Here is a 144,179-nt window from a genome sequence, read left to right as displayed (position 1 = left end):
TTGTTATTGATGATATATGGGACAAGAAGACCTGGAAATTAGTCAGATGTGCTCTGCAAGAAAGTAATTGTGGAAGTAGACTTGTGATCACAACACGCATTTCTGAAGTTGCCGCATATGCTGATAAAGCTTACAAAATAAAGCCACTTTCTCATGATAATTCTGAAAAATTATTGTACGCAAGAATAGATGACGGTGAAGGAAAGTATTTCGATAGTCTTCCGGCTGAGACATGTGAAAGAATTTTGAAGAAATGTGGCGGCGTGCCACTTGCTATCATTACAATAGCCAGTTTGTTGGCCACTAAACCAGGAGAGCACTGGTCTGAGGTCTACAACTCAATTGGTTTTAGGCACAAAGGCAATGATGACGTAGATAATACCAGAAAGATATTGTCCTTTAGCTACTATGATTTGCCTTCATATCTAAAGCCTTGCTTGTTGTATCTAAGCATATTTCCAGAAGATTATATGATACAGAAAAATAGTTTGATATGGAAGTGGATAGCTGAAGGTTTCATCTCTAAGGAACAAGCAGCAGCAGCAGGGGTAGGATTATTTGAGCTTGGGGAGAGGTACTCTAATGAATTGATAAATAGAAACATGATCCAGGCACAGGACACACTATATGAAGGGTACGTTGATGCATGCTCAGTTCATGATATGGTTCTTGATTTGATACATCAACTATCGAGTGAAGAAAATTTTGTCACTGTATTGAATGGTGGTGAGCGACAGAAACTTCAGGGGAGCATTTCTCGCAGGTTAGCCCTACAGTGTGTTGAAGAGCACAACGTTGGCCAGCTGGCTAACATCGCTGTGGAGAAAGTGAGATCCATTTTTGCCAGTGAGTGTGATTTTTGTGCATTATGCCCACGCCTCCCATCTTTACGTGTAGTAGAAATGGTAGGATGTTCTGTTTGCAACAAAGACTGCATCAAAGATGTGTCGGAGAATCTTGGGAGTTTACTTCACTTGAGGTACCTCAGACTAGTGAGTACCAATATCGCTGAGCTGCCTAGGGAGGTAAAATATCTGAGGTTTCTGCAAACACTGGATTTACAGAACTACCGGATAGAGGAGCTGCCGGAGGAGGTGGGACTTCTGACGCAACTTGTTTGCCTACGAGCTGATAATTGGGCAACAAGAGTGACGGCAGGTTTGATCGGTAAGCTCACGTCACTGCAAGAGCTACGTATATCGTGTGGAGGTGAAGATGCTATAATAATGCAGTTTGTGGAGGAGCTGAGCCTGCTGAAGGAACTGAGGGTGCTCGATACTACGCTTTCTGTTATCAGTGAGAGCATCAGGAGTGCTTTGCTGGAGTCCCTGGGCCATCTGCACAATATCCAGGAACTTCAAATTGTATACTATTCTCTAAGTAAGTGCAGAGTGAGCGAGGCAGGATCTCTCTCCTACTGTCGGCATCTCCGTTTGCTGCGTTTGGACTGCTTCGTGTTCTCTGGACTGCCGGCGTGGATTAACTCGTCGCTTGCTCCAAACCTCTCCTATCTGGATGTGCAAGTGGTAGTTGTGAAAGACCAGGACATGGAGACCCTTGCCAAGTTGCCAGAGCTCAGTTGCCTCGTACTGCATTCCGGTGACACCAATTCAGTAGTTAGCATAAGGATTCGTACTGCATACTCGGTCCATCTATCTGGTTTGATCTGCGCGGCTGCGAGTGCAACAGCAGCAGGGTACCATCTAATAATACTATCACGCCAAGTCTTGAATCGCTTGAGTTTGATGTCCATGTGCGGTCCCTAAAAGACGAGAACCTGCATCTTGGTTTTGACAAGTTGATTGGCTTCCAGAACCTCGGAACATGTTCGCTCCAGAGAATCAAAGCCGAGGTGTTCTGTGGTGGTGCCCGTGCTTGGGATGTGGAGGAAGCGGTGGCTAAGTTGGAGCACGCGGCCGCAGTCCATCCAAAACATCCCACCCTTCTAACCAACAGGGTAGACCCACAATGTATGATCTCACGCTACCAAGAGGTATGATAGACTGATCATGCATGCACATTTGAACTTGCTTTCAAATGCTACTGGCTCTGATTAATTATTACTTCCTATCTATCCTGTCTTTCTATCTTTATAATGGTCACAATAAAATGTTTATCTCATACATACAGTACCTACGGGGTTCAAGTGGTACAGGACTAAATCTAGCTAGCTCCTCTCCTTTGAATCAATCGGGTTCTCCTAAATAAATAGTTACTCCGTATTAAGTAAGGGTGGGTGGGCCGTGATAGTTAACGTAAAAATATCCTGATTGCCTTGTTCTCGCTTGCATGCATGTTGGGCCTGTTTGCTTTTGGCTCAGATTCTGAACACCAGCGGCTGGATCTGCTGCCTAGCTCAGATTCCGATCCAAACACGCAGGATTGCAGTGGCCATGCATGCATGTCACCAAGTTGGCCATGTTGTCTCACAAATGCCATAGTCTGCCAACCGGTTGGCCGTGTTTGTGTGGCTCAAGGCAGATTCATTCATAACATTATGAATTGTGGTGTCTAACTACTGAAGGAACGTAATTAGAAATGCAAGGAAAAACACTCAAATTTTTTTCGAATGCGCAAAAGATTTGCGTATCATTGTAATTAATAAGAAGAGTTTAACCGTACAAACGACACGCTTCTAATGAGTGCGCTAGGTGGTCTTACGCTATGACTGGACCATCCTAGCCTACTGTTACAAACCTCGATATTACATAAATGGTAAACAACCGAACTAAGAGCACCGCAGCGACCTATGGAGTTGGATGTCTCCGCTGCTGGTTGCGCGACCCAACTCCGCCATCCGAGAAGAACATTCTTCTACCAGCCTTGTTGTTGGTCACTGGGAACAGCTCATCCAGAGCCTTCGCTTGGCTCGGCATCAAGTTCCCTGCGAATATGCCGTCGTATGTTCTCTTGGTCGCAGATGAACTGTAGCTGCCGACGGCACGATGCTCATCCTCTGCATGAGGAGTACCTCGCCACGCTTGGAGGTCGGTATGTGCGCCCGCGGGTGAGTGGCAATCCGTCAGCTCCTGATTGGCAGGGGCCTTTTGGTTGCTGCCTTCTGCCTTGGTGGAGTGGCGATTAAGGGCGACCTTCGCTTGAGCTGCACCTCCTAGGTCAACCGTGCAAGACACCGAGCGGCCTCGCGCGGCGTGGGCGTCGCATCGCTAGGGTCGGGCATGGCTTGGCTATCCGGCTGGCCGTCCTTCGTCGATGTAGAAGGGTCGGGTGTGGCTTGGCCATACAAATGGCCCTCCAGCGTCGACGTAGAAGTACCTGCCATGTGCTTGGCCGGCTCGAACCCGGGTGGCCAGACCTCACTGTCGTCCCCTAGCGCCACAGCATCCACGACAACGAGCTGCTCCATCTGTGGAGGCATGCCCTGCACAGGCGACGATGGAGGCAGGTCCGTCGTGCGCTGGGGACCCATCACCGGAGAACTGGTGTCCATCACCGAAGCTTGAACCTCCTGAGAGACGGTTGCCGCAACATGCAGGCACCCAGGCGCTGGTGTGACCGCTGGTCGGCTCGTGACGAGCGAGGCGGCAAGCTCGTCCAGCATCGGGTCGACCGAGATGAGCCAAACGGGAGGCCCTGCGCCCTTGCACAGTGCCTCCGCCAGCGGATCTGGCTTGAGGAAGCCGCGTGCGGTAGTCGAAGCAGTGGCGTAGTCAGCAGGCGTGCCCATGCTGATGTCTGTTGTCGGGACACCCCTGCGCCATCGGCGTCGTTTCCGGCATCGACGGTTGCCATCGGCTCACCCCACGACTCCCTGCGTGGTCCCATCCGAGGTCGGTGGACTACCGAGGGGTGCGTGCTGGGAGGCCGGTGTGTTGTCGACATGAGCTGAGCGGCAATGAAGGCCACCACCCTTCGGCGTCGACTTGGATCGCTTGCAGTCCCTCGCGAGGTGGCGGAATCCTTGGCAGCGCAGGCAACGGCATGGCAATCGACAGGCGCTACTCGGTACGAGTAGGAGAGGTAGTTGAAACATCTGTCGCAGAGCTATGCTGGGATCTTTCGAGCCGGTCCGCGCAGACCTAGGCCACGGCGAGGCTCAGCTAAGGCAGCCACAGGTCCCGCTTCCTGTCCGGGTAGGATCTCCCGCCAACCGTCGGCGTTGGGGGCAAATACCCGTCTGCGGGCGTCGAGGCATTGGCGGGCAGGGACCCGACCATCCACTAGCTGAGCAAGCAAGCCGTGCACTAGCTGGGGGCGTGGTCGGCTGCGCTTCGTCTGCCATCGCATAGGTCCCTATCTAGCGTCCGCTCCGCCGTGCCCCAGAACCACGACTGAACGAGTCTGGGCGCGCGCGGAGGACGCTGCGGCCGGCTTTGTAGGGCGACTAGCAGCCTCTAGGTAGGTTGTGGGGCGATCGTCGTCGGACTCGTCGCCAACGTTGTCAGCCCATCGACGGCGCTTCGTGCGCCCTCCTGAAGAGGGGTGGAATGGAGCCACGGCCGGTGAGAGCGTGGAGCCCGACGTCAGTGGCAGCGGGGACGCAGAGAGAATCTACGGAGGTGCTCCAGAGCCGGATCCCGTGGGTCGGGCTCAATGGAGCTGCAGATGGAGGTGGTGGTCGTGGCATAGAGGCCCGGCGTCGTCGGCGGCGTGGACGGGGAGGGAGTCCATAGAGGCACTCCAGTGCCGGAAGTGGCTGCGGTGGGAGGGCGTGGCGTCGTTGGCGTTGGAGGCGGCATCCCAACGCCGGCCGCGGTGGCCATGGTGGTGGGTCCCGGTGTCGGCGGCGGCTGGGGCGGACAGGGCGCTCCAGCGCTGGCTCCCACGTTGGTGGGGTCTGTCAGTCTAGGGAGGCTCCTATCGGAGGCGCCCGCCATCATCGGGGAGGCGGCCCGCGGTGACGATGACGGGGCACAGGCGCGGTGAGGTTGGGGTTAGCCGTGCAGTGGGACGCCGGCGGAGGGGCCCGACGCGGGCGGCGGCGGCGGCCGTGTCGTGTGCTCATGCGCGCCCGCGCACAGGAGAGGAGAGGAGGGGTGCGCGGATGCAGGGAGGTGGGGGGGGGGGAAGCCGTCCCCTGCGGCGGCAGCGTGGGCCCCGTGGGCGGAGGTGGCCGCGCAGCCTCGGCGCCCGCGACTAGCAACAAATCTGGCTGGTGGGGGCCGGGTTCGCCAGAAGGGGAGGGGGAGGGGACCACTGGCGGCGGCGGCGGCAGGTTGGGGCGGCATGGGCCTGCGTCGCTGGCTGGACTTGTGGGGCTCGAGGAGGGAGTAGGGGAGGGGGGAGAGGCGGGGGAGGCGGCCGCCGGCGCCGAGATGGCGGCCAACAGCGGGGGGTGGGTGGCGGCCGCCAGGGGTCGCCATCCCTAGGGGAGCCGACTCATCCTCGAAAAGGGAATAATGTCTTTGTTTTTTTGAAAGAAAGCTTGTATCTTTGTTTTGGTTGGAATGTGTATGTTGTGTTTCTACGATGATGACAGGGAATTCATGAGTGGCCAGTCGAGTGTGCACATGCTTTTTTTTCTTTTTCCTTGCAGTTCAATATATTTGTATTTATTTGCTAACTGTATCGAACAAATGGTAGGCATGTATGGAAATGAGCAAAGCCCCTGAGTTAGTAACCAAGGCCTGGAAGTTGGCAGACGACATCGTTGGCTCAGGACATATTCAAATACTGCGTATGCCAGATCCGACCGCATCTTCAAGCAAAGTATGTTCAGCAACATTTGCATGTACATCTTCCATTTAAATTAATGAAAGGAATATCACACATCGGTATCTGTTCGTGTGCTTATGATTTTCATGACATAGCACACACCGAACAAATCGGTAGAATTTAAGACTGTTATGTTCATATTCAGAACAATATATAATTCTGATAAGCATTGTGTTTTATTTGTTTTCTTCGTAGGTTATGCGCTTGCTATACACAGATGATGGGGTGTCACTTTTGGCTCTCAGCTCCAATGCTGTTCATAAGCTGTGGAAATGGGAGCACAGGGACAAGAATCCACGTGGCAAGGTTAGATAGGACCACTAGCTTAAGATTTCAACACTGCAGTTCTGTTTGGTTGTTTTCTAAAAACCATCCATCATTACTTTTCGTTAGTCGTCCAAATCTGTTCCACCTGTACTATGGCAACCGGAAAATGGCATTCCAATGACAAACGACACCATTGATGGCAATGACCCTAAAGAAGAAACAGCCTGCACTGCACTATCCAAAAAGGACAGGTATCTAATTTCTGCTTCTGGTGGCAAAGTCTCATTGTTCAACATGATGACATTCGAGGTATGTCTTCTTCGGTTGTCTATAACAATAAGTAGTTAATTCCATGATAAATCTCTTACAAATCATGCATGACAACTTCCGTAAAATAATTTTTATTTCGTAGTTGCACCATGGCCTTTCTTTGGCTTTACTGATCTTGTGCAATCTCTCATATATAGGTCTTGATTACTTTCATGGCACCTCCACCTGCTGCAACTTTCCTTGCAGTCTACCCGTTAAACAATGACATCATAGCTATTGGAAGGGAGGACTCTTCAATTCAAATCTACTATGTCGGTATAGACAAAGTGAGTATTAAACGTGAATCTATCATCCCCTGTTTCCATGAATCTCAGAGTATTGGCAAAACTCATTATATATGGTTCTCACTGGAAATGCAGTAATGTACCCATTGTAAAATAATGTGCTCTCGTTTCAGACTATATATCCCCTCATATTTTACTTATGTATTAGGATCATGAGATTGTAAATGTTGTTTTACATATGATCTTTTTGACATAACAAATTACGTACTTTTTGCGGGCTTTGAGCAGATACCACAAGGTACACATATTACATAGCAACTTTGTGGTAGCTCCCGTCAACAATATGAAGAGTAGTAAGTACCTCGTGGTATATGACCCAAAAAACCTTCATAAACCATACATATGTTGTTAGCTCGACATTTAAAAATTTGAGAATTTTTAACGATAATGGATTCTTCCTATGTGAAATATTATGCTTACTGTACTAATTACCGTTTAGTTTATATTTAACATCAACATGCCAAAATATCAACTTATCTTAATCGAATTGCACAGGTTATAACTGTGCTCACGGGTCATCACAAAAAGATAACTGGACTAGCATTTTCGCAATCAATGGAGGTGCTTGTATCTTCAGGTGCTGATGCTCAGGTGTGAATTCTAATATATATCAAAATTAGGACTAGCGATTTTGTTTTTGCTTATAAATTTAAGGGATGCTGAATTAAATACAGTCAAATGTTATGTGTCGGTGTTTTGTGAACCGACCAGTAAATTTAGTGCCGCGTAGCTCTAGGAATCGATGGAAGCACTCAAGACATGGGGAGATTATACTGGTTCAGGCCAGAGCCCTACGTCCAGTCTCAGAGGGGTTCGAGTTCATGTTTCTCGGTTCAAGTGCTCAGTTGGCTTAATATGGGGGTGCTCATAAGTGTGGGTTTAGAAGGGAGAGGACGAGAGAGAGAGAGAGAGAGAGAGAGAGAGAGAGAGAGAGAGAGAGAGAGAGAGAGAGAGAGAGAGAGAGAGACCTCTAAAGCTAGAGAGACTATTTCCTTTTTTTCGTCGGCTAGAATGAAGGTCCGGTTCCCCTTATATGCTTCCGGGGGCCGAGTGACAATTGAAAGAAAAGGGTTCCCCCGACCCGAGTGGTCGAGAGCCCAAGGGGAGGGCGGCGGTTGGCGAGCCCGGTCCATGGGCCCTCTGCGTCTTGTCCCAGCTTATGTTGCATGCTCGGATGTCGTCACGGGTTCCTGTTTTCCACGTCGAGGTATGGTGCGCCATAGCGGCACGGTGCGGGTCGTGGCTGTCCTCTTGTAGTCCTGTGGGATGTGGGCGCATAGTGCGAGTCGTGGCCTTCATCCTTGGGCCTAATTCCCCCGGGGGGCGTCGTGCGCTAGTTTGAGTCTATGGCTGCCGTCCTCTGCTGACCGGCCGCCCTCCTGATCATGACCGTCCGCCCTGCTGATCATGGATGTCGTGCGCTAGTTGGAGTCTATGGCTGTCGTGCCTCGTATCCCGACCCGACTGCATGGTCGGGGGGAGCGAGTGGTCGAGGCGCTACGCGGATGATGGGCCGTGGCCTACTGGGCCACCTGAAGTGCGCTTTCCTCCGGCGTAAGCCGCATTGTGGGGTAACCGGGGTATGCTCCCCCGACATTATGTTAGTCGCATTTCATACCACCCATTAGTCCATTTTCTAAAATATATAATGATCTATAAATACACACCACTTTCTAAAAGGTATAAATATCTAAAAATACAATATTGTTTCTTTCTGAATCATTCTTTTCTTGTTTTTTTGCAATGAAATGAAATTTGCAGCTATGTGTTTGGAGCTTTGATGATTGGGAGAAGAAGAAATCAAGATACATCAAACATCCATCTAATGGTTCCGGTGCTTTAGTTGGTGATACAATGGTGCAGTTTCACTATGATGGAACGCATCTTTTAGTAGTTCATGAGAGTCAGTTGGCGATCTATGATTGGCAATTGGAATGCTTGTGCTCGGTAAGTCATTCACAACATTTTCATAACAATATATTTGCATATCTTAGTAATCATATGTTGTCTTCTCTATTGAGTTGGAGTACTAACATATTACATGATTTACATCATGCTTGCCGAATGCTCCAAATCGTATCGATGCATTGTAATAAGCACATTACACATTGATATTTGACCTTCCATAACTTGATAATGCAGTGGCACCCAAGAGATGCACTCCCTGCTCCAATTTCAAGTGCGGTATACTCACTTGGTTGTTTGTTGGTCTATGCTGGATTTCGTGATGGTGCACTTGGAATATTCGAGGCAGAATCTCTTACGCTACAGTGCTGGATAGCACCCTCTGCCTACGTACCATCTTCAATATCCAGGTATGTGGAGTTTCAAGCAGTTTCTGTTTTTTTTGTTTGAGTGGTACTTTCAATTCTGGTAACAAATGTCTTGTTTTCGTTGCCTCTCTTGTTTCTAGCGTCGGTGAAACTGTCTATCCCACGGTCATCGCAACGCATCCTTGGAAGCCTAACCAGATTGCAGTGGGCATGAGCGATGGTGCAGTTTATGTGCTGGAGCCGTTGGATACAGACGACGGACAAGTGGGGAGCGACACCTCCTCAGAACAACGTCCACCTAGTAATGTCAGCAGCAGCGGTGGTGACAGCCAACCGAGTGTCTGATCAGCCGATGAGTTGACATGGCAATGCTTGCTTGGCCTACGATGATAGATTGAGTTAAATATTTTGCTTGGCCTCTAGACACATATTCAGTCAAATGGAACTGATTTTTTATGCACCCATCCAGTTATGTGTACACCATCCATCGTCAGATCTCCCTGAGATCTATATATCTGAGACTAGTGTTTTCAAGTCATTGGGGACTTCCTTATTTGTAATAAATATGCACGTTGCTAGTGGGTGAGACATTTCCCTCCCCATCTCTCTTCTTCTTTATTCAAAAAACATAATTGGATAGTGAGCAATGTATTTTCTTATCTTATTGTATTATATACAAAGACCTTGGGGACAATGCTGAGTATCAGCCTACCCAGTTCTCCAGTCAAGTTGGCTTAGGTTGAATTGCAATTGCAATACTCTCGTTTGGTGAATAATGTGAGATTTCGACATGCATTGTAAAAACTCGTTTCAAGTGGAGAAAATTATCCTTGGATAATATAGTATATAGAACATATATATGTGAGTTAGTTTGCATATCGTGACTTACTAAAATAATTATGAGAAAAGCATTCAGGTAAAGAAAAAATACAGAGGGAAATGAGAATGGCAAAATATTTTTTGTTATTTAGTCCTCTAAACGCACTATCATCATTCCTGAGTAGTTATCAATTTTCATAATTTGTAACGATGATATTGTTTATCTTTAAATAACTAGATGGTATATCTTCAAGCTAACATCAAATTCATTAGATTCAACCTAAACCTATTAATGGTTAGGACCTCGATGACCACTGCTAACCAAAAGACCCTAAACCTATTGAAGCTTAGGACCACGAAAAAACCCCATGAGTTTCGACCTGATTTATACCTCATGTTGGAGACAAATGAGTGCCCTTCTAAACATTTGGAGTTTGTCCAGAAAAAAAAATCATAAGAAAAGGTTAGTCTCAGAGAATGCTGGCTGTCACTGTTACAAATGGGGAAGTTACTTATATACGACAGTTGGTGTTCCTTGTTCTCGCTCAAAAGAAATGGGGAAAAGGCCATTTCAAGGGCTTCACCATTCACACATCCTTTCCTTCCTCAATGCAAATAATATCAGTAATGAATATACAACAATGTATCAGTTTCCACAAAGACCCCATGGCGAAAATCAGACCCACTGATATCGGCAAACAACAGTTCCAATTCCTCGTACAAAATGGGGAAAAGAAAGAAAGGCAAAGTGGGCAAGCCATACATCCGCCAAAAAAGGAAGTCAAAAGCACACCCAAGCAGCACCACTGCAAAAAGGACTATTACCAAACTAGTTATGAACCCTGACAAGACAAACCCAAAGTGTGCAGGTGATATCAACCAGGACCACGGCCTCAACATTAAGACCGCCCTAAGCCACTCCCATGTGTCTTCTATCACTGCCTTGCTTGGGACTAGCATTTACTGGAGCGCACAGGTAAAAAACAACTGAGACCACAACTGAGCTCCAAGCAATCAGATTACCAGGCAAAAGGCCAGAGCCAATGAGCCATTGCTGATCATACTATCTGGAAGGTTTCTTGTAGCTAAGGATCTCTTGCTCTTTGAGGCGGTGCTGGAACCGTGCCAAGCGTGCTTGGAGGCTGACCAAACCAGCAGCCTTGCGTGACAGCAAAATGCTCAGTTGGGTCACATAGTTGTCAATCAGGCTACCTGGTTGATCAACTTCTGCCAAAAGGTTCATCTCCTGAGAAAAATAAAGCATGTGTTTAAGCAGCATGGCAAAATGAACAGCGCTGTGAAATAGCGGTATTATCAACCAGTGACCTTAAAACAAAAGAACAAACAAGGAAGTCAAAAGCAAATAGACAGCTTAACGTTAATTCACAAAATATATGGTCCCCTCTTTATGATAACTGGACTGGACATGTATGTGCATATATGTGTACTAGCCAATCACATTTCTTCCTATGAACACACAAATATCATTATAATAAGGCGTATTATATAATTAAAAGAATCTATCAAGGTACGATTTGTCCATTGATTCTCTTACAATATAATATCAATTACAACAAAACTATGTTACTAAAAGACATGTGAAATACTACCTCCGTCCCAAAAAGGATGCAATTCTAGGTCTGGTCAAAGTCAAACTATCTTAAGTTTGACGGAGTTCATAGAAAATATTAAAAATATTATTTTTATGACGCTTCTAATGATACTTAATTAGTATGATAATATTAGCATCTTTTTATATAAATTTGGTCAAACTTCAAATCATTTGTCTACGCACTATTCGCATCGGTTTTGGCATGGAGTACAAATCTATTGATATATCTTTTTGTCCACTAAACAAGTAAACATAGATAGATTTTAACTAATTGATGATCAAAGCTTACAGTCTGGCTTTTTCAAATTCTAATTCGCCATACATTCTGAAATGGAGGTGGTAGTATACAGTAAGATGACTTATTGTATGTATACAGCTGTCAATCTAAGAACATTATCATGGACATTATTCAGTAGATTAAAACTTACTTCCCGCACGATCTCCATAGTATTCTCGATTTCCTTCCTGTGAACTGCCATGAGGGCCTCCTCTTCCTAACATACAAAAGAAAGCTTAACAACACATCTCGATGCAGGGTAAAATCACACAACATTTTCATGAATTGTCTTTACCTCAAGAATTGCATCAATTTCTACATCATCACAAGAACTTTCCTTTTCAGATTGCCTTGATGAAGCTGAAGCAGATGCTGGCCTTTGCTGCTATTGCAACTGCTTTGCCTGCTGCATCTTATACCCAGCCCGACCCATCTCAGGACCATTATCATTTTTCATGTAATTGCTCTGCCTATCAAATTTGTCTTCTCTATAAGTGTTTCTCCGAGGAGGTGAGACTTTTGTGACTTTCTCCTCCTCCTGTGTGTTTGCTGAATTATGAACCAACTATGCCTTACTAATGTAAGCAGTTTGGCTGGACTTCAAATCATACCTCTCCCTGTCATTACCAGATGCTGCGCCGTTTTCTTCTCTCCCTCTATTAGAATAACTTGGAATCATACTAAAGGAATTTCTGTCAGGCTCCACTAGATGCAATCACTCAAGCAAATGCACTTTGGATTACTCCCAACTCACTTGGATGCACAATTAAGCAAGAGATTGAGTGGGAGAGGCTTGGCTCAGCTCACAAGGATGTATCACTGATGAAAATATACAAGAGAGTGAGCTAGAGCCGGCCAACATCTATTTATGGAGGCCCCAAGCCTCCCCTAGCCGTTACCCCTTGGCAGAGGCAACCGGACCGAGCAACAGTGCTCCGGACCGAGGTGTTCGGACCAATCATCCTGGGTCCGGTTCCTCACAGTCGCCAGCCACAGCGTGCCACGCGTCCAGTAGCCGTTACGCGCCTCTAGACTCACCGTCCGGATTGAGGAACAGTGGCCACTCCGGACCAAGGGCCCAGGGTCTGGTTCGCTTCAACGTATAACATCGCGTCGCCATGTGTCCTTGCGTTTGAAACTAGCCGTTGCCACGCTCGGTCAGCTCTTCCCGCGCATCTAGACTCAGGCTCCGGACGATGAACAGTCAGTGTCCAGACCTTCGCTGACCCCAGTCCAGACACTTCCAGTAAGGTTCCCGAGGGGCAAAACACGTCCGGACTCCGTCCAGCTCCACCGTCCGAACCAAAGCACCGAGTCCGGAGCTCCCTCGCCTCTTCGCTGCTCACCATGTGGCCGGGGGCCTCCAACCAGACCAAGGGCCGTTGGTCCGGACCCCCCGCGCCAGCAGAGTCCGGATCAAGTGCCACAGCACTAATCACCTAGGGTTAGGTTCCGAACCCATCACCGATGGTCCGGACCACCCACGCACTAGGGTCCGGAGCTCTGTTTCTTCACCATTTCAAGTCCTTTCTTCCACCCTTGCTTCCATGTGCTAACACCAAAGTGTTCCACCACTTGTGCACATGTGTTAGCATTTTTCAAAGCATTTTTCAAGGGTTAAGAGTTAGCACACTATGTCCTAATGCATATGCATGAATCACTTCACCTGGTGGCACTTGCTAACCGCTTTAACCATGATTTCCCCTCTTCATAGTACGTCTATCTATCCTAAATGTGATCATACTCTCTATAGTTTCTTGATCACCAAAACAAAATGATCCTTAGGTCTTATACCTTTGCCTGATCAATTTTGTTTTTCTCTTTCTTCTTTTCCCAATTTGGAGCACCTAATCAACATCAACTAGGCCACCTCCATCACTTTGAGTGCCTTGTAGCTCCATCGTTTGGGATGTACCAACCTATCTCATAATCACACTTAGAGCAATAGGTTAGTACACTAGGTTTCATCAATTAGCCAAAACCAAACTAGGGCTTTCAGGTATGCAGACATGCCCGACATTATCCCATAGAAGGGCTCGTTGACCGGGATGAGAGATTTCCTGGGCAAGCCCAGTCCATCATAGGTGCTCACGAAGAGCAGGTTGAGTGCACTGTCACTGTCGATCAAGGTCCTCCCAACCTTGTAATTCTTGATGTATGGCTTGATCACCAACTTGAGCAGTGCTCCGTCATACAGATTCATGGGGTAATCTATAAGGTCGAACTTAATAGGCACCTCTGACCATTTGAGCCGTTTGTCCGAGGGCTGAGTGCTGTTGACCTGCTGCTCGACTTGCTTTAACTTGGTCTTGGAGGTGGGGGTGGCACTGCCACCGTAGATCATCAAGATTTCCATCTCTGGTAGGATGATCGCATCATCATCTTGAGCCAGTTCAGCACGATGATTGTGCTGTTCTTGCCTCTCGGGAGCATCGCCTCTTCTCTGTTGTTCGTCCTCTTGCTTCTGCTTCTTGTATACTGTCCGCAAGGCTGTGCTTGGTAGAGCGATGAACAGGACAGTACATGGGGAGGTCTTTGGGTTTACCTTGTTGTCGAGGTGGTGCTTTTCCCTTCTCGGTGGCAAGGACGTCGGCGCCTTCAGTCTTGCACTTCTTTACCTTGTTCTTCTTTTTGTCATCGGCTGCTTGGGCGGACTCGGGTTGATCTCACACTAGTGCTCGGGCGTCAGCAGCCTTTGCTTTTGCTTCGAGGATCTTGTACAGCTCAACCACTGACTTCAGGTTCTTGGTGGCCAACTTCTCCGCTGTTCTTTCATCCTTGCAGCCCTGTTTAAAGGCCACAATCACCCGATCTTCAATCATGTCGAGGATCGTGTTGCGGATATCGCTGAACCTACGGATAAAGTCCTGAGGAGACTCATCGGGCTTTTGGATGCATGCAAATAGATCACCCTCGTGTTCGGGGCGACTGTATGTAGAATGCAAAATGGCCTTGAACATCTGGCGCAAGTGCTCCCAAGATCGGACAGTGCCCTCGTGCAGATTCATCAGCCATGTTCGGGCCAATCCTTGTAGGATAGTCGGCAGGTAATTGGCTTTCATGTAGTCATCACCTGATGCTGCTTCGATCACCATGGAATAGATCTGGATCCACTCCCTGGGATTGGTGGTGCCATCGTACTTGTCGATGGGACCGGGTCTAAACTTCTCGGGCCAGACTACCCTACGTAGATCTGGCGTGAACGCTGAGTAGCCAGTTACCAACACATTCTGCTGGTGAGGTGGGGATTGATCGCGTCGGTGTTGGGCTCGGTTAATGTTGATGGTTTCTCGAGCATCACAGTTCCTGTGATGGGTTTCTAGTTGAGGCCTCATATCACAGCCTGGTCGGGGTTGATACCGGCTTCGACCGGCTACCGATCGATTAGATCTCTGGGGCGCGTTCTGGCCCCTTGACTGAGATCTAGATGGTGCAGCGGCCTTGGCATCAAGACGCTGCTTGGCCTAGTCTACGAGATCCATGGCCTATTTTATGACGGTCGCGAGGGGTGATCCGTCGTCACCTAGGGCTCCCATTGAGTTCAGGAGCATTCTGATCTGAATGTTGTCTTCCTGGACCGCTCGGAAGTCGGAATCTAGATTCCTTGCGGCCAGGGCTGATGGAGCTGTCATGGTGCACTGTGGGATCGTGTTCAGCGTCGGTGCTTGTCGATGTTTCACCACCGATAGCCTACCATGGGGGTACCCGGGGCAGTTTGTTCGGGCTTTAGCGTATGCAGAACTTGACGGTAAACGCAAGAGACAGTCGATTTATCCTGGTTCAGACTCTCGATCATGATCGAGTAATAGCCCTACGTCCAGTCGGTGTTAGCCTTTGCGTTGGATTGATTGTCCCGTCCTGTCTCTCTAGGAACCCCGTCCTCCTTTACATAGTCAGGAGGCCAGAGTTCTAGTCGGTTTACAATGAGAGTTCCTAGTAGGATTACAGAATAATACTACTACTAAGATTACAAGGGAAAGAATCCTAGTTAGACTAGATCTTCTCTCTTCCTTGCGGGGTATCCCATGGGTCCCGCATCGATAAGCCCTCGAGCACTTCATGGTTGAGCTCTAGAAGCCTCGTCTTGTTCCATCGGGTCTTGCCAAGTAGGAACACGCGTCGTCCGAGTGCTTTCTTGAGTGAAACCATGTAGCGCTTCCTGGGATCTTCGAGTGGTGTGTGCTTTTTTGAAGAAAAAGTACACCTATCTGGGTGTAGCCCTCGAGCCTCTTGCTATTTGGAACAAGGAGCTAGAGGGTCTTGTCTTGAAATTGCTCCGATTCTTCATCGAAAGGCTCCCAAGCATATGCCCGGGTTCTTTGTCAAAAAGAACTCGGATATAGCTCGGTCCAGGTTCTTTTTGTCGTGAGGCCTTGACTTGGTCTGTCTTGAAGAAGTCTTCTTGGTGACATGCGCTTTTTTGAAGAAAAAAGTGCACTCACTGAGTGTAGCCCCCGAGCCTCTTGTTATTTGGAACAAAAAGTTGGAGGGTCTTGAATCTTATGTTGTTTGAAAACTCTTGTCTTGAAGAAGTCTTCTGAGTGATGTGTGCTTTTTTGAAGAAAAAAGTGCACTCACTGAGTGTAGCCCCCGAGCCTCTTGCTATTTGGAACAAAGAGTTGGAGGGTCTTGAATCTGAGTTGTTCAAAGAACTGAAAACCTTTCCTGTTGCAGCCCCGAGCATATATCTGGGTTCTTTTATTCAAAAAGAACTCAGATGCAGGATGTTGGCATATTCTCTGGTAGTCTGCTATTGTCAGATGTAGTTGTATGGTGGTGGTTGAGTGTAAATGATGTTTGTTCATGGGTTGTACAGTGTTGGTATATTCTTCCGAATATGCTCGTTCTTGAGTACTGTTCCTTCACGCCTGAGTCCTCTTTCAATGAATACTGTCTTTTCACTGTGTCCTTTGTTAGGTTTGTTCCGTTGGTGCTCCCGGTCCATGTGCATCGCTTCTTTGGTCTATAAATACCCCCTTATGTGTTGTTTTGATTCATCGAGCATTTTGTTGCGTGGTCTGAAATCTCCGTAGTCATGAATATGATAGTTTGTGAAGTAGAGCAGCCCCCGGGCGTATTTTGTAGTTCTTGTACATCTTGTCGTAGCTGGAGGAAGTCTTGTGATAGGGATTAGAGGTAGACTAATCTCACAGTGGCATTGTACCAAGGAGTACGTGGCGGTAGTTGGAGGAAGTCTTGTGATGTGGGATACGTTCCTTCATCTAGCAGTTCTGGGTTGACCTTCCTCGCCTATTCTGCGACTGTCCGGTGCAGATCAACACCTTATCCGATATCACATCGGACTTGGGTAGACAGATGCCTGCAGGCTTCTCCTGGTCCATGTTGTCCCGCCGTGCTGCTGATTTCCACCTTGGATGTACTGCGTTCTTCCTTTGAAGAAAACAGTGTAGCCAAGTGCGGTTTGTTCTACCGAGTAGCAATTTGGAACACGTAGTCATTCCAGAGCCTAGTTGTGTCCGGGTTCCTTTTTGCTACCTTGTTTGTCGTAGTACCGAGTTCGTTGGGTCTTGTAAGATGTGTAATCTTGTATTTTTTGAAGCCATTTGTAATGGAAAAAAAATCTTGTCTTCTGAGTTGTCATTTTTTGTTCTGCTGATGTCCTAGTTGTTTATGAGATTTCTGAGTTCTTTCTATGAGAACCGGGTTCTTGTGTTCCTTGTTAGGTGACCCTTCGTTGCTTCATGGTTGATGAGTTGTTTTTGTAGCAATATGTAACTCTATCGTGGTGCTGGATGGATAAGTCTGAAATCTACCCGTTGAACTATACCGTTGTGTAGAAGTGTGCTGTCCGTCATTTCTGCTGTGTCTATTGTGGTGAGAAATGGATCGTTGTGTTCTCATGCTGTGTCTAAACGGGCCTGGTGGGCTGCATTTTTATTGCTGTAAAATCTATTTAAAGGCATGTCTTCTTCTTTTTCTTTGCTGCCCTACCTTTTGCCTTGAAACCCTAGTCTTCAAAACTCCGCCATCGCCATTGTCACCGTCGTCTGAGCACCGCTGTCTAAGCATCATCATTTCTTAGTGCTTTATTGCTTTCTCTAGTATATGAGTAGGAAGAAATCAGCGAGCAAGTCCCAAGCAACCTTTGTAGACGAGGAGGCATCGCTTTCTGTGATTGAAAATCAAGAGTTCATGGCCATGAGGTCTACTCAGAAGATCTAGCCGGCTCTGACTACGACTGAGGATCAGTTGCGCGAGCTTGTCAGTGATGGTCTAATCCAGGACAAGGATTTTGTCGATTGGAAAGCTCCGAGCGAGCATCGGGTCCCAACTCCAGGTCCTGGTGATATTGTTCTTTTTGTCTCCTTTATCCGTGCTGGACTCTGCCTTCCTGCTTCTGCTTTTCTTCATCGATTTCTCAGTTATTTTGGGATTAGCTTGAACCATCTTGCTCCCAATGCTGTCCTTCATCTTTCTGTTTTTGTTCATCTTTGTGAAACTTTTCTTGGAATTCCCCCTTCTCTTTCTCTCTTTCATTACTTCTTCCGTCTGAAGCCCCAACCCCGCAGCGATGACACCCATGTTCTTGGTGGCTGCGGGATTCAGTTTCGTCAGGGTCGTAAGAGTAAATTCTTTGATTATGACTTGGTTGATTCTGTGAGGGATTGGTGTGCCGACTGGTTTTATGCCGCCAATATGATTCCTCCTCTTGCTGTTCATTCTGGTTCTGGTCCCGTGGTTAATGACCGATGGGAAAAGAATCCCCTAACGATGGATGAGCTCCAGGCGATCAAGCCGTTTCTTGAGAGGATATGTACTCTGAAATAGCAAGGCTTGAATGGCTTCGGGATCATTTCCAGTTTTCTTCGCCACCGTGTTCAACCTCTGAAGGAGCGAGAGAATTATGGTTTTGAGTACTCTGGGGCAGAGGACCCTTCTCGTATGGTCCCTGCCCTTGAGTTGACTGATGAAGAGGTGCTCAAGCGCCTTCAGAAGATGTTGAAAGGAGTAAGCGTCGTTCCGCATGCTGTCCCTGAGTATTGTGCTGACAACCCGCCTCCTACTGTGAGTTGTTTTTTCTTATGCGGGTATTTTTTGTATTTCCTTTGCTGTCTCCACTTTTTGCTTAATCTTTCTCATCTGGTTGTTTTACTCTTTTATAGGAATTGGGGCGTAACTTCATTGATCCGATCCCCCTTGATGACCTCCCTGCCATGGTGGAGACTAGGGATAGTCTTGCTGTGGCATCTTTAACCAGTAAGTTTCAAACCACCATGATGTTTCCTGGTGTTTCTTCTGCAATCCTTGACATATATGTAGAGTATGTTCCTCGTCCAGTTCCTCGAGCTCCTCGTAGTGTCGGAAAAAGGGGGCGAGCGGATTGTTCTTCTTCTAGTTTGTCTGCTACCAAGAAGCCTCACCAGTCGAGTACTCGTCCAGGTACTCAAGTTATAGGTAGCATGCTCCTAGGTGAGCATATTAATACGCTTTGTCTTTTTGTTGTTTGTTTGTGTCTTTAACCGAGTACTTTTCTCCTTTTTCAGATGGCGCTATGGTTGCCTTGCTTGAGAGTGAGGAAGATGAGGATGATGATGCAGCCCTTGTCATGCATCGGTGAGTTGTTTTCTTGTTTTTCTGTTGTTGAACACCTCCTTTTGTTCTGACTTTGGTCTTGTTCTCTTGTAGTAAGCGGTCGTTGAGCTTGAGTTCTTCTGGGGCTCCGGTACCGACCACGCCACTCCTGTCGCAGAGTGGTGGTGACATTTTTGCTGCTATAGTTCCCCCTCTAAGATCTTCTGTTCGTCTTGGGGATTTTATGAAGAAGAAGATAGCTAAGTGAGTGAATCCTGGTTTTGTTTCTTTGCTTCTTTTTTCCTTTTTTCTGATTCATATTCTTATCATCGAGTTTCCTTATCATCTTGCAGACCCTCGCCTTCCCTTAACCCTCAGCTGACTTCTTGTCAGTCCTCTGGTGCGCCCCTGTGTACTGAGTCTAAGGACTCAGAATGTACAGTTGGCGAGGTGGCTGTGAGGGAGACAGGGTTCCCTAGTGATCACGCTGCTGTGGATTTGCTAACTCCGGGGGTGACCGTGGCCGTGGAGGTGGGTCCATCTGAGGAGGTCGCCGGGGCTTCCCAGGATACGACCCTAGTCTTTCCTTCTTTGCATCAGCCGACTTCTCCCTCTGCTCCTCTTGGTACTAGTGGTCAACGTTTGGATGATGATGTGCTGCAACAATTCGATGCTAGTTATCGGTTGTCAGAGCTGACCGCTGCCTGGGGAACCTTTGTGACTTCTTTTGGGGAAAAACTCCAGGTAAGTTTTTCTGAAGTTCTTTCTTTGGATGTTCGTCTTTCTTCTGTTCTTATGTCTTGTTTTTCTCTCTCTCTTTGTTCAGTCTTTTTCTCAGGATCATACCGGCTTCTTTTTCTCGTCTGAAACTGAGAAAAAGTTGTCTTCTGAGGTTAGTGCCCTAAAAACAGAGCTTGATCTCTGTCGGGCCGAGATGGAGACCGAGCGTCAAACGCACCAAAAGGAGGAACAGGCTCTCCGTGCCTAGGTGGTTGAGGCAGAAAAGCGGAGGGATGCTGCTGTCTAGGAGGCCTTGAAGAATGTGGAGGCCATGAAGAATGAGTGCAATGGTATTGCGGGTTCTTTTTGTTTCCTTTTGTATTCAAATTTCCTTTTCTGCTGACTTGTTTTTTGGAGCCTGGTCTAGCTCTCTGAGTTGAAAAGCAGAAGCTCTCGGAGGGTATTGAGGAAATGAAGATACTTGTTCACAATAGTCACAATAGGGCTGAGGAGGTAATTACTCGTGCTGAAGAAGAACTCGCGCTTTCCAAGTTGATTAGGCGTGGAGCTGACAGGGATCTTGTGTAGGTCCAAAAAACTATTGAAGTCTTGACTGGCAAGTTGGCGACGGCTACTGAGAACTGGAATGCTTTGTGGAAATCATTTCGGTCAGTAGCCGACCTTCTCTGGACTCCAACAGATGATGATCAATCTTGGGCTCAGTTTATTCCCAAAGTTCCAACCCATTTCTAGGAGTTCGTGAAGAGGTGCGCCCAACTATGTACCAGAAACGTTCTTGCCCAGGTCTGGGTCCTTGCTCTGGAGGTCCCTTTGTCCAAGATTGCAGAGGAAGCCGAGAGTCAAGAATATCTGGATGCCGTTGAAAAGGTAGAGCCCGAGGTCGAAGATTTAGCCAGGAGGATTGTGGATAATCTTGATATTGATATTTCTTCTCCTGATGATGATGCTTGATGTAATTGACCTTTGTACTCCAGCCTCTGTAATAGGATATTATACTTCTTTTTTGAATGAAGATCCTTTATTTCTTGTCTTTGTCTTCTTTGCCTGGATGTCTTCGCCTTGTTTATTCCTTAAATGAGTTGTCCAAGTGATCAGAATTTTTTCCGAGTAGTCGTTTGTTGGTCGTGGTGCGTATCCACAGTTTATGGTGGTCGTGTTGTTTCATCCGTTGTAGGATCGCTCCTTGATAGGTCGAGCGTTTGTATGGCTTTTATCTGTGCCGTGAAATCAACTTGGTATATGTAGATCATTGTCTTGACAGATATTCTTGATTTGTCAAGTGCTTGTCTGGCTTTCGTCCGCGCCGTGTAAACAACTCGGTATATGTAGATCATTGTCTTGACAAACTTTATTGATTTGTCGAGTGCTTGTTTGGCTTTCGTCTGCGCCGTGTAAACAACTCGGGGTAAGTAGATCTTTGTCTTGACAACCTTTTTGTTCTTGTTAGTATTGAAAAGACCTAGGACCAGCAATCTCAAGTATCTTCAGCTTCTTCTTTTTAGCTTTTTTGCTTAACTCGAGATGTGGCCAGCATCTGGTTCTTTCCCTGGTTGTAAAAACATCTTAGGATCGATTCGGTTGTTGGCTTATCAGCTACCCTCATCGGCAGGCTCAAGCATCTTTTCAGCTCTTTGTTCACGGTTGGTATTCTCCGGCGTAGTTTTAGCCATTTTGGTTTTTGGTTCGGGTGTTAGCTTATTAGCTACCCTCATCGATGGGCTCAAGCATCTTTTCAGCTCTTTTGCTCTCGGTCGGTATGCTCAGGCATAATTTCATCCATTTTGCTTTTTGGTTCGGGTGTTAGCTTATTAGCTACCCTCATCGGCGGGCTCAAGCATCTTTTCAGCTCTTTTGCTCTCGGCCGGTATGCTCAGGCATAATTTCAGCCATTTTGCTTTTTGGTTCGGGTGTTAGCTTATTAGCTACCCTCATCGGCGGGCTCAAGCATCTTTTCAGCTCTTTTGCTCTCGGCCGGTATGCTCAGGCATAATTTCAGCCATTTTGCTTTTTGGTTCGGGTCTTAGCTTATTAGCTACCCTCATCAGCGGGCTCAAGCATCTTTTCAGCTCTTTTGCTCTCGACCGGTATGCTTAGGCATAATTTCAGCCATTTTGCTTTTTGGTTCGGGTGTTAGCTTATTAGCTACCCTCATCGGCGGTCTCAAGCATCTTTTTAGCTCTTTTGCTTTCGGCCAGTATGCTCAGGCATAATTTTAGCCATTTTGCTTTTTGGTTCGGGTGTTAGCTTATTAGCTACCCTCATCGGCGGGCTCAAGCATCTTTTTAGCTCTTTTGCTCTTGGCCGGTATGCTCAGTGAAAACAACTCGGGGAAAATCATAATAAGACATATGTTGTCGAGAAAAAACCATCTTTATTGATCATGAACATTGATAAGCCATAATAAGACATGTTGTCGAGGAAAACCATCTTTATTGATCATGAACGTTGATCTCTTGTGGCTTGTATATATATTCTTCCTTGAGTTGTTTTCATGCGTAGAATCTTCTTAGTTGGCTGATGTGCCATGTATTGTTGACTTCTTTTCCATCTTCAGTTATCAACTTGTACGTGCCTGGTCCGGTGACTTTTGTGACAATAAAAGGACCTTCCCATGGACTGAGTAGCTTATGGCGTCCGTCAGTTTTTTGTATTCTTCTTAGTACTAGGTCTCCGATTTGGAGTGATTGAGGCTGGGTATTCTTGTTGTAGTGGCGTCTTAAACCTTGGAGGTATTTGGCTGATTGAAGGGTAGCGTTTACTCTAACTTCTTTTGTACTGTCGAGTTCTAATCTTCGGGTGTGTTCTGCTTCTCCTTCGTCATATTGTTCTATCCTTGGTGACGTCCAGATCAAGTCGGCAGGTAGTACGGCTTTTGATCCATAAACTAGGAAGAAAGGTGAGTATCCGGTGGCTCTGCTTATTTGAGTTCATAGCCCCCATACTACTTTGGGTAATTCTTCAATCCATTTGGATCCATAGTCCACTAGTTCTTCATACAATCTTGGTTTTAATCCGGCTAGTATGAGTCCATTAGCCCTTTCTACCTGTCCGTTGGCTTCTGGATGTGCGACTGATGCGTAATCTATGCCGAAGCCGCAATCCTGTGCCCAACTTTGGAATTCTGTAGCTGTGAAGGGGGAACTCAAATCTGTGATGATTCGATTGGGCATGCCGAAGCGGTGCATAATGTCTTGGATGAACTCGACTGCTTTGGCTACGCTATATTTTGTGAGTGGTTTGTATTCAATCCACTTGGTGAACTTGTCAATTGCTACAAAGATGTACTCGAAACCGCCTTTTGCTTTCTTGAGAGGTCCTACTTGATCCTGCCCCCAGCAGGAGAAAGGCCAAGCGGGAGGGATGCAGATGAGATTGTGAGCTGGTACATGAGCTTGTCTTGCGAACATTTGACAACCTTTGCATTTTCTGACGAGTTCTTCTACATCTTTCAAAGCAGTTGGCCAGTAGAATCTGGTGCGGAATGCTTTGCCGACAAGTGTTCTTGAAGCGGCATGATTTCCACAGCAACTTGAGTGTATTTCGTCTAAGATCTCTTTGCCTTTTTCAAACGAGACACATTTTAGGAGTACTCCTGATGATGTGGCTCTTCTATACAGCTTGTCCCCTACTAGGACATAGTTCTTGCTTCTACGAACAACTCAGGTAGCCTCCGCTTTATCTGCTGGCAACTTATTCTCTTTGATATAATCGATAAAAACCTGGGTCCATGAGGTGGTGATTACCAGAATCTGGGTGCCTTTAGCTAGGAGTTCAGGGGTTATCTCACCGGGTTGTTTGATAGAGGGAGCTGATAACTCCTCTATGAATACTTCGGGTGGGACCTTTGCCCTGTCCGATCCGAGCTTGGCGAGGACATCTGCCGCAATATTAGAATCGCGTAGGACATGTAGAATTTCTAATCCTTGAAAATGTTTTTTGAGTTTTCATATTTCAGCACAGTAAGCGCCCATGTTTTCTTTGGTGCAGTCCCAATCTTTGTTGACTTGGTTGATGACTACTGCTGAATCGCCATATACGAGTAATCGCTTGATTCCAAGGGTAATTGCCACTCGGAGCCCGTGGATGAGGGCTTTGTATTCTGCTTCATTGTTTGTAGCTTGCCATAGTATCTAAAGGACATACTTGAGTTGTTTTCCGTCTGGAGAAATGAAGATAACACCTGCACCGGCTCCGCCTAGCTTGAGTGATCCATCGAAGTATATCTTCCAATGGTCAAGGATAGTATTTGACATAGGCTGTTGAATTTCTGTCCACTCGGCAACAAAATCGGCAAGGGCTTGAGATTTAATTGCCTTCCATGGGGTGAAATCGATATTGAGAGCACCAAGTTCAACTGCCCACTTAGATATGCGCCCTGTTGCATCTCTATTGTATAGGATGTCTCTGAGTGGGAAATCTGTCACCACGGTAATCTTGTGGCTTTCAAAATAGTGGCGAAGCCTGCGTGAAGTGATCAGGAGGGCGTAGAGTAGTTTTTGCACATGCAGGTACCGGATTTTTGATTCTGACAGTACTTCGCTGATGTAGTATACGGGGCATTGTACTTTATATATGCGCCCTTCTTCTTCTCTTTCTACGACTATCGCTGTGCTGATCACAGTAGAAGTTGCTGCAATGTACAGCATCATGTCTTCGTATTTCTTTGGAGGTGTGAGAACGGGCGAGGAGGTGAGGTATGCCTTAAGTTTTTTGAAAGCTTCGTTGGCTTCTTCTGTCCACTCAAACTTGTCTGTCTTCTTTAGTAGTTTAAAGAAAGGTAACCCTTTTTCGCCGAGTCTTGATATGAAACGATTGAGGGCCGCCATGCAGCCTGTTAGTTTCTGCACATCTTTGACACTTCGAGGAGGGCCCATCTCTGTTATGGCTCGAATTTGCTTAGCGCTGGCTTCGATTCCACGATGACTGGCCAAGAGTCCGAGTAGTTGTCCTGAAGGAACTCCGAATACACACTTGTTTGGGTTCAATTTCCACCTCCACCTTTTTAGGTTTTCGAAGGTTTGCTTTAAGTCTTCAATTAGTGTGTCCGGGTTCTTTGTTTTTACTACTACATCATCCACATATGCCTCTACGTTTTCGCCGATCTAATCACCAAGGCACGTTTGGATAGCTCTTTGGTAAGTGGCACCGGCATTCTTGAGTCCAAACGACATGGTCTTGTAGCAGTAGGCACCGAACGGAGTGATGAAAGATGTCTTGCTCTGGTCTTGTTCCTTTAATGCGATATGGTGATATCCTGAATAGCAATCAAGAAAGGATAATAGGGTAGATCCTGCTGTTGAATCAACTATCTGATCAATGCATGGTAGCCCGAATGGATCTTTCGGGCAGTGTTTGTTGAGATCTGTGTAGTCGACGCACATGCGCCACTCGTCCGTATTCTTTTTTTTTTGTACTAGAACTGGGTTTGCTAGCCAATTTGGATGAAGGATTTCTCTGATGAATCCGGCTGCCATTAGCTTCGTGATTTCTTTTTTAATTGCTGCCTTCTTGTCGGGTGAGAATCGTCGTAGCCGTTGCTTCACAGGCTTGGAGCCTTTGTTGATATCGATTCTGTGCTCAGCCAACTCTCTTGGGACACCTGGCATGTCGGCCGGCTTCCAAGCAAAGATACCTTTGTTGTCCTGAAGAAAGTTGGTGAGTGTGAGTTCCTATTTTGCCGAGAGGTGGGCGCTGATGGTTGTCGTTTTGGAGGGATCACCGGTGCCCAGGTCGATTTGCTTGACGTCGGCTTGTTTTGGCGGTGCGAGGATGCTGGGCTTTTTAGCCGGTATCTCTAGTTCTTCTGGGCTCATTTCTGCGGCAATAGTGGCTATTTCTTTTCTACCATTGGTGGCTTGTGCTTTGGCTGCAATTTGGATTGCCTGAACGTCGCAGTCAAAAGTGCGCTTCAAATCACTTCGAAGGGAAAGGACACCGTTAGGCCCTGGCATCTTAAGCAATAGGTACGGGTAATGCGGTATCGCCATGAATTTTGCTAATGCTGGGCGCCCGAGGATTGCGTGATATGATGAATCGAAGTCTGCAACTTCAAACTTGATGAACTCTGTACGGTAGTTTGAGGGAGTTCCAAAAGTAACCGGTAGAGTGATTTGTCCAAGTGGCATGGCTGCCTTGCCGGGTACTATCCCATAAAAAGGGATGCTCGTTGGTGTAATCATCCCAGTGAGTTGTAGTCCCATCTTCCTTAGGGTTTCTGAAAAAATGATGTTGAGTCCGGCTCCCCCATCGATTAGTACTTTTGTGACAGTCATACCGGTGATAGTTGGATCTAGAACCAGTGGGTAATGGCCTGCGTTTCCTACGCTAGTCCATTGGTCTTCTCTTGAAAACTGGATTGGATACTGTGACCAATTGAGATATCTTGGAGTAGCCGGTTCTGCTGCCATGATGGTTCGTAGAGCTAGCTTTTCTTGATGTTTGCTTCTAGAATCTGGGGCCCCGGTGAAGATCACTGCTACTGTCCCCCTGGATTTTTGGAATCCCTTGTCTTCGTGGTTGTCTTCATCTTTTTTTTGATTGTCTTCTTTAGTGTTCCCCTTACTATCTTTTCTTGTGTATCGATCATGAAGGTGTAGCAATTTTCGATGGTGTGATTTCCTTTAGGGTGCAAGATGCAATGCATGTTTTCAATGTCGTCATACCTTTTGGGTTTGGAAAACTTCCTTGATTTGTCAGCCACCGCTACGGTGTTGTCTGGTCCACGTTTTCTTTCCTGATGTCTGATGTTTTGATGATTTTGCTTGTCCGGGTTGTCTCGGTTGTTTCTATCCGGGAACCTTTCTGGTGTCTTCTCCTCTGTAGTAATCATCTTTTCTACTGTATGTCTGAATTCTTCATTGTTTCTCGGGTTTTCTTTGTAGAAGTCCTGAAATTGCCACCTAGCCATGATTCCGTGAGAGAAAGCTTCGATTACTTCTCGTTCGGTAATGTCATGTACTTGAGCACGTAGTTCGCCAAATCGTCGATAGTAATTTCTGAGACTTTCGCCCCCTTTCTGCTTGAGTCCTTTTAATTCTGCGTGGGTGATGGGGTGCGTAATGATACCCATGAAATTTTCACAGAAAACTCTTTGCAAGTCCTCCCAATTTCTGATTGACCATGGATTCAATTTGTCGAACCATTGGAGGGGCATGGTTTCTAGGGCCATGGGAAAGAACAAGGTCTTGATATCGTCATCTCCTCCGGCTAGCTCAATCGATTGCGAGTAAATTCTGAGCCACTGCCTTGGTTCGGTCTTGCCATCATATTTAGAGTGGTTGGACGGCTTGAACTTGTGAGGTAGTCGTATTGAAGCAAGCCTGTTTGCAAAACAGGGGAATCTATCGTGCGTTCCGGCTTCTCTGTATTCTGATTCAGCACCTCCTTCTAGCCAACTGTTGTTTTGGTGAGAGTAGTTCTGGGGGGGCTGTCTGAATAGGTGCTTTGCTTCTGCTCTTTCTTGGTTGTTCGACCCGGTAGTTTTGACTATGTTCCCTTCTACTTTCTCCGTTGTGACTTCCACTTGGTCCAAGTCTCTCGAAAGCGGACCTCCTTTGATTTTGATCTTCCTACTTATGAGATGTTGATCTGGTAGGTAGTCTTGAGCGGATCCTTCCATCGTGTGTCCATAGGGCGCTGATCGGAGAAGGTCCTGGAGCTGTTCCTGTCTTTCACTGGGATGTGAGGTCGCTCCGAGTTCTTCCAGTGCTTCTCGGATCCTATCGTAGGGTGTATTCGCCGCGCGTCTTTCTTCGACTTCTTGTTTTGATTTTCTTCTATTGTACTCGGCCAGATCTGACTCATATCTGATCCAAGCTTCCTTGCGCCGCCTAGCACGGCGTTGGCGTCCTTGTTTCAATTTGTTTCTTCTTTCTTTGGCTTGCTTCTGATTCTCGGTCTCACCATCGTGCCCCTAGATAAAGGGTGATATGTTGGACTCAGATTCATCCGATGACCTGATATCGGGTGCTTCTGGGGGGACCAATGGTGACTGAGGACGACGAACCATGAATACTTCTCGTGCGTGAATTGTTCTATTATCGGCGTTGGTTTCCACACTGTCGGAGTTGTTGATAACTTTAGTAGAGGCTTCAAGGTCGCAGATTGAGTCTCCTTCTTGGTAGGGTAGAATTGTTGTTGTCGTCGTGCCGACTAGTTGGGTACCACTATCCTCAGGAACAGAACCTGGCCAGTGGACGATGCAGTCTTGAGATGTTATAGTTAGTACGAGACCTTCCTGAGCTCCTTTCAGTGGCATTCTAAGCACCGGATCGAGGGATCCTTCGAGCCATGCCTAATAAGATTTTGCCATGTTGTGGAGTCCGAACGGAAAAGGACCTGACTTCTTGAAAGGACTCTGAGTGTACTCCGAGTTGTATTCTTGATAGGCCGAGGCCGCGCTCTGGAGCCCCGCCGGAAAAGAACTCGGACTATTCTCAAGAGAACCCTGAATGTTTTCCGAGTTGAATCCTTGATAGGCCGAGGCCGTGTTCTGGAACCCTGCCGGAAAAGAACTCGGACTATTCTCAAGAGAACCCTGAATGTTTTCCGAGTTGAATCCTTGATAGGCCGAGGCCGTGTTCTGGAACCCTGCCGGAAAAGAACTTGGTTTCTCAAAAGAACTCGGGTAAGACTCCATCTCGGATGTGGAGCCTGAGTTTGAGTCGGATGCGCAAAGCCGCGAAATCTGAGTTGGATCGGACATCACGAGCTGCGCGAATCTTCCGGCGAGTTGATCTGTCATAGTCGCCGAAATAGAAAGGTCTTCATTGTGATCTGAATCTTTGAGGAGACAGCTTTGGAGCTTGCCATTGTCGCCTGCCTCGCAGATCCATGAACCGAAGATGAAGGTTGATCCTATCGAGAAGATCATGCTGTCGAGGTCCGTCGAGCTCTCGGATGCAAATTCACCGAAAGCCCCTACCTGGCGCGCCAGCTGTCGATGTTTCACCACCGATAGCCTGCCATGGGGGTACCCAGGGTAGTTTGTTCGGGCTTCAGCATACGCAGAACTCGACGGTAAACGCAAGAGATAGTCGATTTATCCTGGTTCGAACCCTCGATTGTGATTGAGTAATAGCCCTATGTCTAGTCGGCGTTAGCCTTTGCGTTGGATTGATTGTCCTGTCCTGTCTCTCTAGGAACCCCGTCCTCCTTTACATAGTCAGGAGGCCAGAGTTCTAGTCGGTTTACAATGAGAGTCCCTAGTAGGATTACAGAATAATACTACTACTAGGATTACAAGGAAAAGAATCCTAGTTAGACTAGATCTTCTCTCTTCCTTGCGGGGTATCCCGTGGGTCCTGCATCGACAGTGCTCCGCTAAGGTGTGGCGGTTCATGAGTTGCCGATGACCCGGCGTCCTCCGCCTGCTATTGATCGTGAGTCACCATATAGACACGGTGACTCTCGTAAGGGTTGATCTCGTTGTCCGAGCCCTCGTAGTCTAGGTTGTGTTGGGAGGCTTGGTTGGCAAGATCCCCTTCCGGAAGCTGCGCCCAGGAAGTGAACACTTCCCGGCCTAAGCGAGTTAGATCGGGATCTTCGATCCTGGATAACTTGAGAGTGAAATCTCCCTGGTGCTCGAAGACCAAACTACCAAAGTGGATAGATGGTGGCACGTAGAGGGGTGACGGCTGACGGATCGGGGAATACGAGTGGAAATCCCCGATGATCTCAGATCTGACTGAGCTTGGTGGGATGGCGACATTGGAAGTCGTCGGATCCGGGTACCAAACTCCCTTGACGATCGGCATGATTGATCTTCGCGCGATATCCCCCTACCTGGCGTGCCTCTGTCGGTGTTTTTGACCGACAGATACTTGGATCTTCAGGAACCCCGCTTGGTGCAAAGAGCAATCACAATGGACACAGAGTTTATATTGGTTCGGGCCCTCGTAGGCGAGTAAAAGCCTTACGTCCGGTTACTGCTTCTTGTATTATGAACTCGGCGAGTAGCGATTACAATGTATCTAAAAGCCTAAGGTTGGATCAGATGGGGTACAACATGAGCCTGTCTACCTATTTATATCCGGGATTAACTTGCCCTACAAGCTAAGAATCACGCCTCCTTTGGAATCTTGCCGCAATCTTGGGGATATCCTTCCTGGAATAAGGCGTCGTATCTCGTCGGGTCTTCTATCCGGTGTCGGTTGTTCGGCCATTCTTGTAGTCGGGATACCCGGCTGTATAGCACCGACATCTAAATTCATGTTCTTTGTGTTTTCAGTTAGTAGGCTTATCTAAATGTTCTTTGTGTTCTGGATCTTTATTTTCTTCTCTTCTGATATGGTATGTACGCTAGAGATGGCAGGTTTAATTTTATGCCTAAACTCATGTCCATGCCCGCTCAGGTCACAAGTACTCAACGGGTCACCCATGCCCAAAACACATGGCACACCAATTCACCACCCATCAGCAAATCAGCAAATAGATAAATGCTTTTCCTGAACATTGCCTTTTCTTCTTCTTCCGGTAAATTCCCAACGAGAATACCGAATTGCAGGGACTTCATCAATAATCAATAATCAATTACCAATCAATCAATCAATTATATTATTACTATGATCAATAATGTGTCAGTGCAGGTGTACAGATGAAAATGGTACGGATATTTATCCCACCGAATAAATGTGAACATAGTTATTTGGATATCCGGGGCCTTTATCCGACCGAATAAATGTGAACACTTAATTGGATAGTTATTCAGATATTTTTCTGAATACGGATATTAAAACGGATACTTTATACGGTATTCGCCGGAAATCAGATAATCAAGGTAAAAATCGGATATATCGATCTGAGCCAGCAGTCCAGCCACCCTCCAGTAGTATATATAGTAGATGTACATTTTTCATCCTCAAACCACACGTCACGTGAACAAGGCCATGCGCCTAGTGTTTTCGGCCATCACAACTGCATCTGGTTTGGACGGCGGTACTGATGAGCTTTGTTTGTATATTATCTAAATTAAACCGGCGGAAGCAAAAAAAAAACTGTGGTCACCTCCAGCCCGAGAAAAAATACGACATCTATCGGGAGCCGGGCCAGAGTAGTTTACTACCGACACATCAAACACGAAGCAGCAGAGCTGTTTTTCTGCGCAACTTCCTAGCTCTGCGTGACACACACGCACACGTTAATCAAACAATTGAAAAATGAAAAGCTTACCTTTTCTCTTGTCGTGAACTGGAAAAGCTGTCTGCCTGCTCTCTCTCTCTCTGTCTCGGGTTACTATTTTTAATTATCTTGCTCCAATCTCAAGAGCACGGAACAGTATTGTATACATTTCTCTTTTAATTAATTTGAAGCCACCATTGCGAGGGGCGTGAAGATCCAGCTGCTGCGCGGCTCCAGCTACAGGGCTCAGACCAAGAACAGGCGGTGAATCTGGGTGAGCCCACCTTCACCTTGTTTTTTCCAACACAAAAATCAGCCCCGCTTACTAGTTACTCCTACCACTAATGCAAGCTGCTGTCCGCAGGCGGCACCCACACCGAGAGCTTGCAGTCCATGGAGCTGGTGGCGGGGGCGATGGGGAGGCTGCTCCCCAAACTGGGCGAGTTGCTCAAGGAGGAGTACGGCCTGCAAAAGGGCGTGAAGAAGAAGATCGAGTCTCTCTCACGAGAGCTCACGGTGGTGCACGCTGTCCTCCGCAAGATCGGCGATGTTCCACCGGACCAGCTCGACGAGCTGGTCAGGCTCTGGGCGAGTGAAGTCAGGGAGGCATCCTACGATATGGAGGACATCGTCGACACATTCCTCGTGCGCGTTGAAGACCCTAATGAGGCTACTGAGCCACACATGCTCCTGCGCCTCCTGAAAAGGGTGGGCAGGCTGTTCAAGAAGAGCAAGGCTCGCCACAAAATCTCTAGCCTAATAGATGACATCAAAGAGAAGCTTGAGGAGGTGGCAACAAGGCGAGGCAGGTACACACTTGACAGCATTGTCGCCAGCCCTGTAGCTGCAAACACCATCGACCCTCGCATCCTGAATCTATACAAAAGGGCGACGGAGCTTGTTGGCATTGAGGGACCAAGGGACGAGCTCATAAATATGCTGTCCCTAGGGGATGGCGACGTGGATGTGTCTAGTACTACAAAGATGAAGATCCTCTCTATCGTTGGATTTGGAGGGCTAGGCAAGACCACTCTTGCCAAAGCTGTCTATGACCATCTCAAACCGCGCTTCGAGTGTCGGGCTTTTGTTCCAGTGGGTCAGAATCCTGACATCAAGAAAGTCTTTGGAGACATTCTCATAACCCTTGATGAGCAAACTTACACTCGTCCCAAATTAATGGGTTTGGATGAAAATCAGCTCATGGGCAAACTCAACGAATTCGTCAAGGAAAAGAGGTACGAGCTAATATGATAACCGATTCATTAATCATTGCTACTCGTCACTGGCTCACTGCTAACAATAATTATAGCCGCTTTTAGATTATGTAGCTGCACAATTATTGGTTCTTTATATCTTATTTATTTTAATAAAGGAAAATGATTAAAGGAACATAACCGAAATGGTGATATACGAATAAAAAAAACTATAAATGATGTCTCGTATATTTATTTACCATTTCTTGTACTGTCTTGTGAATATGTAGGTGTTTGATTGTTATTGATGATATATGGGACAAGAAGACCTGGAAATTAGTCAGATGTGCTCTGCAAGAAAGTAATTGTGGAAGTAGACTTGTGATCACAACACGCATTTCTGAAGTTGCCGCATATGCTGATAAAGCTTACAAAATAAAGCCACTTTCTCATGATAATTCTGAAAAATTATTGTACGCAAGAATAGATGACGGTGAAGGAAAGTATTTCGATAGTCTTCCGGCTGAGACATGTGAAAGAATTTTGAAGAAATGTGGCGGCGTGCCACTTGCTATCATTACAATAGCCAGTTTGTTGGCCACTAAACCAGGAGAGGACTGGTCTGAGGTCTACAACTCAATTGGTTTTAGGCACAAAGGCAATGATGACGTAGATAATACCAGAAAGATATTGTCCTTTAGCTACTATGATTTGCCTTCATATCTAAAGCCTTGCTTGTTGTATCTAAGCATATTTCCAGAAGATTATATGATACAGAAAAATAGTTTGATATGGAAGTGGATAGCTGAAGGTTTCATCTCTAAGGAACAAGCAGCAGCAGCAGGGGTAGGATTATTTGAGCTTGGGGAGAGGTACTTTAATGAATTGATAAATAGAAACATGATCCAGGCACAGGACACACTATATGAAGGGTACGTTGATGCATGCTCAGTTCATGATATGGTTCTTGATTTGATACATCAACTATCGAGTGAAGAAAATTTTGTCACTGTATTGAATGGTGGTGAGCGACAGAAACTTCAGTGGAGCATTTCTCGCAGGTTAGCCCTACAGTGTGTTGAAGAGCACAACGTTGGCCAGCTGGTTAACATCGCTGTGGAGAAAGTTAGATCCATTTTTGCCAGTGAGTGTGATTTTTGTGCATTATGCCCACGCCTCCCATCTTTACGTGTAGTAGAAATTGTAGGATGTTCTGTTTTCAACAAAGACTGCTTCAAAAATGTGTCGGAGGATCATCTTGGGAGTTTACTTCACTTGAGGTACCTCAGACTAGAGAGTACCAATATCGCTCAGCTGCCTAGGGAGGTAAAATATCTGAGGTTTCTGCAAACACTGGATTTAGGGGACTACCTGATAGAGGAGCTGCCGGAGGACGTGGGACTTCTGACGCAACTTGTTTGCCTACGAGCTGATCATTGGCCAACAAGAGTGCCGGCAGGTTTGATCGGTAAGCTCACGTCACTGGAAGAGCTACGTATATTTTGTGGAGGTGAAGATGCTATAATAATGCAGTTTGTGGAGGAGCTGGGCCTGCTGAAGGAACTGAGGGTGCTCAAGACTGAGTTTCATGTTAGGATCAGTGAGAGCATCAAGAGTGCTTTGCTGGAGTCCCTGGGCCATCTGCACAATATCCAGGAACTTCAAATTGTAAACTATTCTCAAAGTAAGCACAGGGTGCAGCGAGGCAGGATCGCCCTCCTACTGTCGGCATCTCCGTTTGCTGAGTTTGGGCTGCTTCGAGTTCTCTGCACTGCCGGCGTGGATTAACTCGTCGCTTGCTCCAAACCTCTCCTATCTGAACTTGCCAGAGCTCAGTTGCCTCGTACTGCATTCCGGTGACACCAAGTCAGTAGTTAGCATAAAGATTCGTACAGATAGAGGTGTTGGCTACTTCCGCAAGTTGAGATTCTTAAAGATACTCGGTGACCCTCTAATAATACTATCATGCCAAGTCTTGAATCCCTTCAGTTTGTTGTCCATGTGCGGTCCCTAAAAGACGAGAACCTCCATCTTGGTTTTGACAAGCTGCTTGGCTTCCAGAACCTCGGAACAAGTTCGCTCCAAAGAGTCAAAGCCGAAGTGAACTGTGGAGGTGCCAGTATTTGGGATGTGAAGGAAGCGGAGGCTGCGTTGGAGCACACGGCCGCAGTCCATCCAGAACATCCCACCCTTCTAACCAACAGGGTAGGGGAGGAATATATGATCTCACGCTACCAACAGGTATGATGAACTGATCATGCATGCACATTTGAACTTGCTTTCAAAATTCAAATGCTACTGGCTCTGATTTACTATTACTTCCTATCTATCCTGTCTTTCTATCTTTATAATGGTCACAATAAAATGTTTATCTCATACATACAGTACCTACGGGGTTCAAGTGGTACAGGACTAAATCTAGCTAGCTCCTCTCCTTGGAATTATTATTAGTTCCAGGCAACATAGATTATCTAAATAAATAGTTACTCCGAATTAGGTACCGTACCGTGATAGTTAATGTAAAAATATCCCGATTGCCTTGTTTTTTCTTGCATGCATGTAGGGCCTGTTTGCTGCCTAGCTCAGATTCCGATTATCTGCTGCCTAGCTCAGATTCCGATTCAAACACGCAGGATTGCAGTAGCCATGCATGCATGTCACCAAGTTGGCCGTGTTGTCTCACAAATGCCATAGTCTGCCAACCGGTTGGCCGTGTTTGCGTGGCTCAAGGCAGATTCATTCATAACATTATGAACTGTGGTGTCTAATTACTGAAGGAACCACTACTACAGAATGGACTTGTTGTCCCGGGCGGTAACAGCCTTTAGTCCCGGTTACCGCGCCGGGACAACGATCCCGGGACTAAAGGTGGAACCTTCAGTCCCGGGTCATCGAGCCGGGACTAAAGAGGGACCTTTAGTCCCGGTTGGTAACACCAACCGGGACTAAAGGCCCTCCAGCCGAGCGAACCTGGCGCATCCTTTAGTCCCGGTTGGTAACACCAACCGGGACTAACGGTTCAACCTTTAGTCCCGGTTGGTAACCCCAACCGGGACTAAAGGTTCCTTTTCTTTTTCTTTTTTTTTGTTTAATTTGTTTTCAGTTCAGTTACACGTATTTGTTTAATATATAATATGTTTTTATGTACGTATTCTACGCTGCTAATATAAATACACGCATGCGTATAATTACATCTAATTCTCATCTTGAGCATTATTATATTCGAATAAAGTATGAAACTATATATATTATAGATATATATATATGTATATACAACACTTTCATAATCTTGTTCTCGAAAATAACGATATCAATAAACATTTAATTTACATCATTTATTCCTTAAGATCAAAGTAGAACTCGCCGTTGGGATTTAGCACTTTTTCTAGAAGATATCCTGCTATTGACTCTTGAACTGCTTTCAGATGGTCTTTTTGCATGACCCTTCGTTTCAACCATTCAGTCTTGCATTTGAAATAAAAGGAAAAGTATTAATACACATATATGTATATATATTCATTTAAAAATAAATAAAAATTGATATATACGTACTCTGAGGACATCTTCAGGAGTTCTTCTTATGTGCGCAGTGATAAATTCACAAACGTAGTATCCACACAAGTTATTTCCTGGTTCCTGCCGCAAACACCACTGTACGAGAAGAAGATTATTCTCATCATCTCACACGTAAATTGAAGTACGATATAGTAATTAAACACGTGGGGAAGTGTATATAGTACAACTTACTGGTATTTCAACTACATTAAGTGGTGCCTTGCAATCCTTATGATGTTGCCGAATAAACTCTTTCCAAACCCTGTGCGACCAATAATGTACGATCGTTAATAAATTATGGCAAAGTCTATTCAATAATAGTTGTGCGCGAGAGATCGAAATTACCCTTGGATAATGTCTATCATATCTTGGTATAGTGCCCGTTCTTTTCTCAACGAGTCAAAGATTAGTAACCGACTTGAGTTTAACTCAATGACAATGAGTATCCAGTGAAAACTGCATTGGTTTATACACACACGTACATGCATATAAGTTGTATTGATATTACATAAAATGTGTAGACTACATTATTATTAACACTTACTCAAAGTTGTACGGGAAAAGTATTGTTGTCTTGTCGTGCTGCTTCACGAAGAACATCATGATATTCTCCTGTGCTTCAGATACCCATCGCTCCTTGACAATAATACCAGTTTTGAATACGATATAAGGATCAATGAAGCCAACACTGGTGTCTTGTATTCTTTGGAGCTCTGACATCTGGAATCTGTATATAAATATAAGTTACATGTGAGGATAATTATATACACGTACGCATGGAAGTGAGTTTATTAAATAAAAGTAAGAATCACTTACAAACAAAAGGAGCTAATGATTGATTTGTCCAGAGCGTCCATGTGGTATAGTTGATGCAATTCTTCGAAACTAATATGTAAGATGTCATCGCCACGGAAGTAATGATGGTCTCTAAATCTGACAAAGATCCACTGCTCACCCCTGCCACACGCCTGCATGTACCACTTGTTGAGCAAGTACATTTGCGTACCCAATTCATTCAGAGCCGCAGGGTTGTACAGACTTTTGCCATATTTATAAGTCTTCCAGGTATCAACTTCCAGGTTCTGGATTGGAGCTTTGCCCGTCAATTGATCCAAGGTTAAACCAGTATCTTGAAAAAAAGCATTAAGGGCTTGAACCGACACTTCTCCAGAGTTGTCTGGTTGATAGACTTCTATGTTGGAACTATATTGATTAGCAACAACAAGATTTTGCATTGGTTGCTTCTGTTGTCCGAGCTGTGGGACATCCTTCCCTGATGCTCTTTTCCTTTTCTTATCTGCATCATGTGACTTCACGAGGGAGCGGTCATAGTCTGATAGTGGCGAAGGCTTACGAAGTTCAATCATCTTTTGCTTGTGAGCATCGACCTTCTGCCTCAGCACCTCTCGTGGTAGGTAAAAGTACGGCTTCTCCTTAAGCTTCGCTTGACTCTTCTTTTTGGTATCTATAAAAAAATCTTTCACTTTTTTGTCTTCTTCAGCTGCTATTTGCTCATCAGTTTTTTCAGAAAGTATTTCTTGAGAAATAACTCTTTTTCTCGGGGTCTTCTTTGCCGCCGGGACCTTAGACGTCTTTGTAGTGCGTCGCTGTGGAGGGGGTGGGGGCGGTGTTGGAGACCGACGTGGAGGCGATGTGGCCGGTGTTGGTGGAGACCGGCGTGGAGGCATTGGAGATCGTTGTGGAGGCGGTGGGGCCGGTGTAGGAGTTGGAGATCGTCGTGGAGGCGATGGGGCCGGTGTAGGAGTTGGCGATCGCCGTGGGGATGAAGTCGTCTCGCCCCCCGCGACGCTGTGATGAGATGGGGAATGAATGATTAGGCTAGGCTGGGGGGAGACCCTGCTACAAAAACAAGTTGTGTGTCAATTATTTTTTAAGCCAATAGAAAATTAATGGAAAATAATATTTCATTCACTTTCATTCGTACCTAGGGTGAGGTAGGGGAAGCGGTGGCGCCCCAGGAATGATGATGAAGCGTTTGCGCCATTGAATAAATGTCTTTTCTGCTTCTCCTAGTGTCTTCTCCCCATCACCGCCTTCAATGTCAAGAGGAACATTGCTGTAACCTTTGAGCACTCTATCGACCGAGACGCTAGCATATCCAGGTTGAATAACTGACCCATGGATTCTTGGTGTCTTCATTCGGTCTATTGGAGATACAACCCCGACAGCCACCATGATTGATGCATTATTACCATCTGGAATGTGCAGCTCACATGTTGTTAGAGGCTCGGTAATGTCATCAACAGGGAAACGCAACCCAGCGTCGTCTTGAATAACTGGCAGCTCCGTAGAAGCACAACTACTTTTCATCTGACCAACGGGGCTAATGGTGACTCCCGGCGTTGATTGCGATTGCATTTGACTCATTGCTAGCTGCACTTGCCTCTTGATCTCCTCCTGCATTCTTGCCTCAAGTGATTTTTCTCGTTCACGTGATTCAAGCAATGCTTGTCGTGACTCGTCAACAAATTGCTCCAATGCACGGATTCGTTCTGCCTCCTCATCCTTCTTTCTTTGGCGGCTTCTGTAGGTATCCTTGTCTGCTGGGAATGCGTGTAGCCACGGAACCGCCCCATAGCCTCTTGTTCGACCACCATGTTCGGGATTCTCTAGTGCATATGTCAATTCATCCTTCTCTCTGTTGGGCTTGAAAACACCACTATCAGCTTCTTCCCTAGCACGAGCTAGTCTCTGTGTTGCTCTCTCAATTTTTTGGCTGAAAATTAGCTTGCCAGTGTCTAGGTCTAGGCTTCCCCCATGAGCGTAGAACCAATTCTTCGCGCGTTGAGGCCAGTTCTTCTCTATTGTTTCAGGTATGATTCCCTTGGCAGTAATCTCTGCTTCTAGGTTCTGCCACTTGGGAATAGCACTCTTATAACCACCTGATCCCATGCGATGATGGTATTGCTTCTGTCGGGCATTCTGCTGATTCCTCATCACACGTTCCTCACTGTCTTGGGATGTCTTGTATTCTACGAAGGCATCCCAATGGGACTCCAACTTGACAAACGCCTTAGCATTGAAATTCGGCGTAGCATTCTTCAAGATAAACTTTTTATACAATGTCTTCTTCCAACTCTGGAACAATGTTGTCATCTTCTTCATTGTCCAATCCCTCACTAGCTCCTTTAAAGCATCATCTGCTTGTAATGTGAAATGTTGAGTGATATCTCTCCAAGCTAGGTTCTTGTCACGATCAGATACAAAACTAACATTAGGAGCGGATATCTTCTGCTTCCATTCACGAGCACTAACTGGGATCCTATCCCTTACAACGAACCCACATTGATTAACATATGTCTGAGCATGTGGTCCCAATGGTTTGCCGGTGTCGGTGTCGAATTCTGATATTATAAAACGGCCCTCTAATGGCTTTTTTGGCCCTCGGACTTTCCTACTTTTGTCGGTGGTTGATGTAGATCCAGAGACCGGCTACATGAGTAGAAACACAACGATTAACAACAAATATACGTACGCATGCATCTATAAGAGATGATAGATAATCGAATATACCTCGCCAGTATTTTCTTGCGCGACAATTTGTTGATCTTCAACCACCGGCATATTCAGGATATCCTCATAATCAACAAAGTACTGACTCGTGTCATCTACATCCACATTGGTGCCGGCGTTGATAATATCCGCCATTATGTCATCACTCAAGTTATCATTCGGAGCAGCCATTTGTATCTTCAAGATAACACATAGATAGAATTACTATGGTACATAATATAAGTACATGTGATAACACATATAGAATTACTAAATCCAATTAAATATAATAACACATAATATTTCATCAACATGGAAATAAGTACATGTATATATATACACATAGAATGATACAATGTATTTTCTTTCTCTCTCAACACATAGAAATAAGTGCATATGTCTATATATCTCTAGATATGCATGTGATACACATAGAATGTCTCTCTAGATACAATTTTCTCTCTCAACACATGAAAATAAGTACATGTATATATACATATAAAAATAATTAAGTACATATGTATACATATAGAATCTATCTCTAGATATAATATATATAGAGAGATAGAATATATAATTACTAAATCCAATTAAATAAATCTAACATGAAATTAGATAAACTAGTAAGATAATACATTTTAATCTAACATATATCAAAAACTATAATAAAAAACTATCTAAAAAAACTATCTAAATAAAATACTAATTAAATTTTAATACATTTAAATCTAATATATCAAAAACTATCTAAAAATAACTAAAAAACTAACAATAAACTACATGTACTTATTTTAATCTAATATACAGCCGAGACTTTGTAAAAAAAAATCTAAAAAAAAGCCGATCGAGAGCAGCAGATCATATCGAGTTCGATCGACGGAGGCCGTACGGCGTGGGCGCGCGGGAAGCGTCGGCGACGGATGGTGGGGTCGGGTGCGGCGGCGGAGACGGGATGTGGCGATGCGGGCCTGGAGAATGGCGCGGCCGGGCGGGGGTAGACGACGACGGCGGCGCGGCAGAGACGAGCTCGACGACGGCGGATGGCGCGGCCAGGCGGGCGGCTGAGCGACGGAGGCGAGATCGAAGATGAACAGAACAGACTTCGATTTATATAGCCTGCGACCCTTTAGTCCCGGCTGGTAACACCAACCGGGACTAAAGGGCATTTAGTCCCGGCTGGTAATACCAACCGGGACTAAAGGTCCAACCCTTTAGTCCCGGTTGGTCTTACCAGCCGGGACTAAATGTCCTTTAGTCCCGGCTCGTGTTGCCAGCCGGGACTAAAGGTATTTTTTGGCGGGCACCGAAATTGCCGCCCACCCTTTAGTCCCGGTTCTTGGTCTGGGCCGGGACTGAAGCCCTGAAAATTTTGCCAACCCGCCAGCGTAATTGGAAAGGCCTGGGATTTTATTTTTGTTTAATACTAGGTTAATCAATTAATTCCATAGCAACTTCAATACTTTGCAATATTTATTTTAAAAAATACTATTGATTAACTAATTATTTATTGTAAATAGGAAAATTTTGTAACCTAAAGTTTTTAATTTCTTTTATGAATATAGAATATAAATGTTACTAATACTAAGTATTTTGTTAATGCAAAAATATATTTCTAACTTAAAATTAATAAAACTAATATTATTCGATAGGAAATTTATTATCACATTATTGTAACGTCAATGTTTCAATTTTTTCTCGGTTTTTGACCAAAATTGACAGGAATTTTTTGTTGAACCTATAAAAATAGAGAAAATATAGTATTTTTTGTTCTACAGCTTTCTCAAATGAAAAAATGGCCTATATAAGGATTGTATATATTGATGAGCTTAACAAACTCGGTATTCAAAACTTTTCAATTTGAGACAATCTAGGGTCCCGAAAACTAGTTTGTAGGCGTCGAAATTTAAAAATCACAAATTTGAACCGTCCAAACTTTCTCAAATGGAAAGTTGACCAAAACAATAATTGTAGATCTTTTTGAGTTTAACAAACTTGGTATTCAAAACTTTTCAATTTGAAGTCATTTAGAGTTCATAATACTAGAGTCAAAGTGTTGTTTTTTTATTTGACCAAATTTGACTTGGTCAAACTTGCTCAAATGAGACACTAAATGACCTCAGATGAAAAAACTCTGAATACCAAGTTTGATCATCTCAGAAAGTTCTACAATTGTTACATAGCTCATTTTCCCATTTGAGAAATTTTTATCAAACACTAGTCACAACTTCTTGAATCTCATATATACTTTCTAAAACTATGTCACACACTTGTGAAATTTGAACTACATTTTATTCAAGCTTTCTCAAATGAAAAAATGGCCTATATAAGGATTGTATATATTGATGAGCTTAACAAACTCGGTATTCAAAACTTTTCAATTTGAGACAATCTAGGGTCCCGAAAACTAGTTTGTAGGCGTCGAAATTTAAAAATCACAAATTTGAACCGTCCAAACTTTCTCAAATGGAAACTTGACCAAAACAACAATTGTATATCTTTTTGATCTTAACAAACTCGGTATTCAAAACTTTTCAATTTGAGACAATCTAGGGTCCCGAAAACTAGTTTGTAGGCGTTGAAATTTAAAAATCACAAATTTGAACTATCCAAACTTTCTCAAATGGAAAGTTGACCAAAACAACAATTGTAGATCTTTTTGAGTTTAACAAACTTGGTATTCAAAACTTTTCAATTTGAAGTCATTTAGAGTTCATAATACTAGAGTCAAAGTGTTGTTTTTTTATTTGACCAAATTTGACTTGGTCAAACTTGCTCAAATGAGACACTAAATGACCTCAGATGAAAAAACTCTGAATACCAAGTTTGATCATCTCAGAAAGATGTACAATTGTTACATAGCTCATTTTCCCATTTGAGAAATTTTTATCAAACACTAGTCACAACTTCTTGAATCTCATATATACTTTCTAAAACTATGTCACACACTTGTGAAATTTGAACTACATTTTGTTCAAGCTTTCTCAAATGAAAAAATGGCCTATATAAGGATTGTATATATTGATGAGCTTAACAAACTCGGTATTCAAAACTTTTCAATTTGAGACAATCTAGGGTCCCGAAAACTCTGAATACCAAGTTTGATCATCTCAGCAAGATCTACAATTGTGAAGTCATAACATATTACATAATATCCGTCTCTAAAACATAATATATTAAACATGCATCATTGTATCATGCGGGCACAATAGTGAATTTCTTCTTGACGTATGACCCTTGGTTATGATCTTGTCGTAACCATGGAGTGTCTTCATCATTTAACATGATGGTTGGATCTTTCTTCACTATGAAGGGTGGAATTCGGACATTTCTTTCATAATCTTCTGACATGTCTGACTTGTCTTCAATTCCCACTATATTTATTTTCCCAGAAAGAATTATGTGGCGCTTTGGCTCATTGATCATTGAGTTCATGTCTTCATTTTTTCCTCTCTTTGATTTTGTAGACATGTCTTTCACATAGAACACCTGACTCACATCGGCAGCAAGGACGAATGGTTCCTCTTTGTACCCAATATTGTTGAGGTCCACTGTTGTCATTCCATACTCTTTGTCGACTGTTACCCCTCCTCCGGTCAGCTTCACCCATTGGCACCGGAACAAAGGGACTTTAAAATTAGGTGCGTAGTCTAGTTCCCATATCTCTTCTATGCGGCCATAATATGTTTGTATATTCCCATTTGGATCTGTTCCATCTATGCGAACACCACTATTTTGATTGGTGCTCCTTTTATCTTGGGCAACTGTGTAAAATGTATTCCCATTTATCTCGTACCCTTGGTACGTGAGGATATGCCACGATGGCTGCCTAGCCAACAAATACAGTTGCTCATCAATATTGTCATCGCCTTGACATTCTTTTCGCAACCAACCACTGAAACTTTCCATGTGCTGACGCCTAATCCAAGCTTCAGTCTTCCCTGGAAATTTGGATCGTAAGAACTCCTTATGTATCTCGATGTACGGATACACCAATGACGAGTTCTGAAGAACTGTGTAGTGTGCTTTATTGAAATAATCGTCTTCCATGCCGATATATGTTTTCTTCCCTAAAGTTCCTTTACCACTGAGTCGCCCCTCGTGTCGTGATTCGGGAACACCAATCGGGGCAAGGTCAGGAATAAAGTCAACACAGAACTCAATGACCTCCTCTGTTCCATAGCCCTGGGCGATGCTTCCTTCAGGCTTAGAATGGACTTTCACATATTTCTTCAAGACTCCCATAAACCTCTCGAAGGGGAACATGTTATGTAAGAACACAGGTCCAAGAATACTAATCTCCTTCACCAAATGAACTAGGATGTGTGTCATGATATTAAAGAAGGATGGAGGGAACACCAACTCAAAGCTGACAAGACATTGAACCACATCATTCTGTAGAGTAGCTAGTTCCACTGGATTGATTGCCTTCTGAGAAATTGCATTGAGGAATGCACATAGCTTCACGGTGGCTAGACGTACATGTGGAGGTAGAATTCCTCTTAAAGCAACTGGAAGCAATTGCGTCATAAGCACGTGGCAGTCATGGGACTTTAAGTTTAGGAATTTCTTATCTGGCACATTTATTATACCCTTTATATTGGAGGAGAATCCCGATGGGACCTTGATGCTGCTTAGACATTCAAACATGTTGTCCCTCTCTTCTTTGCTAAGCGTGTAGCTAGCAGGCCTTAAGTAATGACGTCCATCATCTATCTTCTCTGGATGAAGATTGTCTCGTTCTTTCATGCCCTGCAAGTCCTGGTGTGCTTCAAGTGAATCCTTTGGCTTCCCGTACACACCCATGAATCCTAACAGGTTCACACAAAGATTCTTTGTTAGGTGCATCACGTCGATTGCGTTGCGGACCTCTAGGACTTGCCAATAGGGTAGCTCCCAAAAGATGGACTTCTTCTTCCACATGGGTGCGTGTCCCTTAGCATCTTTGGGAACAGATTCACTGCCTTGTCCCTTTCCAAATACTACTTTCACATCCTTGACCATTGCGAGTACATCTTCCCCGGTTCGGTTATGAGGCTTCTTCCGATGGTCTGGCTTACCTTTAAAATGCTTCCCTTTCTTTCTTACTTGGTGATTCAACGGAAGGAATCGACGATGGCCAAGGTACACGACCTTTCGACATCTTTTCAAATATATACTGTCAAGGTCATCAAAACAATGTGTGCATGCATTATATCCTTTGTTTGTCTGACCTGAAAGATTACTTAAAGCAGGCCCATCATTGATTGTTATGAATAACATTGCTCGTAGGTCAAAGTGTTCTTGTTTGTACTCATCCCAGACACGTACACCTGGTTTGTTCCATAAAACTAGAAGTTCTTCAACTAATGGCTTCAGATAGACATCAATATCGTTGCCAGGTTGCCTCAGACCTTGGATGAGGATCGGCATCATAATGAACTTCCGCTTCATACATAACCATGGAGGAAGGTTGTAGATACATAGAGTAACTGGCCAAGTGCTATGACTAGTGCTCTGCTCTCCAAAAGGATTCATACCATTTGTACTTAAGGCGAACCTTAAGTTTCTAGCCTCATTTGCAAACTCTGGAAATTCCCTGTCTATCGCTCTCCACTGGGACCCATCAGCTGGGTGTCTCAGCATATTGTCTACCTTACGGTCTTCTTTATACCACCGCAACAACTTTGCATGGTCTTTATTTCTGAACAAACGTTTTAAGCGTGGTATTATAGGAGCATACCACATAACCTTGGCAGGGATTTTCTTTCTAGGACGTTGTTCACCCTCGACGTCACCAGGATCATCGCGCCTAATCTTATACCGCGATGCTTTACATACCGGGCATTCATCCAAATTCTCGTATTCATTGCCATGGTAGAGGATGCAGTCATTAGGACATGCATGTATCTTCTGGATTTTTAATCCCAATGGGCAGACAACCTTTTTTGCTTCGTACGTAGTGGTGGGCAATTCATTTGGCTTCGGAAGCATCTTCTTTATGAGGTTCAATAAATTCCCAAATGCCTTGTCGGATATACCATTCTTTGCCTTCCATTGTAGCAATTCCAGTGTTGTACCCAGCTTTTTTTGCCCCTCTTCGGCCGTCGGGTATAGCAACTTTCTATGATCCTCAAGCATGCGCTCGAACTTAACTTTCTCTTTTTCACTTTCCCATTCTTGTTGTGCATCACGAATGGCATCGCCAAGAGCATCACCGAGATCATCTTCTACCGCTACCTCTTCTTCATCTCCCCCCATTGTAGTATCATCAAAGGCACCATACTGAGCAATAATGTCATCAATGTCTAAATCTTCTCCTTCACCTTCTTCCATCATGACCCCGCTTTCTCCATGCTTAGTCCAACATATATAGTTTGACATGAAACCTGACTTAAGCAAATGTGAATGAAGACTCATTGAGCTTGAATATTCCTTTAAATTCTTACATAGGGCACATGGACAGCACATGAAACCATCCCGCTTATTTGCCTCGGCCACACCTAAGAAATAGTGCAAGCCCTCAATAAAGTCTTGGGAGCGGCGATCGGCATTGTACATCCAATGGCGTGACATAATCTGTATTACACGACAAATTATGAAAACCTTGAACATAATTTAGTATTTTATTACACAACATAAATGACACACACACGGTTGATTAATTAACTAAGTCTGGCTACAACGTAAGCAATCCCAACTATCACTAAACAAACTAAAACTATAATGCACTTCAGTAACATAATTATTTCGTGATCGTACGCAACTAAAACAGACAAATCATTCTTCTGTTGAATATCAATAAGCTTCTCCTGCTGGCTCACTGTCTCATCAGCAGCAGCCGCTACCTCAAGCGCACCCAAATTCTGCACGTATGTAGCATAATCTTCCTCCCAGTACCAACCATCGCATCCATTGCCCTCCCACTGTAATTAAAGCCAAAAAATATTTAGTCAAAAATATTCAAGAAAAGCAGGTCAATTAGCCATAAAGATAAAATGCATAAGAAACTCACATCGCGATCCGGGCACTTGTAGAAAACACGGCCCTTGTTGGGTCCCTGTCTCTTGACTCGGTACTCCATCACAATCTTCTGCTTACACTTGCCGCAGATAATGAGAGGGAGTTCTGGCCTTAGTCGTTTCGCAACCGAACAAGAGGCCGATGATCCGGTACCAGTTGTCATCTACTTTCTATACTTATTTTTGCAAACTAGTGTAAATTTCATATTTTCTAAAATGATATATTTAAACAAAACTAGTACGGATTTCACATGTTTCAATAAATAACCACCCGTACTAGTTGACCTTGCTTACGTGATCATCTCGGCTAGCATTTCTCCACCGGACGGCACCGTACTTGGCCAAGGAAGAGCTCCGATTCTACGAGAAAGAGAACACGGTCTTCCACGACCGTTGCAGCTCTCCCCCGTAGCATCAAAGTTCCTCCTTGACGTCCGTTACCGCTCGGCAGAGAACATGTTGGCCGAGCTGAACACGGTCCGCAAGTTCAACTAGTACGGATTTTCTATAATTTTCTAACTATTTACTAAGTTTTTCATTTCATGGAAAATTTAATTCTAAAAAAAGGCATGATTTCTAAGTAGTTCATTTCATGGAAAAACTAATTCTAAGTGACCTGCTCGATATCGACGAGCTCGCGGACGTTTAGGTTGCCAAGGATAGTAACATTTGTAGATGACATTTGTAGGTCTGAAGTTATCAAATATCCATCAAATTATAGCTCAAAAACATGTTTCAATAAATAACCATCCGTACTAGTTGACCTTGCTTACGTGATCAACCCGGCGAGCATTTCTCCACCGGACGACACCGTACTAGGCCAAGGAAGAGCTCCGATTCTACGAGAAAGGGAACACGGTCTTCCACGACCGTTGCCGCTCTCCCTCGTAGAATCAAAGCTCCTCCTTGACGTCCGTTACCGCTCGGCAGAGAACATGCTCGCCGACTTGAACACGGTCTGCAAGTTCAACTAGTACGGATTTTCTACAATTTTCTAAGTTTACATATAAAATCATAATAAAGTCCAACATATAAAGTTACACATGCATCTACATCGCAAAATGAGATAAGCTACTGATAAAACATAAGAGGATTAAGTTTGTTACCTCCAAAATCGAAGAGCAACACCAATGGAGGGGGAGAGAGCAAGAACAACAGCAAGCTAAACAGAGGCAGTGAGTTTGAATGGAATGGCTCGGGCTCGGGGAGGAAGAAATGAGCTGAATTATAGGCCGGGATTATTAGTCCCGGTTAGGGGTCCAAACCGGAACTAAAGATTAATCTTTATTCCCGGGGCATCACCCAAACCGGGACTAAAAGCTTTAGTCCCGGCTGGTATTACCAGCCGGGACTAAAGGTTTACCTTTAGTCCCGGTTGGTGATACCAGCCGGGACTAAAGGCCCCTGCCCCGCGGACGACCGTTGGGCAGGGACCTTTAGTCCCGGTTGGTATTACCAACCGGGACTAAAGGGTCCTTTAGTCCCGGGGGCAAAAAATGCCGAGGCTAATGCCAAATTGGGACATCATTCTAAAGTCTGTTCTCTAGTAGTGAACGTAATTAGAAATGCAAGGAAAAGCACTCAGTTTTTTTTTCCGAATACGCAAAAGATTTGCGTATCATTGTAATTAATAAGAAGAGTTTAACCGTACAAACGACACGCTTCTGATGAGCGCGCTAGGTGGTCTTATAGCTATGACTGGATCTTCCTAGCTGACTATTACAAACCTTGATATTACATAAATGGTAAACAACCGAACTAAGAGCACCGCAGCGACCTACGGAGCTAGACGTCTCCGCTGCTGGTTGCGCGACCCAACTCCGCCATCCGAGAAGAACATTCTTCTACCAGCCTTGTTGTTGGTCGCATGGAACAGCTCGTCCAGAGCCTCCACTGGGCTCGGCATCAAGTTCCCTGCGAATATGCCGTCGTATGTTCCCTTGGACACAGATGAAACTATAGCTGTCGACGGCACGATGCCCATCCTCTGCATGAGGAGTACCTCGCCTCGCTTGGAGGTCGGTATGCGCGCTAGTGGCTTAGCGGCAATCCGTCTGCTCCTGATTGGCAGGGGCCTTTTGTTTGCCGCCTTCTGCCTTGGTGGAGTGGCGATTAAGGGCGACCTTCGCTTGAGCTGTACCTCCTTGGTAAACCGTGCGAGACGCCGAGCGGCCTCGTGCGGTGTGGGCGTCGCATTGCTAGGGTCGGGCGTGGATTGGCTATCTGGCTAGCCGTCCTTCATCGACGTAGAAGGGTCGAGTGTGGCTTGGCCATACCAATGGCCGTCCAGCGTCGATGTAGAAGTACCCACCATGTGCTTGGCCGGCTCGAACCCAGGTGGCTAGACCTCAATGTCATCCCCTGGCACCACAGCACCCACGACAACGGGCTGCTCCATCTGTGGAGGCATGCCCTGCACAAGCGACGACGGAGGCAGGTCCGTCGTGCACTGGGGACCCATCGCTGGAGAACTGGTGTCCACCACTGAAGCTTGAACCTCCTGAGAGACGGTTGCCGTAGCATGCAGGCACCCAGGCGCTAGTATGACCACTTGTCGGTTCTCGACGAGCGAGGCGGCAAGCTCGTCCAGCATCGGGTCGACCGAGACGAGCCAAACGGGAGGCCCTGCGCCCTTGCACAACGCCTTTGCCGGCGGATCTGGCTCGAGGAAGCCACGTGCGGCAGTCGAAGTAGTGGCATAGTCGGCGGGACACCCCCTGCGCCGCCGGCGTCGTTTCCGGCATCGACGGTTGCCATCGGCACACCCTACGACTCCCTGTGCGGTCCCATCCGAGGTCGGTGAACTGCCGAGGGGTGCGTGCTGGGAGGGAGTCCACAGAGGCGCTCCAGCGTCGGAGGTGGCTGCGGTGGCGGGGCGCAGCGTCGTTGGCGTTGGAGGCGACATCCTAGCGCCGGCCGTGGTGGTCACGGTGGTGGGGCCCGATGTCGGCGACGGCTAGGGCAGACAGGGCGCTCTAGCGTCGGCTCCCGTGTTGGTGGGGTCCGCCGGTCCAAGGAGGCTCCCATCGGAGGCGCCCGCCATCACCGGGGGGCGGTGGCCTGCAGTGGCGATGACAGGGCGCAGGCGCGGCGAGGTTGGGGTTGGCCGTGTAGTGGGATGCCGGTGGAGGGGCCCGACGTGGGCGGCGTCGGCGGCTGTGCCACGTGCTCACGCGTGCCCATGCACAGGAGAGGAGAGGAGGGGTGCGCGGATGCAGGGAGGTGGGGGGAAGCCGTCCCCTGCAGCGGTGGCGCGGGCGGAGGCAGCGGCCACGTAGCCTCGGCGTCCGCGCCCACGACTAGCAGCAAATCCGGCTGGTGGGAGCCGAGTTTGCCAGAAGGGGAGGGGAAGGGGACCACTGGCGGCGGCGGCGGCGGTAGGTTGGGGGTAGTGCGGGCCTGCGTCGCTGGCTGGACTTGTGGGGCTCGAGGAGGGAGTAGGGGAGGGGGCCGCCGGCCCGGGGATGGCGACTGGTGGCAGCGGTGGCGGGGGGGGGGGGGGGGGTTGCGGCCGCCAGGGGTCGCCAACCCTAGGGGAGCCGACTCATCCTCGAAAAGGGAATATTGTCTTTGTTTTTTTGAAAGAAAGCTTGTATCTTTGTTTTGGTTGGAATGTGTATGTTGTGTTTCTATGATGATGACAGGGAATTCATGAGTGGCCAGTCGAGTGTGCACGTGCTTTTTTTTCTTTTTCCTTGCAGTTCAATATATTTGTATTTATTTGCTAACCATATCGAACAAATGGTAGGCATGTGTAGCACCCGGTTTTAAGAACAAAACCAGATACGCACCATATGTGAGCCCAGGAAGTCAAATCTCACATATAGCTACAAATAAAGGTAATATCAAAAGACAATGCTTAAATACATAGTGTATTAGTATAAAGATTGTAACCTCAGAGTATAGACGGCGGAAAGACGACTCCGATCTTCAGGTGAAGACTCCAAATCCACAGGGACAACTGACTGGTTGATCACAAGCCTATTTCCTCCAAACTCTAGCAATCTGGTACCCATCCGGAATTTTCATCCAAACATTTGAAAAGTAAAGCAAGCGTAAGTACATGTCGTACTCAACAAATATAACATGGGGTTCATGAGGCTCAAAAGGCTGACACTGGTTAACTGCGATTAGCTTTTAGTGAGTCATGATTTTAGCAAAGGAGTAGCAACAAGTTTATCACAAGCCCATATAGATACATGATCAGGTAAACATGAATAATGAATAACATAAACAATTAACCATTAGTGAGCATCGTCATCATCCATATCATTAGTGTTCATCATCTATTCCGTAAATGTTCCAAGGCCGCTCGTGACCGTGAGCATGGCTGATATACCAGTTTTACACTCTGCAGAGGTTGTACACTTTCACTGTGAGTCGTGATTTACCCTTTCGCCCGAGGTAGCTAATCTCTTGACCCACTTCCAAGGAAGGTCGGCAGGGTTCACTATGAAGCCTTTCAAAGGTTCGTCTAACAAGTTAGGGCCATTAGATTCACTCGGCAAATAGATGTAGAGCCCCCCTTCCCGATGGCACATTGACACGCAGCCTATACACATGGGGACAGAGGCCGCACTATATCCGATTCGTCAAGCCATTCTTATGCCAATAAAGGTAACCACTAACAAGCTAGAAAATGTCCTCATACTGAGCTAAAGCCAGAGCCATATAGCCCTCACAGCTGTACTGTAAGTCCCGGATGATCACTTACAGATAAGTCCTTAGGGAGAGGAATCTAGAGCACCATAAAAATAGCCCAATGCTCTAGCCCCCTTGTTCTATGTTGCTAAAAAGCATCTTTTAGTGTTTATTGCATATAACATTAGTCAAGTTACAAGATCATGATCTTTAATTGAGCACTAGCATCATACTACCCAATGCAATACCCCATAGGTAACAAGGCACAGGTAACAAAGTACTAGGAAATCCTTAGTGGCAGTCAAGGTAGACACATGCAGTATGAATTAAATGATTAAAGATGAATAGGACAACAAGGAAGATCCCATGCTATACTTGCCTTTTACACTTGATCAAACTTCCTCATAATTTGCTTCTGGTTATCACCTTCCGGTCTTCATCGCTCACAAACGATTCTCGTTCTACTCATAGCAAGCACCACGCATAGGCAAACATACAAGCAACAAATAAAAGTAACTAAGAACAATTCACCACACGAGAGAAACAACATACTAAAAGAGAGCTCGTCACTACAGTCACAAGATCACAAGAAACGTCGAGAACGGAACTACCGTTGAAAGGAACGACTACCGGGAGATTTATATTATAAAAGTAAAGAAAAGCCTACCTGCTTGATTTATTTTAATTTAGCAAAACTATATGAAGCATGTTAATTCAGATTAGATAAAACATATTTTAATCCTAAAATCTGGGTTAGACTAATCATATTTTAGTTATAAATATTATTATATAGTTTAGGCAAATTAAAGTTAACCGTGCAACAAGAAAGTTTCATGTGAGAGCATCTAATTTAGTTTTAACATATGAAACGTGTTTAACCTTAAGTAGTTTATAATTTAAAAACACGTTCATGTCAGTAGTAATCAAATTAACATTAGTATACGAAAAGGAGAATGTTAAACCCTATGTTATTTTTAATTTAGAAAGATATTTACATAACCTTCAATAATCAAATTAATATTTATTTACGAAAGATTGATGTTTACTTACATTGCTTTCAATTATACAAAATATTGCATCCATATTAATCAATTTAATATTTAACTCAAAACACATAAGCTCGTGACAGACCAAACAACGTCAATAGGCCGCGATCACGTCATTATAAATTCCGCACTTGATCGCACTAAAAACAAAGCTAGGAGAGTTTTAAAGCTGTAGCTAATTATTTAAACAAAAAGACCATACAGGAAAGAATGGATTATAGGAAAAACGTGAAGGATGTATGCGTACCGTACTTGGCTTTTCAGGCATGCATGCCGTTCGCTGGCTTATTTGGGTACACCAGTATGGCCGGCCTAGCTTGCAAGCTAGAGCATCTCGGTGACTCAGGCAGCACGACGCTGGGTCTCGGTCGGGCGCAGGACTCGGAGATACGTACAAGAGTGTTGCTTGGGGCACTTACCGATGGCCGAGAAGCAGCGAGGATGACCGGGCTGGGCAGCGCGGCGGCGGCGACGACGACGGTGGGGGAAGGTGGGAAAAATATAATTTACTACATGAGGGATTTTCTAAACTAGGAGCTCCCCATACGGTAGTTTTGGTGTGCTTTGCCCAAGGGGTTGGTTGATATATATAGGAAGAAAAACTCCCCACATCTACATCAACTAGCGATATGGTACTAATTGATGTTGCACCATCCACCTGCACTAATGGGCCTAAATAAACATTAAAGCCCATTAGTAAATAAATGCATGGGCCTTTAGGATTTATTAGGAATATTGCACATGGGCTTTGAGCGTTGGGAAAAATGAGAGATTTATTATTTTTGGAATTAATTAATTTCATGGATAAAATAATTCTAGAAAAGTCCAGAATTAATATTTAAGCCACGAAAAATACTCCGAGACCTCCGAAAATTTGGGGAAATTCCCGGAGACACTTTGGAACATGATGAACCCAAATAAAGTATTTGGAGCTCATAAAAAGATTGTTGAGAACTTGGAACATAAAGATTAACGTGAAGGAGGTAGGAATTAAATTCCAGAAAGAAGCTGGAAAATCCCTAGAGATAGATATTCGTCTCCTAAACGTATAAAAAAACACACACTTTTGCACATAGAAACATGAGGTGCGACCGGCATGAATGCAACAAACATGTTTCTACCTTATGATAAATTTTAAATTAATGAAAATTTTTACTTTCCTATGTTTTCATGTGCTCAAAAATTCAAAAATAAATCATTTTAACTCTATTTTCAAAAGTGGCAAATTTTGGGGTGTTACAGCATGTATGGAAATGAGCGACGCCCCTGAGTTAGTAACCAAGGCCAGGAAGTTGGCGGACGACATCGTTGGCTCAGGACATATTCAAATACTGCGTATGCCAGATCCGACCGCATCTTCATGCAAAGTATGTTCAGCAACGTTTGCATGTACATCTTCCAGTTAAATTAATGAAAGGAATATCACACATCAGTATCTGTTCGTGTGCTTATGATTTTCATGACATAGCACACACCGAACAATTCGGTAGAATTTAAGACTGTTATGTTCATATTCAGAACAGTATATAATTCTGATAAGCATTGTGTTTTATTTGTTTTCTTCGTAGGTTATGCGCTTGTTGTACACACATAATGGGGTGGCACTTTTGGCTCTCAGCTCCAATGCTGTTCATAAGCTGTGGAAATGGGAGCACAGGGACAAGAATCCACGTGGCAAGGTTAGATAGGACCACTAGCTTAAGATTTCAACAATGTAGTTCTGTTTGGTTGTTTTCTAAAAACCATCCATCATTACTTTTCGTTAGTCGTCCAAATCTGTTCCACCTGTACTATGGCAACCGGAAAATGGCATTCCAATGACAAACGACACCATTGATGGCAATGACCCTAAAGAAGCAACAGCCTGCACTGCACTATCCACAAGTGACAACTATCTAATTTCTGCTTCTGGTGGCAAAGTCTCAATGTTCAACATGATGACATTCAAGGTATGTCTTCTTCAGTTGTCTATAACAATAAGTAGTTAATTCCATGATTGATCTCTTACAAATCATGCATGACAACTTCCGTAAAATAATTTTTATTTCGTAGTTGCACCATGGCCTTTCTTTTGGCTTCACTGATCTTGTGCAATCTCTCATATATAGGTCATGATTACTTTCATGGCACCTCCACCTGCTGCAACTTTCCTTGCACTCCACCCGTTAGACAATGACATCATAGCTATTGGAAGGGAGGACTCTTCAATTCAAATCTACCATGTCGTCATAGACAAAGTGAGTATTAAACGTGAATCTATCATCCCCTGTTTCCATGAATCTCAGAGTATTGGCAAAACTCATTATATATGGTTCTCACTGGAAATGCAGTAATGTACCCATTGTAAAATAATGTGCTCTCGTTTCAGACTATATATCCTCTCATGTTTTACTTATGTATTAGGATCATGAGATTGTAAATGTTGTTTTACATATGATCTTTTTGACATAACAAATTATGTATTTTTTGCGGGCTTTGAGCAGATACCACAAGGTACACATATTACATAGCAACTTTGTGGTAGCTCCCGTCAACAATATGAAGAGTAGTAAGTACCTCATGGTATATGACCCAAAAAACCTTCATAAACCATACATATGTTGTTAGCTCGACATTTAAAAATTTGAGAATTTTTAATGATAATGGATTCTTCCTATGTGAAATATTATGCTTAGTGTACTAATTACCGTTTAGTTTATATTTAACATCAACGTGCCAAAATATCAACTTATCTTAATCGAATTGCACAGGTTACAACTGTGCTCACGGGTCATCACAAAAAGATAACTGGACTAGCATTTTCGCAATCAATGGAGGTGCTTGTATCTTCAGGTGCTGATGCTCAGGTGTGAATTCTAATATATATAAAAATTAGGACTAGCGATTTTGTTTTTGCTTATAAATTTAAGGGATGCTGAATTAAATACAGTCAAATGTTATGTGTCGGTGTTTTGTGAACCGACCAGTAAATTTAGTGCCGCGCAGCTCTAGGAATCGATGGAAGCACTCAAGACATGGGGAGATTATACTGGTTCAGGCCGAAGCCCTACGTCCAGTCTCATAGGGGTTTGAGTTCGTGTTTCTCGGTTCAAGTGCTCAGTTGGCTTACAATGGGGGTGCTCATAAGTGTGGGTTTAGAAGGGAGAGGACGAGAGAGAGAGAGAGAGAGAGAGAGAGAGAGAGAGATCCCTCCATAGCCAGGGAGTGTTTCCTTTTTTCCGTCCGCTAGAATGAAGGCCCGGTTCCCCTTATATGCTTTCGGGGGCCGAGTGATAATTGAAAGAAAAGGGTTCCCCCAACCCGAGTGGTCGAGAGCCCGAGGGGAGGGCGGCGGTTGGCGAGCCCGGTCTGTGGGCCCTCTGCATCTTGTCCCAGCTTATGTTGCATGCTCGGATGTCGTCATGGGTTCCTGTTCTCCACGTCGAGGTATGGTGCGCCATAGTGGCACAGTGCGGGTCATGGCTGTCCTCTTGTAGTCCTGTGGGACGTGGGCGCATAGTGCGAGTCGTGGCCTTCGTCCTTGCGCCTACTTCCCCCGGGGGGCGTCGTGCGCTAGTTTGAGTCTATGGCTGCCGTCCTCTGCTGACCGGCCGCCCTCTTGATCATGAAGGGGGTGGCGAGGCGTCGTCCCTGACCACACGTAGCTGGTCGGGGGTCAACTTATTGGCCGGTTCTGAGGAGTCAAGTCCCTGGACATGAGACCCGTGCTCTGTGGCGAGCGTGGTAGTACACCTGCCCGTCGAGTCGTGTTTGAGCGGTCCCGTGCCATATCCTGACATCGCCTGCCCACGGAGTGGCCTTTTGAATTGGTGGGGGGAGCGGTCCGAGGGGTGATGCCTCACTCCAAGACCCTGTGGTCCGAAGGGTGGTCGATGCATCCTAAGGCCCCGCGGTCCGTTGGGTGGTCGTCGTCCTTTTGGTCTGAGTGGGTGTGCGGTGCGTGCACGTCTCATTGCTGTAGGCGCATTGAATGCGCCAACCTCCCCTGGTCTTATCCATTGATGGTCAGTCGAGGCCCGGGGTGGTCGAGGTCGTGCCTCGTATCCTGACCCGACTGCGCGGTCAGGGGGAGCGAGTGGTCGAGGCACTACGCGGATGATGGGTCATGGCCTACTGGGCCACCCGAAGTGCGCTTTCCTCCGGCGTAAGCCGCGTTGTGGGGTAACCAGGGTATGCTCCCCCGACATTATGTTAGTCACATTTCATACCATCCATTAGTCCATTTTCTAAAATATATAAAGATCTATAAATACACTCCACTTTCTAAACGGTATAAATATCTAAAAATACAGTATTGTTTCTTTCCGAATCATTCTTTTCTTGTTTTTTTGCAATGAAATGAAATTTGCAGCTATGTGTTTGGAGCATTGATGGTTGGGAGAAGAAATCAAGATACATCAAACATCCATCTAATGGTTCCGGTGCTTTAGTTGGTGATACAATGGTGCAGTTTCACTATGATGGAACGCATCTTTTAGTAGTTCATGAGAGTCAGTTGGCGATCTATGATTGGCAATTGGAATGCTTGTAAAAACTCGTTTCAAGTGAAGAAAATTGTCCTTGGATAATATAGTATATAGAACATATATATATGAGTTAGTTTGCATATCATGACTTACTAAAATAATTATGAGAAAAGCATTCAGGTAAAGAAAAAATACAAAGGGAAATGAGAATGGCAAAATATTTTTTGTTATTTAGTCCTCTAAATGCACTATCATCATTCCTGAGTAGTTATCAATTTTCATAATTTGTAACGATGATCTTGTTTATCTTTAAATAATTAGATGGTATATCTTCAAGCTAACATCAAATTCATTAGATTCAACCTAAACCTATTGATGCTTAGGACCTCCATGACCACCGCTAACCAAAAGATCCTAAACCTATTGAAGCTTAGGACCACAAAAAAAACCCATGAGTTTCGACCTGATTTATACCTCATGTTGGAGACAAATGAGTGCCCTTCTAAACATTTGGAGTTTGTCCAGAAAAAAAATCATAAGAAAAGGTCAGTCTCAGAGAATGTTGACTATCACTGTTACAAATGGGGAAGTTACTTATATACGACAGTTGGTGTTCCTTGTTTTCGCTCAAAAGAAATGGGGAAAAGGCCATTTCAAGGGCTTCTCCATTCACACATCCTTTCCTTCCTCAATGCAAATAATATCAGTAATGAATATACAACAATGCATCAGTTTCCACAAAGGCCCCACGACGAAAATCAGACCCACTGATATCTGCAAACAACGGTTCCAATTCCTCGTACAAAATGGGGAAAAGAAAGAAAGGCAAAGTGGGCAAGCCATACATCCGCAAAAAAAAGCACACCCAAGCAGCCCCACTGCAAAAAGGACTATTACCAAACTGGTTATCAGCCCTGACAAGACAAACCCAAAGTGTGCAGGTGATATCAACCAAGACCACGGCCTCAACATCAACACCGCCTAAGCCACTCCCATGTGTCTTCTATCACTGCCTTGCTTGGGACTAGCATTTACTGGAGCGCACAGGTAAAAAACAATTGAGACCACAACTGAGCTCCAAGCAATCAGATTACCAGGCAAAAGGCCAGTGCAATTGCTGATCATACTATCTGGAAGGTTTCTTGCGGCTAAGGATCTCTTGCTCTTTGAGGCGGTGCTGGAACCGTGACAAGCGTGCTTGGAGGCTGACCAAACCTGCAGCCTTGCGTGACAGCAAAAAGCTCAGTTGGGTCACATAGTTGTCAATCAGGCTACCTGATTGATCAACTTCTGCCAAAAGGTTCATCTCCTGAGAAAAATAAAGCATGTGTTTAAGCAGCATGGCAAAATGAACAGTGCTGTGAAACAGCGGTATTATCAACCAGTGACCTTAAAACAAAAGAACAAACAAGGAAGTCAAAAGCAAATAGACAGCTTAACGTTAATTAACAAAATATATGGTCCCCTCTTTATGATAACTGGACATGTATGTGCATATATGTGTACTAGCTAATCACATTTCTTCCTATGAACACACAAATATCATTATAATAAGGCGTATTATATAATTAAAAGAATCTATCAAGGTACGATTTGTCCATTGATTCTCTTACAATATAATATCAATTACTACAAAACTATGTTACTAAAAGGCATGTGAAATACTACCTCCGTCCCAAAAAGGATACAATTCTAGGTCTGGTCAAAGTCAAACTATCTTAAGTTTGACGGAATTCATAGAAAATATTAAAAATATTATTTTTATGATGCTTCTAATGATACTTAATTAGTATGATAATATTAGCATCTTTTTATATAAATTTGGTCAAACTTCAAATCATTTGACTAAGCACTATTCGCATCGGTTTTGGCATGGAGTACAAATCTATTGATATATCTTTTGTCCACTAAACAAGTAAACATAGATAGACTTTAACTAATTGATGATCAAAGCTTACAGTCTGGCTTTCTCAAATTCTAATTCGCCATACATTCTGAAATCGAGGTGGTAGTATACAGTAAGATGACTTATTGTATGTATACAGCTGTCAATCTAAGAACATTATCATGGACATTATTCAGTAGATTAAAACTTACTTCCCGCACGATCTCCATAGTATTCTCGATTTCCTTCCTGTGAACTGCTATGAGGGCCTCCTCTTCCTAACATAGAAAAGAAAGCTTAGCAACACATCTCGATGCAGGATAAAATCACACAGCATTTTCATGAATTGTCTTTACCTCAAGAATTGCATCAATTTCTACATCATCACAAGAACTTTCCTTTTCAGATTGCCTTGATGAAGCTGAAGCAGATGCTGGCCTTTGCTGCTGTTGCAGCTGCTTTGCCTGCTGCATCTTATACCCAGCCTGACCTGTCTCAGGACCATTATCCTTTTTCATGTAATTGCTCTGCCTATCAGATTTGTCTTCTCTATAAGCCTTTCTCCGAGGAGGTGAGACTTTTGTGACTTTCTCCTCCTCCTGTGTGTTTGCTGAATTCTGAACCAACTGTGCCTTACTAGTGTAAGCAGTTTGGCTGGACTTCAAATCATACCTCTCCCTGTCATTACCAGATGCTGCACCGTTTTCTTCTTTCCCTCTATTAGAATAACTTGGAATCATACTAAAGGAATTTCTGTCAGGCTCCACAGAAGCGTTGGAGATCAAATTTTCAGTGCCCTTCCGGTAAGTATCTACTGGTCTCTTCTCTTGAATCTGATTAGGAATTTCTTCAGCTTCCGCAGGCAATGGATATGATGGAGCTGACGAAGACCCCCGGCTAGAAGTGGTAGTTGGTCCTGTGGACTGCTCTTTTCTTGTGTTTCCGCCCTTGGAGAGACTTTTGACCCTGTTATTATTTAATTCAAGTTAATGACAGGAAGCATTTTTGAAACAAACAAATCATGTATATCACTTGGATATAGCATTGTTACCTATCAGCGTATCTCAAGGTATTTAGTGTGTGTTCACATGAACCTGCGTTTGGAGAAATGCAAGAAATCATCACTGTCCTAGAGTTACCAACAAATGAGTTACGAAGAACCTCTTCCTCTGAAAGGAATGTGTATCTGATCATTATCAAGAGCTCGAATGCATTCCTTGAGAGCTAACAGACTTTTATTTATCTCTGCTCCCTCAATCCTGATATATGATAACAAGTTGATGGTTAAAATAAGTGAGATGGCAAAGGAGCTTGAGAAATAAATAAAGGAGTGCAATTCTATAGAGACATAACCAACACCTTGTCTGTCTATCATTGTCGGTAGTATCAGCACCACGCTCACTTCCAGCAAGATCAATAAATGATATTTTCCCTACAGCCTTTGTATTTTTAGCTTCATTAGCATCACGATCTCTCTGTCTCCTGGTATCTTTTACAATGATGTGCTTCTTCACAGCAAGTTGCAGAATAGCATGTGACCTTGATGATTCCTCATTGGCCCCTGTTGACCCTGTGCTCCTGGCTGCATTTCCTCTTTCAATATATTCCTTGACGATCTGAACGTCAGAAACCTCAAATTCCTGTAGACCAACAATGCAAACTTGTTTCTTGCCATCTTCCCTCATCAGTAGTTGCCTATAAAACAAAGGATAGAACATTTCAGTTCAGGTAAAATAAGCTGGACAGAACATCCCAAAAACAATTTTTAGGCCCATATTTCAAACAATAAGTTAAATCTTCAAAATCCAAAAGGAAGTGCCATTGTTTCAGACATAAATATTTCCTTTCAGTAAATGATGAAAAATGTAGGTTACGTCAAAGGGAACTTTAACAGCGTTTCAAAAATCTACAATGATGCTGTTTTACAAAGCATCAAGTGGCATTTCGGCCTAATATCCGAAAACATGGATTTCTCATCCAAACAAATAATGGTTCAAGGCTAACAATAGACTATGTATAGATGAAGAATAGATACTTTGAAGTAGAGACATGCTTCAACACTCGCACACCAGAGATCATGAATACGAGCAACAAGCACACACATGCACAAGTTCACCCACACACAACCAGGAAGAAGGAAAAAAGACAATGTGATAGTGTGGTACTCAATACATCAGAATCATGAAGGTAGAAACGTATGCCATTTTTAAATATTTAAGCAGGTCACGTAACCAAAAAAAGAAAATCCAAAAACTAATCTTCTGTCAGATAGAAGATCAAAGAGTTTCCCACCATATATTTCAAAATAGCTAAGCCACAACTTAAAATTCTGATTCCGATAGACAGGTTGGTGCAATAGACGAACCATGTCTTGTGCAGCTCTCAGAGGCAGAGGCTGCATTGTGTATGTCTTGCCACTGCCTGTTCACGAATTCGACAGATGGTAGGTCAACAGAAACTATAAGAAACCACAATGCAATTATGCATAAAAATATACTCCCTCCGTTCCAAATTATAAGACGCTTTGACTTTTTTGGTACATCCATTTTGCAGCAAAATGGATGTACCAAAAAAAATCAAAGTGTCTTATAATTTGGAATGGAGGGAGTATATTGATAACCCTGTAATAACAGAATGTATTATCTAACCTGTTTGGCCATAAGCAAAGCATGTTGCTTTTGTTCTCTGAAATATAATTGGAATTATGGGCTCAACTGTTTCACGGTAAACCTGTCCAGAAAATTCCATAAGGTTAACTGTAAATTAAATGATAATTATTTTGATCTTACACTCTCCTCCTTGTTCGAGAGAAAAAACAGATAAGAAAGAGCAACACCTCATCATTGGAAACATGTTCGTCGAGGACAGCATCGAAACAAAATTCATGCTTCTCCACATAGGCTGTCAGATCCACCTTTCAGTGGAAAGAATATGTTAGCAGGCATCATAAAAGTAGGAAAAACAGGTCCAAAGAGGTACTCGTGAAATCTTAAGATTATGAATTCAAGTTTATCCTACAGCATTTCAGAATTATTTTAGAGCTGTTTTGGAAAACATATATATATAGCTGTGAAGGAAAACAAGCAGAATTTCAGTTAGTTTTGATGCTTTTTTTCTCGATAAACGTTCTAAAGGATTCTTTTAAGCACCACAGGTTCACTGCATAGGTTCATTAATAAGCTCAGGAATGTACAGCAGCAATGTTAAACCCAACATGATAGTCAACAGGAGACATTAAGTTACCACCAAATTAGAACATATTAAACCAAAATGGTCGCAAACTCTTCCTGCCCATTCCAAGGAACAGGCACGCCCCAACACAAATATATACACACAACACTGGAAAGCTACATGTCTACATTACCCATATGGTAGCTATCTAGCATGGTAGAAATGGAATAGTATCAGTATTCCAGGTTTTGATACATAGTTATATGACTAGCAGCAAGAAAGTAACACGGTAAGCACACGAGTACATTGTTCATGGCCATGAAGTACCACCATAAAAGAGTTAAAAGGAGTATCTCTACCTACATTGACCATCTAATGCATCAAATAGACATTTAAGTGTAAAATTGTTGATTTCCATAACCATGAAAAGAATCTAAAGAAATGGTTGTAGCTTTATATAAGCACAACAAAACTTCCTGAAGATGAGTCATAGATACCTTCAGCTTAGGCTCGTAGACTGTCAAACATGATGAATCCTGCACAGTTATGATGTCTTCTTCCTTACGAGATAGCTCCTTTCTGTTCAAAGGTCTTTTCCTTACCTGAAAATGTGAAGAACTAAGTCAGGTATGTCAAGTATTAACCAGATTCAAGCATATCACTGACTTGAACAAGATTAACATACCACTACTTTAATCTTTGCTACATTATTTTCTCTAGCAGTGCTCTCTTTTTCACTGGTCACCACACCATAATTATCTACTGGGGCTTGTTGACTCCCTGATATCACATCCTCCTCATCATCATCGATATCCTTTGGCATAAAAGGTGATGGCCCAAATGGTTCCGATGCTACATCCTGCCAACAGAAAAATAATAAGCTTAAAGTAGACTGAATGAAGCCACTTCAGGAATCAATATATGAAATACTGTTTTCGCGCATAGATCATGCAATCGCGAATGTTTACAAGGCATATCTCGGACAGAAGCTCAGTATCATCCATAGCATGAAGGTCTAGAAGTCCAGCACCAAGTTCCCCTCTAAGTTCGGGTGAATAAAACCCCTCAACAGGGTTCGCACCACCAAAGCTCTGAGCTGTTGGCGTGTAAAGCTCAGACATTGATGTGGGTGCAGACTCTCCGTTAAAATTTAGACCTCTTAGAAGCGTGTAAAGCCTCTGCTTTTCCTCAGTAGACTCTGGCCCATAGCCCTATGAAACAATAATAGTAATGATGATCATCATTTATGCAATTGCACATGGTATGAGAGTATATTCATATGTAAACATCCTATCACTAGGAAAACCATAATACTTTTATGTAGTGGTAAGCAATACTTGAAGGAAACAGTGTTAGAAGAAAACAGAAGAATTTATTTAGTTACATCACACAAACAAACAAGGGTCTAAATAAGGCACCTCAGATATATGCATATGTGTTGAAAGTTAGTTTCTAGTTTTAACTTGGTGCTCCCAGTCAACACAACTACACAAGAATCATACTAGATTCAAGTTAGTAGGGTTTCCTGGATGCCTCAACTTCCAAGAAAACCAAAATGATATTCGATGTGACCATGCATGGTTGATGGTCACAATATGTCTATGATCATTTCTTGCTGCAGTCGGTACAAGTTGCCTTTTATCTGAACTATGCTATTTCTAATATAACAAACAATAAACACATGAATTAAATCGTCTGTTATTGATTTTGTCAGACTATTTTCCCCATAGGAGTATGGTATTCAAAGGCATTCCAAAAGAAATGGTAATCAACAATCAAAATACCACCTAAAGGAAAGCATAAAGAACAAAAATTAAGTCCTCGATTCCATTCTAACGATTCTCTTTCCAAACTCCATATAAAAATACAGAAAAATTTACACAATGGATAAAGATGTTTATATTTACAGATGGCTATCAGTTAGACAATGTGGGTTTGCCCGTGAATTAATGGTTAGGGCATTTCATACAGCTCATCACAATCCTAGATTAATAAAGCGTGAAAAAGCCTAGAAAAAGACTGTAGATTCTAATCATGCTGACGTAGCCCGAACAGCCTGACGACAAACCAGTTATTCATGAAGCCAGGCTGAACCCGATCGATTCCGTGCAAAGCAACAACCCCTAAGGGCTCCTTCGGTTACGGTTTTAGGAGGTCAGGAATCAATCCGGTAGTGAAAGCTTACATAAATTAAAGTAACAATCCGGTCAGGATTTCTTCCCAGGGCTCATTCCTGGTGAAACGAACGTGGCCTAAAGTGAGTCGCGGGATTCCAACGCCTCATATCAACAGCAACCTGATCCGGAACACGCGGCACCGGAACGCGCCGAAGACGTCCACCATCACGATCCGCATTCCAACATATAGAGCACGCATTCATCTCCCGAGAGAAGCGAGAGGAACCTCACCTGCATCAGCAGGCTCGACAGCATGCTCCCCGCGCCAGCGCCGCCAAGCCCAGGCATCCCACCGCGGTAGTCGGTGCCGCCAGCGCCGGCGGCGGAGGCGGCCGCGGCGAGGTGCTGCAGCCCCGCGGACTGCAGCCAGCGCGCCATGACGGCGTCGCCCGAGTCGCCGCCCATCGCGGCCTGCCAAATCAGCAAATCAGAAAATAGATAAATGCTCTTATTCTTCCGGTAAATTCCCAACGAGGTAAATTCCCAACGAGAATACCGAATTGCAGGGACTGCATCAATAATCAATTATATTATTATATTATTACTATGTTCAATAATGTGCCAGTGCAGATATTTATCTCACCGAATAAATGTGAACACTTAGTTGGATAGTTATTCGGATATCCAGGGCATTTATCCGACCGAATAAACAAGAACGCTTAATTGGATAGTTATTCGGTTATTTTTCCGAATACGGATATTAAGATACTTTATATGGTGAACACTTAATTTGATAGTTATTCGGTTATTTTTCCGAATACGGATATTAAGATACTTTATATGGTATTCGCCCGAAATCGGATAAGGTAAAAATCGGATATATCGAACTGAGCCAGCAGTCCAGCCACCTTCCAGTAGTATATATATAGTAGATGTACATTTTTCATCCTCAAACCACACGTCACGTGAAGAAGGCCATGTGCCTTTGTGCGCTCCCCCACCCCTCCTATTTTATAGCGTACCTGGACATCAGAGCTTTGCATAGTGTAGACTACGGCAACAACTTGCTGCTAGTTTTTTTTTTTTCTTGCGGTCCAATAACGTTTAGCTCGGCCCAAGTCCGTTGACGAGCGCGAGTCTGGCACTGGAAGTCGACGTTGATTAGAGAACACGTGTGCCTAGATGGTTCCCTCAAAAAAAAAAAAAAACGGACGCCTAGATGGTTCGCATTTCTTTCCTCTTCCGTGTTTTAAAAATTTTGTATTCCAAGATAAATAATTGTCGATGCGGGACCCACAGTATACCTCGCAAGGAAGAGAAAAGATCTAGTCTAACTATGATTCTTTCCATGTAATCTTAGTAGTAGTATTATTCTGTAATCCTACCAGGAACTCTCATTGTAAACCGACTAGGACTCTGGCCTTCTGACTATATAAAGGAGTGCGGGGTTCCTAGAGACGACAGTGGACAATCAATCCGACGCAAAGGCTAACGCCAACCGGACGTAGGGCTATTACTCGATCACGGTCGAGGGCCCGAACCAGGATAAATCGACTGTCTCTTGCGTTTACCGTCCACCATCACGATCCGCATTCCAACATAGAGAGCACGCATTCATCTCCCGGGAGAAGCGAGAGGAACCTCACCTGCATCAGCAGGCTCGATAGCATGCACCCCGCGCCAGCGCCGCCAAGCACAGGCATCCCACCGCGGTAGTCGGCGCCACCAGCGCTAGCGGAGGAGGAGGCCACGGTGAGGTGCTGCAGCCCCGCGGACTGCAGCCAGCTCGCCATGACGGCGTCGCCCGAGTCGCCGCCCATCGCGGCCTGCCAAATCAGCAAATAGATAAATGCTTTTCCTGAACATTGCCTTTTCTTCTTGTCGGTGTTTTGGACCGGCGGGGCCTCAACCAACTAGTGAATTTGTACTGCGTGCCTCTAATCCCGGATGGTGATGCAAAGAGACACAAGGTTTATACTGGTTCAGGCAATAGGTGCCCTACGTCCAGTCTGAGAGATCGATCTTGTATTCCTTGCACCGAGGTGCTTGTAGTAGGGGTTTACAAGCAGGGCGAGAGAGAGAGCTAGTCCCAGGTCTCTGCGTGGAGCGGTGTGGATTGCTTGAGATATTGATCTCAGGCAGTGTGGAGGAGTGCACGTGTTACAGAGTGTTGCGCGTTACTTGCATGTGTCCGTGGGTCTACGTGAGTCTCTACGTATGAGCGTCTATCTGTGTTCATCCATGCGTGTGAGCCTGTGAGCCTCTCTCCTTTCGTCCCTAGAAACAACCCCGGTCACTCCCTTTTATAGTTGAAGGGGGGACGGGGGTGATACATGTGTTCGCCACGCGACGTCTTGTGAGCGGAGGTGGCCTGTCCGAGCCCTGTAGCTTGCCACTGTGGCGGCATGGTCGACGGAGCGGTCTTGTCCTTGATGCACTGGAGTGACGCGCCGGTCACACCCGATCCTGTGCGACGTGGGAGCTCCAGTGATAGCTTGACGCAGGGCATGGTGGACGACGTGTCGGTCGCTGTATGTCGACAGCGCAGAGAGCCGAGGCCCAGTCAGTGTAGAGGCCGAACCATCGTGGGGGGCTCGGCGGGCGCAAATCCCGAGGCTACCGAGACCCCGAAGCGGATGACCGAGGCTCGGAGGGAGCAGTTGGTCCTGTACACTGATTCCGAGGATACAGGTACCTGGACTTGACTCCCCACGCCGTGCTATCCTCGGAGCAGGGATTAGGTGGCACAGTGCGGCACGGGCGTGAGTCGTGGGCACAGTGCCGAGCACAGCGGCCGGTAACCCCTGCCCCGTCCTGTCTCGGACGGCATGGTGTTGATGTGACTCACATCTCGTTGCCCACTCCGCTGTGTCGAGCCGTCGTTCAGCTAATATCGTGGGAGCGGTTGAACGCGTTAGTTGGACGTGACGTTCTGTCAGAGAAGTCGGTCGAGGCGGAGGCGATGGGTTTGTTGCCGAGCCGGCCTCGAGCGAGGCGGAGAATCGGTACCCCATCCGAGGCCTTACGAGCCGGCCTCGAGCGAGACGGAGAATCGATACCCCGTCCGAGGCCTTACGAGCCGGCCTCGAGTGAGATGGAGAATCGGTACCCCGTCCGAGGCCTTACGAGCTAGCCTCGAGCGAGACAGAGAATCGGTATTTCGCCCGAGGCCTTACGTGCGGGGCCTCGAGTAGGCGGAGAATCGGTTCGAGGTGGGCCGGGCGGTCTAGCCGAGCCTTAGACAAGGTGGGGGTTATCCAGTAGTTGTCTCTTAGCTTCGATTTTTACAGGGTCTAAGCAATTTTTTCGGTTCTTGCTTAGGGGACCCCCTTTTACGGTACTCGATAGTAGCCCCCGAGCCTCGGGGAGAGTGTGAGCGCTCTCTCCCTAAGGTTTTGACAAGACTTGGCTCGCGGCAGCTCCTGGCGGGATGGCGTTTCGTACTTCGAGGCTTGGTGGGTGCGCGCGAGCGCACCCGCCGGGTGTAGCCCCCGAGGCCCTAGAGGAGTGGGTTTATTCCTCCAGGGGCTTTTCTCATGTTGAGTGAGGGGTTTTACCGCGTTTGCCGAGCCCCTGAGTGCGAGTTCAGGTCGCTGGGTCTCGTCTTGGTTGCAGGAAGAGCCCCCGAGCCTCTGCTCGGAGCAAGAGGGCGGTCAGGAATTTCCCTGTCTTTTTTGTGCGACCCTCACGCATCCTTTTCGTTCGGAAGGAGGAGTGGAGCATGCTAGGCTACCCTCAGTGGGCGCGAGCTGTGACATCTCCGGTGAGCTGTTATCGAGCAAGTCCGAGTGGAGGCCCGTGCCCCATTCGATAGGGGTCGGCTAGTGGTCCAGAGACGCACTCTAAAAGTACCAGAGGGCTTCTCTAGTGGGTTCCAGGGCAGTTCGATTGGCCCCGGGGGCTCGGTGCCTCCCTACGGTGGGATCCCATTTAGAGACTTCCCTGCCGGTCTCGGACACGACTTAGGGCATCCCAAGCAATTGCTTGCTTGGGCCTCGGCCATGTACGGGCTCGCCCATAGTCATCCCTAACTTTGTTTGTCCTAGGGCGGCTGTTGAAACCCTCAGGGGCCCAGCCTTCGAACCCCTGGACCGTAACAGGCTCGGTGCCTTTTATCGTGTTTTTGCCCTGCGAGTTCGGGTTGCTAGGCTTCGACCTAGTTGCAGGAAGAGCCCCCGAGCCTCTGCACGGAGCAAGAGGGCGATCGGGAGTTTCCCTGTCTTTTTGGTGCGACCCTCGCGCATCCTTTTCGTTCGGAAGGAGGGGTTGTTTGCCGAGCCCTCGAGTGCGAGTTTGAATCGCTGGGTCTCAGCTAGGTTGCAGGAAGAGCCCCCGAGCCTCTGCACGGAGCGAGAGGGCGATCAGGGGTTTCCCTGTCTTTTTTGTACGACCCTCGCGCATCATTTTTGTTCGGAAGGAGGGGTTGTTTGCCGAGCCCTCGGTTGCGAGTTTGAGTCGCTGGGTCTTGGCTTGGTTGCAGGAAGAGCCCCCGAGCCTCTGCACGGAGTGAGAGGGCGATCAGGAGTTTCCCTATCTTTTTTGTACGACCCTCGCGCATCCTTTTTGTTCGGAAGGAGGGGTTGGTTGCCGAGCCCTCGGTTGCGAGTTTGAGTCGCTGGGTCTTGGCTTGGTTGTAGGAAGAGCCCCTGAGCCTCTGCACGGAGCGAGAAGGCGATCAGGAGTTTCCCTGTCTTTTTTGTACGACCCTCGCGCATCCTTTTCGTTCGGAAGGAGGGGTTGTTTGCTGAGCCCTCGAGTGCTAGTTTGAGTCACTGGGTCTCGGCTTGGTTGTAGGAAGAGCCCCCGAGCCTCTGCACGGAGCAAGAGGGCGATCAGGGGTTTCCCTGTCTTTTTTGTATGACCCTCAAACATCCTTTTTATTTGGAAGGAGGGGTGGAATATGCCAGGCTACCCTCGGTGGGCGCGAGCGGTGACACTTCCGGTGAGCTGTTATCGGGTAAGTCCGAGTGGAGGCCCGTGCCCCATTCGGTAGGGGTCGGCTAGCAGTCCAGAGACGCACTCCAAAAGTACCAGAGGGTTTCTCTAGTGGGTCCCAGGGCCATTCGATTGGCCCCGGGGTCTTGGTGCCTCCCTACGGTGGGATCCCATTTAGAGACCTCCCTGCCGGTCTCGGATACGACTTAGGGCATCCCAAGTGATCGCTTGCTTAGACCTCGGACATGTACGGGCTCACCCATAGTCATCCCTGACTCTGTTTGTCCTGGGGTGGCTGTTGAAACCCTCGGGGGCCTAGCCTTCGAACCCCTGGACCGTAATGGGCTCGGTGCCCAGTTCCTTCGTTTGAAAGGAATCGGGTGGGGGATATTCCCCTCCCATCGGCTGACAACGACAGGTGCGCCTTTTGAGGCGGTTTCTCGGGGAGACAGAACGGCGTCTGTCATTGCTGTGGTCTGCGGATGGGACGTTACCGTGCGCATGATTAATGAGGAAAAGATGGACACGTGGGCAGTTTAATCGGATCCGGATTAACTGCGCCAGATCTGAGGGAAACTTCCCCGGTTTCGTCGCCCATCCGTTTCGCCCCCTTCCTGCATAAATACATGACAAGCCTTGCCCCTCTCTTCCTTACCTTGCCTGCATTCGCCTTTTCTGCCCTCGAGCCGTTGCTGAGAATAGAGGGCGCCAGGGAGAAGAAGGGAGAAGGGAGAGAGAGAGAGAGAGCTCGCCTTACCACCGTAGCCACATTCTCCACCGCACTCATGGCCAGTGGCACCACTGTCATTCAGGCAGACCCTTGGGGTCCGTCCGACGTGTCCGTGGAGACGCTGCAGTCGCTTGTCGACGACGGCCTCCTCCGCTCGGTTACCGACCCCAACAGACCAGAGTGGATTGCTCCGGGAGGTGAGCCAGAGCCGAGGTCACGCGATGGTTACATCGTGAGCTTCGTGTCCTTCCACGAGCATGGTCTCGGCCTACCGGCGGACCGGTTCATGTGGGCGCTCCCGCACTACTATGGCATGGAGCTCCACAACTTCAACCCCAACTCCATCGCGCAGGCGGCCATCTTCATCGCCGTCTGCGAGGGGTACCTAGGCATTGCCCCCCATTGGGAGCTGTGGCTTCACCTCTTTCAGGCGGGGTTCACCACCAAGCCGACGGGCACGGCGGGCATGCGGAAGGCGATGAGGGCGGGCGGCTGCACTCTCCAAGTGTGCCAAGACCGGTAGCACCTCTACATCCCGGCCCAGCTCGCGTCGTCCAACCGTCGCTGGTACAACAGCTGGTTCTACCTCCGCAACGATGACGGCGGGCTTCCCCCTACACCGGGCGGGTCGTGGAGAGCCAGCCAGAGAAGTGGAGGTACGGCGTCCCGTTGGTCGACCGTCCCAAAAAGGATACAATTCTAGGTCTGGTCAAAGTCAAACTATCTTAAGTTTGACGGAATTCATAGAAAATATTAAAAATATTATTTTTATGATGCTTCTAATGATACTTAATTAGTATGATAATATTAGCATCTTTTTATATAAATTTGGTCAAACTTCAAATCATTTGACTAAGCACTATTCGCATCGGTTTTGGCATGGAGTACAAATCTATTGATATATCTTTTGTCCACTAAACAAGTAAACATAGATAGACTTTAACTAATTGATGATCAAAGCTTACAGTCTGGCTTTCTCAAATTCTAATTCGCCATACATTCTGAAATCGAGGTGGTAGTATACAGTAAGATGACTTATTGTATGTATACAGCTGTCAATCTAAGAACATTATCATGGACATTATTCAGTAGATTAAAACTTACTTCCCGCACGATCTCCATAGTATTCTCGATTTCCTTCCTGTGAACTGCTATGAGGGCCTCCTCTTCCTAACATAGAAAAGAAAGCTTAGCAACACATCTCGATGCAGGATAAAATCACACAGCATTTTCATGAATTGTCTTTACCTCAAGAATTGCATCAATTTCTACATCATCACAAGAACTTTCCTTTTCAGATTGCCTTGATGAAGCTGAAGCAGATGCTGGCCTTTGCTGCTGTTGCAGCTGCTTTGCCTGCTGCATCTTATACCCAGCCTGACCTGTCTCAGGACCATTATCCTTTTTCATGTAATTGCTCTGCCTATCAGATTTGTCTTCTCTATAAGCCTTTCTCCGAGGAGGTGAGACTTTTGTGACTTTCTCCTCCTCCTGTGTGTTTGCTGAATTCTGAACCAACTGTGCCTTACTAGTGTAAGCAGTTTGGCTGGACTTCAAATCATACCTCTCCCTGTCATTACCAGATGCTGCACCGTTTTCTTCTTTCCCTCTATTAGAATAACTTGGAATCATACTAAAGGAATTTCTGTCAGGCTCCACAGAAGCGTTGGAGATCAAATTTTCAGTGCCCTTCCGGTAAGTATCTACTGGTCTCTTCTCTTGAATCTGATTAGGAATTTCTTCAGCTTCCGCAGGCAATGGATATGATGGAGCTGACGAAGACCCCCGGCTAGAAGTGGTAGTTGGTCCTGTGGACTGCTCTTTTCTTGTGTTTCCGCCCTTGGAGAGACTTTTGACCCTGTTATTATTTAATTCAAGTTAATGACAGGAAGCATTTTTGAAACAAACAAATCATGTATATCACTTGGATATAGCATTGTTACCTATCAGCGTATCTCAAGGTATTTAGTGTGTGTTCACATGAACCTGCGTTTGGAGAAATGCAAGAAATCATCACTGTCCTAGAGTTACCAACAAATGAGTTACGAAGAACCTCTTCCTCTGAAAGGAATGTGTATCTGATCATTATCAAGAGCTCGAATGCATTCCTTGAGAGCTAACAGACTTTTATTTATCTCTGCTCCCTCAATCCTGATATATGATAACAAGTTGATGGTTAAAATAAGTGAGATGGCAAAGGAGCTTGAGAAATAAATAAAGGAGTGCAATTCTATAGAGACATAACCAACACCTTGTCTGTCTATCATTGTCGGTAGTATCAGCACCACGCTCACTTCCAGCAAGATCAATAAATGATATTTTCCCTACAGCCTTTGTATTTTTAGCTTCATTAGCATCACGATCTCTCTGTCTCCTGGTATCTTTTACAATGATGTGCTTCTTCACAGCAAGTTGCAGAATAGCATGTGACCTTGATGATTCCTCATTGGCCCCTGTTGACCCTGTGCTCCTGGCTGCATTTCCTCTTTCAATATATTCCTTGACGATCTGAACGTCAGAAACCTCAAATTCCTGTAGACCAACAATGCAAACTTGTTTCTTGCCATCTTCCCTCATCAGTAGTTGCCTATAAAACAAAGGATAGAACATTTCAGTTCAGGTAAAATAAGCTGGACAGAACATCCCAAAAACAATTTTTAGGCCCATATTTCAAACAATAAGTTAAATCTTCAAAATCCAAAAGGAAGTGCCATTGTTTCAGACATAAATATTTCCTTTCAGTAAATGATGAAAAATGTAGGTTACGTCAAAGGGAACTTTAACAGCGTTTCAAAAATCTACAATGATGCTGTTTTACAAAGCATCAAGTGGCATTTCGGCCTAATATCCGAAAACATGGATTTCTCATCCAAACAAATAATGGTTCAAGGCTAACAATAGACTATGTATAGATGAAGAATAGATACTTTGAAGTAGAGACATGCTTCAACACTCGCACACCAGAGATCATGAATACGAGCAACAAGCACACACATGCACAAGTTCACCCACACACAACCAGGAAGAAGGAAAAAAGACAATGTGATAGTGTGGTACTCAATACATCAGAATCATGAAGGTAGAAACGTATGCCATTTTTAAATATTTAAGCAGGTCACGTAACCAAAAAAAGAAAATCCAAAAACTAATCTTCTGTCAGATAGAAGATCAAAGAGTTTCCCACCATATATTTCAAAATAGCTAAGCCACAACTTAAAATTCTGATTCCGATAGACAGGTTGGTGCAATAGACGAACCATGTCTTGTGCAGCTCTCAGAGGCAGAGGCTGCATTGTGTATGTCTTGCCACTGCCTGTTCACGAATTCGACAGATGGTAGGTCAACAGAAACTATAAGAAACCACAATGCAATTATGCATAAAAATATACTCCCTCCGTTCCAAATTATAAGACGCTTTGACTTTTTTGGTACATCCATTTTGCAGCAAAATGGATGTACCAAAAAAAATCAAAGTGTCTTATAATTTGGAATGGAGGGAGTATATTGATAACCCTGTAATAACAGAATGTATTATCTAACCTGTTTGGCCATAAGCAAAGCATGTTGCTTTTGTTCTCTGAAATATAATTGGAATTATGGGCTCAACTGTTTCACGGTAAACCTGTCCAGAAAATTCCATAAGGTTAACTGTAAATTAAATGATAATTATTTTGATCTTACACTCTCCTCCTTGTTCGAGAGAAAAAACAGATAAGAAAGAGCAACACCTCATCATTGGAAACATGTTCGTCGAGGACAGCATCGAAACAAAATTCATGCTTCTCCACATAGGCTGTCAGATCCACCTTTCAGTGGAAAGAATATGTTAGCAGGCATCATAAAAGTAGGAAAAACAGGTCCAAAGAGGTACTCGTGAAATCTTAAGATTATGAATTCAAGTTTATCCTACAGCATTTCAGAATTATTTTAGAGCTGTTTTGGAAAACATATATATATAGCTGTGAAGGAAAACAAGCAGAATTTCAGTTAGTTTTGATGCTTTTTTTCTCGATAAACGTTCTAAAGGATTCTTTTAAGCACCACAGGTTCACTGCATAGGTTCATTAATAAGCTCAGGAATGTACAGCAGCAATGTTAAACCCAACATGATAGTCAACAGGAGACATTAAGTTACCACCAAATTAGAACATATTAAACCAAAATGGTCGCAAACTCTTCCTGCCCATTCCAAGGAACAGGCACGCCCCAACACAAATATATACACACAACACTGGAAAGCTACATGTCTACATTACCCATATGGTAGCTATCTAGCATGGTAGAAATGGAATAGTATCAGTATTCCAGGTTTTGATACATAGTTATATGACTAGCAGCAAGAAAGTAACACGGTAAGCACACGAGTACATTGTTCATGGCCATGAAGTACCACCATAAAAGAGTTAAAAGGAGTATCTCTACCTACATTGACCATCTAATGCATCAAATAGACATTTAAGTGTAAAATTGTTGATTTCCATAACCATGAAAAGAATCTAAAGAAATGGTTGTAGCTTTATATAAGCACAACAAAACTTCCTGAAGATGAGTCATAGATACCTTCAGCTTAGGCTCGTAGACTGTCAAACATGATGAATCCTGCACAGTTATGATGTCTTCTTCCTTACGAGATAGCTCCTTTCTGTTCAAAGGTCTTTTCCTTACCTGAAAATGTGAAGAACTAAGTCAGGTATGTCAAGTATTAACCAGATTCAAGCATATCACTGACTTGAACAAGATTAACATACCACTACTTTAATCTTTGCTACATTATTTTCTCTAGCAGTGCTCTCTTTTTCACTGGTCACCACACCATAATTATCTACTGGGGCTTGTTGACTCCCTGATATCACATCCTCCTCATCATCATCGATATCCTTTGGCATAAAAGGTGATGGCCCAAATGGTTCCGATGCTACATCCTGCCAACAGAAAAATAATAAGCTTAAAGTAGACTGAATGAAGCCACTTCAGGAATCAATATATGAAATACTGTTTTCGCGCATAGATCATGCAATCGCGAATGTTTACAAGGCATATCTCGGACAGAAGCTCAGTATCATCCATAGCATGAAGGTCTAGAAGTCCAGCACCAAGTTCCCCTCTAAGTTCGGGTGAATAAAACCCCTCAACAGGGTTCGCACCACCAAAGCTCTGAGCTGTTGGCGTGTAAAGCTCAGACATTGATGTGGGTGCAGACTCTCCGTTAAAATTTAGACCTCTTAGAAGCGTGTAAAGCCTCTGCTTTTCCTCAGTAGACTCTGGCCCATAGCCCTATGAAACAATAATAGTAATGATGATCATCATTTATGCAATTGCACATGGTATGAGAGTATATTCATATGTAAACATCCTATCACTAGGAAAACCATAATACTTTTATGTAGTGGTAAGCAATACTTGAAGGAAACAGTGTTAGAAGAAAACAGAAGAATTTATTTAGTTACATCACACAAACAAACAAGGGTCTAAATAAGGCACCTCAGATATATGCATATGTGTTGAAAGTTAGTTTCTAGTTTTAACTTGGTGCTCCCAGTCAACACAACTACACAAGAATCATACTAGATTCAAGTTAGTAGGGTTTCCTGGATGCCTCAACTTCCAAGAAAACCAAAATGATATTCGATGTGACCATGCATGGTTGATGGTCACAATATGTCTATGATCATTTCTTGCTGCAGTCGGTACAAGTTGCCTTTTATCTGAACTATGCTATTTCTAATATAACAAACAATAAACACATGAATTAAATCGTCTGTTATTGATTTTGTCAGACTATTTTCCCCATAGGAGTATGGTATTCAAAGGCATTCCAAAAGAAATGGTAATCAACAATCAAAATACCACCTAAAGGAAAGCATAAAGAACAAAAATTAAGTCCTCGATTCCATTCTAACGATTCTCTTTCCAAACTCCATATAAAAATACAGAAAAATTTACACAATGGATAAAGATGTTTATATTTACAGATGGCTATCAGTTAGACAATGTGGGTTTGCCCGTGAATTAATGGTTAGGGCATTTCATACAGCTCATCACAATCCTAGATTAATAAAGCGTGAAAAAGCCTAGAAAAAGACTGTAGATTCTAATCATGCTGACGTAGCCCGAACAGCCTGACGACAAACCAGTTATTCATGAAGCCAGGCTGAACCCGATCGATTCCGTGCAAAGCAACAACCCCTAAGGGCTCCTTCGGTTACGGTTTTAGGAGGTCAGGAATCAATCCGGTAGTGAAAGCTTACATAAATTAAAGTAACAATCCGGTCAGGATTTCTTCCCAGGGCTCATTCCTGGTGAAACGAACGTGGCCTAAAGTGAGTCGCGGGATTCCAACGCCTCATATCAACAGCAACCTGATCCGGAACACGCGGCACCGGAACGCGCCGAAGACGTCCACCATCACGATCCGCATTCCAACATATAGAGCACGCATTCATCTCCCGAGAGAAGCGAGAGGAACCTCACCTGCATCAGCAGGCTCGACAGCATGCTCCCCGCGCCAGCGCCGCCAAGCCCAGGCATCCCACCGCGGTAGTCGGTGCCGCCAGCGCCGGCGGCGGAGGCGGCCGCGGCGAGGTGCTGCAGCCCCGCGGACTGCAGCCAGCGCGCCATGACGGCGTCGCCCGAGTCGCCGCCCATCGCGGCCTGCCAAATCAGCAAATCAGAAAATAGATAAATGCTCTTATTCTTCCGGTAAATTCCCAACGAGGTAAATTCCCAACGAGAATACCGAATTGCAGGGACTGCATCAATAATCAATTATATTATTATATTATTACTATGTTCAATAATGTGCCAGTGCAGATATTTATCTCACCGAATAAATGTGAACACTTAGTTGGATAGTTATTCGGATATCCAGGGCATTTATCCGACCGAATAAACAAGAACGCTTAATTGGATAGTTATTCGGTTATTTTTCCGAATACGGATATTAAGATACTTTATATGGTGAACACTTAATTTGATAGTTATTCGGTTATTTTTCCGAATACGGATATTAAGATACTTTATATGGTATTCGCCCGAAATCGGATAAGGTAAAAATCGGATATATCGAACTGAGCCAGCAGTCCAGCCACCTTCCAGTAGTATATATATAGTAGATGTACATTTTTCATCCTCAAACCACACGTCACGTGAAGAAGGCCATGTGCCTTTGTGCGCTCCCCCACCCCTCCTATTTTATAGCGTACCTGGACATCAGAGCTTTGCATAGTGTAGACTACGGCAACAACTTGCTGCTAGTTTTTTTTTTTTCTTGCGGTCCAATAACGTTTAGCTCGGCCCAAGTCCGTTGACGAGCGCGAGTCTGGCACTGGAAGTCGACGTTGATTAGAGAACACGTGTGCCTAGATGGTTCCCTCAAAAAAAAAAAAAAACGGACGCCTAGATGGTTCGCATTTCTTTCCTCTTCCGTGTTTTAAAAATTTTGTATTCCAAGATAAATAATTGTCGATGCGGGACCCACAGTATACCTCGCAAGGAAGAGAAAAGATCTAGTCTAACTATGATTCTTTCCATGTAATCTTAGTAGTAGTATTATTCTGTAATCCTACCAGGAACTCTCATTGTAAACCGACTAGGACTCTGGCCTTCTGACTATATAAAGGAGTGCGGGGTTCCTAGAGACGACAGTGGACAATCAATCCGACGCAAAGGCTAACGCCAACCGGACGTAGGGCTATTACTCGATCACGGTCGAGGGCCCGAACCAGGATAAATCGACTGTCTCTTGCGTTTACCGTCCACCATCACGATCCGCATTCCAACATAGAGAGCACGCATTCATCTCCCGGGAGAAGCGAGAGGAACCTCACCTGCATCAGCAGGCTCGATAGCATGCACCCCGCGCCAGCGCCGCCAAGCACAGGCATCCCACCGCGGTAGTCGGCGCCACCAGCGCTAGCGGAGGAGGAGGCCACGGTGAGGTGCTGCAGCCCCGCGGACTGCAGCCAGCTCGCCATGACGGCGTCGCCCGAGTCGCCGCCCATCGCGGCCTGCCAAATCAGCAAATAGATAAATGCTTTTCCTGAACATTGCCTTTTCTTCTTGTCGGTGTTTTGGACCGGCGGGGCCTCAACCAACTAGTGAATTTGTACTGCGTGCCTCTAATCCCGGATGGTGATGCAAAGAGACACAAGGTTTATACTGGTTCAGGCAATAGGTGCCCTACGTCCAGTCTGAGAGATCGATCTTGTATTCCTTGCACCGAGGTGCTTGTAGTAGGGGTTTACAAGCAGGGCGAGAGAGAGAGCTAGTCCCAGGTCTCTGCGTGGAGCGGTGTGGATTGCTTGAGATATTGATCTCAGGCAGTGTGGAGGAGTGCACGTGTTACAGAGTGTTGCGCGTTACTTGCATGTGTCCGTGGGTCTACGTGAGTCTCTACGTATGAGCGTCTATCTGTGTTCATCCATGCGTGTGAGCCTGTGAGCCTCTCTCCTTTCGTCCCTAGAAACAACCCCGGTCACTCCCTTTTATAGTTGAAGGGGGGACGGGGGTGATACATGTGTTCGCCACGCGACGTCTTGTGAGCGGAGGTGGCCTGTCCGAGCCCTGTAGCTTGCCACTGTGGCGGCATGGTCGACGGAGCGGTCTTGTCCTTGATGCACTGGAGTGACGCGCCGGTCACACCCGATCCTGTGCGACGTGGGAGCTCCAGTGATAGCTTGACGCAGGGCATGGTGGACGACGTGTCGGTCGCTGTATGTCGACAGCGCAGAGAGCCGAGGCCCAGTCAGTGTAGAGGCCGAACCATCGTGGGGGGCTCGGCGGGCGCAAATCCCGAGGCTACCGAGACCCCGAAGCGGATGACCGAGGCTCGGAGGGAGCAGTTGGTCCTGTACACTGATTCCGAGGATACAGGTACCTGGACTTGACTCCCCACGCCGTGCTATCCTCGGAGCAGGGATTAGGTGGCACAGTGCGGCACGGGCGTGAGTCGTGGGCACAGTGCCGAGCACAGCGGCCGGTAACCCCTGCCCCGTCCTGTCTCGGACGGCATGGTGTTGATGTGACTCACATCTCGTTGCCCACTCCGCTGTGTCGAGCCGTCGTTCAGCTAATATCGTGGGAGCGGTTGAACGCGTTAGTTGGACGTGACGTTCTGTCAGAGAAGTCGGTCGAGGCGGAGGCGATGGGTTTGTTGCCGAGCCGGCCTCGAGCGAGGCGGAGAATCGGTACCCCATCCGAGGCCTTACGAGCCGGCCTCGAGCGAGACGGAGAATCGATACCCCGTCCGAGGCCTTACGAGCCGGCCTCGAGTGAGATGGAGAATCGGTACCCCGTCCGAGGCCTTACGAGCTAGCCTCGAGCGAGACAGAGAATCGGTATTTCGCCCGAGGCCTTACGTGCGGGGCCTCGAGTAGGCGGAGAATCGGTTCGAGGTGGGCCGGGCGGTCTAGCCGAGCCTTAGACAAGGTGGGGGTTATCCAGTAGTTGTCTCTTAGCTTCGATTTTTACAGGGTCTAAGCAATTTTTTCGGTTCTTGCTTAGGGGACCCCCTTTTACGGTACTCGATAGTAGCCCCCGAGCCTCGGGGAGAGTGTGAGCGCTCTCTCCCTAAGGTTTTGACAAGACTTGGCTCGCGGCAGCTCCTGGCGGGATGGCGTTTCGTACTTCGAGGCTTGGTGGGTGCGCGCGAGCGCACCCGCCGGGTGTAGCCCCCGAGGCCCTAGAGGAGTGGGTTTATTCCTCCAGGGGCTTTTCTCATGTTGAGTGAGGGGTTTTACCGCGTTTGCCGAGCCCCTGAGTGCGAGTTCAGGTCGCTGGGTCTCGTCTTGGTTGCAGGAAGAGCCCCCGAGCCTCTGCTCGGAGCAAGAGGGCGGTCAGGAATTTCCCTGTCTTTTTTGTGCGACCCTCACGCATCCTTTTCGTTCGGAAGGAGGAGTGGAGCATGCTAGGCTACCCTCAGTGGGCGCGAGCTGTGACATCTCCGGTGAGCTGTTATCGAGCAAGTCCGAGTGGAGGCCCGTGCCCCATTCGATAGGGGTCGGCTAGTGGTCCAGAGACGCACTCTAAAAGTACCAGAGGGCTTCTCTAGTGGGTTCCAGGGCAGTTCGATTGGCCCCGGGGGCTCGGTGCCTCCCTACGGTGGGATCCCATTTAGAGACTTCCCTGCCGGTCTCGGACACGACTTAGGGCATCCCAAGCAATTGCTTGCTTGGGCCTCGGCCATGTACGGGCTCGCCCATAGTCATCCCTAACTTTGTTTGTCCTAGGGCGGCTGTTGAAACCCTCAGGGGCCCAGCCTTCGAACCCCTGGACCGTAACAGGCTCGGTGCCTTTTATCGTGTTTTTGCCCTGCGAGTTCGGGTTGCTAGGCTTCGACCTAGTTGCAGGAAGAGCCCCCGAGCCTCTGCACGGAGCAAGAGGGCGATCGGGAGTTTCCCTGTCTTTTTGGTGCGACCCTCGCGCATCCTTTTCGTTCGGAAGGAGGGGTTGTTTGCCGAGCCCTCGAGTGCGAGTTTGAATCGCTGGGTCTCAGCTAGGTTGCAGGAAGAGCCCCCGAGCCTCTGCACGGAGCGAGAGGGCGATCAGGGGTTTCCCTGTCTTTTTTGTACGACCCTCGCGCATCATTTTTGTTCGGAAGGAGGGGTTGTTTGCCGAGCCCTCGGTTGCGAGTTTGAGTCGCTGGGTCTTGGCTTGGTTGCAGGAAGAGCCCCCGAGCCTCTGCACGGAGTGAGAGGGCGATCAGGAGTTTCCCTATCTTTTTTGTACGACCCTCGCGCATCCTTTTTGTTCGGAAGGAGGGGTTGGTTGCCGAGCCCTCGGTTGCGAGTTTGAGTCGCTGGGTCTTGGCTTGGTTGTAGGAAGAGCCCCTGAGCCTCTGCACGGAGCGAGAAGGCGATCAGGAGTTTCCCTGTCTTTTTTGTACGACCCTCGCGCATCCTTTTCGTTCGGAAGGAGGGGTTGTTTGCTGAGCCCTCGAGTGCTAGTTTGAGTCACTGGGTCTCGGCTTGGTTGTAGGAAGAGCCCCCGAGCCTCTGCACGGAGCAAGAGGGCGATCAGGGGTTTCCCTGTCTTTTTTGTATGACCCTCAAACATCCTTTTTATTTGGAAGGAGGGGTGGAATATGCCAGGCTACCCTCGGTGGGCGCGAGCGGTGACACTTCCGGTGAGCTGTTATCGGGTAAGTCCGAGTGGAGGCCCGTGCCCCATTCGGTAGGGGTCGGCTAGCAGTCCAGAGACGCACTCCAAAAGTACCAGAGGGTTTCTCTAGTGGGTCCCAGGGCCATTCGATTGGCCCCGGGGTCTTGGTGCCTCCCTACGGTGGGATCCCATTTAGAGACCTCCCTGCCGGTCTCGGATACGACTTAGGGCATCCCAAGTGATCGCTTGCTTAGACCTCGGACATGTACGGGCTCACCCATAGTCATCCCTGACTCTGTTTGTCCTGGGGTGGCTGTTGAAACCCTCGGGGGCCTAGCCTTCGAACCCCTGGACCGTAATGGGCTCGGTGCCCAGTTCCTTCGTTTGAAAGGAATCGGGTGGGGGATATTCCCCTCCCATCGGCTGACAACGACAGGTGCGCCTTTTGAGGCGGTTTCTCGGGGAGACAGAACGGCGTCTGTCATTGCTGTGGTCTGCGGATGGGACGTTACCGTGCGCATGATTAATGAGGAAAAGATGGACACGTGGGCAGTTTAATCGGATCCGGATTAACTGCGCCAGATCTGAGGGAAACTTCCCCGGTTTCGTCGCCCATCCGTTTCGCCCCCTTCCTGCATAAATACATGACAAGCCTTGCCCCTCTCTTCCTTACCTTGCCTGCATTCGCCTTTTCTGCCCTCGAGCCGTTGCTGAGAATAGAGGGCGCCAGGGAGAAGAAGGGAGAAGGGAGAGAGAGAGAGAGAGCTCGCCTTACCACCGTAGCCACATTCTCCACCGCACTCATGGCCAGTGGCACCACTGTCATTCAGGCAGACCCTTGGGGTCCGTCCGACGTGTCCGTGGAGACGCTGCAGTCGCTTGTCGACGACGGCCTCCTCCGCTCGGTTACCGACCCCAACAGACCAGAGTGGATTGCTCCGGGAGGTGAGCCAGAGCCGAGGTCACGCGATGGTTACATCGTGAGCTTCGTGTCCTTCCACGAGCATGGTCTCGGCCTACCGGCGGACCGGTTCATGTGGGCGCTCCCGCACTACTATGGCATGGAGCTCCACAACTTCAACCCCAACTCCATCGCGCAGGCGGCCATCTTCATCGCCGTCTGCGAGGGGTACCTAGGCATTGCCCCCCATTGGGAGCTGTGGCTTCACCTCTTTCAGGCGGGGTTCACCACCAAGCCGACGGGCACGGCGGGCATGCGGAAGGCGATGAGGGCGGGCGGCTGCACTCTCCAAGTGTGCCAAGACCGGTAGCACCTCTACATCCCGGCCCAGCTCGCGTCGTCCAACCGTCGCTGGTACAACAGCTGGTTCTACCTCCGCAACGATGACGGCGGGCTTCCCCCTACACCGGGCGGGTCGTGGAGAGCCAGCCAGAGAAGTGGAGGTACGGCGTCCCGTTGGTCGACCAGCGCAAGCTGCAGCCGCTCCTAGAGGGGCTAGAGAGGTTACGCAGCCGCGGCCTTACGGCGGCTGTGGTCGTGGTGGCCTTCCACCGCCGGAGGGTGCTGCCACTGATGGCTCGGCGGCAGTGCCTGTTCGACATGACACTGGATGAGCCGATCGAGGGCATCTGGATGTTCGCCGTCGCCCTCTCCGACGAGGAGATTCTATGTCAAGTGAGAGAGATGGTGGAGGGGTGGCTGAGGAGCGGTGGTCTGACCCCATTCGCGATGCGCCCATCGCGGGGGTACCTCTCTCTGGTAAGTCACGCGCTGCTACTGCCCTCGAGGCCTCCTCGTTCCTCACCATTTCCTGTTCCCTTATTTGTGTTCGATGTTCCCGCAGGGGATGAGGGATGTGCGAGCCTCCCCGCTGCCCATTCCCGAGGACACAGAGCGGCAGGTGGTGAACAGGGCGCATACCGAGGCACAGAAGAAGTGGAAGGACGCTAAGGAGGCAAAGAACAAGAGGAAGAACCTTGAGCGCGAGGAGCTAGAGAAACGCCACCGGTAGCAAAGGCACGACGGTCTCCCGGTCGAGGAGTCTCCATCGCCGTCGTTGTCAGATTCCTCGAGCGGTGAGAGCGAGTCAGGGCGGGGTCCCCTAGACCATCTTCCTGACGTCGGGGGGACTGCGCCCGGGGCATCGATGAGTGGCTCGGCGTCTCCAAGAGGAGGAGGAGAGGGCGCCTCGGGGCCAGCGATCGCCCGCCCCAGGGCCGAGACCGACGCACCGAAGGCACGGGCGTTAGGGAAGCACGCCGTCAGCCCGGTGGGCTCAACGGCGGAGGTGGAGCAGGCCGCGGCGGGGGTGACGCAACCACCTCGGTAGAGGGTCGAGGGGGCGCTGGAGTCCGGCGAGGGCCGGCTGGCATCGGCGGACATGGAGGTCGTGCCACCGCCGTCGCCACCGCCGTTGAAGAGGACGAGGGACAAAGTGCAGAAGCGGTTGTGTCCCCATTCGAGGTAAGTGTTTTGTCAGTGGAGTTGCAGCATCTCCCGCTCGTCCCTCGGTCGTATGTTGACCTTGCGAGTGCTTTGCCTTTAGCCGGAAGCATCATGCGGAGGCGCCCACCTTGGCGCCACGTAAGGTGCTCAAGGTGAGCACCAGCTCCACCACCCAATGGGTGGTGGAGGCGCAAGCCACCATATAGCGTGGCGCGGCATCGGCGAGGGCCGATCCGAAGGAGCTGGTCACCCAAGGAGGGGTTGCTGAGGCGGCCACAAAGCAAGCAGAGGGGGAGGAGCCTACGCCCCACAAGGCCGAGGCCCACGAGTCAGATGAAGCCAAGGCGCCTTCAGTTACAGAGGCCACCAAGGCCGAGGCGACGGAGGTCGAGGCGTCCAGGACCACCGAGGCTGAGGTGGTAGAGGCCGGAGCCCCCGAGGCCACCGAGGCCGAGGTGGCGGAGGCCGGCGTGGGCGTGGCAGAGCCGGTGGCCCAGGAAGCGGAGACAAAGGCGGCGCAAGCCTCAGTACCGCCCCCGGTCCAAGGCCCGTCACCGTCACGGGAGAACACCTGGGAGGTGGAGGTCCATTCAATCTCCTCTGATGATGCTTCCCAGGGGAAGGAGATGGCGGACGCCGAGGTGGCCAGCACCGCGGAGTAGCCAGCTCTGACTTCTGGCAAGGGAAACTCGGCCCTCACGTGGGTACAACCCGAGCCCCGCGGGTGGGATCACCCGCGTGTCTTGTGGCGGAGCCAGGACGACCCTGAGGGGGAGCCTCTGTTCGCCCTTGGGGACGCGGCCAAGGGGGGTCGTTGGGACACCTTCGAGCAATACCGCCGTCTGGCGAAGTGGTCGCTGCGGACAGCGCTGTCCGTCGTGGCCGATGATCTGCCCGGGGTTGCCTAGGTGCGTGCTTTCTTTCCTGGTGCTGTGTCGTCTTTTTCCTAGTTTTCTCATAGTACTTGATGTCTATTCTGCCTATCTAGGAGCTCGAGGTCTAGTCCCTCGGGAAGTCGGTATTCCTTCGGCGGGAGAGGGATTCCTGGGACCAGCTCCGGCAGTAGAAAGACTTGCTCGCCAATGCCAACGAGCTTCTATCAGTGCGGAGCATGGAGGTGGAGGACCTCTGCCTTCGCTGTGCTGATATGAAGGCCGAGGCGGCCACGGCTTGGGAGCAGGCCACCCCTTTGGCGACGCGGATCAAGGAGCTAGAGGAGGAGCTGACCCGGGTGGCCGGTGAGGGACACTTTCAGGTCCCAGGCTGAAGAAGCAATGGCCTCTGCCAAGGCCATCGCTGGGTGGCTGTGGACGGAGCAGGGCGCACACCTGCTAACGAAAGGTGCCCTGGCCGAGGCCCTCAAAGTGGCCGAGGCCTCTCGGGTCGAGGCCTCTCGGGTCGAGGCCTTGGCCTTGAAGGGAAAGGCCGAGGGTGAGTCCTGTTCCCCTTGTTTTATTTGTTTTTCTTGCGTTCGACCCCTAACTTCCCGATGTGATGCAGAGCTGGAGAAGGAGGCTTCCAGGGCGGCCGAGGCCTCTCAGGTCGAGGTCCAGCACTAGAAAGAGAAAACCGAGGGTGAGTCCCGTAGGCCTTCGCCCCTGTTCGGCTTATTTCCTTTGGTGCTTAACCCCATCCCGCTTGTCTCGGCGCATGTCGATGAAATATGGTCAGCAGTCTACCTAGGGGTATGCCCAAGGTAGTAGATTGTCGGCAGACAGATGCGCAAGCTACAAACAAGATGGTGACGCAAGATAGACATGAGGTTTTATCCAGGTTCGGCCACCGTGAAGGCGTAATACCTACGTCCTGCGTCTGATTGTATTGCTATATGTCAATGAGAGATGTTTTTTAGAGGGGTCCCCTACCCACCTTATATAGTCCGGGGGGTAGGGTTACAGATCTGGAAACTAATCCTAACTAGTTACAATTGCCATAGGTGGCCGAATAAGGTTTCCTATTCTAACCGACCAGGATCTTGCTTGATCTCCAAATCTGCCTTGATTCCTTGCGCGGGACTCCGAACAGATTGGCCGGGCCATGCGTCGTCTTCTAGTGGGCCAGACCCCCTGGTCTGGGCCGGCCCAAGCCTAGCCATAAGGGTATTGGGGTTAATACCCCCACAGCTAGTCCCCGAGCACCATGTATTATGCTACGACACGTCGTTCGATCTCCTTTGGCTAATGCGATCCGTCTTCATGTCATCTCCAACTGGTTGAAACATTGACCAATCGAATGTGCCAGTATTCTGGTCAGAACAGAGAGCAGTAGACCACGATTACAGCCGAAGATTTCGGTTGTCCGAAGAATGCATGGTGCTCTAAAGAAAAAAGAAAAAGATTTCTTTCCTGATCAAGTGTGCCCACTTGTATTTCTGAAAAGAAATGTAAGTGACCCTTGGACAATAGTAGTTATGGCCAACAGTCAGAGCGTAGGGGTCGATAAAATAAGCACATTCACCGCAAGGTGAAGTGTGCCCACTTAGTCCCCGAGCCTGGTAGTAGGTGACGTAGGCACGTGGTGCCAGGGTCTAAAAAGAATTCCCACTGAAGTTGAGAATCCAATCATCGTACAAGCAATACGAGATGCACCGGCAGGTGCATCGTACCGATGTAGTCCCCGAGCTTGCTGGAAGGCGATGTATCAGCCTTGTAGCAAGGTCTAAATAAATGCCTCTCAACTATATGTGAGTACAAATCACATGTAGCCGAGGAGAGCGGTCTCCGAGCAATGTTCGGAGAGTGGTCGGGGCAGTCTCCGAGCATGAGAGTGGTCAGAATAGTCCCCGAGCACGATAGTGGTCTGGACAGTCCCCGTGCATGATGGTGGTCTGTACAGTCCCCGAGCACGATGGTGGTCTGGACAGTCCCCGAGCACAATAGTGGTCTGGATAGTCCCCGAGCACAATGGTGGTCTGGACAGTCCCCAAGCACAAGGATAGTCGCGACAGTCCCCAAGCACGAGAAGTGTGGCGAAAAACCATATGCCACTTGTACTATTATTTTTTGTATTTATTTATTTACTTGCTCTGTCAAGTCCAATCTGACACGTCTGGTCAAAAAAGTAGACGGGTATAGCACGTCATACTGCTTTTTTGTCTTTTCAAGCAAACAGTTCCATGGCACCTGTAAGTAGGTGCGTCAGCGTGGGCCCTCTCACACTGGCAACAAAGAGGCGCATACACTGGCAACGAAGAGGCGCATATATTGGCATAGATCTCGAGGCTGTGAAAATGGCATAACTCTTGGGTTAAATACAGTATAGGATAGGTAAGTTACTTTTTACTGAACCCCATTGCCATTCACAGCCGCAGCCATCTTCTTCCTCTCGCCAACCCTAATACCTCTGAAATCACCACCAATCAATCCAACGCCATTTCCTCGTTCATCAGCAAGGCCAGATTCATGGCGAAAAGTGACGCGCAGAAGAAAGCAGGAGTCATGGCGAAGGAGTGGTGGAAATTGAGAAGCAACGAGCAGACCATTGAAGACCTCATCACCATGGGGGTACTCCACAACAAGGAGCTCACAGGATGGCGTGCGCCGAAGGGCGAGGGGTACCCCGATCCACAACCAGGTGAGATCGTGGTGTTCGAAGACTTCTTTAAGCGGGGATTTGGGGTTTCGGTACATCCTTTTCTTCAGGGGCTCTGTCTTTACTACGAGATTGGGATTTGCAATCTGCATCCCAACTCGATCCTCCTTGTCGCCACTTTCATACATCTTTGCGAAGCATATGGCGGTTTCCAGCCCCATTTCGATTTTTTCTGCCATCTTTTCTGTCTATGGAAGAAAGGAAGCGGTGGTTCGAAGATAGCCGGGGGTGTGTACCACAACCTCCGTGACGGCATGAAAGCCCAGTACCTGCACTGCCCATGGAACACGTCGCTAGACGACTGGTACAAGAAATGGTTCTACATCCGTGAAGAGCTGAATACATTTACACTATGCGACGTGGGGTACATTCCGGAGAAGAGGACAAGCTGGTCAGAGAAGCCCGAGCACTTGGAACAAATTCTAGAAATATTTGGAATGATCCCGTGGAAAAAACTGGATGGTCCGAGCGTGGTCGGGAACTTCATCAGCCGACGGATCTAGCCCTGCCAGAGGAGAGTACATCCTGACTATGAATATCAAGGTAGCACAGACCCGACGAGGACGAGGTAGGAGGCGCTTGACAAAATCGAAGTCAAAGCCAGGATTGGAGAGCTATTTAACTTAGCTGATCCAAATTATGCCAGATTGAACGACATCGAGCACGCTTTCAAGCTTACCCAACCTCCCCCAAAGGTAACTCGTCTTGCCCTATACCCGTAGTTTTATATTGTGGTAGGATAAGTGGAAACTTACTGTGTTCACCCATTTTTGTTACCCAGGTTAATGATCGGGATAGAGCGACAGTGTTTGTGTCGCCACCCCCTGGAGTGGAGTGGCCACAAGGAGATGGTCCCACCACCCAGACCAGCGTCGAGATCATAGACGAGGACGTCAATAGGGCGGTGCTCGGAGTTGGAGAGGAGGCAGCGGCCCTAGCTGATGGTAAGCAATCGGCTGCCCCCAAACAGCCGAAGAAGAGATTAGCGACCACCCTGCTCACCGGGGGGGCGCGCTAAGTATCAATGAGCCCGAGGGGGGCCCGAAGGAGAAACCAGCCAGCAAGCGTCGATAGGCGATTTTTGCCTGGTCGGACGATGACGCAGAGGAGGGAGAGGATGCAGACACCTTTCGACTTGTCCCTCGAAAGAGGAGGAAACAACTGGAGTTGATGGAGCAAGGTATCTCCTCCGCGCCTATGGGACCCACATTGCCGACGGCGGTGAAGGATGCAGCCGGGTTGACCTCGGGAGTACCTAGGCAAGGAACGCGACCGGCGACGGGAGCGACAACTCGACCGAGCACACCACCGGCCACTGTAGCACAAAGGACAAGCGGCGGAGGGGTCGAGCACCAAGGCCCAGCAACAGTGCTGGATGTAGAGGGAGACCAGGAGTCACCCGCACAGCACATGGAGCAAGCACGGCCGAAGAGACGCGCCTTCGCCACATCATTCCACGCTTCCAACATGTAAGTATTTGTAACCTTGATGTAAGCTAGCAATTTGTATTGAATATGGCTGCCTTCTGAACTTATCTCGGATGTACTAGCTTGGCGTCCACCGAAAGTCTGGAGCAGCTAGTCAGAAGCGGCGTGGCACCGCCAATAAATGCAGAACAGACTGCCCAGTGGCCGACCATCGAGGAACCCATAGCAGAAGATCCGTCGGGTCCTCAGCAAACAAACAGTCTGACAACAGTCCCCAAGCAGGGGGTCGAGGGAAGAGCTGAGCTGAGCATGAATGCTCCGAGCGCTAAACCTGTTGAGGGCAACACCTCAGCATCAAGGGTAATGGAACAGACCGCGGAGCAGCGCCCGGAGGTGAGAGCATAGACCACGTTTGTCGATGCTGCAGCCCGTGGGAAGGCCATAGAGATCGCAGAAGCTGCTAACGTCGGACCAGCACCGAGACCCAAAGAAGAGCCCGAAGAGGACGAAGTGGAGGAGGTCCTAGGCCGTCCGCAGGACAAGCGACAACATGTGTATGTGTCGCGTTGGCAGAACGACCAATGGGTTGTCCATGAGGAAATCTCGGAGGTCGAAGAGACCAAGAAAGTTGAACGGGCGGTGAAACGGCTGGTGATGGAAGTGCAGGTAAGCTTTGCTTCACCCCCTGATCTCGTTGTCTAGTCGTAGCTGTCTTACTTAGCAATCTGCACATAGGACTTAATGAAGACCGCAAGGTACCGCAAGAAATGCTTCGACCAGATCGAGGGGATCGCTGCTAGCAACAAGGTGCTGATGGCGGAGGTGGAACGCTTGCACCAGCGACTTGAAGCCGCCAACCATGAAAAGACGGTGCAAGAGTCCCAGAACCAGAACCTGGTCATCCAGCTCAGTAATAAAGAGCGGGAAAGAACAAGTAAGTAGCCACTTTATCACAACGACTACTGACAAGTGTTGTTGCGTTGTTGGTAGTAACACTGTAGTGCAGGCTTAGAAGACAAAGTGGTCCGCCTCCGAAAGGAGAACAGTCGTGCGGTCGTGGAGTGTGATCGCCTGAAAGAGGACAACAGAAAATTCGCGCAAGACCAGTCGCAGCTCCGGGACCACACGACCAAGATGACAGAGGAGCTGAAAAGTAAGTTTTCCAAACCCCTTTGCTCATTTTTGTTGCCTACCGTAGTTTGGCGTAATATAGCGTCTTAACAGCATGTACGGTTTGCAGTTATAAAAATCAATGCGAAGAAGCATCTGGAGGCCATGATAAAAGACCGTGATGGCTGGAAGGCGCAGTGCCAAGAGATCACCAAGGATCGTGACACCTGGAAAAACCGGTGCCAGGAGGTGGCAACGGGCATTTTGCCGGTCCTTAACCTCATCGATCCAGCGCTAACAGAGGACATGCCAAGGACGCCGTAGCTGGGATTGATCGAGAGATGCCGAAAGGCATGGGGATGGTTCCAGGAGTTCGTGAAGGAGGCGGGTGAGTACACAGGTGCACATGTGCTAAGCATGGTACGTGCTCACTACCCCTTGATCGATCTCAAGCGCCTGGAGGCTGGATACCCGAAGGAGGTAGATCCAGACAAGGCTGAGGAGCTACGGATGACCCAGCTGGACTTGTCGGCAAAAATAATTGGTGACATTAACCTGTGTGGAGGCGCGACACCACCTGTACAGGGAACGCCATCAACAAGTCAGCTAGAAGCGCCGTCATTTTTAAGCCAACCGGTGAAGCCTGCGGTCTCGACCAGCCAGGCATCGGCGGGGCCATCTTCTTCAGCTCGATCAATGCTAGAGTCCCTGAGACCCTTGCACGATGTCAAGCCCAGCGAGCAGCAGGTGCCGTGTGCCCCGACCAGCCAATAGTATAGGCTATAGCTGTGGAAGAAGATGTAGTTGTGTTATTGTAAACTTGGACCTTTTCAGGCAAGCTTGTAATAACGTAACTGTATATCAGCATAAGCTTGTTTGTTTTGTAGAAAACATATTTAAGCTTGGATATCGTGTTGGTGTAACTAAGTGAGAACATGTTAGCGTTCTGTTTAGTTGTACCAGTTTAGTCGACACATCATCCTGAAAGGTTTGTATGGCCCTGGTTTGTCTTGTGGTCGGAGTGTGAGGTGCGTAGCTTGTGCACACGTAGACACACATAATTCAAACCAGAGGGGACCTGCCAATCACCCATAGCGTAGAGAGCAGATTCCATGCACGCGTTGGGAGGAACCGGAGACAGGGCCTACTCCGAAAACCCAAGAAGGAATGGTGGTCGGTTTTAACTGGTTGAGTTAGAGTAACAATAGACTTTGAAGTGACACATTAGAGTGGTCGGAGAAATCATAATAGCTTTATTGAATTAAATCGAAAGTACAAGAGGAGTACATATCTTAGTAGTTAAGCATAGAAACGCCTAAGCTTGTCGATGTACCATGAATTGGGTACGTCTGTACCATCCAGGTGAGCTAACCTGTAAGACGTTGGTCGTGTAACGTCCTTGATCATGAAGGGCCCTTCCCATGGGGTTGCGAGTTTGTGGACACCAGCCTGATTCGTCTTCCACTTCAGGACCAGGTCCCCAACCACGAAGAACCGCTCCTTGATGTTCTTGTTGTAGTACCTACGCAAAACAGCAAGGTATTTGGCTGTACGTACACAAGAATCGAGCCGCTTCTCTTCTGCACTATTCACTTCTAGCTCCCGTACTTCATTGGCCTTGTCTTCGTTGAAGTTTTCTACCCGTGTTGATCTGAAGGCTATATCTGCTGGGAGCACTGCCTCAGCGCCATAAACCATAAAGTACGGTGATACGCCGGTATTGCGACTAGGCTGGGTTCTGAGACCCCAGACCATGGCTGGTAACTCTTTGAGCCATCTTCCAGGAGCTTTGTCATTTTCTCTGTACATCCTCTTCTTAAGTGCGTCCAAGATCATACCATTTGCCCGCTCGACCTATCCATTAGCTCTAGGGTGCGCCACCGAGACGTATTTTACTACTATACTCCTTTCATCGCAGAAGTCCCAAAAAGCATTCCCGGTGAACTGAGTACCCAGATTAGTGATGATGCTATTGGGTATGCCGAAGCGGTGGATGACCTAGTCGATGAACGTGACAGCCTTTTCTGAAGATGCCTGGACCAGGGGCATGTACTCTATCCACTTGGAAAATTTGTCGATCAGCACAAAGACGCATGTAAATTTCCCAGGGGCCGGTTTGAAAGGCCCAATCATATCCAGTCCCCAGCATGCGAAGGGCCAAGAGGCTGGTATTGTCTAAATCTCATGTGCTGGTATGTGGATTCTCTTGGCGAAGAACTGACAACCTTCACAATGGCGGACTAGCTTCTCTGCATCGGATATGGCTGACGGTCAATAGAACCCTGCTCGGAAAGCCTTGCCAACCAGCGTTCTCGAGGCCGCATGGTTGCCGTAGGAGCCAGAGTGGATTTGGTCCAGGAGATGTTCACCATCCTCCTGGGTTATACACTTCATCAAGATTTCCTCCTTCGTGTTCTTGCGCCACAATTTGCCATCGACGAGCAGATACTGCTTACTACGACGCATCAGGCGTTCGTTTTTTGTCCGATCGGTGTAACCGCTACCATCTGTTAGGTACTTGATGAAAGGTACTCTCCAGTCAGGCTCCTTAGTGGTCGGAGGTGGTTCGGTGGTGTTTAACGTTGGAACCGTAGCCACCAATAGCTGGTCTGGAGGCTTGTCGACCACGGGATCTTCTTCTTTGATGGAAGGCGTGAGCAGGTCTTGAACAAATACGCCATGTGTGACTTTGGCTCAGGATGATCCTAACTTTGACAACGCATCTGCTGCTTGATTTTTGTCCCAGACCACATGTGTGTACTCGATGCCATAGAACTTGCCTTCCAGCTTTCTGATCGATTTGCAGTATGCATCCATCTTTTCGCTGGTCATATCCCAGTCCTTGTTGAGTTGGTTGATGACCAGAGTCGAGTCTCCATAGACATAGAGACGTTTGACACCAAGCTCGACCGCAATGAGCAGACCATGTAGGCATGCTTCGTACTCGGCGGCGTTATTAGACGCCGGGAAATAAATCCTGAGGACGTATCAGAGCTGCTCCTTGGATGGTGACACGAAAAGGACTCCTGCTCCTGCGCCGTCGATGTTGAGAGAGCCGTCGAAGTACATCTTCCAATACTCGACGGGCCCCTAAGAGGCAGGTGTGCTTAAGTCTATCCACTCGACGATGAAGTCGACAAGTGCCTGAGACTTGATTGTAGTACGGCTTGCAAATTCCAAGGAGAAAGGGCATAGCTCCATTGCCCATTTGACGATGCGCCCATTTGCATCCTTGTTGCGAATGATGTCTCCCAGAGGGTACTTAGTCATGACCACCACATGATATCCGTTGAAGTAGTGTTTCAACTTTTGGGATGTGATCAGTATGGCGTAGATCAGTTTCTAGATCTGTGGGTACCTAGTCTTAGACTCATTGAGCACCTCACTGATGAAATAAATTGGTCGCTGTACTTTGTAGATGTGGCCGGGCTTGTCGCGCTCTACCACCATGGCGGTGGAGACCACTCGATTAGTTGCCACGATGTAAAGCAGGAGGGTTTCGTCTTCTCTAGGAGCAGTGAGGACCGGAGGTGATGTAAGGAATTGTTGCAGCTGTGTAAAGGCAGCGTCTGCTTCCTCCGACCACTCAAACTTCTTGGATGCTTTGAGCAGCTGGAAAAATGGTAGTCCTTTCTCGCCTAATCTTGATATGAAACGACTGAGGGCAGTCATGCATCCAGTAAGCTTCTGAACATCCTTCACCTTTTTGGGCGGCTTCATGTCCAAGACAGCTTTTACTTTCTCTGGGTTAGGGCGTATGCCGTCGTGACTGACGACGTTGCCAAGCAGTATACCAGATGGAACACCAAAGATGCACTTCTTTGGGTTAATTTCCATTGGAATGTGTTAAGGGCTGCAAAGGTGCATTCTAAGTTGTCGACAAGGGTATATGCTTCCTTGGTTTTGACAACTACATCATCAACATAAGCCTCGACGAGGTCGTCTTTTATCTCGTCTTTGAGGCAGGCCTGTATGGTGCGTTGGTAGGTAGCCCCGACGTTCTTGAGCCCAAACGACATGGTCATGTAGCAGTAGGCGCCAAAAGGCATGATGAAGGATGTCTTGATCTGGTCATCCTTTTTGAGAGCGATCTGGTGATAACCAGAGTAGCAATCGAGAAAGGAAAGCAGCTCGCAACCGGCAATTGAATCTATGACCTCATCTATGTGAGGTAAGCCAAAGGGGTCTTTAGGGCAGTGTTTGTTGAGATCAGTGTAATCAACGCACATTCTCCATTCCTTATTCTTTTTGCGTATAAGAACCGGGTTGGCTAACCACTCCGGATGATACACTTCTTTGATAAATCTGGCTGCTAAAAGCCGTGTAACTTCTACCCTAATAGCCTCCTTTTTGTCGCGAGCGAACCGTCGTAGCTTCTGCTTGATGGGTTTGGCCTTGCCATCGACATTTAAGGAGTGCTCGATCAAGTTCCGAGGTACACCGGGCATGTCGGCGGGTTTCCATGCGAACACACTCATGTTGCTTCTCAAGAACCTGACGAGCATGTCTTCCTATTTAGGATCCAGGTTGGCCCCGATAAGGGCCGTTTTGCTGGGATCACCATCGACCAGCTGGATCTCTTTGTGCTCTTTGGACTTGATGTTCTTGCGTGGGGCCTTGAGCTCTGGGATCTCCAGGTGATCGGCTGGGGTCTTCTTAGCATCGAACGTGGTCTCAGCCATGCGAATAGAGATGTCGTGAGCCTCTGCTATTTTGAAGCTGTCATCCTCGCAAGTGTAAGCTGCGTACATGTTGCCCCTGAGAGTTAGAACCCCCTTCTCAGTAGGCATCTTGAGCACCAAATACCTGTAGTGAGGTATGGCTATGAACTTGGTGAGCGCTGGTCGACCAAGGATAGCATGGTAGGTGCCTTCGAAGTCGGCGACCACGAAGTTGATGTAGTCGGTGCGGAAGTGGTCTAGGGTACCAAATTGCACAGGTAGCATGATCTGCCCGAGAGGTGTAGAGCTCTGTCCGGGGAGAACACCCCTGAACTGTGCCTCATATGGCTTGAGATCAGCCTGGGTTATCTTCCGGGCTAGCAAACTATTCTTGAACAGTATATCGATGGAACTGCCGCCGTCAACCAGCACTCTATCGAACTGAACCTTGTTGATACAAGGATCGAGAACCAGGGGAAAATGCCCTGGCTCAGGTATAGCAGCCCATTGGTCCTTTCTACTGAAGGAGATCTCGCGGTGAGACCAAGGAGGGAGCCACGGATCAGCGATGAGGTTGTTGGCGTTGGCCACGTTCAAGCAAGCGTGGGCGAGCAGCTTGCGTTCTCGTTTGGTCTCAATTGACACTTTGCCCCCAATGATGGTGTGGACACGATCGGTTGGCTTGACGTACTTGTGACGGGGATCGGCGTCTTCATCATCGTTGTCCTCGTTACGCTGTTCCCCTGCGTCGTTAGGCTTATCGGATGTATCCGGAGCCTGTTGACGCATGTAGATAGATTTGAGAACACGACAATTCTCCATGGTATGGTTTGACTTGGGATGGAGCTGGCAGGGTCCTTTCAATGCTTTGGCGTAGTCTTCTTCGTAGTTGCGACGTCCACCACCTTTTTTAACGGTGTTGACTTCGCCGTCATCTTCCCGAGCACGCTTGCCCCTGTAATCGTCACGGCGATTACGCCGCTGATTACGCTGGTCGCGGTGGTCGCGGGAATCGTTGCGTCGGTTGCGGCGATCAAAATTGTCATTCCGACCACGGTTGCCGCGGTAGTCATCGCGGTGTGGGGGTGGTCGGAGCGTGGGACCCTTGCTGCTTCTTCGATGATTATCTTTTTAGCATCATCGGCATCCGCATATTTTTTAGCAGTGGCTAGGAGCGTTGTGACCGATTCAGGTCTTTTGCGGAGGAGCTTGTCCCTTAGGGCATCGTGGAAGCGGAGACCAGTGACGAAAGCTTCAATTGCCTCATTGTCAGAGATTGACGGGACCTTGATACGCATCTCCGAGAAGCATCGGACGTACTCGCGCAGTGGCTCATCTTTGCGATCTCGAATCCGCTGCAGATCATATTTGTTACCGGGTTGCTTGCAAGTAGCAATGAAGTTGTCGATGAATGCTTGCTTGAGCTCTTGCCAAGAATCAAAGTAGTTCGCCGTCAAACTGACCAGCCATTGGTGGCCTACATGGCCGACGGTGACTGGGAAGTAATTAGACATGATGTGCTCGTCAGCCATGGCTGATCTGCACCCAGTTTCGTAGAGCATGACCCATAATTTGGGGTTCTCCTTGCCGTCATACTTCTGAAGTTTTTCGAGCTTGAAGTTCTTGGGCTGCATGACTTGGCAAAGGTGTGGAGTAAACTGCTTCAAACCCGGAGGGCCATGGGTAGTATCATATTCCATACAGCGATAGCTTTCGTGGGATGCACGATCGTTGGCTCTTTGGTTAATGCGATCGCGCAGATTGCGTTCTCCGAGGTAATGGTTGAGATCGTTATTGCCATCACGGCGATCCCTGTTGCCACCCTGGTTAACCCTGCGACCGCGGTTATTACGGCGATTGTCGTGGTTGTCTCGGCGGTTGTCGTCCCGGCCACCATCATGGCCACCGTTTCCGCCTTGATGGTTGTCTGATGGGTCATTGTTGCGCGAGCCACGTTGGTTGGGTGGCTGTGAGCGACTTGAGTATAGGCGGCTATGGCTTGATTCGACGAGATGGATGGAGCCCGGGCTTGATTTACAGTCTCTGCGGTCTGGGCCATAGCAGTTGTCAGGTAAGCTTGTATATCATCATGAACTGCCTGGGTTTTCGGGGTATTGGGTAGTCGTTGCATTGTCGCCATAGCAACGGCTACGTTGGCGCTTGGAGTCCTAAAGACCTGCTTGTCCCCCACCCTATCAAAGGCATTGTTAAGGTCGCATGGCTAGACCCTTATGCGTTGTGCCTCCTCTTCTGCCTCGGCTTCGATTTGTCGGCGATTAAACCGGTCAATATTGCGTGCTTCGCATGCTAGCCTTTCTTATTCTGTTTCGCCAACTGCTGGTGGTTCGTTATTACTGACAACATTGATCAAGTCTCCTCACCTTGGTGGGAAGGATGGGAATCATGGGAACCTCGGGGCATGGTCTGGGATATCCAGATCATATTCAATGCCTTCATTGTCATGATGCTGGAGCTCGGTGTGGACGGAGCCATTAGATGCTATGCCGGATGAGGAGCTTGAGCCACCCTCTTGAACTGTGTGGACCGATCCTTCTTGATAATCCTCAATCCGGACCATGTTGACGAAGTTGCGCAGGCCATAGGGCTGGGCCTGGTAGTTCTCCATCGAGGCTTCATACTCAGAGAGCCGGAGACCCATCGCGGGGGCTGGCCGGTGACGAACGGAGCGCCCTTCAGGAGTAGATGTGACCACGAGATCCATACCGAGTTGTGCAGGACGACTGGCCCGAGCTGGTCAGGTAGATCTGTTGTGGGTAGTGGTTACCTGCTCATTAGGTTGACTTTGAATCGAACTTACCAGAGCTAGGGTTTCAGCAAGTTTGGTGTCGACCCGATCGATGGAGTCAAGCAGGTCGGTGTTGTTGATCTGCCTCCCTTTGTAGCGAGGAAGCGGACGACGGGTTGACGGCGTGGCTGAAGACGATGTTGGCGTGGCCGGAGCCAGATCCATCGTGGTCAGAGCCATAGCCGATGCAGGTGAAGCAGTGGTCGATGCAGATTGAATCCGCGCCTCCTCTGTGGTCATGGCGATGAAGTCGTCGGAGCCAGTGGTCCAGGTGACCTGGCCGATGGTGAACGTGAGGCCGTTCGATGTAGCCATGGAACCAGAGATGATGACCATCTTGTTCGCTTGGAGAGCAGTACGCACACCCCCTACCTGGCGCGCCACTGTCGACGAAATATGATCGACAGTCTACCTAGGGGTATGCCCAAGGTAGTAGATTGTCGTCAGACAGATGCGCAAGCTACAAACAAGATGGTGATGCAAGACAGACACGAGGTTTTATCCAGGTTCGGCCATCGTGAAGGCGTAATACCTACATCCTGCGTCTGATTGTATTGCTGTATGTCAATGAGAGATGTTTTTAGAGGGGTCCGCTGCCCGCCTTATATAGTCCGGGGGGCAGGGTTACAGATCTGAAAACTAATCCTAACCAGTTACAATTGCCATAGGTGGCCGAATAAGGTTTCCTATTCTAACCGACTAGGATCTTGCTTGATCTCCAAATCTGCCTTGATTCCTTGCGTGGGACTCCGAACAGATTGGCTGGGCCGTGCGTCGTCTTCTAGTGGGCCAGACCCCCTGGTCTAGGCTGGCCCAAGCCTAGCCGTAAGGGTATTGGGGTTAATACCCCCACAGCGCAGGGTTGGAGAAGGAGGTCTCCCGGGTAGCTGAGGCTTCTGTTGAGGTGTAGGCGGTGCTCGAGGCCAAGATCTAGGAGCATAACGCGCTGCAGAACGCCGCCCATACCGTCTGCGAGGCCCTAGAGGTTGGGGAGGTTGAATCGGGCAGCTCCCTTGGGAGTCGCTTGACCGTGTTGAGCGGCCAAGTGCGCGAGCGACTCCGGGGGATGCTGCACATGGGCGTCAAGCGTGCCCTGGCCGTCGTCTCCTCACACTACGCCGGCATCGACCTCGAGGCCGTCAGCGATGGTTACGTCTTGGCTGAGGATGATGAGGAGGCCGATGAGGAGGTCACGAAGCTGATGGAGGCGGCTGAGGGCCCCGGCACGGCGCTGGCCAAGCTGTTCGAAGAGGAGGTGGTCCCTCCCACACCATCCGCCGACGCTGGCGACCCTGAGCCTTGACCTAGGCCAAAGGGGCCATGTAAAACAGATTAGGGTTATTATCGTGCCGTGACGCTTGTGGCCGTCGAGGCCTTTTTTAAGTACTTATGCGTCTACGCTTTTTAATTGTTTTTTACTGTATTTCTGAGCCTCTGCCCTCTATCTCGTCTCTGAACATATTTTTTGCAAAAAACTTCCACGGAGCCTAAGCTGCCCCTTGGGCAAAAGGTGGTGAGGGAGTGCCGTAGCCCGAAGGCGTAGGCTGTCTCACGACTCGGCCGGCCTTTTGGCCCTGAGATAGACTTTCGGTCCTTGGGTTTTTTACAATCGATTTGTCAGAGCACGCTAGAGAGTTTGGCGTAGAAATTTATTCGAAAATCGATTAAAAATGGTGCCTGGGACTTAGGGGGGTTCCACCCTTCTAGCCCCCGAGGGAGGCTCGATTCTGCAGAGGCAGAGCTGAGTCTTGTTCGAGCCCCGCGGTGGGCACCTCTGCAGAGGCAGAGCCGAGTCTCCCTTGTAGCGCTATCGTAATGCTGAGCCCCACGATGGGCTCAGGGGGTTTCTCGAAAAATTAGAACAACTAAAGAATGCTTCTTTATTGTATTTCGAGAAACAAAGTATACAATGCTTGGAAAATTAAGGGTAGAAGCGACGTAGCTGTTCATTGTTCCAAACGTTGGTGAGGATTTCGCCCTTCTCGTTGGCTAGCTTGTAGGTCCCGGGCTTTAGCACTTGGGCGACGATGTACGGCCCTTCCCATGGCGAGGTCAGCTTGTGGCGGCCCTTGTTGCTCTGCCTTAGTCTTAGCACCAGGTCGTCCACCTTCAGATCTCGGCTTCGAATCCACCGGGCTTGATAGCGTCGTAGGGCTTGCTGGTACTTGGCCGAATGTAGCAGCGCAACGTCTCGGGCTTCCTCTAGCTGGTCGAGGGCGTCTTCGCGGGCGGTGCGGTTACTTTGCTCGTTGTAGGCCTATAGCCTTGGGGAACCGTACTCCAAGTTAGTGGGGAGGATGGCCTCGGCTCCATAGACCAGGAAGAACGGTGTGAATCCCGTGGCTCGGCTCGGAGTGTTCCTCAGGCTCCAGATGACCGATGGGAGTTCGGCAAGCCATTTCTTGCCAAATTTCTTCAACCGGTTGTATATTCTTGGCTTGAGGCCATGTAGGATCATGCCGTTGGCACGCTCTACTTGGTTGTTTGTCCTAGGGTGTCCTACGGCCAACCAGGGCACACGGATGTGGTGGTCATCGCAGAACGTCAGGAACTTGTGGCCGGTGAATTGTGTCCCATTGTCAGTGATGATGGTGTTTGGAACCCTGAACCTGTGGATGATGTCAGTGAAGAACAGCACCGCTTGCTCAGATTTGATTCGATTGATCGGACGAGCCTCGATCCACTTGGAGAACTTATCGATTGCTACCAGCAAATGGGTATAGCCCCCGGGGGCCTTCTGTAGAGGCCCGGCCATATCGAGCCCCCACACGGTGAATGGCCATGTAATGGGGATGGTTTGGAGGGCTTGGGTCGGGAGGTGCGTCTACCGTGCATAGTACTAACATCCCTCACAGGAGCGTACCAGCTTGGTGGCGTCAGCAACCGCTGTTGGCCAGTAGAACCCTTGGCGGAAGGCGTTTCCCACGAGCGTCTGAGGCGCTGCATGGTGCCCGCAGGCTCTTGCGTGCAAGTCCCAAAGTAGGGCTTGGCCTGCCTCGGTGGTGATGCATCGTTGGAGCATGCCAGACGGGCTTCGCCTATACAACTCGCCGTTGCTGAGAACGTAAGTTTTGGTTCGTCGCGCAAGCTGTTGGGCTTTGGTCCTGTCTGCGGGGAGCTCTCCTCAAACGAGGCAATCAAGCAACGAGACTCGCCAGTCCGTGTCCTGGTTAGCCTCGGGAGGTTCTGTGTTGACTTCCATGACCTCGGGCTCGGCCGAAGGGGTCTCGGTGACAGAGGGGGCCTCGGGCCCTACGGTGGGCTCGATCGGTGGGCCCTCTTCCGCCGCCGAGGCGTAGTCGATGGAAGGCTTGTGGAGGTCCCTGGCGAAGACGTTTGGGGGGACCGGGGCCCATGCCGATGCCATCTTTGCCAGTTCGTCCATGGCCTCGTTGAATTTTCGCACGATGTGGTTGAGTTCGAGACCGTCGAACTTGTCTTCAAGGCGACATACCAGCTTGCAGTACGCCTCCATTTTGGGGTCATGGCAGTTTGACTCCTTCATCACTTGATCGATGACGAGCTGCGAATCGCCCCGTATGTCGAGACACCGTACTCCAAGTTCGATGGTGACCTGCAAGCCGTTGACGAGGGCTTTGTATTCAGCTGCGTTGTTGGAGGCAGCGAAGTGGAGCCAAATCATGTAGCGCATGTGCACTCCGAGGGGTGAGATGAAGAGCAGACCCACGCCTGCCCCAGTGTTCATCAGGGACCCATTGAAGTACATGGTCCAGCATTCTGCCTGGACTTGAGCAGGTGGCAGTTGGGTGTCGGTCCACTTAGCCACAAAATTGGCCAAGACCTGAGACTTGATTGCTTTCTGAGGCGCAAAAGACAGGGCTTCCCCTATGAGTTCGACGGCCCACTTGGCTATCCTACCCGAGGCCTCCCGGTTATGGATTATCTCTCCCAAGGGGAAAGATGACACCACGGTCACCGGGTGGGACTCGAAGTAGTGACGCAGCTTGCGTCGAGCCAAGACTACGGCGTAGATCAGCTTCTGGATGTGGGGGTAGCGTGTTTTGGTCTCAGAGAGCACTTCGCTGATGAAGTAAACAAGTCGTTGAAGGGGTAGAGCGTGCCCTTCTTCCTGCCTCTCGACTACTACGGCCGCGCTGACCACTTGGGTCATTGCGGCGACATAGAGTAAGAGGGCCTCGCCCTTGGTCGGCGGCACTAGGATGGGAGGATTGGTGAGCAGCGCCTTGAGCTTGGTGAGGGCTTCTTCAGCCTCGGGGGTCCAAGAAAAGCGTTCGAACTTTCTCAAGAGGTGGTACAGGGGCAAGCCTTTTTCACCGAGGCGCGAGATGAAGCGGCTCAGGGCCGCGAGGCATCCCATAACCCTCTGCACACCCTTGAGATCTTGGATTGGTCCCATGTTGGTCACGGCCGAGACCTTCTCTGGGTTGGCCTCGATGCCACGTTCCAAGACTATGAATCCCAAGAGCATGCCTCGGGAGACCCCGAAGACACACTTCTCGGGGTTGAGCTTGATGCCCTTCTCTCTGAGGCATTTGAAGGCTATCTCTAGGTCATCGACGAGATCACCGGCCTTTGTGGACTTGACCATGATGTCATCCACATAGGCCTCGACGGTTCGCCCGATGTGCTCGCCAAAGACCTGGGTCATGCACCGTTGGTATGTGGCCCCTGCGTTTCTGAGGCCGAACGACATAGTCACATAGCAGTACATGCCGAATGGTGTGATAAAAGAAGTCGCGAGCTGGTCGGATTCTTTCATCTTGATTTGATGGTAACCGGAATACGCATCAAGGAAAGATAGGGTTTCGCATCCCGCAGTGAAGTCAATGATTTGATCGATTCGAGGTAATGGGAAAGGGACTTTTGGACATGTTTTATTCAAACCGGTGTAGTCTACACACATTCTCCATTTCCCATTTTTCTTCTCGACTAATACAGGATTAGCTAACCACTCTGGATGGGACACTTCCTTGATGAATCCGGCTGCCAAAAGCTTCTGCACTTCCTCGCCGATGGCCCCGCGCTTTTCCTCGTCGAATCGGCGCAAGCGCTGTTTCACCGGTTTGGAGCCCGCCCGGATGTCCAAGGCGTGCTCGGCGACTTCCCTCGGTATGCCCAGCATGTCCGAGGGACTCCATGCGAACGCATCAGCATTTGCGCGGAGAAAGTCGACGAGCACGGCTTCCTATTTGATGTCGAGGGTGGCGCTGATCCTCAGCGCCTGGTCGTCGGGGCAGGTGGGGTCTATCGGGACGAGCTTGACGGCCTCCACGGGCTCGAAAGTCCCAGCGCGACGCTTGGAGTCAGGCGCCTCGCTACCAAGCTGGTCGAGGTTGGCGATGAGGGTCTCGGCCTCCACGAGAGCCTCGGCGTACTCAATGCATTCGATGTCGCAGTCGTATGCATGCTCGTACGTGGACTCGATGGTGATGACACCGTTGGGACCCGGCATTTTGAGCTTGAGGTAGGTGTAGTTGGGGACCGCCATGAACTTGGTGTAGCAAGGGCGCCCCAGGATGGCGTGATAGGCCCCCTTGAACCCAACCACGTCGAAGGTGAGGACCTCCTTGCGGTAGTTGGAGGGAGTGCCGAAGCAGACGGGCAAGTTGACGCGCCCAAGGGGTCGCGTGCGTTTCCCTGGCACGATGCCGTGGAAAGGCGCGGCATCACCCCGGAGCTGCGACCGGTTGAGCTCCAGGAGCTCCAGGGTGTTGGCATAGAGGATGTTGAGGCCGCTGCCTCCGTCCATCAACACCTTGGTGAGCCGGGTGTTGTCGATGATCGGGTCAACAACGAGTGGGTACTGCCCGAGGTTTGGGACATAATCGGGGTGGTCATCCCGATCAAAGGTGATCGCCTCCCGACACCAGTCGAGGTACCGGGGAGTGGCCACCTTCACCGAGAAGACATCCCGGCATTCCCTCTTCCGCTTGCACGCCGTAAGGCACGACGAAGGCCCACCGAAGATCATGAAGGCGTTGTGCACCTCGGGGAACCCATCGTCCTTATCGTTGTCCCTATCGCTGGCGTCCCTCTTTTTTAGCATCGTCATGGGGGAGTCCGAGCTTGGCGTAGTATCGCCGGAGCATGGTGCACTCTTCGAGGGTGTGCTTCACCGGGCCCTGGTGGTAAGGGCAGGGCTTCCTAAGCATGTCGTCGAAGAGCCCAGGGCCTCTAGGGCCTCGGGGATTCTTGCGTTCTGCGGCCGCGACTAAACCAGCCTCTAGGACCTCCTGCTTCCCCGGGCGACCCTTTTTCTTTTTCTTGGGGAGGTGGGGAGCCGAGGCCTCGGGGGCCTCGTCCCTCCGCTTCCCCTTGGCGTCGCTGTCGGGGAAGATGGCCCCAACAGCCTCTTCGCCCGAGGCGAAGTTGGTGGCGATGTCGAGGAGCGCGTCAGCCGAGGTCGGCACGTTCCGGTCTAACTCTCGGACCAAGTCTCGACAGGTGGTGCCGGAGAGGAAAGCCTGGACAATTTCTGAGTTGCCGACGCTGGGCAACTCAGTGCATTGGTTGGAGAAGCATCGGATGAAGTCTTGGAGAGACTCGTCCGGCCCCTGGCGACAACTCTTGAGGTCCCAGGAGGTCCCGGGGCGCACGTATGTGCCCTAGAAATTCCCGACGAAGACCCTTACCAAGTCGCGCCAGTTGTGGACTTGTGAGGGAGGTGTTTGAGCCAGGCTCGCGCCGAGTCTGACAGGAACAAGGGGAGGTTGCGGATGATGAGCAGGTCATCGTCCACGACACCTAGCTGACAAGCCAGGCGGTAATCGGCCAGCCACAGCTCGGGGTTGGTCTCGCCGCTGTACTTCGTGAGGTTGGCCGGTTGGTGAAACCAGGCCGGGAAGTGAGCGTCGTGGATGGCCCTGCTAAAGACTCGAGGACCAGGTGGCCCAGGGGAAGGACTGCGGTCCTCCCTGCTGTCGTAGCGACCACCTCGGAGCGGGTGGTAGCCTCGGGTGGGCCCCTCATTGTCGTGGCGCCGTCGCCTGCTGACCACATCGTGGTCACCTTATGCCTCACGTCGGTTGCCGAGGCGATCGAGCACCAAGAGGGCCCTGTTGGCCATTGGTGCCCAAGCAAGCTCAGGATGAACCGAGGCCTCTCTACCCTGCCAAGGCGATGCCACAGGTAGTTCCGAGGCGCCTCCGCGCCGTCTAGAGGCGGAGCTTTCGGCCTAATGTACCGCGGCTGTCTCAAGGAGGTCTTGGAGCTCGCCGTGGACCCATCGCCCCATCGTGGTAGAGGGCTCAGGCATCATTCGAAGTAGCATCGCCGCTGCCGCGACGTTCTGGCTAGCGCGATTGAAGATAGGGGGTTGCTCGCCCCCTTCGTTGTTGTTGATGCGGTGGTGGACGTCGCGAGCCCTTCGCCAGGCTGCTCCGCCATCACCGCGACCCCGCTGCTCTTGCTCGAGTGTGTCTCAGAGCTGCTGCAGAAGGAGTCGGTCTTGTTCGACCTTGGCCTGCAGCTCTCGGAGCTGCTCCAGGTCAAGGCGTCGAAGTTCCTCAGGGGCGGGGTTCTCGTTCCGCGCCGCCGAGAGCTCATTGCATGGTGGTGTGGCGTCGCCTGCCCCCTCGTGGAGCGGGGGGCGGTTGCCTGCCCCTTCGTCCTCATCGCTCGCTCTCGGCATCCCGAGCCCGATGTGGAAGCACTCGCGAGTGGGGTCATAAGTGCCTTCGTCATCAGAGTCGGAGTAGCCAAAGCAGTAGTCGCTCGTGGCCAGGAAGCGGCGCATGGCTTCAGGGTCGCGAAGCCCGGAGAAGTCCGCTCTAGCCCATGCCTCGTCCTCCTCCGAGGAGTCAGCATGGGTGTGGGTCGAGGTAGTGGCGTTGAGGTCGAGGGCGAAGCGTTGGTGGCGTCCTGAGGACTCCGCGTGAGCGGAAGCGTAGGCGGCGGTGGTATTGCCAAACCCTAAGGGGTACGGGGATGGTGTCGTCGCCGGGCTCCGCTCTGCCGGAGGCGACTCCTCAGGAGGTGGCGGGGCAGAGCTTGATGATGGGGCATCGCCGCGTGCCATCGGCGTCTTTCCCTTGCCCAGGCTTAGGCTGGACAGGTCCCCAAACAGGGACTCTGTACCAACAGCCGGGCATGGGGTGCCGGCGGAGCGCAGTGCGTCGCCCTGAGCTTGCGCGGTGTCGGGGTGGTCCCGCCCGCGTCGTGCTTGGCGAGCGTGACGAGAGCGGCGGCCCGGGCGCCGCCTGCACCTGGGCTGTCGGTGCGTGGTGTCGTCGTTGGTCGGTGGGGCTCGGGGTGTGAGGAGCACCATATCGTACTCAGATCCTAGAGACATGAACTCTAGGCTCCCAAACCAGATCACCGTGCCGAGACGAAGTGGTCGTACGGGGTCTGCCATCTGGAACTTGTTGGGATGACGAGGCTGACACGCAGTAGAGCCCCTACCTGTCGCTCCAACTGTCGGTGTTTTGGACCAGCGAGCCCTCAACCAACTAGTGAATTTGTACTACGTGTCCCTAATCCTGGATGGTGATGCAAAGAGACACAAGGTTTATACTGGTTCAGGCAATAGGTGCCCTATGTCTAGTCTGAGAGATCGATCATCGATCTTGTATTCCTTGCACCGAGGTGCTTGTAGTACGGGTTTACAAGCAGGGCGAGAGAGAGAGCTAGTCCTAGGTCTCTGCGTGGAGCGGTGTGGATTGCTTGAGATGTTGATCTCAGGCAGTGCGGAGGAGTGCATGTGTTATAGAGTGTTGCGCGTTACTTGCATGTGTGCGTGGGTCTACGTGAGTCTCTGCGTCTGAGCGTCTATCTGTGTTCGTCCGTGCGTGTGAGCCTCTCTCCTTTCATCCCTAGAAACGGCCCCGATCATTCCCTTTTATAGTTGAAGGGGGACGGGGGTGATACATGTGTTCGCCACGCGACGTCTTGTGAGCGGAGGTGGCGTGTCCGAGCCCTGTAGCTTGCCACTGTGGCAGCATGATCGACGGAGCGGTCTTGTCCTTGATGCACTGGAGTGACGCGCCGGTCATGCCCGATCCTGTGCGACGTGGGAGCTCCAGTGATAGCTTGACGCAGGGCATGGCGGACGACGTGTCGGTCGCTGTATGTCGACAGCGCAGAGAGCCGAGGCCCAGTCGGTGCAGAGGCCGAACCATCGTGGGGGTCTCGGCGGGCGCGAATCCCAAGGCTGCCGAGACCCCGAAGCGGATGACCGAGGCTCGGAGGGAGCAGTTGGTCCTGTACACTGATTCCGAGGCTACAGGTACCTGGACTTGACTCCCCACGCCGCGCTATCCTCGGAGCAGGGATTAGGTGGCACAGTGCGGCACGGGCGTGAGTCGTGGGCACAGTGCCGAGCACAGCGGCCGGTAACCCCTGCCCCGTCCTATCTCGGACGGCATGGTGTTGATGTGACTCACATCTCGTCGGCCACTCCGCTGTGTCGAGCTGTCGTTCGGCTGATATCGTGGGCGCGGTTGAACGCGTTAGTTGGACGTGACGTTCTGTCAGAGAAGTCGGTCGAGGCGGAGGCGATGGGTTTGTTGCCGAGCCGGCCTCAAGCGAGGAGGAGAATCGGTACCCCGCCCGAGGCCTTACGAGCCGGCCTCGAGCGAGACGGAGAATCGGTACCCCGTCCGAGGCCTTACGAGCTGGCCTCGAGCGAGACGGAGAATCGGTATTTCTTGCTTAGAGGACCCCTTTACGGTAGCCGACACTTCTTCTTCCGGTAAGTTCCCAACGAGGTAAATTCCCAACGAGAATACCGAATTGCAGGTACTGCATCAATAATCAATTACCAATCAATCAATCAATTATATTATTACTATGATCAATAATGTGCGGTGTAGAATGAAAATGGTACAGATATTTATCCCACCGAATAAATGTGAACACTTAATTGGATAGGGATATCCGGGGCATTTATCCGACCAAATTTCACTTAATTGAATAAATATAAACACTTAATTGGATAGGGATATCCGGGGCATTTATCCGACCGAATCACACTTAATTGGATAGGGATATCCGGGGCATTTATCCGACCGAATCACACTTAATTGGATAGGGATATCTGGGGCATTTATCCGACCGAATCACACTTAATTGGATAGTTATTCAGAAAATTTTCCGAATACAGATACTTTATACGGATATCAAATACAAATATAATATCGTCCGTTCACCTTCCAGTAGTATATAGTAGATGTACATTTTTCATCCTCAAACCACACGTCACGTGCCTTTGTGCGCTCCCCCACCCCTCCTATTTTATAGCGTACCTGGACATCAGAGCTTTGCTCCGCTAGCAAGGTGGGACAAATTCTTCTTGCTTTGCATAGTGTAGACTACGGCAACAACTTGCTGCTAGTTTTTTTTTTTCATGCGGTCCAATAACGTTTAGCTCGGCCCAAGTCCGTTGACGAGCGCGAGTCTGGCACTGGAAGTCGACGTTGATTAGAGAACACGTGTGCCTAGATGGTTCACTAAAAAAAAAGAAAAACAGTACGCCTAGATGGTTCGCATTTCTTTCCTCTTCCGTGTTTTAAAAATTTTGTATTCCAACATAAATAATGAAAATTAATACAAAAATATTTTATAACGCTTAATCTTATCTCTTATTTGTTGCTTTACTCGTTATGCTTAATCTAGATGGATTATGGACTCATAGAGTGGTGTAATGATTTGCGCACCTATGATATATATTGCTTTTACTCATCCGAATAGATATTTGTATACGATGTTCTCCGAATTCGATTCATACCGTATTCGATACTCATTATTCATATCCGTAACCTACTCATTATTCATATACGTACCTGACAATCCGTATTCGTATATGTATCCGGTAGCTATCCATGTCCGAATCCGAATCCAAACATATATAAATATGAAATATGAAAACAAATATGATATCAGCCATATCCGTTCGTATCCGATCTGTTTTCATCCCTATGCAGGTGGATGGGCAAGCGTATGTAGGTTATATAACATCTGTTTTTATAGACCTTTATATAAGCAATACATCTCGCATTTAACTATAATATGGACTCTTTTATAAGCACTATATCTCACAGTTAACTAGATCACTCTCACGTCTTGTCTGGGTGATTTTTTATAAGCACTACATCTCGCATTTAACTATAATATGGACTCTTTTATAAGCACTGTATCTCACTGTTAACTGGATCACTCTCATGTCTCGTCTGGCTGATTTTTTATAAGCACTGTATCTCACATTTAACTATAATATGAACTCTTTTATAATCGCTATATCTCACAGTTAACTAGATCACTCTTACATCTTGTCTGGGTGAACTGATTGGCGTAACGTGTATAGAGGCCCAGCCACGGGCCACACTCTTACATCTTGTCTGGGTGAACTGATAGGCGTAACGTGTATAGAGGCCCAGCCATGGCCCACTCTGCAAGCCAACTCACACGCTGCAAGCCAGCGTCCTTCTCAATTTTATTAGTCCCACCTCGCTTAGACATATGAAAGCGAGGGAGACAATGGTCTATATAAAAAGATCTTTTATAATGGTCGGGAAAGTACATTTTTTATTTTTTTAGCTAATAACTAATTGATGAGAAACATTATTTATTAAATAATAATTTATCTTATTGAGGGTATCTACGTAACAGAGGTTATGCCCTTCACGTAACCCTCTCCCCTGGCCCCTCTGCGACATCGTTAAGCCCAAAGCTCGCCCAATGGTTTCATTGGTTTCGTTGCAATTGGATCTAATTTCTTGTGATAGTATGGCCCACTTTAACTTGTTTTCTGTATAAATAATCCTGTATTCACAAAATCACCAAAACTCGTAGAAATACTTAGTATAAATCACTACTCCTATGTTGATGATTGATTTTAAGGATGAATATATGTCATATTGATAATTTATAGTTGACGTTAACTACCGTCAACAGTGACTTGGTATATATCAAGCTACAGCCTCATATCCAGTCATCAGTGGCTTTTCGTGATAATCGCAAGCTGTCTTTCAAGTACTATGGCCCTTTCAGAGTTCTTCAGAGGATTGGGACAGTGGCTTACCTCATTGATCTTCCACAATCAGCAAAGATACATCCGGTGCTGCATGTGTCCCAACTCAAGTGTCATGTACCACCATCCATTCAGGTTAGTTCAGACCTTGATTAAGTATGCTCAGACCCATTTCAGTCGTTGGTGCCTACAAAGGTATTGGCTGCACGACTTCTACCTCGAGGAGCTTCCATGATCAAGCAGCTGCTGATCTAGTAGGATGATCTTCGTCCTGCTATGGCTACTTGGGAAGAAGCAACAGATGTGAAGCGCCGTTATCCAAAGTCTTCAGCTTGGGAACAAGCTGAAATTCAAGGGCAGGGGAGTGTCACAAATGGCTGATGGCGTGGTCGTGAGCTATATGGGCCACGGCGCTTGGGCCTCAAGACGGTGCTAGACTTGGCAGAAGGCTGGGCCTTTGCTTTAGACTAGTCACTATAAAAGGTGTATTGCTGTAACGGATTCGTTATCGAACAGCAGTATTCTGAAACCATTTCCTCCTAAGCTTTCTTCCCCACGGGGCATGCCGCATCCTGCATCTGTTCCTCCCCAAACTGAATATTGCTGTTCTAGTAATTGCTTGCTACTCTACCTCAAATTCCTCCCATATCCCCAGTTCTAGTTCCTAGTTCGTAACAAAAGTTCTTCAGTGCAGTGTTATAGGGAAAGTTTGATAATGGCATTAATTGATAATCTGAAAATTCAGTATGGAGAGGAGGGAGCGGCATGGGGTGTGTCAGATGGAAAGGAGAGCCGGGATTTTCAACATTTTTTGTTTCTAGATTATTTTCTATTTTTTCTTGCGATGTTGATATTCAACTATATCAAGCACATCTTCACTCCGAGGGGGTAACAGGAGCAACGCCCTAAATATAAACTCAACGTATGCGTGCATACCTTCAACCTCCATATTTGTAGTATTAGACCCATTTCAGGCCACCTTTGGTTCATTTTTCCAAAATATAAAATATTAAAAATGCAGTCTTATTTCACAGCAAACTATGCATATTATACTTGTTGTTCTGAATCATTGTTTTTTTTTACTGAAATCAATTTGCAGCTGTGTGTTTGGAACGTGGCCGGCTGGGAGAAGAAATCGAGATATATCGAACCTCCACCTAATCATTCTGGAGCTTTAGGTGGTGATACATCGGTGCAGATCCATTATGACCAAACACATATTTTAGTAGCTCATGAGACGCAGTTGGTGATCTATGATTGGCAGCTAGAATGCTTGTGCTCAGTAAGCCGTTAACAAAATTTTCATATCAATGCATTTGCATCTACTAGCATCATTCTAGTTCTAGGAGCATGATAAAATTTTTGATGCTCCCAGTATAATGTTAACAATGCCATTTTATCAACACAGTGATATTTAACCTCCCGTTACTTGATTATGCAGTGGTTCCCAAGAAATGCACTCCCAGCTCCAGTTTCAAGTGCAGTATATTCATCTGATGGTTTGTTGGTTTACGCCGGATTCTGTGATGGTGCAATTGGAATGTTTGAAGCGGAATCTCTGACATTACAGTGCAGGATAGCACCTTCAGCCTATATACCATCTTCAATATCCAGGTAAGTATAACCTCCAATAGTTTCTGTTTTTTAGTCTGGTAATAATTCCAATTCTAGTGGCCAACATCTTGATTATGTTGTCTACTTGCATATTTATCCAGCGGTGGTGGAATGGTTTATCCCACGGTTGTCGCTGCGAATCCCTGGAAGCCAAACCAAATTGCAGTGGGCATGAGTGATGGTGCAGTTCATGTGCTGGAGCAGCAGTGGTGACAGCCAACCGAGTGTCTAATCAGCCAATGTGGCGGGTGACCTACCTTGTATGTCAGTACTTGTTTAGCCTCCGATGACAGATTCAGTTAAACATTCAGCTTGGCTGCCAGATATCTATTCACTTAAATAGGACTGATTTTTTATGCACCCATCCAGTTGTGTGTACACCATTTGTCGCTAGATCTCCTCAAGATCTATATATCTGAGACTAGTGTTTTCAAGTCATTGAGGGCTTACTTATTTGTAATAAATATGCGCGTTGCAGTGGGTGAAACATTTCCCTCCGTCTCTCTTCATCTTTATTCAAATAACACATAATTGGATGGCGGACAATGTATTCTCTTATTATTTATATATGCAAAGACATTTGGGGGACAATGCTGGGTATCAGACTACCTAATGTATTCTCTTATTTAGATATATGCAAAGACCTTGGTTGAACTACAATCAGATTACTTGGTGATGATGTGAGATTTTGACATGCATTGTTAAAAACTCGTTCCAAGTGGGGTAAATTGTCCTTGGATAAAATAGTATGGAGCATATATATGGGAATTAGATTACATATGCTGCTTTATTAAACATTTTATTTGAAAAGCATTCGATCAAGTAAAAGAAGTCACAAAGGGAAATGAGAATGGCAAAATCTTTTTTGTTATTTAGTCCTCTAGACGCACTATCGCCCTTCATGAGTAGTTATCAAACTTCATAATTTGTAACAACGATCCTGTTGATCTTTATATACTTATTAGATGGCATATCTTCAAGCTAAATTCAAAATAATTGTATTCAAGCTAATTTGAAGCCCCACCAATCTACAGTAGGGCCTCTACCCATGACCCACCTCAACGACCAAAAGAGCTCGGGCAACCTCATACCCTAAAGTGTTAAATGCAAGGTAGGCCTTTGAACTTGTCTAGGGGTGACACTTAGGTCCACAGGCTCTCAAAATATATTTCCATCACCCCACTACTAGAATCAACCGGTTTCCCTAGGGTTGACATCCTAGGAAAATGCTAAGAAAACGGTAGGGAAACACTTTCCCTAGGCATGCATATCCACGTGGAAAGCTTCTTTCACTACTACAGTAAACTTAACGAAGGCGGGTCTTTTCGATTTTCGGAGGCAGGCAAATCAGCCGCCTCCGTCGAAAGGTCACGATTAATCCGTGACTATGGAGGCGGTTGCTTTGCCCGCCTCGGTAAATGTATTAACCGAGGCGAGCGCCTTGCATATTAACCGATGCGGGCACCCTTAACCGCCCGCCTTCGTTAACCGATTAACCGAGGCGGGTGCCGTTAAACTATTAACGGAAGTGATTCTTATTACTTGCCCTCCTCCGTTAATGATTTTTCAGATTAAAAAAATTACTTTTTCAGATTCGTATTTGAATTTGAATTCTATTTTCACAAATTAAACACAGACAAAGCAGAAAATACGAACAAACATATATTACATTCATTCGTGTGTGGTCCTTATCGTACCACGAACCAACATTAAGTTATTACATTACAAGAATGTATTCCTTATCGTACCACAAACATATATCACATTCATACATGTGAAACTAAGATCACCGCTTATTTACCGGCCCTGATCCAAAGATATCAGGCACCATGTAATCTGGGACGCGTAGGTGGGAGCTCCAGTTTCTGAGCTTCACGTACTCCTCCACTGTCGCTAACTTGCTTTCCTCGTTGAAGAACGGTCGGCCAACATGCATGCAGGAGTCCACGACAAATTTACATATGTCCGCTACTGTTCTAGTCATGTTCCTACGGTCGACATTTTTCTTCTCCCACCATCTTTATGCTTTCTTGAGCTGCCGCCAGCTATGGCTAAATTTGTCACACCGTCTGAGGTACTCGCAGACGTAGTATCCACATAATACTGTTTCAGGAGGTTGTTTGGCGCACTGCACGATGTATATAATACACAATCATTAGAACATATATAGAGAGCATGCACGATATAGTAGCACATACGACTTTTGATACATACCGGGAATTGTCGCCTGAGTTTCAGTGTTGTGCCATTCTTCTTCTTCTTCTTCTTCTTCTTCTTCTTCTTCTTCTTCTCAGATCTCAGATCGAGGCACTCGGGATCTTGCACGTACTTCTTGTAAGCGTTGTACGAAAACCACTAGTGCGAATGACAAATTTAACATGTATGTTAAGTATAAAAAGAATTAGTACTGTCACTTACTATCGCAATGCGCTTTCAAACTCCTTGTACCCTTCTTTGTTTGAATCCCGCAAAGTGTAACACCTCTAGTGTTTTAAACCCTAAAATATGCCATGTCATCATATGCATTTGACATCATTTTTGTGTTAGTAAAAACTTTGATATGCATTCACTAAAACAATTTTATTTTTATGATTATATGTGTTGACTTGTATGGAAGAATCAAGTTCAAAACCTTTGTATTGAATTGGATTTATAAAACCCTAATTTCCATCATTTAATTCTACCCTGGAAAACCAAATTCAAAATCTAAGCACATTTTGGGGTTGAGCCTAAAAGAAAAAGTGTAGAGCTTGTTAATGTGTACAAAGTTGGTTGTTAGAGTTTTCAAAGTTGTTATATAAAATTTGAAGTAATTTGAAAAGGGATAAATTCTTAAAGTGTCCCCTTTTGATTTTAAACTTGTATTTTAAAATGTAGACATAATTTGAGTATGGTTATTAAAGCAAAGTTGTAGAACTTTGAATCTGGAACAACTTTTATTTTTGGAGATTTTTGAGTTACCATACAAATTTGAGAGTAATTTGAAAAATAAAGCGAGTGGCAATTCGGTAAATAGCTTGAATAGTGCCAGCTGGCCAGCTCTCACTGACGGCGAGCTTCCACTGGCTTCTACACGCGCCCGCGGGTGACAACTCCGGCTTCGACGTGTCCACGCCGTCGCTGCATGTCAAGCGCACCTTTCACCGCCGCTCTTCGCTTGCCGATAAGACTGGAAGTGCCCTCCCGTCGCTCTTTCTCCTTCCTCTGTTTTTCCAGCCATCGCCGCCCTGCTCCGTCGAGCTCGCGCTAGAGCCATAACGTCCTCCCAGCCTAAGCCAAGCACGTCACCATGATTGCCATCACCTAGCACCTCCATATCACCCACTTGCGCAGCTTTATCCTTCTGGGTTGCCCGGCGTAACCTCGTCTTCTCCAACCTCGGCGAGGCTCCGCCGTGATCCGTTCCACCGTGGATAGGTAGTTCGGGTGGGCTTTTTGCTTCATCCTTTGCTGTTTCTTGATCTTCATTCTCTCGTGATGCTCATGCACTTCATCGTTGATCAATTGGTCAATTGTTTTCCTCAGAACAGAGCTTTGCCGTGAGTTCACGCCGCCGCTTTCGTCTCCAACGCCGACGACCTAGCTCCGACTCAACTTAGCCATCGTTCTTGCGCGCATCAGCTTCGGGGTGAGCCACTGAACATGCCTGAGTGATCTATTTTAACTCTACCACGTCATAGCCATGGGACCACGGGACGCCGGCGGGAGTTGCTCCGCCATGCTGCTGCGAGCGTCGTTGTTTGTGTTGTAGAGCGTTGATGATTCAATTAACTGCTCGGTTAGGTCCGTTAGGAGGTGCTGAGTACGTCGACGACCTTAGTTTCGCCGGTGAGGTACTGAATCGCCGGGCATACGTCGGCCGTGCTCCACTGAGCCGCCATCGTCGTCGGCAAGGTCACTCCAATGACCTAGGGCTTCAACTCGTACCACCGGTGTGTGCGCAATGTCAAGGAGGTCATGTTGGTCTTAGTCCCGCCGCCGGTGAGAATGCGCCGGTCAGAGGCTCGCCATCGCACTGCTCTCAATGATGAGTGGGACCCCGATGTCAGCGACTGTTTCAATAAAAATGATTTTTTCTATTTTGCAGTAATAATTAAATAGTGTTGTGATTTGTTTATTTTGTGCAGAAATAATAAAGCTCCAAAAATGTTGAAAATTTTTGTGTGACCTCTCTGAGATGTGAACTATTTAGAAAAAATACTAAATGTTACTTTTCAGTACATTTTGAATGTGATAAAAATTGCTCAAATTAATTAATAAATGGGTTTCCATGATTTTTCTAGGCTTAAATAATTATCCAAAAATTATGAAAATTGTTTTTACACTTAGTTATCATATGATGAGTCTTCACAAAAATTTGGAACTCAATTGGAGAAAGTTGATTTATTTCATAATGTTGAATTAATTAATTAATTAAAGCAAATAGTAAACCATAATGACTTAGGTTTTGTTTGAATTTGAGATTGAGTGATGACCTTGGGTCATTAGTATAAAATGATCCTTGGCACTAAGGTCACTAGTATTAATCTAAGTAAACCCTAGAGAAGGTTTAGTTAGTTGTTGGTTTGCAACTGTACCGCGAAGGAAAGTTGTATTCAAGTTACTAACTTTTGCATCCATCGTCAAGCATCATGTTTTATATTTCGCATCATATTAAATATGACATTATTACTACATGTAGTGAACGGAAGTGAGAACGTGGTAGTCAACCAAGTTGTTGAGGAAGTTAATCCACCTGGTGAGGCCGGGTTTGATATCTGTGGAACAACTCCGGAACCTGACTATTCCAACAATCAAGGCAAGCCCCGAATGCATTTAAACCTACCTTGTGTTTTACAAATTTATATCGCTTTTGTTTTTAAATATTGCATTAAGTGATTAGGAGTTGAGTGGAAACCTAATTGGTGCATTACCAGCCTTGTTTTTCCATATTAACCTTGTTACCAGCTTATATTCGAGAATGCCTAATTATGCTTAGTCATGCTTAGACCGATAGAAGTCGGGTGATTACCTGTCACCTACGAGATATAAATGGATTCTTGGATACGATTGGTTATTTATGTTATCATGAGATATAATTCGATGGAGTAATAAATCTAGACCGGGCGGACTCGGTGTATGAGAGCCACAAGACATGGATGTCTTGTGAGCGGGTTCTTTCCGCCTGTGTCGATTAAGTACCGTGCGTTGTTGAATTGCATGAGGTGAGACTTTGTAGTACTAGCCACATGCTTCGGTAAGCCTTAACTCGGTTATTCTATTACGAGAATGGCTACTCACGCACTAGGAGTGGAGAGATGGCGGGAGTAGTGTGTACCCACGTGGCAATGGGCTGGATTGGTGGAGTACTGTGCTCTCGGGTGGCGCGGACCCATTCTGGTTTTAGAGGATCTGAGGGTAGGTTGGTATATGTAGGTCAAGGACCTGCATATGTCGTGTGGTTGGGAATCCCTAGCTGGGTTATAATCGTTTCGAATCGTTGTTGCTCCTCGGTTATGGAGACTCAACTCACTGTTCATCATCGTAGTTAACAAATGGGACTTGAGTAAGATATGAGAAAGAGTTTGATATGAAGTTCATGATCTCAATACGGATTATGGCAGATTCATATATGATCTTGATGAAGGTTTAAATCTTGAAAGAAAGAATCTTGCTAGGGAGCTTTTACGCAAAAGAACTTTGTTGCTTGCTAAAGCCTTACCGTGAATCACCGAGCCTACATTCCTGAGTCTTCTCTGTTATTACTTTGGTTAAGTCTTGTTGAGTACTTTTGTACTCAGGGTTCTTTAACCCTTGTTGCAGGTGAGCCTCATGAGCAGGTCTGCTTTGGACCGTGCTGTATGATGGTTGTTCAGATAGAAGATGACAAGTAGATGTGTGTCCCTTGGGCAGGGTACTTTATCTGTGTGTTTGGTTTTATGTTACTAAAGCTACTTCACTACTATGATTTGTAATAATAATCGTACTTGGTTTGTAAGATTTAAAACAATGGTTTTGTAAACTAAGTTATTGTAAGACTTCCGCTATTTCACTCTGATGTAAATTAATGAATGAACTGTTGTAATACTGCAATGACTCTGTAATGGATCCTACTCGGAAGAAATTGTAGATGATTCGGGTTTCCTGAGGACACCCGATAGGCTTCTTAAGTTACCGGGAACATATGCATAGTCGTCAGAGGTCATTGGACAGTGACAGATGCATGTGGGCCCTATAATTTAGGAGGTTCTACCACAGAATGGTATCAGAGCGACCATTACAAAGGTTTTTGTAGTATTATTTTTCAAAAAACTTCAAAATGATTTGGGGCAAATAAATTTAACATGTTAATTTGGTCCAAATTGCTTCCGACTTATCTTAATTCATTCTCGCAATTCCTTATTTGATTAAAAAGGCTTTATATGGTGGAGTAGTAATCTTATTATGCCCTATATAATATGAACTATTGTTTATGTACCTTAGGAGTGTTGATGTTTAAGTTTCGTAAGGACGATTCATGCATCATGATTAATCAACTTGTTAATTACTTTCCCTCTTAGTTTGGGGTGAGTTGTGTAATCCCTTTCTTCTACTATTTGGTTTGTCTTATTTTTATTAAATCTTGCTTCCTATAGTATGGCTCGTACCAAGGTAACGCCCCGTAAGTCCATCGGACCTAAAGGAGTTCCTCGTCACCAGCTTGCCCTTAGGAGTGATGGTGCTAGCAGTAGCAGTTTTAGGCCTGATCCCCAGGCTGAGATATAGAGGCTTTCAGCAGAATTAGCACAGGCTATTAGAGATAGGGCCTTGGATGCCATCTAGGTGGGCAAGTTACAGGATCAATTGAGTTGTCTCACCACCGCTCATAAGAACTGTGAGCGTATGTTAGTTCGTATGGTGGAAGGAAGAAATGAGGCTTGGCATAGAGAAGATGTAGCTAGAGCCCGAGTTCATGAGTTAGAGTTCTATGTAGAAGACTTAGATGAATATTATACCAATCTGCATGAAGAAGTCCATAGGCTAAATAATCTCCTAAATCCAAATCATGAGCCTCAAGCAGATGTAATGGACCCAGGTGTCATCATTGCAGATGATGATGATGAACTTGAAGAGGAAGAAGAAGAGGATCCAGAAGAAGTAGTGGTGGTCAATGAAAGTGATGATGAAGGCAGAAATGTTTCTGAAATGGATACCGATCATGAGGTTTGACGTGATCGAGGAGAAGAGTAGAGTTGTATTATAGTGAGTTCTAGTCTAGTTGGGTAGTCTTGCTTAAGTGCAGACTTGTGTATAAATAAGTGAGCCCAATGTAATGTATTTGTCGCAAGCTCTTTTAATAGTTCAATAAATGTTTGTGAGTAAAGTTTGGTTTGTCATCAACAGATGCGTCATACTTGGGCTTCGAATATTCCTAGTTCTTCACAAGACGAGGATGGTATTCCTAATCCCCCACCAGTTCCACCAAATTTGGCTGATGCTATCGCGGCACTGGTCAATGTGACCGTAGATAATGCTCGGTTGCTTCAGGAGTTAGCTCAGAGCAATCAAAATATGATGCAAGGGAATCATGGTCGTAATCATCAAAGGCAAGAAGCTATGTATGTTGACTTCACGGATACACGACCACCAGTATTTACCAAGGCTGACAAACCACTTGAAGCTGATGATTGGCTTCGTACCATGGAGCAGAAGTTTGACCTCATTCCATGCACTGAGTTTCAGAAGCCTATTTTTGCTGCTCAACAGCTTAGAGGTGCAGCAGGTGCTTGGTGGGCGAACCTTGTGGCCATGCAACCAGCCGGTACTCGGTTAACTTGGGCCAAGTTCTGCACTGCTTTCCGTGCCCATTATATTCTGGAGGGAGTTATGGCCATGAAGCTTGATGAGTTTCTTGCTTTGAAGCAAGGTGATCAAACAGTCATGCAGTATGTGGGCAAGTTCAATCACCTTTCACAGTATGCACCTAAGCATGTTAACACAGAGGCTAAGAAGAAGTGGTTCATGCATGGTCTTAATACCAAAATCCAAACCATGATGACTACCTGCACAAATGTCACGTATCATGAGGCAGTTAACATTGCTATTACTTCAGAGGAGAAATATAGGCAGCATAAGGAAATTAAGAAGAAAAAGAGCGTGCCATCTGGGTCTTTCGGTGGAAATCAAAAGAGACAGAAGATAATCTACCATCCCATGAATCACTATCGTCCTCCTTATCACCCGCCACAGTTCCAAGCCGGTCAACGACCAAATGTTCATCTTGCCATAACTTATCCAAACTCTCAACCGACCAATGTTCCTGGTGTTCGTGCTCCAACACCCCAAGGCCACAATTACCCATGTTTCAATTGTGGGAAGTCCGGTCATTTCTCTAGGGAGTGTTCGTATCCTAAGCAGTATAATCCAAATTTTCAGATGGCTCCCGGAAACCAACAACAGGGTCAAGCTCTGGACAAGAACCATAACCAAAATGCTCAGAAGGGCAGAAATGAAAAGAAGATGTGGCGGGTTTTCTATACTCAAGTTGGGGAGATTCCAGAAGGGGAACCCGTGATGCTGGGTATGTTTCCTGTCGCCGATCATCCTGTAGTTATGCTTTTTGATTCTGGTGCATCTCATATATTCATCAATAGAACCTTTGTCATAAAGCATGAAATTCCAGTTGAAGAAACAAAGGAAAATTTCTATATACAGTCGCCTGGGGGATGTCTGTGTACTAAGGAAATGGTGTACCAGGTACCCATAGACCTAGGTGGGCACATTTTTCCCACCACCATGATTATTCTAAAGGATCAGGATATAGATGTGATCTTGGGAATGAACTGGATGTATCAGCATAAAGCTATTGTAGATACTTTGAATAGGACAATAAGGTTGACTTTGCCAGATAGTAATTCTCAGCTTCTTATCCAACTTCCAATCTTGAAGAGAGTAGTGGAAAAAGTTTGTGCAACTTCCGTCAAGGAGATTAGAGATATCCCTGTAGTTTGTGAATTCCTAGATGTTTTTTCTGAAGATTTACCCGGTCTACCACCTGATAGAGATGTTCAATTTAGCATAGATATAAAACCTAGAACAGCTCCGATCTCTCGGAGAGCGTATAGGATGCCTCCCAAGGAATTAGCTGAGTTGAAGACTCAATTGCAAGAGTTGATTGATAAGGGTTTTATCCAACCTAGTTCGTCACCTTGGGGATGTCCTGCAATTTTTGTGAAAAAGAAAGATGAGACCCTGAGATTGTGTGTTGACTATCGTCCATTGAATGAAGTGACAATTAAAAATAAATATCCCTTACCTCGGATAGACTTACTTTTTGATCAACTAGCTGGAGCCAAGGTTTTCTCCAAGATTAATTTGAGGTCAGGATATCATCAAATCAAAATTAAGCCTGAAGATATTCCCAAAATGGCATTTACCACCAGATATGGATTATATGAATACCTGGTAATGTCTTTTGGTTTGACGAATGCCCCAGCTCACTTCATGTATCTGATGAATTCAGTGTTCATGCCTGAGCTAGACAAGTTTGTAGTGGTCTTTATTGATGACATCTTAATATATTCCAAGAACAAGAAAGAACATGCTGAACATCTCCGAGTTGTTCTGACACGCTTAAGAGAACATCAGTTATATGCCAAGTTCAGTAAGTGTGACTTCTGGCTAAAGGAAGTACAGTTTTTAGGACATGTCTTGTTAGCTGAAGGAGTTGCGGTAGATCCAAGCAAAGTTAAGGATATACTAGATTGGAAACCACCAACCACTGTTCATCAGGTTCGAAGTTTTCTGGGAATGGCGGGTTATTACCGTCGTTTTATTCTAGATTTCTCTAGAATATCCAAGTCCATCACTGGATTGTTGAAAAACCAAGCCAAGTTTGTCTGGTCACCTGACTGTGAAGAAGCTTTCTAGACTTTGAAGAGATTATTAACCACTGCACCAGTGTTAGCACAGCCAGATATCGAGAAACCATTAGACGTTTATTGTGATGCTTCTGGTATTGGTATTGGGTGTGTATTAATGCAAGAAGGCCGAGTCATTGCCTATGCTTCTAGACAACTTAAGCGACATGAAGAACATTATCCAACTCATGATCTGGAGTTAGCAGCAGTTGTCCATGCTTTGAAGATTTGGTGGCATTATTTGCTTGGTAATACTTGTCATATTTATACAGATCACAAGAGTTTAAAGTATATCTTTACTCAATCAGAATTGAACATGTGGCAAAGAAGATGGTTGGAATTGATTAAAGATTATGACTTGGAGGTGCATTACCACCCTAGTAAGGCAAATGTGATTGCAGATGCACTCAGTCGTAAGAGTCATTGCAATTGCATGACAATGAAGACAATGGATCTAACTTTATGTCAGGAGATGGAAAAGTTGAATATAGAGATAATTCAACAAGGTAGTTTGACCAATATAACTGTGGAGTCAACTATTCGAGACCAAATTATTGCCGCACAAAAAGAAAACAAGGGTATAGCCCATATCAAAGAAAGAGTTAGAAATGGAAAAGCGGCATGCTTTAGAATAGATGATGCAGGTGTGCTATGGTTCAAGAATCGCCTAGTGGTACCAAAAGTTCCTGAGTTGCGACAGTCAATTCTTGAAGAGGCACATGCCACCAGGTTCTCTATTCATCCGGGAAGTAATAAAATATACCATGACTTAAAACAGAGATTTTGGTGGACCAAAATGAAGATAGAGATTGCTCGATATATAGCCAAGTGTGATATTTGTCAAAAAATAAAAGCTATACATTTGAAGTCTGCTGGAGAGTTACAACCCCTGCCTATTCCAGCTTGGAAGTGGGAGGATATTAGTATGGACTTTATCATCGGTCTACCCAAGAAATCAAAAGGTTTTGACTCAATATGGGTTATTGTAGATCGACTAACTAAGTCAGCACATTTTCTTCTAGTCAAGAGTATATATCCCACTATCCAATATGCCAAGATGTATTTAGCACGAATAGTAAACTTACATGGTGTACCAAAGACCATTGTGTCGGATAGAGGTATACAGTTTGTCTCCAACTTTTGGAAACAATTGCATGCTTCGATGGGTACCAAACTTCTGTATAGTACCGCTTACCATCCACAGACTGATGGTCAGACTGAAAGAGTAAATCAAGTACTTGAAGATATGTTAAGGTGTTGTGTCCTTAACTATTCCAATAAGTGGGATGAATGTTTGCCTTTGGCTGAGTTCTCATACAACAATAGTTATCAACAGAGCATTAAGATGGCTCCATTTAAAGCCCTCTATGGTCATAGATGCAGAACCTCATTAAATTGGTCTGAACCCGGGGAAAGATGGTTCTTTGAAGTTGACCTTGTGAAAGAAACAGAAGAGAAGGTTAGGCAGATACAAAATAATTTGAAGATAGCTCAGTCCCGACAAAAGAGTTATGCAGATAAACGACGTAGACCATTGGTGTTTAACAAGGGAGATTTTGTATATCTGAAGGTATCACCAATGAAGGGAGTTAACCGTTTCGGTGTTAAAGGCAAGTTGGCACCTCATTATATTGGACCATTCAAAATTTTGGAGAGGTGTGGGAAGGTGGCATATCGCTTGAAGTTACCAGAACATCTCTCAGCTGTACACGATGTGTTTCATGTTTCCCAATTAAAGAAATGTCTTTAAGTGCCTAATCAAAATGTTGATATTGAAGGAGTAGAACTTGAACCTGATTTGACCTATTCCGAATATCCTATATGAGTTCTAGATCAGAAAGACCATGTTACTCAAAGGAGGACAATCAAGTTCTACAAGATACATTGGAATCAACATTCCAAAGAAGAAGCTACTTGGGAATCCGAAGATTTCTTGCTAGAACAGTTTCCGGAGTTTCTTGCGTCGATATAGAATAATGTTAATTGTGCTCTGTCTTTGCGAACTATGTTTTGTAAAGGGACCTTAGCTGTTTTATGGTCAGGTTTTGAATGTATTTGCTTGACACATTTCCTTTTCCATTACTTTATCCTAGGATTTTAAATCTCGGGACGAGATTTCTTTTAGGGGGAAGGATTGTAACACCTCTGGTGTTTTAAACCCTAAAATATGCCATGTCATCATATGCATTGCACATCATTTTTGTGTTAGTAAAAACTTTGATATGCATTCACTAAAACAAGTTTATTTTTATGATTATATGTGTTGACTTGTATGGAAGAATCAAGTTCAAAACCTTTGTGTTGAATTGGATTTATAAAACCCTAATTTCCAGCATTTAATTCTACCCTGGAAAACCTAATTCAAAATCAAAGCACATTTTTGGGTTGAGCCTGAAAGAAAAAGTGTAGAGCTTGTTAATGTGTACAAAGTTGGTTTTTAGAGTTTTCAAAGTTGTTAGATAAAATTTGAAGTAATTTGAAAAGGAATAAATTCTTAAAGTGTCCCCTTTTGATTTTAAACTTGCATTTTAAAATGTAGACATAATTTGAGTATGGTTATTAAAGCAAAGTTGTAGAACTTTGAATCTGGAACAACTTTTATTTTTGGAGATTTTTGAGTTACCATACAAATTTGAGAGTAATTTGAAAAATAAAGCGAGTAGCAATTCGGTAAATAGCTTGAACAGTGCCAGCAGGCCAGCTCTCACCGACGGCGAGCTTCCACTGGCTTCTATGCGCGCCCGCGGGTGACAACTCTGGCTTCGATGTGTCCACGCCGTCGCTGCGTGTCAAGCGCACCTTTCACCGCCGCTCTTCGCTCGCCGATAAGACTGGAAGTGCCCTCCCGTCGCTCTTTCTCCTTCCTCTGTTTTTCCAGCCATCGCTGCCCTGCTCCGTCGAGCTCGCGCCGGAGCCATAACGTCCTCCCAGCCTAAGCCAAGCACGTCACCATGATCGCCATCACCTAGCGCCTCCATATCACCCACTTGCATAGCTTTTATCCTTCTAGGTTGCCCGGCGTAACCTCGTCTTCTCCAACCTCGGCGAGGCTCCGCCGTGATCCGTTCCACCGTGGGCAGGTAGTTCGGGTGGGCTTTTTGCTTCATCCTTTGCTGTTTCTTGATCTTCATTCTCTCGTGATGCTCATGCGCTTCATCGTTGATCAATTGGTCAATTGTTTTCCTACGAACGGAGCTTTGCTATGAGTTCACGCTGCCGCTTTCGTCTCCAACGCCGACGACCTAGCTCTGACTCGACTTAGCCATCGTTCTCGCGCGCATCAGCTTCGAGGTGAGCCACTAAACATGCCTGAGTGATCTATTTTAACTCTACCATGTCGTAGCCATGGGACCGCGGGACGCTGGCGGGTGTTGCTCCGCTGTGCCGCTGCGAGCGTCGCTATTTGTGTTGTAGAGCATTGATGATTCAATTAATTGCTTGGTTAGGTCCGTTAGGAGGTGTTGAGTACGTCGACGACCTTAGTTTCACCGGTGAGGTACTGAATCGCCGGGCATACGTCGTCCGTGCTCCGCTGAGCCACCATCGTCGCCGGCAAGGTCACTCCAGTGACCTAGGGCTTCAACTCGTACCACTGGTGTGGGCGCAATGTCAAGGAGGTCATGTTGGTCTGAGTCCCGCCGCCGGAGACCTCGTTGCCGGTGAGAATGCGTTGGTCAGAGGCTTGCCATCGCGCTGCTCTCAATGACGAGTGAGACCCCGATGTCAGTGACTGTTTCAGTAAAAATGATTTTTCTATTTTGCAGAAATAATTAAATAGTGCTGTGATTTGTTTATTTTGTGCAGAAATAAATAGAGCTCCAAAAATTATGAAAATTTTTGTGTGACCTCTCTGAGATGTGAACTATTTAGGAAAAATACTAAATGATACTTTTCAGTACATTTGGAATGTGATAAAAATTGCTCAAATTAATTAATAAATGGGTTTCCATGATTTTTCTAGGCTTAAATAATTATCCAAAAATTATGAAAATTGTTTTTACACTTAGCTATCATATGTTGAGTCTTCACAAAAATTTGGAGCTCAATTGAAGAAAGTTGATTTATTTCATAATGTTGAATTAATTAATTAATTAATTAAAGCAAATAGTAAACCTTAATGACTTAGGTTTTGTTTGAATTTGGGATTGAGTGATGACCTTGGGTCATTAGTATAAAATGATCCTTGGCACTAAAGTCATTAGTATTAATCTAAGTAAACCCCAAAGAAGGTTTAGTTAGTTGTTGGTTTGCAACTGTACCGCGAAAGTTTTATTCAAGTTACTAACTTTTGCATCCATCGTCAAGCATCATGTTTTATATTTTGCATCATATTAAACATGGCATTATTACTATGTGTAGTGAACGAAAGTGAGAACGTAGTAGTCAACCAAGTTGTTGAGGAAGTTAAACCACCTATTGAGGCCAGGTTTGATATCTGTGGGACAACTCCGGAACCTGACTATTCCGATAATCAAGGCAAGCCCCGGATGCATTTAAACCTACCTTGTGTTTTACAAATTTATATCGCTTTTGTTTTTAAATATTGCATTAAGTGATTAGGAGTTGAGTGGAAACCTAATTGGTGCATTACCAGCCTTGTTTTTTCATATCAACCTTGTTACCAGCTTATATTCGAGAATGCCTAATTATGCTTAGTCATGCTTAGACCGATAGAAGTCGGGTGATTACCTGTCACTTGCGAGATATAAATGGATTCTTGGATACGATTGGTTATTTATGTTATCATGAGATATAATTCGATGGAGTAATAAATCTAGACCGGGCGGACTCGGTGTATGAGAGCCACAAGACATGGATGTCTTGTGAGCGGGTTCTTTCCGCCTGTGTCGATTAAGTACCGTCCGTTGTTGAATTGCATGAGGTGAGACTTTGTAGTACTAGCCACATGCTTCGGTAAGCCTTAACTTGGTTATTCTATTACGAGAATGGCTACTCACGCGCTGGGAGTGGAGAGATGGCAGGAGTAGTGTGTACCCACGTGGCAATGGGCTGGATTGGTGGAGTACTGTGCTCTCGAGTGGCGCGGACCCATTCTGGTTTTAGAGGATCTGAGGGTAGGTTGGTATATGTAGGTCAGGGACCTGCATATGTCGTGTGGTTGGGAATCCCTAGCTGGGTTATAATCGTTTCGAATCGTTGTTGCTCCTCGGTTATGGAGACTCAACTCACTGTTCATCATCGTAGTTAACAAATGGGACTTGAGTAAGATATGAGAAAGAGTTTGATATGAAGTTCATGATCTCAATACGGATTATGGTAGATTCATATATGATCTTGATGAAGGTTTAAATCTTGAAAGAAAGAATCTTGCTAGGGAGCTTTTACGCAAAAGAACTTTGTTGCTTGCTAAAGCCTTACCTTGAATCCCCGAGCCTACATTCCTGAGTCTTCTCTGTTATTACTTCGGTTAAGTCTTGTTGAGTACTTTTGTACTCAGGGTTCTTTAACCCTTATTGCAGGTGAGCCTCATGAGCAGGTCTCCTTTGGACTGTGCTGTATGACGGTTGTTCAGATAGAAGATGACAAGTAGATGTGTGGCCCTTGGGCAGGGTACTTTATCTGTGTGTTTGGTTTTATGTTACTAAAGCTACTCCACTACTATAGTTTGTAATAATAATCGTACTTGGTTTGTAAGATTTGAAACGACAGTTTTGTAAACTAAGTTATTGTAAGACTTCCGCTATTTCACTCTTATGTAAATTAATGAATGAACTGTTGTAATACTGCAATGACTCTGTAATGGATCCTGCTCGAAAGAAGTTGTGGATGATTCGGGTTTCCCGAGGACACCCGACAGGCTTCTTAAGTTACCAGGAACATATGCATAGTCGTCAGAGGTCATTGGACAGTGATAGATGCATGTGGGCCCTATAATTTAGGAGGTTCTGCCACACAAAGGGTTGAATACAACGGCCTTTCCATCCTGAGGATAGATCATAAATGCAATCCAGTGGCCCATGATGTCCCGTTGCACCATTCAAACAATACATATTTCAAATCTTCAAATATGAAATGTGGTGATCCCAGTAGCTACGTATATGTTCCAAGTATCTTTTTGACTTGCCCGAACTGGTGGGCGGCAAGGATACACCCATTTCTCCTGAGCTTCTTCATGGCTCTATACATGTACATTGCCGCGTTATACTTCAATTCATCGCGCAGTTCTGCTAGGGCTTGCTCTCTCTCTTGCGGGTTCAACTTAATCAACTTTTCATGATTGTCCGGTATATCATAACATGTGATGGCCCTCTGGGTAAGATGCATCGGAGAGAGGCAAATGATATTTTTGCCCATTTCCTTGCATACATAAGACTGCATCCTGCAAGTACAAGTCATCATGGCATTATTAGTTTCATCCACGCGACAATCAGCATTTCTGTTGTATCGACTCACGTCGCAGTGTGGACAGCTCTCCAAGTTCTCATACTGGCCCCGATATAGGATACAGTGGTTAGGGAAGGCGTGGAACTTTTTAAGCTTTAGCGCCACTGGCCGGATCAGCTTCTTCGCCCGATAGGTATTGGCAGGCACCTTGTTATCCTCTAGGTATGTGGAAGCAAGGATACGTAACAGCTCGTTGAAGCTAGTGTCGGACCAGCCATGGCAAGCCTTCGGCATCAGCATCTGGACATTAAAATGTAGCATCGTCCACTGCTTCGGACAGTCTTTATAGAGGGGATCAATTGCCGCCTCCTTCATCTCTCTAAAATTCTCCAGCCACCTCGGGCTCCCAAATAGAACGTCGTCGTGATCGAGGCGGTTTGCTATTTCCTCAAAAAGCTCTACATCATCAGGCTCCGTCACAACAGCCTGCTCACCATCCCCATCGCCACCCCCACCGCCATCGTCGGCCATGTTTTGGAGTAAGTTATCCATCGTGATGTAATCACGATCAACATTGTCGCCAGCAGCAATGTCGTGCCCGCCGACTGCTGCTGATGATGATGAGGGTTGTTATCCTCCGTCATGTTCTGCAGTCACCGCCCACTACACCATGACACACATTTGCCTACAGTTATCTGTTGGCAAATGGTCGGTTTCAACTACACACTATGTGTTGGTAATTGTACAACCTTTTAAAGTCACATAAAGTGTCGGCAATGATGTTGTATGGCTACAGATTAACTGTCGGCGTTTCTCTTGGGACAATCAAACTATCGGCAAATGTTTTTAAACAAATAAAGTGTCGGCGTAGGCTAAACAAGCCACCTAAGTAAGTGTCGGTGAAAGTGTATACAGTCTTGCCCAAATTATACTTTGGCTCTAGATTCTTTTCACGAAAGATGCACGGGCGGGAATAAGAAAGCTTTTTAGAGCGAAATCTGTAGGCCGCGCAAAGTGAAACCCAATCCAACCCCTCGCGCATATCCAGCCTACCGCACCGCGACCCATGCCAGTGCCTGCTGCCGCCGTCTCCGCCTCCCACGCCAGGGCTCGCCGCCGCCGCCTCCCACTCCAGCACTCGCCGCCGCGCCGCCTCGCACCCCAGTGCCCGCCGCCGCCCGTGGGAACCCTAACCACGCCAGCCCCTACCGGCCGCCCCCACGCCAACCCCTACCATGATGGTGAAGAAAGCTTTGGTCGTGGGCTGCCCGCCGAGGAGGGGCGCATGGATCCACTGACTACAGCTGCATCTCCAGGGAAGGGCGCATGGATCTGGCCTCCCGGTCCCCGCTGGCTTTCATGTTTGAACGCGGTTGACCACCTCCCCAACACCCCATCCTCTCGGTCGATTCGGTCAGCTTCTCTTCAACTTCTCTCGATCTCCATTTACCATCCCTCGATCTACGGTCTTCTTAATCATGATTTCGTTTTTACACATGTGTAGTTGTGTGGTGCTCTAGGGGCGATGATTAGGAGGGTGGGGTTCACCGTAGCAGCGGCGGTGCTCCTCGTCCTCTCCATGCTCTTGGAAAGGAGAGCCACTGCCACTCGATTTATGCTCCGAGAAGGAGGCCACTCTGGTCCTGACGCTGCCTCTGCCAACTACAAAATCTGGTCGGCGACAAGCATTGCAGAGTGCCGTAGAGAAGTGGTTCGTCCTCCCCCCGTTCATGATGCTACCCTGCTGTCTGTAGCATTCTTATTTTCTTGCAATTGAAGGATATAAGCAGAGGGAATTGAAGAATTAGTTTGTTCTACTAGACATGCTTTCGTTGTTAATCCAATTGGATTGACTTCTCTGCCTTGCTCATGTCTAGACAAGTGGACAGGAGGTAGGAAGTCAGACGCCAGTTTCAGCAGTGATGTGGCCACAATCATTGCCATGGAAAACAGCAAGAACACGGAGATCCCATTCAAAGAAAATAGAGAAAGAAGGTTAGATTCCATTCTTTTTAATTTTTGTTTTCATTTGTATCTAATTATTAACTGATTTCTACTTCAATTTGTATCTAAGATTTTATATGTATAAACTACTAAAAAGTCTGGGTACAAAACCAGAATTAGAAAAATCTTTGAAGGTTAGGAGGAACATCTATACTCAATTCATATGCATGTATATTTCTTCTCTATCTTGCTCAACTATACTAATGTTCAACAGACTCATTTTATGGAAGTTACTAATGTTTAAATTCAATTTTGTGATGAGCAGAAACTATTCATATTTGCTTTGACTGTCAAGATTCAAGAAACTATTCATGTTTAATTGTGGTGAATTTGAGTCTTCTGTGTATACATCTGGGCAATAGGGAATTGGTGACTAACTATTATCTTTTTATGAACATTAACGATGTGTGTGTGTTAGGAGGAACATCTATACTCAAATCAAAATGTGTGTGTGTTAATTTCTGTGCACAGGATCTGTTAATTTGTAACTTATTGCAGAGTGGTTGGCTGTTTGGCAATGTTGATTCCAGAAGCTGTTTGGCTGTTGATATACCTTTGTAGAGTACTAGAGTGGTTGGCCCTTACTGCAACCTTTTCTTGTTCTATACAGAGATGAAGATGACCAAACAACTAGTATCACTTTACGATTTTTCTCTCTCCATGAAATATGTCTTGGTCACGCAGATATGCTGTTCCTTTGAGCCATCTAGATTATTTTCCTGATTATTTATCATACAGTTTTAGATACAAGTATCATACAGTTCTAATTATGTGCACTAGAATACATATTTTCCTAATTATTTGTCATACTGTATCATTCAGCTGCTCACTTGTTAGTGGTGTTTAAACAAGTGTTAGTCAATATTTCGGCATACTGAGCTTAAGGAGATAGCAAGCTTAACTATACAAGCTGCTCTTATTGACCTTTGTTATGTTATTAGCTACTTGCACTGTGATCATTTCTGATTGCTAGGTAATGGAACTTAGAGAATTGGTCTGTTTATTTCTTATTAGTGTTATTGGAACTGAATGCTCACACCATGTTTTTCAGGTTTCAGCAGGCTTTCTAAATCTATCAGGAAGTACACTGTATATCAACAAGGCCATGTAGCTATGTCTTCAAAAATCTGGATTACCAGGTGATGACAGATGTTGTAATTCAATATTTAGTGTAACCTAGATTAGCTTCTGTCTTGAAGCATCTCCTAGTGTTGGGTTCATAAACCCGGGGTCCCTCGCGGACCGGCTTCCCAACAAAGGCTTGGCCCAGGCAGACAACGAGCAACTCATGGGCCGACCCAAATGACAGGCCAGAAGGGTGATCTAGTCACTGATCGGAAGGCTTGGCCAAGGAGGAACGGCGCCGCTTCTGACTTCGGCCCACCTCTCCGACCGAAAGCACTTGCTTCAGTCTCCAGCCCGCCTCCGGACGGCCTCTCTAGGGACCGTACCCTGTGCACCTACAGGGCGCACAAGTCAAACCACAATACCAGGGACCGTACCCTGTGCACCTACAGAATAGTGCCCGAACAGTATTGTAGGCGCCCACGATTTCCCCTACAAGTGTTGTGGGTGCCGCCAATTCCCATACCGGGCAAATACGGTAAGGCTCCCCACGTGCCTCTGAGGCATCGACAATGTTGCGGGCACCGGCATTTACCGTAGCAGGCGAACGCGGTAAAACCCCTCACATGCCTCTGGGCATCAACAGTATGGCAAGTACCGACATCTGCCATACCCGAAGAAGACAACACAACCTCCCACATGCATCTGACATTCTACAGTCTACAATATTGTGGGCGCCTACCATCGTCTTGTACCCGCTGGCGTGGGAAGCAAGGCATAGCAATAGACGTACTCCCTTTCTCTCACTTGTAAAGCCATCCCCTTCATCTATAAAAGGGGATGTGCTGTCTTCCAACATATAGGCCAATTCAAGTTCTCAAGCTCTCTAAGTTCATTCAGACTCAGTTCACTAGGACACAATAGCAGAACCGCCGGGTTCAAACCACGAGCACACGCTCAAACACTTAGCTCATAGTGGAGCCCCTGTCTCTCTCGGTGCTTTGACCAGAGTCCGATCGGGCCTCTTGCTCCCCCCATCTTTCTCCTTCTCGTTTGTCACCCCACTGCAAACTTTGAGCACCTAGGCTTAGGAATAAAGTCACTGACCGACCCAAACTAGACATAGGGCACGTTGCTTGAACCAGTATAAATCCTGTGTCATCGAGTGCTTGGCCACCTCCAATCACAACGTACGGCAAAACTACAAATATTTACGTGTTGGTCACTTTCTGCACCGACAGTTGGCGTCATCCGTGGGGAAGACGCTGTACGTTCAACACTTTTTGGTCATCGGATGGCCCACTTTCTGCCACCTTCACCGTGGCAGGCTCAAGCGATACGATTCGCTTCGGCTCACTGGAGTTTCTCGCACTCCCACCTGTTGGGATGCGGGTTCCACCGGTCTCCGAGCCGTCACAGACCTTCCTCTTTGGAAGTCTGGACTTCATCGTCGACCGGCTTGGCATACTACACCTCCGCGAGGAGGCACTCGTTCCGGCGCCCATCGGAGGGACACCCTCCATCGGCTCCGGGATACATGACGACTTCAACGACGCAGTATCTGCACTTCATTCCGAGCAAACTCTCTACTCAAACCTCACTATGAGTAATGTACGTTCAGTTATTTACTCGCTATTTACTGTCTTTCGTCAATTATCTAGAGGGACCACGTTGTCCGTGCCGCGACCACCACACGACCAGTTCCACTATGGCCTCACGTCCTCTACGGACGCGTATGCCCGGGGGCTCCGAAAAGTGCTAACGCCGCCTCCTCTCACATCCGAATTCGTGGGAACGACCTGTTTCTACGAACTCTTGGAAGATGAGGTTGAGAGCGACGGTTCCAGCATCGGCAACATGGCACCTAGCCACAGTCCGTCCTAGGAGTGCGCCATGGTGGACGTTCCAGGATAGCCACCGGTGGTAGCGGAGTCCATATAGACTCACACCCCTCTGGACCCTCGTGCCCCCCCCCCCCGCGTGGGCACAGGAACACGGCGAGGAGCTACAACAAAGGTGGCATAGCCAGCCACCACCTACGCCGACGCGCTCGGTATAGCACATTGTGCCCCATGCGCATGGCCTGGTCGGCGACACTCGGGGTCGTGCCTGCCAGGTCCAGCGCGACATCATAAACAAGGGGAACGACCCCCCACAATTCGCTCGGGCTCGCCAGAACATCACTACCGCGGCAATGCTTCTGCATGGCGTTCCCGAGCCCATCGACCCCTAGGAGCAGGCAGTCTACCGGAACCTCCGGGCGCTAGTAGAAACTGCCGCCGTACAACAAGCAGAAAGCTCCGCATCACGACTCCGACACTGGGGGAGTTGGGACGCACTAGACGGATCGCTCCATCCGCTTGCCGCTACAGCCACTGAGCGTGGCACGGGAGGCCGCAGCTACGCCATGGTCTGACCCGGCGCATGCTCTACGTCGACTGCCGCCACACAAAAGGCTCGATCCAAACCAAGATGCCCGCAGCGTCATCAGCAACTGGCATCAGGCCTGGCATGATGATGACGCTCATTGGGCGGCAGTAAGGATAGGTGACGCGGGCCCCGGCCAGACCATCGAGTGGAGCAGTGAAATGCGCCCCAGGCATGGCCGCTGGCTAGACGACCGGAGTCCCAGCCCGGAGGGCCCAGGACCACAGGCCTTTGGCCGGCACATCCGGAGGGCGCCGTTCCCACAGCGCTTTCGACCACCTACAAACATAGCCAAGTACACCGGGGAAATAAACCCTAGTATTTGGCTCTAAGATTTCTGGCTCGCCTACCGAGCTGGAGGGGTGGATGATGACCTTTTCATCATTCAATATCTCCCCATCTGCGTAGGGGAACATGTTCAAGCATGGCTCGAATTCCTCCCACACCACAGCATCTGCAACTGGGCAAACCTCAAGAGGATCTTTGTCAGGAACTTCCAGGGGACGTACGTCCATCCTGGGAACTCCTGGGACCTCAAGAGCTGCCAGTAGGAGCCCAGCGAGTCCCTACAGGATTACATCCATAGGTTCTCCCAATGATGCAACTCCCTCCCTGATGTCGTCGACGTGGACGTCATCAGCATGTTCCTCTCCAGGACGACCTGCGAGACTTTGATCCACAAGCTTGGCTGCCTGAAGCCTTGTACCACCCGCGACCTGCTCGACGTCGCCACTAACCACGCATTTGGCGAGGAGGCAGTCGGAGCGATCTTCAACGGAGGCCGAGACAAGGGCAAGGCCAAGCGCGTAGACCAAGACAGGGGCCCCTCCACATAGAGGGGTAAAAAAAGAACAAAAAGCATTGGCGCTGGTCAGACAACACCATGTTGGTTGCCGCAGCTGATCGCATGGGCAAACAGCCCCAACAGGGCCTGCCTGACCATTTCAACAAGCTCATGGATAGCCCGTGCACCAACCACGCCTACTGTGTCAAACACCTCTACAAGCACTGCGAGCTCCTCAAACGTTTCCTCGGCGGGCCGAAAGAACGAGACGGCAAAGAGGTGACAGCCAAGAAAGGAGGCATGGTGGGCAAAGACGGAGATGGCTTCCCTGACCCTGAGGAATGCATCATGATCTTTGGTGGATCTGATGCCATCTGGTCCAAACGCCAGCACAAGGTGTGCTATAGGGAGGCATGCGCCACCGAGACAGCTGTCCCCACCTTCCTCAGCTTGTCAGAATCCCTGATCACCTTCGATCAGAGGGACCATCCCTCCCACGTCGCTAGACCAGGACGCTACCCACTCATCATCGACCCCATCGTCCGCAAGAAGCGCCTCACCAAGGTGCTGATGGACGGAGGCAGCGGCCTCAACATCCTCTACATCGACACCCTCGACTCCATGCGCATCCCCCAGTCGGAACTCCACCTGGCAGGCTCTTCCTTCCACGGCGTGATCCCAGGAGCATAGGTGTACCCGCTCGGGCAGATCGACCTACCCGTCACGTTTGGCAACAAGGCCAACTTCCGCTCGAAGGTGCTTACTTTGAGGTGGTGGACTTCCTAGGGTCCTACCATGCCATCTTGGGGCGGCCATGCTACGCCAAGTTCATGGCGATCCCCAACTACACCTACCTCAAGCTGAAGATGAAGGGACCGAACAGTGTCATCACCGTGAGCAGCGCCTTCTCGCACGCCTTCACGTGCGACCGCGAGCACTTCGAGCTCGCCACCGTGGTCGTTAACTTGTCTGAGCTCCCATGACTCGGGGAGTCATCGATCCCAGCAATCTTGGACTGCAACAAACCAACCTCTGCATGGCCTTTCGCCCACTCGAGGAAACCAAGGCGGTGGGGATCGACCCCACCGATCTAAACAAAATAGTGCGGATCGGGACCCAACTCTTGGCCAAATAGGAATGCGAGCTCGTCGACTTCCTGCACGCCAATCACGATGTCTTCGCATGGCAGCCTTCTGACAAGCCTCATCCCGGGCTCGAAGCCCGCCAAGCAGCGCCTGCGTCGCTTCGACGACGAAAGGCGCAGGGCCATCGGCGAAGAGATCGCCAAACTCATGGCGGCCGGATTCATCAGAGAGGTAGTCCACTCCGACTGGCTTGCCAATCCTGTTCTTGTTAAAAAGAAGACCGGGAAATGGAGAATATGTGTTGATTATACAGGCCTCAACAAAGCATGTCCAAAGGATCATTTCCCTTTGCCACGCATAGACTAGATAGTTGACTCCACCTCGGGTTGTGAGATCCTCTCCTTTCTGGTTGCCTACTTAGGCTATCACCAGATTGTGATGAAAGAGTTCGATCAACTCGCAACCTCATTCATTACCCTATATGGTTTGTACTGCTATGTAACCATGCCTTTCGGCCTGAAGAACGCTGGCGCCACCTACCAGAGGTGCATGCAGCAATGCTTCGCCGACCAAATCGACCCGCTCGATCTGCCTGATCAAGCCAAGCGGCTGAAACCAACGATCGCCGTCTATGTTGATGACATAGTGGTCAAAACGGCTCAGGATTGTGACCTGATCGCAAACTTGGCCGCGACATTCACGAACCTATGAAGGTTCAACATCAAACTGAATCCCGAAAAATGTGTTTTCGGGGTTCTAAAGGGGAAGCTTCTTGGATACATCATGTCCGAGCGCGGCATCGAGGCCATCCCCAAAAAGATCACGGCCATCTCCAACATGGGCCCCATACGCAACATCAAGGGCATACAAAGGCTCACCGGCTGTCTAGCTGCCCTGAGCCGATTCATCTCCTAGCTTGGCGAACGGGGGATGCCACTCTACAAGCTCCTCAAAAAGACGGACACCTTCATTTGGACTGAGGAAGCCCAGCAGGCTCTGGAAAGCCTCAAAGCGTCCCTGACATTAGCCCCAATCCTCGTCGCTCCCGAACGGGGAGAACCCCTCCTCCTTTATGTCATGGCAAGCAACCACATGGTGAGCGCCACCCTAGTCTTCGAATGGGAGGAGCCGAGACACCAGCTCAAGGTCTAGAGACCCGTATACTTCGTCGGGGAAGTACTTATCGACCCCAAGGTCTGGTACCCCTAGGTGCAGAAACTCCTGTACACCATGCTGATGGCAACCTAGATGCTCCTGCACTACTTCACCGACCACGAAGTTGCGGTCATCACTTCATGCCCACTCGGGGACATCATCCGCAATCGCGATGCTACGGGATGGATCTCCAAGTGGGCACTTGAACTCATGGGCCATGACATCAGGTATATCCCTCATACTGCGATCAAGTCTCAGGCTCTCATGGACTTTGTCACTAAATGGACGGAGGTCCAGCTCCCGACCCCAGATGTTACCCACGAGTACTGGACTATGTACTTCGACGGGTCTGTAATGGGGCCTGGCTCGGGGGCTAGAGTGGTACTGATATCCCCGGACAGGAGTAAGCTCTGCTATGCCATCCGCCTCCATTTTTCGGCCTCAAACAACACCACGGAATATGAAGCCCTCATCAGCGGACTGCGCATCGCCATCGAGCTCGGCGCTATGCAACTCTACGTTCACGGTGACTCGGAGTTGGTCGTTGATCAAGTCATGAAGGAATCCTTCTGTAAGAGCCCCCTCATGGCAGCATACTGCTAGGAGGTATGCAAGCTCAAGGACAAATTCTAGGGAATCGAGCTGCACCACGTCCCCCGAAAGGACAACGACGCCGCCGATTTTCTCGTGAAATTGGCCGCCAGGCGGGATCCGTCCCCGAGTGGAGTCTTCATCAATGACCTCCACGAGCCATCCACCCGCATCCTAGAAGGTCCGGTCCAAAGACACCCTAACGCCAATCCGACGCCCAGGGGCTCTAACCCCGACGCGAAGCTGGTGCTCGGGGGCTTCGACCCCAGTACCTCTATGACGACAACACTCACTGACGTCGCCATATTAGTACCCGATCAAACCGATTGGCGAGCATTGCTACTCGCCTACCTCCTCGAGGACGTTCTCCCACCCGAGAAGACTGAAGCATGACGGATCACTCGATGCGCTAAGACCTTCGTCGTGCTCGATAATGACCTCTACAAATGAAGTCCATCGGGGTTACTCATGAAGTGCATCCCTACCGACCAAGGGAAATAGCTCCTCCTTGAGGTCCACGCCGGAATCTGTGGACATCACGCGGCCCCGAGGTCGCTGGTCGGAAAAGCCTTTCATCAAGGTTTTTACTGGCCCACCGCACTACGGGATGCAGAGGAGGTCGTCCGTAGGTGTGAGGGATGCCAATTCTATGCTCGGCAAACTCAGTTGCCAGCACAGGAGCTTCAAACCATCCCCACCACCTGGCCATTCGCGGTCTGGGGCCTCAACATGGTAGGACCCCTAAAAAAGGGCCCGGGCGGTTTCACACACCTACTCATAGCAGTCAACAAGTTCACCAAGTGGATAGAGGCCAAGCCCATCACCAACATCTGCTCGGAAGAGGCGGTCAAATTCTTCCTCGACATCATCTACCGATTCGGCGTCCCCAACTGCATCATCACTGACCACGGGACTAACTTCACCGGGAAGAAGTTCCTGGACTTCAGTGATGGATACGGCATCAGGATTGACTGGGCCTCAGTCGGACACCCACGTACTAACGGTCAGGTCGAGCGTGCTAATGGCATGGTCCTCCTGGGACTTAAGTCACGCATCTTCGACCGACTCAACAAATACGCCGGGCGATGGGTTGAAGAGGTCCTAGCGATCCTCTGGAGCTTGAGAATGACCCTGAACCGATCCATAGGGTTCACACCCTTCTTCCTGGCCTACGGAGCTGAGGCAGTGCTACTCTCTGACCTCGACCATGGTGCCCCAAGAGTGAAGGCTTTCGACCACGATCGAGCCACGGAGGCACAGCAAGACGTAGTTGACCTGCTCGAAGAGGCCCACAAGACAACCGTCATCCACTCCACTCACAACCAACAAACTCTCCGCAGGTACCACGAAAGGAAGATCAGGGGGAGGACCCTCGAAGTCGGTGATCTCGTGCTCCGAAGGACCCAATCAACGAAGGAAAAACACAAACTCTCTCCACCATGGGAAGGACCCTATACCATAACCGAAGTGATCTGACCGGGCGCCTACCGACTGGAGGATGACAATGGCAATGTTCTCACCAACACTTGGAACATTGAACAACTATGTCATTTTTTCCCCTAAATTCTGTCTTACCGCCTTTTGGTCAAACACTTGCTCCTGTCAAGCACCCTGGCCCGAACACTTTTTGATGAGTACAGGCCCGATCTTCCGAGAGGTAGCCGGTAAGTTCGATTTGTGGAGATCTCGACGTTGGCGATCCAGCTTCAAATCAGACACGATTCGAACCCTGCAACCGTTACACCACTGCTCCGTTGGTTATCAACCAAGCACAACTTGATTGACCTCGCCAAGAAGGCTTTTCCTGCAAGCGAATCGAAGAGCACAAGCAAGAAGGTAAAACACGCAATCTGAAATTGCAAATATGAATGACACGAATATCAATAGAGGATTCAAGAACTCGGTTCCAAAGGACTAATCGACACAGTGGAGGAGATCAAGAATGGGGGCCCTGGATCACTGTAAAAGGATTTGTCACCACAATTACAATGAACGATTCAGTTTCTCGATGGAAAACTAAACTCTAAACAAAAACCCGATTGTGTAGCAGCGGCGGCGGCTGTGTTTATAGTCTAAGACTTGACCTAGGGTTGGGGACGGCCAGGGGTTGGGCGCCCACAACTTGGGCTTAAGGCCCGACACGATACATGGCCAATTTGGCCCAAATAGGTGACGCAGCACCTTGCCGTGGTCACACAGAATGATCCACGGACCTTCTGGAGCTGGGACCAGATCCAAAACGACGGCGTCGTCGTCCCCTTTCCAATGCATCCAAGAACGGCCCGTTTCGATGTCGTATGAGAAAGTTATGACCGAAACAGTGACGACGTGTCTACTGAATCCGAGGGCGACGTGGCAACTGAGTTGGGAACGAATTGCAACTTGGGGAAGACCATGGTGTCGGTGTGTCCAGCGTGGCGATGTCCTCATCACTTTTAGCCCGGGTCGCTCGGTGCTCCATAAGGGTACAATACTAAATACTACCTCTCTTTTTTCGTTTACTGTCATATGGTAAAAACTCCTTCCTACCCGAACAGAAGGGTAGTTCGTTCCTTTGAATTGCCTTACGTATCTTTGCTTTAAAATATTCCAACCAATCATACCCCGCCTCTACCTACGGTTATGAGCAGCTGAGCCTCGCGGGCCACGCCTCGGGCTACCAAGGTTGCATCCTACGGAATGAATAGGCAGGTACGAAAAAGAAAGAATAACAAAACAAAATTATGCTAAGGTGAAACTATGGAACGAAAGGGACAAGCTTCCCCGAATGGAGTGACTCCATTACAAAAAATGAAACTGACTATAGTCATTAATTACACAAGAACGTTCACACGGGGGCTCCCCACAAACTTAACAATTACATTTGCTGACTACTTCTACTCTAAATGCTACTACGGTCGCTCGGCGACATCATCTGGTGCCAAAAGTAAGGCCACGACACGTGCCCGGTTTTGCTCCCTCGACTTCGGCGAGCGCAACAGCTCCTAGGCAGGGACGCTGCCACCAAGGCACGGAACCCTCAACCAGCATGATCCTGGGCAACTTCCCCTCTGACAAGGCTCGTCCGGTGAAGATCCACCAGGAAAAATCCACACACGGCTCCATCCCAAAAAAGGCCTCGTAGACGAATCCAGCGCGCCACCTCCTTCAGCGGAAGCCGCCCCTTCTCAGGTAAAGATGTCCAACACCACCACGGGTAGCCTCCAGCTCAACATCACGCTCCGGATTCACGAAAGGATCTGTAAGTCCTCCCCCTCGCTTACCCTCTCTCTCACTTAGGAACCGCCGTGGCATACAGGCACTCTCGGTGATGAGGAAGAAGAAGGAGAGGCAATGGCTGGAGAACAGGCAAAGGACTATGACAAAAAGCCCCCTCTTCCCCCCCTATTTAAGGAGGAGACACGACAGCTGAAGAGGGGCAAAAGATCAGAGCAAAAAACTCTCTCCCTTCCCCCATTCAATGCGGATGGGAAACGATGGGACGCACACTGACCGACGGAATGATGCCTGGTTAGACGAAGCGATGCCTGGTCAGATGGAATGTGGCCTGGGTATGGCCCACCACTATCGCACGACCAGGCACGAGAAACAAAGCATCACCACATGCAGCAGGCTCTCTGCCTTCCCAGGCGGGACTTGGAAAACCCCGAACAAATGAGATCTCTGCCAGGAGAGACCGTCGGGCTTCCTAAAGTCGATCGAATGGCTCAGAAAAACACCGAGAGATAGGTAAGGAGCAAAGGGGTGCCCCATGCAGGCCATGCCGACTTTGTCACGAACGACGAGCATGGGTCCCGGTCGGACATTCCCGAATGGAGCTCTTCAAACCCCGTCACTCGAGTCATCAAGGTAACAGTACCAAACCCAGTTATTTCTTTCTTTATATAATTCATTCATACATCCATACGTGCATTCATTCCATACGCCCATGCCCCCTGGATGATTCGGGCCCTGAACCGCCCGGGGGCTCGAGAACTAAGCATCGCACATGTAGCGAAATGCATCATAACGCTCTATGTTGCGTCATGAAGCGGCAGTTGCCTCATCCAACAAGAGCAACGATCGACCGGGGTTTGAAGGCCGGCCCACGAAGGGCTCGAGGCCACCCCACGTCAAACAGAGCCAGGGGAGAAAAACACAGATGAGCCCCTTGCGGCCCTCACCTAGTCTAGCAGACAGGGTCATCTCAACTTTCTTGTTCGATCCTAAACCTCTCGCCAAGCCCAAAGAATCTCCATCGAGGGGAGGCCGTTAGGCCACCTGGGTCGGTGTCCGGAACGACCCAGGCATCTGCCGGGTTGCAGGTAAAGGAGCAGTGGAATGTCACAAGAGGGCTATGCCGACCCCGTCACGAACGACAGACCCGGATTCCACTCGATCATACCCGTTAGCGCACTCACCGAGCGCGTCACTCGAGCCCGAGCGATCGGGACAAGGGACAAAACTGAGCCCCTCCGGTTTTTAGAAACCGAGGATGGGGTAACGCACGCAAACTCAAACCGACCCCTACCAAGGCCCAACAGGGCTTGGGGGCTCAAGACAACACCTAGGTCTGCGACCCCTAACTCACCCCATCTGGCTACGCTTCGACTGCACACCAAACGCCTGGGTCTGTGACCCCGAACTCGCCCCATCAGGATCCACGACTCCAACTCGCCCGATCCCATAGCACGCACCGACGCCAGGATCCGCGAGCACTGTCTCGTCCGATCCCTGAACTAACAAACTAACTAAACTAACTGCCTCAGCCGCACCGGCTGCACCGAGGCCAGGATCCACGACTCCGACTCGCTCGATCCCACGGCGCGCACCGACGCCAGGATCCGTGAGCACCGTCTTGTCCGATCCCTGAACTAACAAACTAACTAAACTAACTCGCCCAATCCCACGGCATGCACCGACGCCAGGATCCACGACTCCGACTCGCCCAATCCCATGGCGTGCATCGACGCTAGGATCAATGAGCTCCGTTTCGTCCGATCCCCAAACTAACTCACCCGATCCTGCGGCGCGCACCGACGCCAGGATCCACGACTCCGACTCACCCGATCCCACGGCGCGCACCTACGTCAGGGTCAGTGAGCTCCATCTCATCCAATCCCTAAAAAACTAAAACCTCGGCTGCGCAACAATGCCTTGGCTAAACGACTCCGTCTTGACTAAAACACACACACACATGTCCGCTGACAAGAACTCCTCGGACAATTATGCCTGAATCGCCCGAGGGCTCGGAGGCTACACCCACGGGTGCGCTCGCGCGCACCCACTGACGAAACGAAAAAACTTCCCCCGCTGGCAAACCAAAAACCCCCCAGACAATTCTGCCCGAATCACCCGGGGGCTCGGGGGCTACACCCGCCGTCAAGACAAAAATCCCCCAGACGATTCTACCCGAATCGCCCGGGGGCTCAGGGGCTCCTGTCTGGTTCATAAACCCGGGGTCCCTCGCGGACCGGCTTCCCAACAAAGGCTCGGCCCAGGCAGACAACGCGCAACTCATGGGCCGGCCCAAACGACAGGCCGGAAGGGTGATCAAGTCACCGACCGAAAGGCTTGGCCATGGAAGAACGGCGCCGCTTCCGACTTCGGCCCACCTCTCCGACCGGAAGCACTCGCTTCGATCTCCAGCCCGCCTCCGGATGGCCTCTCCGACCGGAAGGCCTGGCCAGACACCGCTTCCGACTCCGACCCCGCGTCTCCGACCGGGGGGTGCATCAAACCCCTGCTAACCACTCTTCTCCGACTGACACGATCAGAGCCGACTGGAACCAACCGACCGGGGACGCCCGCTCGGTAAGGACCAGGAAACGGACGGAGAAAGTAAGGCAGGGCGCACAAGTCAAACCCCAATACCAGGGACCGTACCCTGTGTAGCTGCAGAATAGTTGAAGCTGTAGTTACAAGTATCCTGCACATAAGTTGTTTGTTAATTTTTAAAGTTAAAGTACTATTTATGTATCTTGAAAAAATATGCATCGACGTGGAATGCATTATCTCTTTCATAGAGTTAGAACCTCTTTATATACAATATTCTTTGTGAATATATCCTTCGTCGGTCTCTTCTTCCCCTTCCGTTTCTCTTTTTCCTTGTTCACGTCCTTCTCAGCAGCCGGCACAGCCAAGATCCTAATGTTCGATCTTGCTGTAGCTCTTGATAGCGCCACATACAATTGGCCATGCGAGAACACTGGTTCCGGCAAGTATACCCCGACGTTAGGGATAGTCTGCCCCTGTGCCTTGTTAACAGTCATTGCGAAGCTAAGCCGAATAGGGAACTGCTTTCGCTTAAATTGTAAAGGGAACATCTCATCGTCCGACGGGCATAAGGGTATTCGAGGTAGAAAAACCCACTTTCCAGCGTGCTGTCCCAACACAATTTCTGCGTTGATGGTATTCTTTTGGAACCCCCGTATAATAAGCCTGGTACCATTACAAAGTCCGTTCGCAGGGTCAATGTTCCTAAGCAATATGACCGGACAACCAATCTTCAGCGGCATCTAACGCTCATGCATATTTGATATTTTTCAGACATGATGTCCTATATATTGAACCAGTCAAAATCCTCCAACTTGAGTTCGATTCTGCATACACTGTACTCAATGAGGCATATATTGCAAAACATTGGTGCACTGAAGGGTTAAATACTCTTCACCCTTTGAGGCATATATATGCAGTGTACTACTCATTGAGGAGTTTGTTGCTACCATGGTGTACTGCTAATTAAGTATTCAATATATAGAACCATGCATATATCCTCGTTTATGGTCTACTGTACAGAAGAATCACATGAAATTGCACATGGGCTATAGAACGAGTAATCTCTAGAATCAAATACACGTCCCTCGCTGCTGGGTGCTCGCAGCTGTAGGCGGCCGCCGGCCGTACGGCTGCCGGCTGCTGGTTATTGGGTTTCACGGCCACGGATATCGGTTCTGTATAAGTGTATACTGGAATTGTATTTCTAGTTTTCTTTATTTATAACTATAGGGAAAAGAGACTATATGACGTCATCATGATGTCACCCTTTAAGAATCAGAGCCATTAGAAAAGGCGCTAGGCGGTGACCAAATTATACCGAATATGTGTAGCTGAACAAATTAAAGTTAATCTTCATGCCTTGATGTAATCTGTATATGCAACACCACACCAACAGACAATGAATCACAATTGAAGATTTAAGAGGCATATTATATCCGCAAAGACGTACGTAGTCTGTAGATGCAACACAACTACATACCAAGTACCTACAGAGCAGACACACTAAGGCAGAGAAGGATTTAATAATATGCCTCTGAAATTTATACAGAGGAGGAAGGACTGAAGGAGTACAGAGGAGGAAGATGACCGAGAGAAAAGGAGAGAGGAGCAGTGGAGAGCGGAGGGGAGGACAACAGGGGATCTTGCCTTGGGGCTTCAGGTCACGATGACCGTCAACGAGGAAGTCCGGCTTTGGGTTATGGCTCACCGTGGCCTGCGGAGGGAGGAAGAGTTCACGACGCGAACAGATCGAGGAGCAGGCGGCGGCAGTGGCTTCGACCAAGCGGAGAAGAAGGCAGGGAATGGGGAGAGGGAAAGAGAGGGGACGAGGCGAGCGCGGGGCTCGTGGAGGTGGGGCGCCGGGGAGCCCAGGCGCTAGGCAGGGCGGCCGCGCGTGCTCTCCCCCAACGAACAGGCCGGTGACGGCAGCATCTTCTATGGGGAGCGGCTGGCTGCTACCCGCGGCCGCAGGCACCAGGCTGATGGCTCGGGACAGGGCGGCGAGGAAAAACCAGATGTGCGGAGAAGGGATCGTCGTCGAGGTGGTATAAACCAGATCCTCCGTGGGACGTAGAGGCAGAAGTTGAGGTCGCGGACGAGAGGTTAATCCCACGGTGCTCCTCCATGGCACGGGCTTGCGGCTGCTGCGCACGGCAGGGAGTGAGGAGGCGGTGGCATGGGCGAGCGCAGGTGAGGACGGCGTGGTAGACGCGGCGCCTGTGCGACCAGCGGACGGCAGGAAGAGAAGGCGGTGGCGTGGGCGACCGCGGGGCTAAGGGAAAGGGAGGAGGGAGCGTAATTGGTCGTGGCAAGAGGAAGGAGCGCGATTGAAGGCGGTATCTCGCGAGGGGATGGAGAGTTGGTCCATGCACCTAGGGAGCGTGCGCCTGGGGAAGCGAGCGCGCAAGGTTTTGTTTCGCACAAAGGGAGCGGGAGCGAGCGATGATTTGTTTCGCACGCCTGTCAACGATTCTCTTATAAATATTTTAGTTGTAGATAGATGGACTAACATTAATTCACAAAATATATGGTGGTCCCCTCTTTATGATCAGCCTGTTCGCTGGTTGGTTGCTGGGCTGATTTGAGTTGACTGGTGCTGGTTTGTTGTGAGAGGAAAAATACTGTTGACTGGCTAATAAGCCCTGGCTGAAACCAACAAGCGAACAAGCTGGATAACTGGGCATATCATTATAAGAAGGCGCATTACGATTAGAAGAATCTATCAAGGTACTATTTGTCCATTGATTTCTCTTACAATATACTACACAACTATGTTTTTTTCTAAAGGAAGACTGTGAAGCAGAGTTCCCTAGCATATTTAACCCTAGCTTGAAATTCGCTCCCACGGGGTCGAACTCAGGATTTGTGGGCAAGCTAGCTGTAAGTATGGATATCCCCTTTTGAAATTCAACTCTGCCTTGAGCAACTTAGTAAGGGATTTAATTTGCATTCACACTACTGCAAGGAAGGCTGGGCATTGACAACAAGCATGTCGGAGTGCATTCTAGTCTGAGACATGACAAACACGCTACAGGTTGAAGCAAGCCTATTTTAATGGCGTCTCAGCTGATCAGATAAGTACGAACTCTCCTGTCTCTTATATGAATGATGCACAATGGAGTGCACTTGTCAAAAAGTGGTCAAGTGCCAAGAATAAGGTGTGTGAGAGTTCATCGATTTCTTGTCTAGTCTTTCTATGATCTACTTGTGCTGCAGTCTAACAGAAATATAGTTATAGAAAGTATCTA

The 144,179-nt window shown here is 47.6% G+C and overlaps 4 protein-coding genes and 3 pseudogenes across 5 annotated transcripts; 4 read left to right on the top strand and 3 right to left on the bottom strand.

The window, feature by feature from the left end:
- Positions 1-9,507, top strand: part of LOC136517719 (disease resistance protein PIK6-NP-like) — a 13,891-nt pseudogene extending 4,384 nt beyond the window's left edge.
- A 21,602-nt stretch (positions 9,508-31,109) lies between these two features.
- On the top strand, positions 31,110-34,078 carry LOC136518477 (disease resistance protein Pik-2-like). Of its 2 annotated transcripts, XM_066512136.1 has the most exons (3): positions 31,110-31,204; positions 31,295-32,165; positions 32,414-34,078. In XM_066512136.1, exons 2-3 carry the CDS (start codon positions 31,324-31,326, stop codon positions 33,909-33,911), a joined length of 2,340 nt encoding a protein of 779 aa, XP_066368233.1. In that variant the 5' UTR covers positions 31,110-31,204; positions 31,295-31,323; the 3' UTR covers positions 33,912-34,078. The 2 variants fall into 2 exon arrangements, with proteins under 2 accessions (XP_066368233.1, XP_066368234.1); XM_066512137.1 differs by lacking the exon at positions 31,110-31,204 and having other exon boundaries at positions 31,229-32,165.
- Positions 34,079-34,267: 189 nt separating this feature from the next.
- On the top strand, positions 34,268-110,053 carry LOC136515394 (protein TOPLESS-RELATED PROTEIN 2-like). The gene is made up of 9 exons (XM_066508994.1): positions 34,268-34,364; positions 53,119-53,243; positions 53,445-53,555; positions 53,643-53,825; positions 53,985-54,113; positions 54,627-54,698; positions 109,326-109,508; positions 109,668-109,840; positions 109,942-110,053. Exons 2-9 carry the CDS (start codon positions 53,124-53,126, stop codon positions 110,051-110,053), a joined length of 1,083 nt encoding a protein of 360 aa, XP_066365091.1. The 5' UTR covers positions 34,268-34,364; positions 53,119-53,123.
- On the bottom strand, positions 35,459-45,859 carry LOC136518480 (uncharacterized). Its single transcript, XM_066512138.1, has 7 exons — positions 44,728-45,859; positions 43,892-44,331; positions 36,495-36,828; positions 36,223-36,405; positions 35,886-35,940; positions 35,676-35,795; positions 35,459-35,587 (listed from the first exon to the last, which is right to left on the bottom strand). Exons 1-7 carry the CDS (start codon positions 45,780-45,782, stop codon positions 35,459-35,461), a joined length of 2,316 nt encoding a protein of 771 aa, XP_066368235.1. The 5' UTR covers positions 45,783-45,859.
- On the bottom strand, positions 57,469-63,980 carry LOC136518479 (kinesin-like protein KIN-13A; annotated as a pseudogene).
- LOC136518203 (kinesin-like protein KIN-13A) lies at positions 65,096-75,825 on the bottom strand (annotated as a pseudogene).
- Positions 110,054-134,676: 24,623 nt separating the features above from the next.
- On the top strand, positions 134,677-135,186 carry LOC136515393 (uncharacterized). The gene has a single exon (XM_066508992.1). It carries the CDS (start codon positions 134,677-134,679, stop codon positions 135,184-135,186), a length of 510 nt encoding a protein of 169 aa, XP_066365089.1.
- The last annotated feature ends 8,993 nt before the right edge of the window (positions 135,187-144,179 follow it).

The sequence above is a fragment of the Miscanthus floridulus genome, chromosome 17, assembly GCF_019320115.1.
Source record: "Miscanthus floridulus cultivar M001 chromosome 17, ASM1932011v1, whole genome shotgun sequence".
Lineage (NCBI taxonomy): Eukaryota > Viridiplantae > Streptophyta > Magnoliopsida > Poales > Poaceae > Miscanthus > Miscanthus floridulus.
This window is presented reverse-complemented; position numbering and strand designations above follow the sequence as displayed.

Coding starts and splice junctions, on each gene's coding strand:
- LOC136518477 (XM_066512136.1), top strand. CDS start 31,324: ATGGAGCTGGTGGCGGGGGCGATGGGGAGGCTGCTCCCCAAACTGGGC. Junction 32,166..32,413: donor GAATTCGTCAAGGAAAAGAG/GTACGAGCTAAT, acceptor GTGAATATGTAG/GTGTTTGATTGTTATTGATG.
- LOC136515393 (XM_066508992.1), top strand. CDS start 134,677: ATGCTCCTGCACTACTTCACCGACCACGAAGTTGCGGTCATCACTTCA.
- LOC136518480 (XM_066512138.1), bottom strand. CDS start 45,782: ATGTTCAAGGTTTTCATAATTTGTCGTGTAATACAGATTATGTCACGC. Junction 44,332..44,727: donor AATGAGGCTAGAAACTTAAG/GTTCGCCTTAAG, acceptor ATATTTGAAAAG/ATGTCGAAAGGTCGTGTACC. Junction 35,941..36,222: donor CTTTTCCCGTACAACTTTGA/GTAAGTGTTAAT, acceptor TTGGTCGCACAG/GGTTTGGAAAGAGTTTATTC.
- LOC136515394 (XM_066508994.1), top strand. CDS start 53,124: ATGGAAATGAGCGACGCCCCTGAGTTAGTAACCAAGGCCAGGAAGTTG. Junction 54,699..109,325: donor CGCAATCAATGGAGGTGCTT/GTATCTTCAGGT, acceptor ATCAATTTGCAG/CTGTGTGTTTGGAACGTGGC. Junction 109,509..109,667: donor AGCTAGAATGCTTGTGCTCA/GTAAGCCGTTAA, acceptor TTGATTATGCAG/TGGTTCCCAAGAAATGCACT.